The 144,179-nt window shown below is 35.9% G+C and overlaps 1 protein-coding gene and 1 pseudogene across 4 annotated transcripts; both read left to right on the forward strand.

The window, feature by feature from the left end:
• Positions 1-23,541: 23,541 nt before the first annotated feature.
• NBDY (negative regulator of P-body association) lies at positions 23,542-92,554 on the forward strand. 4 transcript variants are annotated; one of them, XR_004952842.1, is made up of 4 exons: positions 23,542-23,879; positions 25,491-25,539; positions 25,651-25,735; positions 92,307-92,554. XR_004952842.1 is itself a non-coding variant. In XM_036226838.1 (2 exons), the coding sequence occupies exon 1, from the start codon at positions 23,644-23,646 to the stop codon at positions 23,848-23,850; it is 207 nt and encodes a 68-aa protein (XP_036082731.1). In that variant the 5' UTR covers positions 23,542-23,643; the 3' UTR covers positions 23,851-23,879; positions 92,307-92,554. The 4 variants fall into 4 exon arrangements, 1 of the variants encoding a protein (XP_036082731.1); XR_001599686.2 differs by lacking the exon at positions 25,491-25,539 and having other exon boundaries at positions 25,608-25,735; XR_004952841.1 differs by lacking the exon at positions 25,491-25,539.
• LOC107521915 lies at positions 76,348-79,937 on the forward strand (annotated as a pseudogene).
• Positions 92,555-144,179: the final 51,625 nt, after the last annotated feature.

The following is a 144,179-nucleotide window of genomic DNA, read 5'->3' on the forward strand; positions in this document are numbered from 1 at the left end:
TTCAAAATGGATTAAGGACCTGAATATAAGACCTGAAACAATAAAATGCATAGAAGAAAAATTAGGAACTAAACTCAAGGACCTTGGACTTAAAGGGGATTTTATGAATTTGACCTCAAAAGCAAGGGACATAAAATCTAAAATAAATGAATGGGAATACATCAAACTAAAAGGCTTCTGCTCAGCAAAAGAAACCATCAACAAGGTAAAGGGACAACCATCTGAATGAAAAAATATATTTGCAAGCAACACCTTTGATAAGGGCCTAATATCCAAAGTACACAAAGAACTCTTATAACTTGATAACAACAACAAACAAATGATCCAATAAAAAAATTGGCAGAGGACCTGAACAGACATTTCTCCCTAGAGGACATACAAATGGCCAACAAATATTTGAAAAGATGCTCAACATCACTAGCTATTAAGGAAATGCAAATCAAAACTACAATGAGATACCATCTCACACCTGTTAGAATAGCTATAATCAACAGGACAAGAAATAACAAATGTTGGAGAGGATGCGGGAAAAAAAAAATGAACCATCACACTGCTGGTGGGATTGCAATTTGTACAGCCACTATGGAAAATAGTAGGGAGGTTCTTCAAAAAACTAAGAATTGATCTACCATTTGATCCAACAATCACTCTCTGGGGTATTTTCCCCAAAGACTTGTAAATCCATATCTATAAAGATATTCGCACACCGATGTTCATAACAGCATTATTCACATGCGCCAGGGCGTGGAAGCAACTGAAGTGCCCTAGGATAGATGATTGGCTAAAGAAACTGTGGTACATATATTGAATGGAATATTACTCAGCCATAAAGAGAGAAGAAATACTGCCATTTGCGACAACATGGTTGGACCTCAAGATAATCATGCTAAGCAAAATAAGCCAGACAGAAATAGTTGAAAATCACGTATCACCTATATGTTGTATAAAAGCCTAAAAACAACAAATGAAGAGGACAAACAAACAGGGACTCATGGATATTGACTATAGACTAGTGGTTGCCAGAGGGTAGGGGTTAGGGGAGGAGGGTGGAGGTATATGGTTAAAGAGGATCAAATATAAGGAGGTAGGTCGAGGGTGAAGTGGGTAACGGGGATCAAACATATGGTAGCTGAAGGAAACTGGACTTCGGGTGGTAAACACACAACAGAACATACAGATTGCAAATTATAATGTACATCTGAAAATTATATAATTGTATTAACCAATGTTACCGCAATAAACTTAATAAAAAATAAATGACACAATAAAACCAAAAATAAACAAGTAAACAAAGGGAATTAAATCCGACTAAAAATCATCTGCACATCAAAAGAAACCATAAATAAATAAAAAAATTAACCAACTTGATGGGAGATGATATTTGCAAGTCATATTTCTGATGAAGTGTTAATATCCAAAATATATAAAGAACTCATACAAGTCAGCAGTAAAATTTTTTTTTAATATTTAAAAATAGGCTGAGGATTTGAATAGATATGTTTCTAAAAAAGACTTATAGATGGCTAATGAACACATAAAAAGATGTTCAATTTGACTAATTGTTAGGGAAATGCATATCAAAATTGTAATGATATATAAGGTCCCACCTCTTAGAATGGCTATCTTCAAAAAGTTAAGAAATAGCAAGTTTTGGAGAAGATGTAGATAGAAGGGAACCCTAGTACATTGTTGGTAGAATTGTACATTAGTGCAGCCACTATGGAAAACAGTATGGAAGTTTCTCTAAAAATTAAGAATAGAACTGCCATATGATCCAGCAATCCCTATTTTGGGTATTCTTCCAAAAAATATTATAATACTCATTCAAAAAATATTAATACCCCTGTGCTCATTGCATCATTATTTAAAATAGCCAAGAAAATGGAAATAACCTGTTTCCACCAAGAGAATACATGCATGCGCGCTCACACGTGTGCACGCGTACACGCACACACACACATACACACAATGTCATACTACTCAACCATAAATAAGATGAAATGTTGCCATTTGTGTCAATATGAATGGATCTTGAGTGTAATTTGCTAAGTGAAATAAGTCAGATGGAAAAAGCCAGAAGCCATATGTTCTCACTCATATGTGGAATAGAAGACAAAAAAGTAACAAACTAACATTCAAAACAAAACAAATCAAACTCATAGATAACAGAATGGTGTTTACTAAATGGGGAGAGGGATAAGAAAAAGCAATATGGGTAAAAGGGGTGAAATATATGGTAAAGGATGGAAACTGGACTTTTGGTGGTGAGCATGGAATAGAGTATATAGATTTCAAATTATAATGTCGTAAACCTTAATTTATATAATATTATTAACCAATGTTACTTAATAAAAAAATAATAAAAAATAATAAGTTGGACCTTAACTCATAATAGATTATAGACCAAAATGTAAGAGTTAAAACTATCAAGCTCTTATCAGAAATCACATGGCACATCTTCATGACTTAGATTTGGTAATAAATTCATAGATATGACATGGAAAGCACAAACAGCTAAAGGAAAAATTAGATGAATTGGACTTCATCTATGTTAATGAAAGGAAACTACACCCAAAGTGAAAAGTTAACCCACGGAACAGGAAAAAATATTTGCAAATCACAGAACCGATAATAGGCTGGTATCCAGAATATATGAAGAACAGTTAAAACTCAATATTAAAAAGATAAATCAATTTTTAAATGGGCAAAGATGTAAAGAGACACATCTGGAAAGAAGATAGACCAATACCCTATAAGCACATGAAAACATACCCATCATCACTAGTTATTAGGGAAGTGCAGACCCAAACCACAACAAAATACCATTTCTTACATATTAAGATGACTACTATCAAGTTTCCTCAAAAAATTAAAAAATTAAAAGTAGAACTACTGAATGATCCAGCAATTCCATTTCTGCGTATTTATCCAAAAGGAGAAAAAACAAACAAGCCAATAACTCAAAAATATATACGCATCCCTTTGTTTATTGCAGAATTATTTACAATAGCTAGATATGAAAACAACTTAAGTATTCACGGATGGCTGAATAAATAAATATATGTGTGTGCGTGTGTGTTTATACATATATACACACATATATAATATCTCCATAAAATGAAACCTTTCCATTGTAATAACAAATGAATTTTCATCCCTTATGCTGTGAAATGAATTAGAGAAAAACAAATATTATATAATCTCAATTATATGTGGAATCTAAAACAAAATCAAAAGCTCATCGATACACAGAATAGCTTGGCGCTTGCTAGAGGCAGGTGGTATGAGGGTGGACAAAATAGGTGGAGCGTGTCAAAAGATACAAATTTATAGTTGTAAAATAAATACATCATGGGAATGTAATGTAGAACATGGCAACTACAGTTAATATGGTATTGCATATTTGAAAGCTGCTAAGAAAGTAAATCTTAAAGGTTCTCATCACAAGAAAAAAAATTCTGTATGTATGGTGGTGGATGGTAATAGACTTATTATCGTGATCATTTCATAATATGTACGAATATCAAATAATTATGTTGTATATATGAAACAAATATAACATAATATGTCAATTATAACACATTTTTAAAAAAGTTATTTGAATAAAAGAATCACTACTATATAAATAATTCCAACTATAAAAAAACAAAAACTATAACAATTATTATTGAGGATATGACTATATTTGTATACTTGGGACTGTTGGTGGTAATGTAAAATGATGTAGCCACTATAGAAAACATTATGACATTTCCTCAAAAAATTAAACATAAAATTTCCATATGATCCAGAATTCCACTACTAGGTTATATATATTTTTTAAATTTTGAATCAGGATTCTTCAAGAGATATTTGTACACCCATCTTCACAGCAGCATTATTCATAATAGCCAAAAATGTGGAAGCAATCCAAATGTCTATCAACAAATGAACGAATGAATGAACAAAAGGTAATATATACATACAGTGGAATATTACTCAGCTTTTAAAAGAAAGGAAATTCTGGAACAGGCTACAGTATGGATGAACCTTGAGGACATTATGCTAAGTAAATTACAAAGGACTAATATTGTACACTTCTATTTATATGCAGTTCTACAGTAATCAAACTCATAAAGACAAAAAAATAAAATGGTGGTTGCCAGGGGCTGTGCCAGTGTAGGATGGGGAGCTGTTGATTAATGAGTATAGCATTTAAGTTTTGCAAGATGAAAAATGTTCTGGAGACTGGTTGAATAACAAGTGAATGTACTTAACACTATTGAGCAGTACACTTTAAAATGATTAAGATGGTAAATTTTACCTCAATTAAAAAAGAATAGATGGCATAGAGGCTTTGTTCATCCCTCTTGCGACCATATCAAATTTGTGACAAAAACACAAAGCAAACCAAGGAAAGTTGCCTGGGATCTAGATGAAGAAGCCCTACAACTAGGGAGAAAAATTAGAAATCACCCTGCAATGGGAGGAGGTAGGACAGGGCAAGGATGCAAGGTTGTCCAACCCCAAGTGGCTGAGTGGGACAGAGGCTAGGGCAGCGGCAGCTGCAAACAACTCTTAAAGGGGCCGTGTCTGCAAGTGGATTTTCACAGTGAAGGACTTGCTCCCTTTGAGCGCCACTGCCAGGTCAGCTGCGCAGAGGTCACCAGGTACTTACAAGGGGGCACTGAATTGTTGGAGTGAGGGCCAGAAGGCTAAGATCTCACCCAGACAGATGTACAGGCAGTATCCATTGTTCCTCTGTTGAGCCCTCTTTCCTTCCAGTGTGCTGACATGCAGAGGTGCCATAGCTGAGATGTCTTCAAACTGGATAACAGGTTGCTCCACTCAGAGGATTTCCTGAAACTCTGTCTCCCCTAAATTACAGCCCCACCCAAGCCACATCCAAGTGTATCCTTTTTGAGTCAGGAGCTCCTTGCTAAGCAGCTGGCCTTGGTTTCTAGTGTGGTTTCTTGAGGCAACTATAAGCACAGCATCTGCGGATTGCTTGCTGAATCTTAAAACGTATCCCTGGAGGGGCACAGGCTGGGGCTAAACTTGGACTGCAACTGAACCCTTCTCAGGACTGTGCCACTGGACACCTACTACACAAACCTGCAGTAATAAGACCGGGAGACTTAGAAGCTTTTCATAGAATCAGACACAGAAAGGTAGCCAAAATGGGAAGACAAATAGAAACCGTATGAGAGAACAGAAGATAGATCCAGGAATAATGGAGTCAAGCAATCTAACTGATGGCTATAAAAATACTTAATGAACTTAGGGGAAGTATAGATGGTTTCAGTGAGAACTTTAACAGAGATTTAAAAAACACAAAAATGGACATTATAAAAGGGAACCAGTCATAAGTGAAGAACATGTTATCTGAGATGAAGAGTATATTAGATGGAATACACAGAGTGGATAAAGAAGATAAAACCACTGATATAGAGTATGGAGAAGTCAAGGACACTGCATGAAAATGGCAAGAAAAAAGAAGCCAAGACTGGAGTGGGGGAAGATGGAGGATTAAGTAAAAGCAAGTTTTGTGACCTCCCAAGTCCGAATTGAAATTACAACCAAATTGTAAAATAATCGACATGGAAAATCACCTGAAGTCTAGCTGATTGAAACACCTATGTCTGATAATATAAAGGAGCCACATCGAAACTGGTATGAGGGGCAAAGGCACGAATTAGGCTGGACCTGCATCAGTGGGTACTGGAAGATCAATGGGAGAAAGGCTGCAGAAGATTCCCTGGAGGAGAAGGGGGTCCTAGCCTCATTTGGGGGCTCCAGAGGCCAGGGTCCCAGCCCAGGGAAGAGGAGATCCCAATAACTCTGACTGTAAAAACCAGAAGGGATTCAGGTTGTCTCGGTGAGACGGAAGGAGACTGAAACACTACACACCTCTTTGAAAGACCCATTCACAGGCTTTCTGACTTGTGGACACTTACTTGGGACACCAGCGGTGGGTCAGAGGTTGTTGGGGGATTTGTGCTGAGAAGATCCACATTGCCTGGTACCAGAACAAGGGCTGAAAGGGCAGCCGCCATTGTGCCTTAGTCCAGCCCTGCTACCAGGCAATCTACTGACCGCACCACCTTGGCTGTGCAGACCTCTCCCACAGGTCCATTAGAAAGCACTGGCCTGAGGAGATCAGCTCCCTTCACCCAATCTGCAAATTGCCTGGGGCTTTTTTTGCTGGAAGGCTGCCATGCTGCCCTCATTCAAGGCTAAGCATTTGCAGCTTGCGGACAGCGATCTGAGCGGGCATTTCCGAGATAGTCTCAGGCAGATTATTGCTGCCGACACAAACCTGGGCAGATCTCAGGGATCTTTAGGCAAGTCTCAGACAGAAGCTGGTCTTGATGTAATCTCTGACTTCTGCAGGAACGCGGGAATAGTTACGGAAATTGCGGCAAGACTGAAGCTGTATTGATCCGATTGCCATTATCTCCCTGAGACCCCGTCCCACCCTACTCACAAATTGCCCCAGGTGGCCCATTGACAGTGAACCACCACAGCTCTTCCCCTCCCCCCAGACTCATAATCCAGGCTGGCAACAAACTTTGGCTAGCACAGAGTGGGCACTGCATTGAAATCAGTTGTAGGCAGACCTCTGCTGCTTGCAAGAGTTGCAATATTGCATTCGAGGAGCACAGGGGTCTGTAGGACAACCCCAGATGACAGCTGGTCTCCTTGTGATCTTTGTCTATAGCAAGAACACCTGGGCACAGAAGATATAGCAAAACTGAGGCTGTATTGGCTGGACAGCCCTTGACTCCCTGAGATCCGGCTTCACCCAAGCCACGAAGTGGCTGCAGCCCATTTACAGGTAGCCTCCTGTGTCCTGCTTGGCTCTGGGGTTGTGCAAGCTGTGCAAGCAACAGACCTTGGCTAGAGCAGTGAGTACATTTTAGGGAAAACACTGGCGGGCAGACCACTGCTGCCTGTACGAGCTCCAATATCTCTTGAGGGGATCGTAGGATTGATATTGTCCTGATGTCCATTGTGTCTCTGAGCTCCTGCCCCATTAAATACACAAAGTGCCCACCACACATTGATAGGCAGCTGCCCATGCCCTGGGGTGACACATTCAGGCCCAAGGTGGGCAGCAGCTGACCTTGCTATGATTGGAAACTTGTATGGGGAGCCATAGACAGTGTTGACATGTAAACTGACACTGCAGTGGCAGGGGGAAATTTACTCAATAGACCCAGGAAACTCCTAGTGCCCCTGTGCCACCCTATATCACCTAGAGGCTTTTCCTAGAGGCTTTTCCAGTTTCAGAGACTTATGGGTAACTGACAGGCAATATCAGACCTGGAGGAGCACTGGTCCCTCTGCTAAACTGCCCTAGGTCAGGGATGGGGGATAACCGTGCCGTTGCCTACAGCGTTGTCTCTTCCACTTACCTATAGATCTAGCATAGGCAACAAACATCTGTGGATCACTTTGTAGTTCCCACTGGCTAGTGGTGAGCAATCAAAAGTAGCAGCTGACCTTGACCTACTGTGGAATCCCTTCCAAGGGGCCACAAAACCAATGCATCTAGAGGCTTGCACCAGATCATAACAGAGCAACTTTTCATTAGCTCACTTAGGAGTATGCACAAAGGATGATTGCAATAAGTACACAGTCCTCTTGGGGCAAATCACGCCCAGTGGGGTCAGCGCCCTCATAGCATCTCTTACCCAGTGGGTGCAGCCAAATCCCACAATTAGTCAGCTTCAATGTTAATCCCATCCACTGATGCACTAATAACAATAAAGGTTTGGCAACAACAGAAGATCACACATGACCCACACAAAGATCACATCCAGATCCCCCAGCATAGAGAATCATGGAAAGTGCTCTAGTGGGACACACAGGACACCTTCCACATGAGGCCATCTGGCCAAGGCTGAGAGATGAAACAAATATTCTTGACACATAGAAACAAACACAGAGAGGCTAATAAAATGAGAAAACAAAGAAACATGCCACAAATGAAACAAGATAAAACTCCAGAAAATAAGCTAAATGGAAAGGAGGCAAGCAATCTACCAGAGACAGAGTTCAAAATAATGGTTATAAAGATGCTCGAAGAACTTAGGGGGAGAATGGATGGGCACAATGAGAACCTCAAAAGGGAGACAGCAAGCATAAAAAAAGGACATAGAAACCATAAAAAAAGAACCAGACAGAAATGAAAAACGCAATAACTGAAATGAAGAATACCTTAGAAAGATTCAATAGTAGATTGAATGAAGCAAAAGATCGAAGTAGCAAACTGGAAGACAAGGTAGCAGAATATACCCAATCAGAACAATGAAAAGAAAAAAAAATTTTTTAAAGGGATAGTTTAAGAGACCTCTGGGACAACATGAAGTGAAAAACCATCCAGATTGTAGGAATACCTGAAGAAGAAGAGAGCAAGGGATTGAGAATCTATTTTGAAGAAATAATGACAGACAGTTCCCTAACCTGGCAAAGGAATTAGACATATAAGTTCAGGAAGCACAAAGAATCCTAAACAAGAGGAATCCAAACAGACTCAGGCCAAGATGCATCATCATTAAAATGCCAAAGTTCAAAGACGAAGAGAGAATCTTAAAAGCAGCAAGAGAAAGGCAGCTAGTTACTTACAAGGGTACCCCCATAAGAATGAAACTGATTTTTCAATGGAAATTTTGCAGGCCAGAAGAGATTGGCAAGAAATGTTCAAAGTCATGAAAAACAAGAATCTACAAACAGGAACACTCTACCCAGCAAGTCTTTTGATTAAAATGGAAGGTGAGATGAAGAGTTTTCCAGAGAGCAAAAAGCTTAAAGAATTCATTACCAACAAGCCAGCATTAGAAGAAATGTTAAAGGGTCTTCTATTAAAAAAAAGGGATAAAAAGGAAAATAGAAATAACAAATACGAATTATAAAGTAGCAGTAACAAAGTACCTATCAGTAATCACTTTAAATGTAAACGGATTAAATGTTCCAATCAAAAGACAAAGGGTAACCAAATGAATAAGAAAACATGACCCATGCATATTCTGTCTACAAGAGACCCACTTCAGATCAAATGACGCTCACAGACTGAAAGTAAAGGGATGGAAAAGATAATTCATGCAAACATAAATGAAAAAAAAAGCCAGGGCAGTGATACTTATAAAATAGATACAGATAAAATAGACATTGAAACAAAGATTATAATAAGAGACAAAGAAGGGCAATGCATAATGATAAAAGGATCAATAAATCAAGAGGACATAACTCCGGTAAACATATATGCACCCAATATAGGAGCACCTACATACATAAATCAATTATTGACTAACATAAAAAGAGAGATCAACAGTAATATACTCACAATAGAAGACTTCAACACTCCATTGACAGCAATGGACAGATCTTCCAAGCAAAGAATCAACAAGGAAACAATGGGCCTAAAGGATACACTAGACCAGATAGATTTAACAGATATTTTCAGAGCATTTTACCCAAAAGCAGCAAAATATACATTCTTCTCAAGTGCACATGGAACCTTTTCCAGGATAGACCACATGTTAGGACACAAAACAATAAATTTAAGAGGACTGACATCATATCAACCATTTTCTCTGATTGTGATGGTTTGTAATTAGAAATCAACTTAAAGAAAAAACCTGGAAAATACGCAAACACATGGAGGATAAATAACATGCTATTAAACAATAAATGGGTTATTGATGAGATCAAAGTAGAAATCAAAAGATACCTAGAAACAAATGAAAATGAAAACACAATGACTCAAAATCTATGGGACATAGCAAAAGCAGTCCTAAGTGGGAAATTCACAGCAAAACGGGCCTACCTCACCTCAAGAAACTAGATAAAGCTCAAATAACTTAACCTTACACTTAAAAGAACTAGAAAAAGAACAGCAAATATAACCCAAAGTGAACAGAAGGAAGGAAATAATAAAGATCAGAGCGGAAATAAACAAAATAGAGTCTAGAAAAATAATACAAAAGATTAATGAAACAAAGAGCCAGTTCTTTGAAAGGATAAACGAAATTGACATAGCCTTAGCCAGACTCATCTAGAAAAAGAGCGAGAACTCAAATAAATAAAATCAGAAATGAACCAGGAGAAATAACTACAGACTCTACAGAAATACAAAGGATCATAAGAAAATAGTATGAGAAATTATATGCCAATGAATTGGATAATCTAGAAGAAATGAGCACATTCTTAGAAACATACAATTTCCCAAAAGAGTCAAGAAGATACGTAAAATCTGAACCGAGTGATTACCATCAGTGAAATAGAATCGGTAATCAAAAACCTCCCCAAAAGCAAAAGTCCTGGACCAGATGGCTTCATAGGCGAATTTTACTAAACATTCAAACATGAATTAACACCTATTCTTCTCAAAGTACTCTAAAAAATTCAAGAGGAGGGAAGGCTCTCTAACTCCTTTTATGAAGCCACTATTACCTTGATTCCAAAACCAGACAAAGACGTTAAAAAAAGAGAAAACTATAGGCCAGTATCTCTTATGAACTTGATGCAAAAATCCTCAACAAAATATTAGCAAACCAAATTCTTTAATACATTAAAAATATCATACGCCATGATCAAGTTGGATTTATACCTGGGATTCAAGTTTAGTATAATATCTGAAAATAAATTAATGTGATATAGCATGTTACAAATCAAAATATAAAAACCATATGATCATATCAATAGATGCAGAAAAAACATTCAACAAAATCCAATGTCCATTTATGATAAAAACTCTCGGCAATGTGAGAATAGAAAGAACATACCTCAACATAATAAATTCCATATATGACAATCCTACAGCTAACATATACTCAATGATGAAAGGTAAAAGCATTTTCCTTAAGATCAGGAACAAGATAAGGATGCTTGCTTTCACCATTACTCTTCAAAATTGTTTTGGAAGTCTTAGCCACAGCAATAAGACAAGAAATATAAATAAAAGGTATCCTTACTGGAACAGAAGAAGTAAAACTCTAGTTATTTGCTGATAACATGATACTATATATATATGAACCCTAAAGATTCCACCAAAAAACTGTTAGAAACGATCATTGAATTCAGTAAGGTAGCAGGTTGCAAAATAAATAGTCAGAAGTCAGTGGCATTTTTATACAGCAATGATGAACTTTCAGAAAGAGAAACTAAGAAAAAAATTCCATTTACAATTGCATCAAAAACTATAAAATACCTGAGAACCGAATTAACCAAGGAGGTAAAAAGACCTGTTCTCAGAAAATTATAAGTCACCGAGAAAAGAAATTAAAGAAGATACGAATAAGTGAAAGCATATACTGTGCTCATGGGTAAGAAAAATCGACATTGTTAAAATAGCCATACTACCCAAAGCAATCTATAGATTCATGCAATCCCTATCAAAGTATCGATGGTATTTTTCAGAGAGATAGTACAAATAATTCTAAAATTTATATGGAACTATAAAAGATCCCAAATAGCCACAATAATCTTGAGGAAGAACAAAGTCGGAGGTATCACATTACCTGATATCAACATATACTACAAGGCTACAGTAATCAAAACAGCATGGTACTTGCATAAAAACAGATACATTAATCAATGGAACAGAATAGAGAGCCCAGAAATAAGTCCACCCTTATATGCTCACTTAATATATGACAGAGTAGGCAAGAATATACAATGAGGTAAAGACAGTCTCTTCTATAAATGGTGTTGGGAAAATTGGACAGATACATGAAAAAATAAAGAAAGAAACTGAATCACCTTCTTACACTGTATACAGGAATAGACTCAAAATGGATTAAAGACATAAATGTAAGACCCAAAACCAGAAACATTCTAGAAGAAAACATAGGCAGTAAACTCTCTGATATTACTAACAGGAATTTCTTTTCTGATATATCTCCTCAGTCAAGGGAAACAAAAGAAAAAATAAACAATAGGGACTACATCAAACCAAAAAGTTTTTGTTAAGCAAAGGAAACCATCAATAAAACAAAAAGACAACTGACTGATTGGAAGAAGATATTTGCCAATGATAAGAGGTTAGTATCCAAAATATATAAAGAACTCATACAACTCACAACGAAGAAAACAAACAATCCAATTAAAAAATGTGTAGAAGACAGAATAGAGATTTCTCCAAAGAGGAAATACAAATAGCCAATAGATATATGAAAAGATGCTCAAGGACACTAATCATCAGAGAAATGCAATTAAAACCACAATGTGATATTACCTCACACCTGTCAGAATGGCTATCATCAATAAATCAAAGAACATCAAGTGTTGGCGATGATGTGGAGAAAAGGTAACCCTCATGCATTGTTGGTGGGATTGCAACCTAGTACAGCAGCTTTGGATAACAGTTTGGAGGTTTCTTAAGAAATTAAAAATGGATATACCTTTTGACCCAGAATTTCACTTCTGGGTATTTATCCAAAGAAAACCAAAACAATACTTGTGGCTGCACAATTTACAATAGCCAAGATATGGAAGCAACCTAAATGTCCATCAACAGAAGATTGGATAAAGAAATTATGGTTCATATATACAATGGAATATTACCCAGCCAACAAAATAAAATCTTACCATTTGCAATGACATGGTAATTATGCTGAGTAAAATAAGTCAGACAGAGAAAGATAAATACCATATGATTTCACTTATATGCAAATCTAAGGAACAAAAAGCAAAGTAATCAAAAACTTACTCACAAATATAGAGGACAATTTGGTGATGGACAGAAGGGATGTCGGGTTGGGGGGCTGTGAGAACAGGGTGAAGGGTTAAAGATGTACGCATTAGTACTTGATGGTCATAGGGATGGGGAGCATGGCATAGGGAATGCAGTTAGCATTAGTATATTGACTAGGTTGAAAACCAGGGTAGAGAAGAAGCAATTAGGGAGATTGTTTTATAAATTATATAAATATCTATCCAATGTACTGTATACTTGAAACTAACAAAAAACTTTAAGAAAAGAAGCCAAAACTATAATAATTTGTCATAGGGGTACCTAATGGACAAAAAGACATTGAAGAGCTATTTGAAGAAATAATGATGGAAAACGTTCCTTACCTGCTGAAGGAACTAGATATACAACCCCAGGAAGCAGAGAGAGTCCCAAAAAAGAGGAACCCAAAGAGGCATGCATCAAGACACATCGTCATTAAAATACCAAAGTCTAAATACAAAGAGAGAATTTTAAAAGCAATAAGAATAAAAGCAGTTAGTTACCTACAAGGGAGAATCCTTAAGACTGACAGCCAATTTATCAAAAGAAACCATGCAGGACGGAGGGCTTAGCACAAAATATTTGACATGATGAAAATTCAGGACCACAACCAAGCATACTTTATCCAGCAAAGCTATCATTTAGAGTTGAAGGACAGATAAAATCTCCAAGACAAAAATATGCTAAAAGAATTCACCAATACCAAGCCAGTATTACAGGAAATGTTGGAGGAAGTTCTTTAAGAAGAAAAAATATGTATCAAACCCACGAATAAAGAAAGGTAATAACTACATTCCTATCAATAACTACCTCAAATGGAAAAGGATTAAGTGCTCCAACCAAAAGTTAGAATGGCTGAGTGGATAAGAAAATGAGACCCCGGACTTTGCAGAAACATGGCAGAGTGAGAGATGTCCCCAGATCTCTTCCCTTGAAAAACAATAAGCTCAACATCTAAAACTCAACAACAACAACAACAACAACAACAACAACAACAACAACCACTGAAACTGCACAGCAGCACGTCTGCGCAGAAGAGCTACCACAGGTCAGACCATGAGTGTCAGACAGTGGACTGGGAGAAATAAAGAAGCTGTCTCTCACAGCTGCCTGCGCTCCTTATAGGAGGAGGGAGAGGGGAGAAGGAGTGGTGACTTCTCTGAACAGCCATGCCTGGGAAAGCTGCAAACTACCTGCAGCAGGCAGGCAGTAGGGCCCAGTCATCAGGGCAGAAGGCAGAGAAGCAGGACAACAGAAAATATCAGTTGATTGTAACGGGCTGAAGTTGCAAAACTGAGGGTGAACCGAAGCCCCCAACTCCCAACCCAGAGGGGCCCTCCCCTCATACCCTCTGAGACAGATCAAGGCAGAGCCCTAGGGGAATCTGAGCAAACACTGCGGAGTTTGAAGCTGCCTCTTGCAGCCTCTAGAGCTCCCTGCAGAAGGAGGGGGAAGGGAGAAGTTGTGGGACTTCCCTGAACAGCCCTGCCTGGAAGAGTAGTGAGTTCCATGCAGCCAGTGGCAGGGCCCAGTCATCCGAACAGAAAGCAGAGAAGTAGGATGAGACATTGGAGAAAAAAAAAGTTTATTTTTGATAGCCGCAGATGACAGCCACCAACTCCCAACATAGAGGGCCCCTCATCCTATATGCTCCCAGACCAATCACCACAAAGCCCCAGGGAAATCTGAGCAAACACTGCCAAGACTGTCACTGACACTGAGAGAGACTGAAACTGAGGGTAGCGAGCATGATTAAATACCTACAAGAAAATTAAAAAGCCATTATTAAGACTTTATATAAAGGAGGGATCCAAGAGGCTAAAATGCCAACTACTGGAAAACAAAAGAAAAGTGCTTTTTTTTTTTTTTTTTTTTTTTACAACAGGCTAAAGAGAGACCTTTATGTAATAAATCTTCTTTCTGGAAAAACAGGAGATTACAGTTCCATTAGTGCCCAGGCACAGAAATAGTCCATTACACACCATGAACAACCAAGCTGACAAGGCATTTCAGAAAGAAAGAGAAAAATCTTCAGAAAATAAGCTTGCAGACATAGAAACATGTGACTTAAATAACAGAGAATTCAGGATAGTACTTCTGGAAAAACTCAGTGAGCTCCAAAATAAGTCATATCAACAATTTCAGGAATTGAAAAAACAACTAGATGAGAAGAGCAAGGAGATTAAAACCCTCTAAAAGAACAGAATAGATCTTCTGGAAATAAAAACACACTGCAAGACTTGAAAAATGAAAAATGAAATAGAGTCGACCAAATGGAGGAAAGGACCAGTGATATCAAAGACAGAAATCTCGAAATAATTCAGAAGGAAGAATAGAGAGAGTGTGAAGAATGAAAAATAATGAAAGAGAACTACAAGAAATAGCTAATATCATCAGTAAAAGAAACATAAGAATAACAAGCATTCCAGAAGGAGAAGAAAAGAAGGGATCAGAGAAAATATTCAGACAAATAGTTTCCGAATAGTTCCCAAATATAAGAAAAGAGCCAGATATTCGAATGCAAGAAACTAACAGAATACCCAATATCTCAACCCAAAAAGGCCTTCTCCAGTACATATTTTCTTAAAATTGTCAAAAAATGACAAAGAAAGAATTCTCAAGGTAGCCAGGGAAAAGAAGATAGTAACTTATAAAGGAAAAACCATTAGATAATCATTGGACTTCTCAGCACAAACAATGCAAGTAAGAAATGAGTGGAACCAAATATTTGAACTAGTAAATGAAAGAAATTACCAGCCAAGAATATTGTATCTAGCAAAGCTCTCCTTTAGATATGAAGGAGAAATAAAGACCTTTCTAGACATACAAAATTTGAGGGGATTCTCCACTATGAAGCTTGCATTACAAGAAATAATAAAAGCAGTGAGCCCACCTGAAGGAAAACAGACAAAAATACATAACTATGAGTAAGGTGACTAGCAGGAAGACAGAACCAGAGTAGTGCAACCCTTATCAAGAACATAGTATGATATACTTAAACATTATGAAGAGAATTGCTATTGCAAGATAGAAATGAGCACTCAGCATACACAGGGATGATTTGAGATAACAATAACAGAAAAGGGATGGAATCAACGACCCAAATTTGCAAAGTGGATTGGAGATAAGGCACACTCAAAAGAAAATGGACTACTGTATTTTAACTATCCTTTATCTAATCTTAATGGTAACCACATGGCAAAGATCCAGAACTGAAGTACATAACATAAAACAAGAAGGACAAAAGGGAAAATTCACAAAACCCAATAGAATTAAAATAGCACACAAAAATGTGAGGACAAGGAAACAATAGAAACACTGAGCTACCTGAAAGCAAAAGATAAAATGGCTGTAATAATTACCTAAATGTAAATGAACTCGCCAATAAAAAGCCTCTGAATTGCAGATTGGATCAAAAAACAAAACCCAACCATATGCTGCCTCCAGGAGACACATCTCAGCTCCAAAGGCAAATATAGACTCAAAATGAAAGGGTGGAAAATGATATTTCAAGCAAATGGCATTTGGAGAAAAGAGAGAGTTGCACTGTTAATATTGGACAAAATAGACTTCGAAATAAAAAAGAGAAAGAAAGATATTGAGGGACACTTCATAATGATAAATGGAATCATAAACCAAGAAGACATAACACTTCTTAATATCTTTGCTACCAGTTAGGGAGCACTGAAATACATAAAGCAATTACTAACAGAACTAAAGGGAGAAACAGACCAAAACACTATTGTTGTAGGGGGCCTAAATACCCCACTGTCGGATATGGACAGATCATCCAAACAGAAAATCAATAAGGAAATAACATTCTTAAATGACACGTTAGACCAACTGGACATAATTGATATTTACAGAGCCTTTCATCCCCAAAAAAGTTGCTTCTACATTCTTCTCTAGTGTACACGAAACATTCTCAAGGATTGACCACATATTGGGACACAGAGATAACCTCAAAAAATATAAGAGGGTTGATATTATACCGACCATATTCTCTGATTATAATATTTTGAAGCCGGAGATCGACTGTAAAAGAAAGCAGGAAGAAGGACAAATACATGGAGATTAAACAACATGCTACTGAAGAATGACTGGTTCAGAGAAGAAATAAAAAGAGAGACCAAGAGATACATAGAAATGGGTGATAATGATAGTACAACATATTGAAACTTTTGGGACCCAGCAAAAGCGGTAATAAGAGGAAAGTTCATATCATTACAGGCCTATCACAAAAAAAGAAGAATGAGCCCAAATAAACAACCTAATGCTTCATCTTAAGAAGTAGAAAAAGAAGAACAGTAGAAAAAGAAGCCTAAAATCAGCAGAAGGAAAGAAATAATCAAAATTAGAGCAGAATTAAATAAAATTGAGTACAAAAAAAATAGAAAAAAATAAATGCAACAAAGAGCCAGTTCTTTGAGAAGTTTAATAAAATTGACAATCCCCTGGCTAGACTCACTAAAGAATAAAGGGAAAGGACACGAATAAACAAAACCAGGGGTGAAAGGGGGGAAATTATGACAGACACTGCAGAAATACAAAGGATCATGCAAAAATACTATGAAAAAGTATATAACACCAAATTTAATAATCTAAAGGAATGAACAAGTTCTCAGAAATATGTAACCTTTCTAGAATGAATCAAGAAGAACTGAAAAATCTAACTAGACCTTAAAGCAAGGGCAGTAAAAGCAAAAGTAAATGAATGGGACTATATCAAAGTAAAAAGCTTCTGCATAACAAAAGAAACCATCGATAAGGCAAAGAGACAACTACACGAATTTGAAAATATATTTGCAAACGATACCCCTAATAAGGGCCTAATATCCAAAATATACAAAGAACTCATACAACTCTATAATAACAAAAGAACAAACAATCCAATTAAAAAATGGGCAGAGGACCCGAACAGATAATTCTCCCAAGAAGGCATACAAATAGCCAACAAACATAAAGAATGCTCAGCAAAACAAAACCACAATGAGATACCATCTCACATTTGTTAGAATGGCTACTATCAACAGGACATGTAATAGCAAGTGTTGGAGAGGATGCAGAGAAAAAGGAACCCTCATACAGTGCTGGTGGGACTTCAGATTGGTATAACCTCTATGGAAAACAGTGTGGAGGTTCCTCAAAAATTGAAGAGTTGAATTACCATACAATCCAGAAATCCCTTTATAGGGTATTTACCCCCAAAATCTGAAAACACTTACCCAAAAAGTTATATGCACACCAATGTTCTTAGCAGCATTATTCATGGTGGCCAGGACATGGAAACAACCAACATGTCCTACAATAGATGACTAGATAAAGAAGATTTGGAACATGCGTACAATGGTATATTACTCAGGTATACAAAGATATGAAATACTGCCATTTGGGACAACAGGGATGAATCTCAGATAATTATGCTAAGAGAAATAAGCCAGACAGAAAAAGTTGAAAACTACATAATATCACTTAAATGTGGGACATAAATCTAAAAGGAACAAACAAACATGACAGAAACTCATGAACTAGACAGTAGACTAGTGGTTACCAGAGAGGAGAGGGGAGGGAAGAGGTAAATGGGGTTATAGGGGTCAAATATGTGGTGACAGAAAGAAATCTAACTATAGGCAGTGTACACACAACCCAATATATGTGACTTACTGTTGAGTTGTACACTTGAATCTTATTAAATTTTGTTAATCAAGGCCACTACAATGAATAAAAAAAAATAAAAACAGTCACAGGGATGTAAGGTACTGCATAGGGAATATCATCAATAACATCGTAATAACTATGTATGTTTGTCAGATGGGTACTAGATTCATTGGGGTGATCACTTTGTAAGATATATAAATATCTAATCGCTATGCGGTGCACCTGAAACTAATACAATATTGTATGTCGACTGTAAAAATAAATAAGTAACTTCTACTTTGAGTTACTCCGGGTACTTGCTATTAATATGATCCGCAATATTTATCTTCTTTTTCTTAATACACACTTCAATGACCTTTCTTTGAATTTTAAACAAGGATGCAGTTGTAAGGATGTATAGCAGAGTAAGATATTCAAAAGTGAGGCAATGGGAAGATAGTTCAAACTAATTACATGGTCATTGAAAGATATACATTTTATACATTTAATATATAAAGTCTTCATAGATACATAGAAATAAACTTGTCCTCTTTTTTAGTAAACAAAAAATTTACTAAAAGATAGTAAATTTATGTAATGTGTATTTTATCACAAAAAAACCCCGAAAAGCAATGAAGTACTGATACATGGTATAACATCATAAACCTTGAAAATATTATGCTTAGTGAAATAAACCAGACCCATAAGACCATATATTGGATGTTTCCATTTATATTAAATGTCCAAACAGACAAATCCATAGAGACAGAAAATAGATTAGTGTTTTCAAGGGGGTGTGGGAAAGAGAATTAGGAGTGACTGCTAATGGATACACGATTTCTGTTTTTATTTATTAAATTTGTTGAAGTGACTTTGGTTAATAAAACTATATAGGTTTCCGGTGTACCATTCTATAACACATCATCTGTATATTTTATTGTGTTTTCACTATTCAAAATCAAATCTCCTTCTGTCACCATATATTTGACTTCTTTTACTTTTTTCTACCTCCCTTATCCTTCTTTTCCTTTAGTAACCACAATACTGTTGTCTGTGTCTATGAGTTTTTATTCGTTTGCCTTGTTCACTTGTTGCTTTTAGTCTTGTATCCCACATATGAGTCAAATCATGTGATTCTTAACTTTTTCCAATTGATTTATTTCATTTAGCATGATCCTCTCAAGACTCATCCATGTTGTCTCAAATGGCAGTATTCCATCCTTTCTCATGGCTGAGTAGTATTCCACTATTTATATTTACTACATCATCTTTATCCAATCATCCATCAAAGGACACACAAAGGAAGTAGAAGCAAAAATAAGTGATTCAGACTATATCAATCTAAAAAGCTTTTACACAGCAAAAGTCACCATCAGCAAAATGAAGAGGCAACCAATCAAATGGGAGCAGATATTTGCCAGCAATGCCTTTGATATGGGGCTAATATCCAAAATACACAAAGAACTCATACAACTCAACAACAACAAAAAATAAACAATCCAATTTATAAATTGGTAGAAGACCTGAACATACACTTCTCCCAAGAAGACATACAAATGGCCAATAGACATAAGAAAAGATGCTCAACTTCACTATTAGGGGAATTCAAATCAAACCCCCAATGAGGTACCACTTCACACCTGTTAGAATGGCTATCATCAAGAAGACAAGTAATAAGAAGTGTTGGAGAGACTGTGGGGGAAAAAGGAACCCTCATACACTGCTGGTGGGAATGTAAACTGGCACAGTCACTCTGGAAAACATTATGGAGTTTCTTCAAAAAGTTAATAATATGATTACTTTATGACCCAGCAATCCCTCTTCTGGTTATCTACCAGAAAAAAAGTGAATATATATATCTATCTGTACAGATAGATATATATACTCCTATGTTCATTGCAGCATGATTCATGATGGCCAAGACATGGTACATGGTTTCTTTTTAAAGTGATTAAAATGTTCTGGAATTAGTAATGATGGATGCACAATTTTGTGAATATACTTAAAAATACTGAATTGTATACAATAACAAGGTGAATTTTATGGTATATGGATACATTTTCATATAAAAAACTGGAAACAAAGTATCCATGGACATTCAATCATAGAGAATTAAATAAGGAGTTATGCTATGTACATAAAATGGGATTGTATGTAGTTGTTAAAAAGACATTTTAAAATAAGAAAATTAAAAATAATAATAATAAATTGAGAGGAAAGAATATATTATATGGAAAAATCACTAAGCTGTATGATAAAGGCAAAAACAAAATGAAGGAAAAGACTAAGTACAAAAACTGAATACTCATGGAATTCTAAAAAAATTCTAGTTAAATATTACATTAAAACCTAAAAGAAAATTTTTAAAAAATTATACGTGTGTTCTCCCACTAAATCATTCTTATTTTTCATTTCATGAGACTGTTACAGAAACTCTGTGGTTCTTGTCCTTAGATATATACTTTTAAAACAATTAACAGAGGAGTCCTTTATATTTGTACATGGAAGAGAGAAATTTTTGGTCTTGAGATGACACCTCATTTCCAGAAGAAATTCAAATAGATCAACCAACTTCTCAATTGAAAAATAAAACTAAATGAAAACAGATTACGGTTATCCAGAGGCAGGTTCAGTTTCATTCTTTGTTTTTGTTCTCTTTGAGCATGTTAAATTATGAAAGAAATTTATAATTTTTATATCACTTCTCAAATCTGGTTCATCAACCTCACAATGCCCTTTTCTGGTTTCATGATTTATATTAAGCTAGTTCATCAATGTCAGGGGGCGAAGGGAGGAAAAGGCTTAATTTGGAAAAGATGATGAGGAAAAATCATTTAGAAATGTAAAAGTTAAAAGGCTTTAGTTTCCCATTCTAGTACAACAAAAATAAATAGTCCAGTTGTGAATAAAATGGTGACTGCCAAAGGCTGGAAAAAGGGGAAAATGGGAACTTGCTTAATGTATACAAAACATTTCTGGAGAATTTTTGTGCAACATTGTGAATATACTTAACACTACTAAACTATAGACTTAAAATATTTCAGATGGTGAATTTTGTTATATGTATTTTACCACAACTAAAAATAAAAGTAAATACAGTTGCAGTATAGTCCAGGATGAGGCCAGCAGTTCTAAGGTGGGACTGCTTTCACCTCAGTTAAATGTTTACCATAAATCAAACCTACCTGGATTTGATATAATTTTTAATTCCTGTCATTTCACTAAGATAGGCAAATATTTCTCTTAATTTGCTAAAACTGCAGCTATAAAATTTCATTTCAACTTTTACTCTTAAAGTCTTTAGAATCACATATTTATAGACTCATGTAAAAAGATTATAAAACTGTTGCTTCATTTACTCTGGAAAATAATAAAATATTCTGCAATATCAAAACAAAGGACTCTAAGGTTTGACTTCTAGTAGGTTGAAGGCATGACATTCACTTAGATAAAGAACACTAAGAAAAGAACAAGTTCAGAGGATTAGGGAGAGACCAGTGGTTCTCAATGGGGATGATTTTGCCTCCCAGGTGACATTTGTCAGTGTCTGGAGACATTTTTGGTTGTTAGGTCTTGAGGTGGTGGTGGGGTGCTACTGACTTGGGTTGGGATAGTGCTAAATATCCTACAATGCACAGGACAGCCACACTCTCCACCACAAAGAATGATTTGGCTTCAAATGTCAGTAGTGTCAAGGGTGCGAAACTCTGCATCAGAGTTCTCTTTTCTGACTTTGGTTACCTTTCTTAGCCTTCGTAGCAGGCTTCTCTTTTTCAATCTCTTATTACTTACTATTCTCTATTTAGCCCACTTCTCTCTTTTACTTTCCTATATATTTTTTTCCCTTGGGGATATTATCCATTCTCATGACTTCAACTACCACATACTGACTCATACATATATATGTCTAGTCCAAACTGCTCTTCCAGCTCTAGAGCCTTCTTTGTCTTGGTTTCCCTTCACATATTTTCATTAACCTACTGCTACATTGTTTGTCTTTATTAGTAGCATCTGATAGAGAAACACAGGGTCATTTATATTCCAAACATTTCCTGAGTATCTAGTTTGCATAAAGGGCTGGTACTTGAAGGAAGGTGTTGATTATAGATATAAGAAACAATCATGGCTAATAAGTGTTTTAATGGCTTTTTCCCTGATTATGACAATAGTTTTGCAAAGAAGAAATTATGTCCTGGAAACTAAAGCTTAAAGTGTTCAATAAACTACTTAAGTATCACAAACCTGGCAAATAGCATAGTATTTTAAAAGTCAGTTCTATTTTGATGTTAAATATCGAACTTTATTAATTTTTTTAAAAGGAGGACAGTGTTGGAAAAGTGTGGTTTAGTTTATTACATAGCCTAAGGGAGATGGGTGTCAATGGTGAAGGTCTAAGTAGTTCCAGTAACCTTTTCTTCTAAGCCACATTGCACCCTCTTCTGGTTACTTACCACATATCATAGAATATAATACATCTTCGATAGTAAGATTGATCATAATTTTCTACAACTATATAGGGAAAAAATAAGCATCGCCAATTAAAGCATGACTTACCATCAATTGTCAGAGATTTCCTAGATGTTGAAGCATCAAGAAAAGGCAAGCTTTTAGAGATTTCTAAGTTGTTAAAATATGAAAAAAAGCGTTCTTAGATTCTATGACATACGGTAAATTTATTTCCCACATTCAATTTCCAAAGTCAGTGCTAGCATTCTATTCTGCACTTTAGTCAACTAATATGTTTGTATATTGTTTTTAAATGGTCGTAGGTAGTTTCATGGCTTTGTGCTTTGCATTTGCAACTAGATCGTAAAACTGTTAGCGCTTCAATAATTTCTTTGTTTTCCCCGCTGCGGCTCCAGACCCGCCCCTTAACACTCCGTGCCATTCCACAATCTATGCAGAGTTTACCACTTAGGTGTAAACCTAAATTTCTTTTAATTATAAAATAGCATAAAATGTATAAGTCTTTCCATAGATTTAGTTACACAGGGGGAGGGACGATGAAAAAGCATTATATATATATATATATATATATATATATATATATATATATATATAATATGAATCACTTTTAAAAAGGCTGATCCTTGTAAAAACGTTAAAATGGGGTAGGGTAGGGAGCTGGGGCGGAGGCAAAAAGGGGATATACGTATCAGGATACAGGAAATGCGGTAAGAGAGAAACCGGGAGGAAGCTCTGTGCCTGGAGGAGACGCCGCCATCTCAGGTCTTTTGGCCTCGCGAGGGTCCACCAGAGAGAGCTGACACCCAGGTCCTATAACCCTTATGGAGGACCAACCTTGTACATCCGGGAGATCCACGCTCCCACCTGGAAACACACGGGAAACCAAGCCTCCAAAAAAGCGCTGCCTCCTAGCTCCACGGTGGGATTATCCGGAAGGAACCCCCAACGGAGGTAGTACCTCTCTGCCCTCCGCACCTCCTCCGGCATCACCTGGTCTAACGTCGCACCCTCCTCCTCCGGAGAAGTAGTAGAATATACTTCTCTCACCCTAAACCAGGTTAGATTCTTTCTCTATCTGGAACATCCTGGCTTTCTGAATCTTAATTATGCATTTCCTACATCGCCTTCCCATTTTCCCTGTTCGCTCCATGATTTTAAAATTGAAACGCTCCATGATTTTAAAATTGAAGAAAGACTATGCAGGCATTAAATGACTCACAAAATATACTTGGATGAAATTATGGATATTTAATGACATAAGAATTATTTTATTATATTGTGATAACGGTGGTTGTTATTTTTTAAGAAATAGAGTTAAATCTTTTGATATGTTTGAAAGTAATTTCGAGGGGTCGAGGTGGGGCTTACAAACAAAAGGTTCATGAGTTGATAATTATTATAGCAAGGGGATGTATACATGGCGATTCATTATACTGTTCTCACTACTTTTGTGTACATTTGAAACTTTCAATTAAAAAATGTTTAAGATCAGTAAAGATGTATTGAAGGTGTAATGCTTATTCTTAGCACAGTGCTTAACAGAAGTGTGTGATTGTGTATGGTGGGAGAATTTAGTAAGTAAAAAAAATAGTTAGAATATGTTAAGTAAAACCCTAGTGCCATAATATTTGCTTGTACAAGGTATTGAGGAAGCAACTTAGGGTGGACCAAATCATTCTGTTTGTTAGTAATCATGAGCTGTCTAAGAGGAAGGGGGAAATTTGGGTGGACCTTAGAGAGTGAATGACATCTTTTCATCTGGAAGGGGAGAGAATGTTTTTCAGGCCTAGTGTTTCTGAAACAAAAGCCCCAAGACAGGCTTATTCTGGGAAAAGCTTGGCTATAATTCTGAATCTATGAGGACTCGGAGGTGAAATAGAGTGTTGCAGGTCCTTCAATATAATGCTAAGGAGTATGTAGTTTAATCCATAAGTAGTGGCAACCATTGAAGATTTTCAAGCAGGTGACACATTGTAAGGAGTCCAATTTTTACTATCAGAGAAACGATCTTTAATTTATATCAACTTATAGAATGCAAGAAATAAAACCAAATCTGACCTGAGCATCACAGATCGTTGTAATCCAAAGGACACAGGGCATCCCTTCTTCATTCATGCAATAAACCTTTATGGAATCATTGCAATGGACTAGGTATTGTACTGGGAAAGGGATGGACAGCCAAGGCATAGTGCCTGGAACATAGTAAGAGTGAAATCTATTTGAATAAATAAATCAATGAATGATAATCTAACAGTGGCAACTAAGAGGGTACTGGATTTAGGGCTTGGTTGTAGTGCATAGAAAAACTAATGAGCTCTATTTCACTTGAAAGCATCACCAGGTCATTCCTTAAGCCGTATTTCCCTCAACTTTACCTCTATGTCCAAACCGGTAGTGGTGGTGGGCAGGAGAGCATAGGGATAGCAGTGCTTACATAGAAAACAAAGGTTGTGTAGAGCAAGAAGTGCAAGAGCTACATAATTTCTTTCAGTGATTCAAATCACTGAAAAATTGTAATAATAGTATTTACTGAACATTTTTTACATGCTAGATACTGTTCTAAAGGGTTTCCATAGTCTATACTTATTATTATACTTATTGTCAATTATTATTTGTTATCGATATGCAATGGATCCTTTCAATATTATCTATATAACTGTTTTTACAGGAGTATAAAATTGAAATGGAGGTATGGTGGAACAGAAGGACTTGAAGAGGTCAGGGGAAAGAGATAAATTAACAAAAAATGATTTTACCTTATTTTACTATTTTTCATTCATTGAAGGATTACAGTATGACTCAGTTTCCTTCACCTATTTGTAAAATAGTTCCTCCAGTGAAGACAATGAAGATTATTGACAATGCTACCCTGCTTTTTCTGTTGTCCTGTGCTGGGAAGTTGTGATTGTTAAGGTAATGTCCTTACTAAAAACTTACTAAGGGGGGAAGAAAAATAGTTGATTATGACACTAAATTGATTGATTATGATGTTGAAAATAACTAGCCAAACAAAAAACAAAAAGCTATCACCAAATGATAAAATTGAAAGCATTTTCTACACTATATGAAACCATCCATATATACCACAAAATAGTGTAAATCTATAAGTTGTTTTGTTCCATTCACTCTAATTGCCTTATAGTTTCTGATGTTATTGTGAAGTGTATCTTTTAAACCACATTTTCTGATTAAACCACATGTTGATTTTATATGCTGCAGCCTTTCTGAATTGTATTTGTTCTAATAATTTATGGGTTCTCTGTTAATTAATTACATTGGGAATAATGGCAGTTTCTTCCCAATATGTTTTAGATTGTCCAATATTTTTAGCAATTTTTAAACTTATTTCACTGTGCTAGTTGGGATCTTCAGTACAGTGAGAAATAGTAGCAGCGATAGAGGATTTCCTTGTCTTGCTACTGAATTTACAAGGGAATTCTACAAATGTTTCACCATTTTAGTAGATTTTCTTTTTCAGGTTAAGGAAGTTCCTTTCTATTCTTAGTTTGCTGAGAGTTTTTATTATGAATTAGTATGTAATTTCTTCTCCAGATACTTGGTATTTACTGCTATGATCATATGGGTTTTTTTCCTCCATTAATATGACAGTGTGACTGTGTGATAAATTACAGTAATCAATTTTCTAATGTTTTTCCCATTTTTGGTTTCATCAGACCTCACTATCGAATATTTTGTTTCCTATTTTATTAATTTTTGCTTTTACCTTTATTTTTTTCTTTACTTTCTGTTTGCTCTTTTTCTAGTTTATTTATTTGGTCCTATATGTCAGTAATTTTCAGTTTTCTTTTCTAAATTATGACTATAAATTTTTCACTATCTACCACTTTAGAAGAATTTCACAGGTTTTTCATGTAGTAATTTATTGTAATTCAATGACTTTTCTAATTTATGATTTCTTTTTGATCATGAGTTTTTTTTATTTACAAACACAAAGGTCTATTTTAAAATCATATTGTGAAATCATTAGTTCAGTTATAGAAGAACTTCATCTTATTTTCTGCTTTAAAATGTTTTATGTTTTTTGTCCTTCTGGTAACAAAAACCAAAATTATATTCTGTCTCCTTATCCCAATAGATCTTGGCAATATAAAACTTATTTTTCATTAAATACATAGGAAAAGTGCGATTATGCTGTTCAATGATGGAATTATTGATGCTATTTATACTTTTTAAAGTATATTTTTATTTAAGCATAGTTGGTATACAATCTTATATTGATTATATTATTTTCGAGTGTACAATATAGTGAGTTGACATTTTTATACCTTACAATGTGATCACCTCACTAATACTAATAACCATCTATCAATGTGCAAACTTATCACAAACTTATCACAAGATATTCTTCTTCCCCTTTTCACCCATCCCTCTACCTACTTTCTTCTGGTAACTATCCCTTATACTTATATTTTTAAATTTTTTATTTTGATTTAATTTTATACTTAAAAATTGTAAGAATTTACAAAGAACTCCATTATACGCTTTACCTAGATTCACCAATTACTTTTGGCCATGTTTGCTTTATCATTCTCTATTTCCATATCATTCTTTATCATTTCCTTCCCCCTCTCCCTTACCTTTTTTCCTCTCCTCCCCTACCCCTTTTCTTCTTTCTCTCTCTCTCCCTTTTACTCTTTTTCTCTTTAACTTGCAGACATCATGCTCCTTTACCTGTAAATACTTCAGTGTAATATTCTCAGAATAATGCCTTTCTATTACACAACTTCAGTACGTGGGATAAAATAGGAATTTGACATTGTTCCATTTTTTGTTGTTTCATAAACCTTTATTGTCACGATTGTGTACTCATTCACTGAGAAAGGGATGAGTTTGAGAAAACATATTTCAAATGGACAATGTAAACTGTATTATTTTTCCCACCTTTATTGACATATATTTGACATATAAAATTGTTGTAAGTGTAAGGTGTACAATGTGATGATTTGCAATACATGCATATTACAGAATGAGTAACACAATAAGGTTAGTTAGCACATCAGTTATCTTACATAGTTACCATTTTTTGTTTGTGTGGTTAGAATTTTTAAGATCTACTCTTTTAACTTTTAAGTATACAATATTGCTAACTATACTCACTATTCCATAGTATAGTATTAAGTATACTATAACTATAGTTTTATAATTTTATATAACTATACTATAACTGTTGTATTAACCATAATATAATGTACATCATGCTGTACATTAAATTCCAAGAACTTATTCATGTTATAACTGAAGGTTTATATCCTTTGACCACCTTCACCCATTTTGCCAACCGTCTCACCCCTGGAAACCACCAGTTCACTCTCTGTTTCTATGAATTAGTTTTTTTTTTTTTTTGATTCCTTGTATAAGTGAAATTATATAGTATTTGTCTTTCTCTGTCTGAATTACTTCACTTAGCATAAGGTCCTCAAGGTTTATTCAGTATTTTGGTAATGGCAGGATTGCCTCCTTTTGTTGTTTTATTTTGTTTTTGTTTTGTTTTTATTAATTAATTTATTTAATTGAAGAAATGATTTAATTTTCCCCTCATCTTTTTCAATTACAGTTGGTATACAATATTACATTAGTTTATGGTGTACAACATGCTGACTGGACATTTATGTAACTTGCAAAGTGATCACCCCTATATATCTAGTTTCCATCTGACACTGTATATATAGATATTACAATAGTATTGACTGTATTCCTTTTCCTATACTTTACATCTTTATGACTGCTTGTAACTACCAATTTGTACTTCTTAATACCTTTCCTTTTTCACCCACACCACAAATCCCCTCCCATCTGGCATTCATCAAAATATTCTCTATATCTATGAGTTCTTTAGATTCCACATTTAAATGAAATAATATGGCATTTGTCTTTCTCTGTCTGATTTAGCACACTTTCTCTGACTCCACTTAGCACAATACCCTTTAGGTCCATCCATGTCGTTGCAGCTAACAAGATTTCATTCTTTTTTATGGCCAGTATTTTATTGTATATATGTACCAACTCTTCTACATCCATTTACCTTTTGATAGACACTGAGGTTGCCAACACATCTTGGCTATTGTAAATAATGCTGCAATGAACATATAGGTTCATATGTCCCTTTGAAGTAGTGTTTTGGGTTTATTTGTTTTATTTTTATGTTTTTTATGTTTTCTAGCTCCACTTTTAGCATCCTTATAATCCATATTTTGAACCCCGCATCTGGTAGATTGCTTGTCTTCATTTTATTTAGTTCTTTTTCTGGAACTTTGTTCTATTCTTTCATTTGGGACATGTTTCTTTGTCTCCCCCATTTTGACAGGCTGTCTGTGTTAATTTCTATATATTGGGTAGGGCCGCCATGTCTCCCATTCTTAGTAGAGTGGCCTTATCTAGTATGTTCCCTCTGGGGCCCAGTGGTGCAGTCTTCCCATGTCACCTGAGCCAGGTTCTTCAGGTGTGTCCCTTATATGTGTCATGTGTGCCTTATTGTTGTAGTTGAGTTTTAGTTGCTGTTTGCATGTCAGCAGGAGGGATGGACCTTGGGATGATTGGTTGGGAGGACTGGCTGGTAAGAGGCTGACCCTGTGAAGCAGGATTTGCTTTAGCAGGGTTCTGGTGTGTGCCCTGTCTGCCTTTTGTGTGTGTGATCTTTGGATGCAGGCCTGGGTGGTGCTCAGGCTCTGTGGAAGCTTGCCACTGCATGTGTGGCCCCGGGCCTCCTGGAAGGAACTCTGCCACAGACCCATTTCATAGGTTTCCTTTACAATCTACTGATCATTTCTTTTGCTATGCAGAAACTTTTTCAGTTTGATGTAGTCCTGCTTGTTGACTTTTTCTTTTATTGCTTTTGCTTTTGTTATAGCCATAAAATCCTTGCAGAGACCTATGTCAAGAAGCTTTTCCCCTGTGTTTTTTAGAGTTTGTGGTTTCAAGTCTTACCCTAAGTGTTCAACATATTTTGTATTAATTTTTGCGAGCGATGTAACATTGTGCTTCAGATTCATTCTTTTTCATGTAATTTTGCAGTTTTTCCAGCATGGTTTATCAAATAGACTATCTTTTCTCCATTGAGTCTTCTTGGCTTCCTTGTCAAATATTAGGTAACCATATAAATAGGGGTTTATTTCTGGGCTTTCAATTCTGTTCCATTGGTCTAAGTGTCTGTTTTTATGCCAGTACCATATTTTTCCTTTTATAGCTTTTATTAAAACATAGTAAACCTGCAATATTATATTAGCTTCAAGTGTACAGCATAATGAGTCGATGTGTATGTATACACACACCTTATGATATGACCACTGCATTGAGTCCAGTAACCATCTGTCACCATACAAAATTATTATGATATTATCGACTATATTATCTGTGTTGGGCACTGCATCTGTGGCTTACTTATTTTATAACTGGAAGTTTGTACCTCATTTCCTCTTAAACCTTTTTCACTCATCCCCAACCACCCATCTTCATGGCAATCATTAGTTTATTCTCTGTATCTACGAGTATTGTTTTGTTTTGTTGTTTTTTAGATATCACATATAAGTGAAATCAAAAGGTATTTATCGTTCTTTGACTCATTCACTTTGCATAATATCCTCTAGATCCATCCATGTTGTCGCAAATAGCAAGAATTCATTTTTTATGACTAATATTCCATTGTGTGTGTATATTACATTCTCTTTAGCCATTCATCTGTAGATGAACACCTTAGATATTGTAAATAATGCTGTAATGATCATAATAGGTGTATATATCTGTTCAAATTGGTGTTTTCCTTTATTTCTGATAAATACCCAGAAGTGGTATTGCTGGGAAGTATGGTAGTTCTATTTTTAATTTCTTGGGGAATCTGTACTATTTTCCATAAAGATTACACCAATTTACAATTCCACTAATAGTGCATGACGGCTTCCTTTTCTCTACCTCCTTGCCAACTCTTGGTATTTGTTGACTTTTTGATAATATACATTCTGACAGGTGTGAAGTGATATTGTGATTTTATGCTTCCTGGTGATTGTTGTTGTTGAGTATCTTTTTATATATCTTTTGGCCATCTGTATGCCTTCTCCAGAGAAATGTCTCTTCATGTTCTCTGCTCGTTTTTTGATTATTTTTAAATGATTTTTTTATGTTATTGAGTTGTATGAATTTCTTATATATTTTGGATATCAACCCCTTTCGGATCATTTACAAATATCTCTCCTTTCCAGTAGGTTGTCTTTTTAAAAAAATAATGGAATCCTTCACTGTGCAGAAGCTTTTCCGTTTGACAAAGTCCCATTTCTTTATTTTTGCTTTTGCTTACCTTGCTTGAGGGGATCTTATCAAAAAGACATTTTTGATAAGACTAAGACTGGTACCAATTGTACTGTTTTCTTCTAGGAATTTTATGCATGTTGTTTCAAGTCTTACATTTAAATCTTTAATCTATTTTGAGTTTGTTTTTATGTATGATGTAAGAGAGTGGTCCAGTTTCATTTTTGCATGCATCTGTTCGATTTTCCCAATATCATTTGTTGAAGGGGCCATCATTTCTCCACTGTATATTGTTGCCTACTTTCTCATATAGTCATTGACCATATAAGCAAGGGTTTATTTTGGGGCTTCTCTATTTCATCTATCTATATGTTTGTTTTTGTTCTGGTACCATACTATTTTGATTATTATAGCTTTATGGTATAGTCTGAAATCAGGGAGTGTGATACCTCCAAATATATTCTTCTTTCTCAAGATTGCTTTGACTGTTTGTTTTCTTTTGTGGTTCTATATAAATGTTAGGGTTATATTTCCAGTAATGAGAGAAACATCATTGGCATTTTTATAGGGATTACATTAAATCTATAGATTGCTTTGGGTAGTATGGTCATTTTAACAATATTTTTCAAATCCATGAGTACTGTATATCCTTCCATTTATTTATGTCCTCTTCATTTTCTTTTTTCAATGTCATATAGTTTTCAGAGCGTGGGTTTTTCAGCTCCTTGGTTTAATTTCTTCTTACATATTTAATTCTTTTTGGAACTATTGTAAATGGGTTTGTTTTGATTTCTCCTTCTGATTGTTTGTTATTAGTGTATAGAAATCTGACATATCTGTATATTGATTTTGTATCCTACTACCTTTATAGTATTATTTAATGATCTTTTTTGTGGTGTCAGTTGTAATCTTTTCTCTTTCATCTCAGATTTTATTTGGGATGTCTTTTGTTCTTGATGAGTTTTGATAGAGCTTGTCACTTTTATTTATCCTATGAGATAACCAGCTTTTAGTTTCATTAATCTTTCCCATTGCTTTTTAGTCTCTATTTTGTTTATTTCTGCTCTGAACTTTATTTCTTTGTACGTACTTTGAGTTTTGTTTCTAGTTTCATCGGGCATGAAGTTAGATTGTTCATTTGAGATTTTGCTTGCTTATTGAGGTAAGCCTGTATAACAATACATTTTCCTTTTAAAGCTGTTTTTGCTGCATCTTATAAATTTTTGTGATGTTGTATTTTCATTTTCATTTGCCTCAAGGTAATTTTTGATTTCATGCTTGATGACCTCTGTGATCCATTGTTTGTTTAGTTGCATGTTGTTTAATCTCCACGTATATTTGTGTTTTTTTTTTCAGTTTTCCCATCATAGTTGATTTCTTGTTTCAAGCCACTGTGGCCAGAAAATATGCTCAATATAATTTTGGCATTCTTTAATTTATTGAGACTTGTTTTGTGGCCTAATATGTGTCTATCATAGAAAATGTTTCATGTGCATGTGAGAAAAATGTGTAATCTGCAGTTTTGGGATGAGGTGTTCTAAAAATGTCTGTTAAGCCAATCTGATCTATTGTGGAATATAAGATCAGTATTTCCTTATTTTCTATTTTCCCTTTTTTTTGAAGTTTATTGGGGTAACATTGGTTAATATAATTATATAATTCCAGATGTACATTATAATTTGACATCTGTATACTTTATTGTGTGTTTACCAACCAAAGTCCAGTTTTCTTCAGCTACCATATATTTGACCCCCTATAACTATATACCTCCCCTTCTCCTCTACCCCCTACCCTCTGGTAACCAATAATCTATAGCCCATGTCCATGAGTCTCTGTTTGTCCTGCTCATTGCTTGCTTTTAGGTTTATATTCCACATATAAGTGATATCATATGATTTTTTTTTAACTTTTTCTACCTGGCTTATTTTGCTTAGCATGATTATCTCAAGGTCTGTTAATGTTGTCACAAATGGCAGAATTTCATCTCTACTTATAGCTGAGTAATATTCCATTGTATATATGCACTACAGCTTCTTTAGCCAATCTTCTATCATAGGACACTTTGATTGCTTCCATGTCCTGGTCACTGTGAATAAGCTGCTATGAATATTGGTGTGCAGATATCTTTTCAGATATGGGTTTTCAAGTCTTGGAGTAAATACCCAGTAGGGGGATTGCTATGGTAGATCAATTCTTAGTTTTCTGAGAAACCTCTGTACTGTTTTTCAAACAAGCTATACTAATTAGCAGTCCCACCAGCAGTGTATGAGAGTTCCTTTTTCTCTGCATCCTCTCCAACATTTGTAATTCTTGTCCTGTTGATTATACCTTTTCTAACAGGTGTGAGATGATATCTCAGTGTGGTTTTGATTTGCATTTCCCTAATAGCTAGTGATGCTGAGCATCTCTTTAAATATTTGTTGGCTATTCATATGTCCTCTAGGGAGATGTGTCTGTTCAGGTCTTATGCCCATTTTTTGATGGGATCATTTTTTTTGTCATTATCAAATTGTATGAGTTCTTCGTATGTTTTGGATATTAGGCCCTTATCAGAGGTGTTACTTGCAAAGATATTTATCCATTTAGATGGCTCTCTCTTTACCTTGTTAAAGATTTCTTTTGCTGAGCAGAAGCTTTTTAGTTTGATGCAGTCCCATTGATGTATTTTAGCTTTTATTTCCCTTGCTTTTTAGGTCGAATTCATAAAATCCTTTTTAAGTCCAAGGTCCTGGAGTTTAGTTCCTATGTTTTCTTTTATGCATTTTATTGTTTCAGGTCTTATATTTAGGTCCTTAATCCATTTTGAGTTAATTTTGGTGGTAATACACAATAGTCTACTTTCATTGTTTTGCAGTTGGCTTTACAGTTTTCCCAGCACCATTTATTCAAGAGGCTTTTCTTTCTACACTGTGTGTTTTTGGCTTCTTTGTAGAAAATTCTTTGCCCATATTAATATGGGTTTACTACTGGACTCTTGATTCTGTTCCGCTGGTCCGTGAATCTGTTTTGCTGCCAATACTATGCCATTTTGATTATTGTCGCTTCGTAGTATAATTTGTAGTTGGGCAGAGTGATGCCTCCAGCCTCATTCTTTTTTCTCCGGATGGTTTTGGCAATTCAGGGTCTTTTGTGCTTCCGTACAAGTCTGAAGATTTTTTGTTCTATTTCTTTAAAAAATGCCAATTGAGTTTTGTTGGGGATTGCATTAAATCTTTATAATGCTTTAGGTAATATGGTCATTTTAACAGTGTTGATTCTTCTAATCAGAGAACTCGGAATATTAATCCGTTTCTTTGTATCTTTTTCAACTTTTTTTAATAGAGTCTTATAGTTTTCATTATATTGGTCCTTTGCTTGTTTCGTTAAATTTATTCCTAGGTATTTTATTCTTTTTGTTGCAATTGTGAAAGGAATAATTTTTTTACTTCTTTTACTGATGCTTCATTATTAGAGTATAGGAATGCTATACATTTTTGAACGTTGATTTTGTATCCAGAGACATTACTATGTATGCTTATTGTTTCTAGTAGTGTTCCTGTGGAGTCTTTAGGGTTTTCTATATAGAGAATCATGTCATTAGCAAATAGTGACAGTTTGACTTCTTCATTTCCTATTTGGATGCATTTTATAGCATTCTCTTGTCTGATTGCACTCGCTAGGACCTCCAATGTTATATTGAAAAAGAGTGGCGATAGTTGAGAGCTTTGCCTTGTTCCTTATCTTAGAGGGAAAGTTTTTAGTTTTTCACCATTAAGTATAATGTTGGTTGAGCATTTGTCATAGATGGCCTTTATTATGTTAAGGTACTTTTCTTCTATACTAATTTTGTTAAGTGTTGTGATCATAAATGCATGCTGAATCTTGTCGAAGACTTTTTTCTTCATCTATTGATATGATCATATGATTCTTACTTTTTAATTTGTTTATGTGGTATATCACATTAATGATTTGCATATGTTGAACCATCCCTGTGCATCTGGGATGAAGCCCACTTGATCGTAGTATATAATCTTTCCAATATGTTGCTTTATTCAGTATGCTAGTATCTTATTTAGGATTTTTGTATCTGTGTTCATGAGAGATATTGGTCTGTAGTTTGTGTGTGTGTGTGTGTGTGTGTGTGTGTGTGTTATCTTTACCAGGTTTTTTTTTTATCAGTAATATTGGCCTCATAAAATGTTTTGGGAAGTATTACCTTGTTCTTGATTTTTTGCAAGAGTTCGAGGAGAATAGGTATTAAATCTTCTTTGAATGTTGGTAGAATTCACTGGTGAAGCTATCTGGTCCAGCACTTTTACTTTTTGATAGATTTTTGATGACTGTTGATTTCCATACTGCTGATCAGTCTATTTATATTTTCCAGTTCTTGATTCAGTGTAGGAAGGTTGTATTTTTCTCAGTACTGGTCCATTTCTTCTAGGTCATTAAATTTGCTGTTATATACTTTTCCATAGTATTCTTGTATAATTCTTGTATTTCTCTGAAGTCAGTCGTTATTTCCCCAATTTCATCCCTGATTTTGTTTATTTGTATACTTTCCATTTTTTCTTTAGTGAATCTAGCCAGGGGTTTGTCACTTTTATTAACCTTCTCAAAGAACCATCTCTTCGTTGCATTTATTTTTTCTATCTTTTTTTTTTGTTTTCAATTTTATTTATTCCTGCTCTAATTTTGATTATTTCTTTCTTTCTGCTGACTTTATTTAGACTTTATTTGTTCTTCCATTTCTAGTTGTTTTAGATGAAGCATTAGGTTGTCTATTTGGAGTCATTCTTTTTTTAGGAGATTGGCCTCTAATGATATTAACTTTCCTCTTATGACCACTATTCCCATGTCCAAAACGTTTTAATATGTTGTACTATCATTATCATTCATGTCTATGTATCTCTTGATTGCTCTTTTAATTTCTTCTGTGACCTAGTTATTCTTCAGTGACCTGTTTAATCTCCATGTATTTGTTGTTCTTCCCGCTTTATTTCTGCAGTTGATCTCTAGCTTCAAAGCAACTTGATCAGAGAATACGGTTGGTATGATTTCAGCCCTCGTATATTTGTTGAGGCTATCTCTGTGTACATAGTCGATTCTTGAGAATGTTCCATGTGCACTGGAGAAGAATATTTAAGCCCCTGGATTGAAGGCTCTGTAAATGTCAATTATGTCCAGTTGGTCTAATGTGTCATTTAAGGTTGTTATTTCCTTATTGAATTTCTTTTTGGATGATCTGTCCATATTCGACAGTGGGGTATTTAGGTCTCCTACTATGATAGTGTTTTGGTCTCTTTCTCACTTTAGTTCTGTTAGTAATTCCTTTACATATTTTGGGGCTAGTTCTTGAATTTCTCTTTTATTATTTTTCATTCTTTGGTTTCTCTCTTTTTCTTTCTGATTTATTTCTAAATTTTTGTCTTTGATATCACTGATCCTTTCCTCTATTTCCCAAGCTTGCTATTTTACTTTTCAACTCTTGCCTTATTTTCTTCATCCCCAGAAGTTCTATTTGGTTCTTTTTGAGCATTTCAGTGTCCTTGCTCTGCTTATCTAGGTTTTTTTTTTCAATTCCTGAAATTATTGATATGACTCATTTCATAACTTACTGAGTTTTTCCAGAAGTACCATCCTGAATTCTGTCATTTAAGTTGCATATTTTTATGTCTGTAAGCTTTATTTCTGGAGATTTTTCTCTTTCTTTCTGAGATGCCTTGTCACCTTGGTTGTTCATGGTGTTTAATGGACTATTTCTCCACCTGGGCATTAATGGAAGTGTATTCTGCATTTTTTTTTCCAGAGAGAAGATTTATTATAGAAAAATCTCTCTTTAGCCTGCTGAAAAGAAGGTGTTTTTCTTTTGTTTTCCAGTGGTGTCTAAGCTTCTTGGACCCCTTCTTTACATAAAGCCTTAAAAATGCCTTTTTATTTTCTGATAAATATTTAATCATGCTTGCTACCCTCATTTTCAGTCTCTGCCAGTATTAGCAACAATTTTGGGTAGCGCTTGCTTTGATCCCCCTGGTTCTCAACAGGCTTCAGTATGGGGGGAGGGGCCTTCTGGGTTAGGGGTTGTGGGCTGTGGCTCTCCCTCAGTTTTGCAACCGCGGCCAGTAAATATCACTGGTAGTTTTTCTGCCATATCCCTTCTCTGCTTCTGCCCTGGTGCCTGGGCCCTGCTGCCAGCTCACCATGGGGAGTTCATAGCTTTCCCAGGCATGGCTGTTCAAGGAACTTGCCTTTCTGTTTCCTCTCTGCCTCCTCCTAAAGGTAGCTCTGGCGTCTGCAAGAGGCAGCTTCTTTATTTCTTCCAGTCCACTGCCCGACACCCAGGGTTCTGACCTGTGGTAGCTCTTAGGCACAGATCCCATGCTCAAATGGGTGTTTGTTGTTGTTGTTGTTGTTATTGAGTTTTAGATGTTCATCTTATTGTTGCTTCAAAGGTAGAGATCTGGGATGTCTCTTACTTCGTCTTGTTTCTTGGCACTAACTTCTTTGTTCTGACTGGACGATCTATTCATTGATATTGTTGTAGGAAGTGGCACCCAATGGAGGAAATTGGATGCTCAGAGAATTTTGTTAGAGGAAGGAGAATTTATTGGCCAGTGTATCATGTAGGGTTAACAACTCTATGCATGAGCTCGCTTTGGTTAGATTTACTACAATTTGTATACCTCTGCCATGCCCTTGCAAAGGACTTGCGAATCCTTTGTCTGAGGTTTCATGTATACTTCATGACTCAGGATGGGAAGGGGAGCTTCGGGTTCGGGGCTGTAAAGGGGAAGGAATTTCCAGACCACTGGTCTTATCTATTTAGAGGTCATTTTGCCTTGTAGAACCCACGACCTGGGCGTTATAAACACTGTTATAGGATTGTTGGCGAGACGAGACACTGAGGCTATAAGCAGAAAGTAGTACTTATTGATCCGGCACCTTCTCAGCAGATTCCTATGCAAAGGCTGCACTCTAATTGTAATATGACAAGCAGTTTTTCACAGTCTTGTTATTCCTATACTGCTACAGAGATAAGAACATTAGTTGGATAGCAAGCTATGAATCAATATATGTGAGCTGGAGAGTCCTTGAGGTGGGGGAGGTAGCTATGGAAAAACATGTTAGCTGGAGAGTCCTGGAAGAGGGAGGGAGGGCAGTCAGGAATGGACTTTAACCGGCTGAGTTGGTCATTTCTACAAGTCCTTTCCTTTGCATTTTTTCAGGTGCCTCCTCTCCTCTCTCAATATAAGTGGGGTATGAAAGTTCTTAACTATTTTTGCATTACTATTATTTTCTGCCTTTATGTCCATTAATATTTGCTTTGTATACTTGGGTGTTCCTATATTGGGTCCATAGATATTTACAATTGTTATAGACTCCTCTTGGGTTGACCCCTTTAATATCATGTAAAGTCTTTTTGTCTCTCTTTTAATATTATATACACACATATACTATAAATGATATATATATATATCAATTATAGTTGACATACAATATTATATTAGTTTCCAGGGTATAACACAGTGATTAAACATTTATATAACTTATGAAGTGATCATCCCAATAAATCCAGCACCCATCTGACATCATACATAGTTATTACAATACTACTGACTATATCATTTTACATTCTTTGTTTTGAAGAATATTTCATTTGACATGAGTATTGCACCCCCAGCTTTCTTTTTTTATATATTTGCATGAAATATCTTTTTCCATTCCTTCATTTTCAGTCTGTGCATGTCTTTTGATTTAAAGTGAGTCTCTCGTAAAGAGCATATAGTTGGGTCTTATATTTTTATCCATTCTGCCACCTTATGTCTTGATTGGAGTATTTTGTCTATTTACATTTAAAGCAATTATTGAAAGATATGTGATTTTTGCCATTTTGTTAATTATTTTTTAGTTGTTTTATTTTTCTCCCTGTTCTTTTCATCTCTTGATCTCTTCCCTTGTGGTTTCCCGGTTGTCTTTAGTGTTTTTGTTGTTGTTGTTGGCTTTTTTTTGGTTCCTAGCTCTAGTTTTGAAGGTTTTTGGTTATCATGAGGTCTATAAGTATCAATCTATATGTCTGTCAGTCTATTTTAAGCTGATACATGTTTAAGTTTGAGCGTATTTTAATAGAACTACATTTTTACTCCTACTCCACACTTTATGTTTTTGATGTCATATTTTAGATCTTTTTGTTTTGTGTATCCTCTTACTACTTATTGCCATTATAGTTAATTTTGCTATTCTTGTCTTTTAAACTTCGCTCTAGCTTTTTAAGTGTCTGATTCACTGTGTTTATTAGCTATTTACCTTTGTCAGTGAGATTTTTTTTTTATTTCTGGTTATGGTAAAAGAAGACACTTTAACATTTCTTATAAGGCTGGTTTAGTGGTTATGAATTCATTTAGTTTTTGCTTGTCAGAAAAACTGTTTATCTCACCTTTAATTCTGGACGATAACCTTTCCCAGTATTCTAGATTGTAGGTTTCTTTGTTTCAGTACTTTAAATATATCCTGCTACCCCTTTCTGCCAGTAGAGTTGCTGCTGAGAAATCAGCTGATAGCCTTATAGGTTTCCCTTGTATGTGACTTGTTGCTTTCTTCTTGTTCCCCTTGTATGTGACTTGTTGCTTTCTTCTTGTTCCCCTTGTATGTGACTTGTTGCTTTCCTCTTGCTGCCTTCAAGACTGTCTCTTTAACTTTAACTTTTGTCATTTAATTTACAATATGTCTTGGGTGGTCTCTTTGGGTTTATCTTTTTTGGAATTCCGTGTGGTTTCTGGACCTGGATTTTATTTGTCTTCCTCAGGTTAGGAACATTTTCAGGCTTTATTTCTTCAAATAAACTTTCTTCCCCTTTTTCTCTTTTGCTTCTTCTTCTGGGATCTATATAATGTGAATGTTTTTGTGCTTGACATTGTCCCAGAGGTCCCCTAAACTATTTTCGCTTTTTGTTTTCCTTTTTGGTGTTCTCATTGATTGATTTCCACTATCCTCTTTCAGGTCACTAATTTGTTCTTCTGTATTATCTTATCTGCTGTTGATTCCTTCTAGTTTATTTTTAATTTCGGTTATTCGATTCTATTCTTCTGCCCTGAATTGTTCTTTATTATATTTTCCAAACTTTTGTTGAGGTCCTCTCTAAATTCGTCTACTTTACTTTAAAGTTTTGTGAACATCCTTATGACCATTACTTTGAATCCCATTTCATGCAAATTACTTATTTTCATTACACTAGGATTTATTTCTGTGTGTTTTTTTTTCTATGAATTCAGTGAAATAGCTTTCTCTTCCAATCTTGAAAAAGTAGCATTGTGCAGAAGCACCTTCTGTGTAGACTATGTGTACCAGGTGGTTTTGTCAGGCCATTTGGAATCAAGTTGGGCACATGAAGTACCTGGGGCATTACTTGGCTGGAGCCACAGTGGGTTTGGTGCAGGGTAGTCCAGTGTGTTTGCACTTGCCAGTGACTCTCCGTTGGTATGGCTCTCCAGGTCTGAAGTGGGCTCCGGGTGGTATCACCAGTGTGTGTGTGTGTATGTGTGTGCGTGCGTGTGTGGTGTACGCGCGCGCGCGCGCGCGTGAACGTGCACACATGCACGCACATCCAGCAGTGCCTCAGCTGTCCCAGGCAAGTACAGTCTCTAGGCAGAGCATCTCAGTATGCATATGCATGTGGCATCTCTTTCCTGGTCTGGTTTTTAGGGGTGAAATGGGGTCTGGGTAGGTTGTCCCAGTGTGAATCCTTGCAGTGGCACCCTGGATATTCTGGGCCAGAGTGATCTCAGGGTGGTGCTGCTGGGAATGTGCTACAGCAGCTTTGCAGGTCTGCTGTAGCACCTGGATAGAGGTCCCGCCTGCGCTATCCAGGTGGAGGGGGAAGGTAAACAGTTGTGCTCACCCGACCTCCAATTTTGGAGTAATTCCACAGATCCCAGTGAGCTTTGGTGGTTCCCCAGCTTTCTCTATGTGGTTTCTCTTTTTTGTTTGATGTGCAGAAGATGTTCAATCAACTTTCAGTTGCCAGGATGAATTCCTCTATATGTATATGTCTATATTTGGTGTGTTTGTGGGAGGGATGATTTCAGAGTCCTCTGCCACCATCTTGGACCAGCCTCCAGTACCGTACTGTTTTGATTACTATATTTTTGTATTATACTTTGAAATTAATGTCTTAATATTAATATCTAGGTAATATTGCCATTTGACCAATTGTCCCAACAATGCCTCATAGCTATTTTCTTTTCTTAGTCAAAGTTTCTATCCAGGATAAGGCATTGCATTCAGTTGTCATGTCTCTTCAGTTTTCTTTAATCTGGAACAGCATAACTTATCTTTGTCTTTCATGATATGGAATTTTTTTTTAAATATGAGAAATTAATGTGCTCCTCAATTTAATTTGTGTGCCATTTCCTCATTATTATTTTTTTGGTTATGCACTTTGGCAGGAATACTGGAGAAGTAATGTGGTATTTTTCTCATAGCATCATTATCAGCGGCACATATGTTGGTTTGACTCCTTAGAAATAATGTTAACCTTGATTACTTGGTTAAGATAATGTTTGCTAGACTAATTCACTCTAAAGTTATCATTTTTATTTTTGTAGTTAATGTTTTTGCTACAGATACTTTGAAACAGTAAATATACTGTTTCTCATCCAACAAAAATCCACTGGTTTTGATATCCATTGACAATTCTTGACTGAACCAGTTTTTACTGTAATGACTACAAAATGGGGATTTTTCGAATTCCATAATTTTTACTGCATTTATTAGTTTATATTCTACTTAAAGGAAGAGCTTTTTTTGTCTATACATTTTTTAAATTTATTTATGTTATTTTGGACACATAGATTTTTACTTTATTTCATGAATATCTTATTGCTATCATTATTCATTGTCCCAGATTTATCCAATGGTAGCCCATTCAACCGGCTTCTCTCTTCTTATGATATAACCCCATCATTCTTTGATATGTACTTTGACTTCAACATACTTTTACTTCCTTACTTTCAGGCTTATTTTGTATTTCCTGTCTCATTAATCACTTCTTCATAGGGCTTGGGTATTTCTAATGGGAAATGGTATTTAGAAACCAAGACATAGGTACATGGTTATTTTTTTGTTTAACATTTTGTTATTTTTTTCTATTTAATTACACTTAGTACAGACATTATGATTTATATCATGCTGATTATTTAGTACTTGTTAATATTTGCTTTATGTTGTAGAGAACATGATCAATTTATAAGTGCTTCATGTGTACCTGAAAATATTTTGTATATTCCAGTTATTGTGCAGGGTTCTATAAATGTCTGTTAAACTTGTTTTCAGTATCACTATTAATTTTGTGGTTTTTTCCCTCCTAAATCTATCAGTTATTGAGAGAGGTAGATTTAAAACTTACAGTGATTGTCGATTTGTCAAATTCTTGTAATTCTGTAAATTTCTGTTTTATACATATGAGGATCTGTTGTTATGTGCATACAGGTCAGAAGTGGATCTTTTATCATTTTTAATCACCTGTTTTACCATTTAGCATTTAAAGCTTGTTTTGTTTGATAGACTTTCCTTTGCTTGGATGGTATTTCTTTTTCCCATCCTTTTATTTACATTCTTTTTTGTTTCTTTTATTTTTCAGAAAATGTTCTGCCAGACAAAGTGAATGCATTGATTTATTTCTGAATTTAACAGCAGGATCTATAATTAGCAGTAAAGATGACCTTTACATCTCAAACCTTATTTTTCTTTACTAACTTTTTTATATTATAAAATGCCAACTCTTTAGAAAAGTCAAGATGCATCCTTTAGGTAGATCCATCATTTTTTTTTTATTTTGCTACATATCTTTCTTTATAAGCGTTTATACACACATACTTTGTTTTGCTAAATCATTGAAAATAACTTGCAGATACCATGACATTTAGTTCCAAACACTTCAGTGTTTATCTTCTAAGAACAGTGGCATTACTATTATCACACTCAGAGAAATTTAACATTGATACAATACTATTATCTGATATACTGTCCATATCAAATTTCCCCAATTGTTGTAACAGTACACATTATAGTTTTATTTGTTTTGATCCAGGATCTAGTCAGGCATCATGCATTGTACTTAGTTGTCATGCTCTTTTAGTTTTTTATTAATATTTAATCTAGTATAGCACTTTTTCATTCTTTTAATTATTTATAATATTGGCATTTCAGATGAGTCTGGGCAGTTGTACTGCCTATGTTCCGCAGTCTGAATTTGTCTGTTTTCCAGTGATTAACTTAAACAATTTTAACAAGACTACATAGATGATGCTGTAGTCCTTGCTTCTGCATCACATAAGGCACAAAATGCCAGTTTGTCCCATTCGTTATTGATGATGCTAAGTTTGTTGACTTTTTTTAAAAGACTTTTAAAAAGAGCACTTCTAAGTTCATAAAACATTGGAAAGAAAGTACAGAGAAATTTTTCATCTTCCCCCCTACCTCCACATGTGCATATCCTACTCTACTATCAACATTGCCTACCTGAGTGTACAAATGGTGTCATAATTGATGAACTTACATTGATATATAATCACTCAAAGCCCATAGTTCCATCATTGTTCGGCCTTGTTATCATATATTATGTGGATTATAACGCATGTATAATGACATGCACTCACCATTATAGTATCAGAGTATAATTTCACTACCTTGAAAATCCTCTGTGCTCTATTAATCCTTTTCCTCTCAACCCCTGCCAATCACTGATCTTCCTACTGTCTCCATAGTTTTATCTTTTCCAGAATGTTCTGTAATTGGAGTCATATAGTATGTAGCCTTTTCAGATTGGTTTCTTTACCCTTAGTAATATGCATTTTTAGGTTCCTCCATGTCTTTTCATGGCTGAATAACTGATTTCCTTTTAGTGCTGAATAACATTCCATTATCTGGATATACTAATTTATTTATCCATTCATCTGCTGAAGGACATCTTGGTTGCATACAAGTTTTGGCAATTATTCTCCCAGTCCCCTAATCCCCCTTACCTCTGTCCATCACCAAATTGTCCACTATATTTGTATGTCTGTTTTTGATTAGTTTGTTCTTTTGATTCTTCAGATTTCACATATAGTAAAATCATAGAGTGTTTATCTTTCACCGTCTGACTTAAAGACGTTCCTCCAACATTTCCTGTAATACTGGCTTGGTGGTGATAAATTCTTTTAGCTTATTTTTGTCTGAGAAGCTCCTTATCTGTCTTCCCACTCTAAATGATAGCTTTGCTGGATAAAGTATTCTTGGTCATAGATCCTAGGTCTTCATCATGTTGAATATTATTTGCCAAGCCCTTCTGTCCTGCATGGTTTCTTTTGAGAAATCAGCTATCAGTCTTATGGGTGTTCCTTTATAAGTAACTACTTGTTTTTCTCTTGCTGCCTTTAATATTTTTCTTTGTATTTAACTTTTGGCATTTTAATTATGATATATCTTGGTGTGGACCTCTTTGAGTTCCTAGTTTTGGGGATTCTCTGAGTTTCCTTGGGTTTTATGTCCAATCATTATTTCTACAGGTTAGGGAAGTTTTCCATCATTATTTCTACAAAGAGCTGTTCAATGTCTTGATTTTCATCAGGTATGCTGATCAGACAGATATTTGGAGCCTTAATAGTGTCTCATATGCTCCTCGAATTATTTTTATAGTCTTGGCATCTTATCTCTTGCCATTCTGATTGAATGTCCTTGGCTTTCTCGTCCTCTACATAGGACATTTGATTCTTTTCTTTATTCACTTTGTTTATTCCTTTGCTTATTCCATTTAATATATTTTTCATCTCAGATAATGTGTTCTTCATTTCAGACTAGTTCCCTTTTTAAATTTCCATTTCCTTTTTATGTTTTTTTTATCTCTTTGTTGAAGTGAATTTATCACTGAATTTATCTACATTTCCCAAAAGTTCATTGAACATCTTTATAACCAGTGTTTTGAACTCTGCATCTGTTTAATTACTTGACTCCATTATATCTGGATCTCTGTTCTGTCCTCTCATATGGTTTCTGCTTCTTCGTCTTCCGTGTCTTTTTCTATGTACTATGCAAATCTCCTAAGTTTCCCAGTCTTATTAGTGTGGATTTGTGAAGTAGGTGTCCAGTGACACAGTCCTGAGAAGATTTCAGGTGCAGGCCAAATTCAGCCCCATCCTGTCCCTCTAGGGCCACCTGTTAAGATTTAGTAAGCAATCCACAGATGCTGTGCTTATAGTTGCCTCAAAAGGCCACACCAGAAACTGAGGCCAGCTGCCTCCACTGTGAGTCTAGGTGCTGCTCAGCACAGAGCACCTGAATCACTGAGGCTTTACCTGGTTGTGGTTTGGGTAGGGCCATGAGTTGGGGGAGGTGGGGTTTCAGGGAATCCTGTGGTTGGAGAGACCTCTGTTATTCAGTTTGATGACATCACGTTTATGGCAGTGCTGTGTCTGCTCACTGGGAGTGGGGAGGGCTCAACAGGGAACAGTGGATACTGCCAGCACTTCTGTACAGAATGAGTCATGCTTTGGCCCTCACTCTGACAATGTCACCCTGTAAGTCCCCGGTGTCCCTTGCATGAAGCCTAATCGGCACTGGTACTTAGAGTGAAAAGGTCTGTCACCATGAAAATTAACTCAGGGATGCGGCCTCTTAAAGAGGTGTCTTCAGCTGCCACTGCTGCAGCCTCATTCTCACTCAGCTACTTGAGATAGGGCAGCCCTGCATCCTTGCCCTGTCCTACCTTCTGCTGTTGCAGGGTGATTTCTTGGATTAGTCCCTAGTTGTATGGCTTGTTCATCTAGATCTCTGGCAATTTTTCCTTGCTGTTTGCTCCTTGTTTCCATCACAACTTTGATGTGATCGCCAGAGAGATGAATAGAGCCTCTATTATCTATGCCATTTTTTTCCTTCTCCCTCGCATTTCTTTATTTAAAATGTAAAAAAAGTTACTGTGTTGACCTTGATTAATAAGATTACATAGCTTTCAAAGTTTACAATTCTATAATACTACATCTGTATATTGCAATGTGTGTTTACCACCCAAAGTCAAGTCTCCCTTTGGCTACAATATAGTTGATCCCCTTTACTGTAATCTGCCTGCCCCTTCCCTCTGGTTACCACTAAATTGTTGTCTGTATATATTGTTTGTCCTCTTTGTTTGTTACTTTCAGTTTTACATCTCACATGAACGAAATAATATGGTTCTTAAATTTTTCTGTCTAATTTACATTGCTTAGCATGATTATCTCAATATCCATCTACGTTGTCACCAGTGACAGTATTTCATCTTTTCTCAGAGCTGAGTAGTATTCCATTGTGTATATGGATTACATATTCTTTACCCAGTTATCGATAGAAGGACACTTTGTTTGTTTTTCCATGTCTTGGCTACAATGAATAATAATGCAGTGAACATAAGGGTACATATATCTTTATGAATAAATGTTTTCAAAAATTTTAGGTAGATACTCAGAAAAGGGATTGCTGGGTCATACGGTAGATCTAGTCTCAATTTTTTAAGGAAATTTCATACTATTTTCCATAATGGCTGTATCAATTTATGTTCCCACCAGCGTGTATTGAAGGTTCTTTGTTCTTCAAAACCTCTCCAACACTTGTTATGTTTTGTGTTGTTGAAAATAACCATTCTAGCAGGTGTGAGGTGGTATCTCTTGGCTTTGATTTGGGTTTCCCTAATAGCTAGGGAAGTTGAGAACCTTTCATATGTATATTAGCCATTTGTATGTCTTCTTGGGAGAAGCATCTGTTCAGGTCCTCTGCCCATTTCTTAATTGGATAGTTTTATTGTTGTTGAGTTGTATGAGTTCTTTATATACTTTTGGCATTAACCATTTATTGGAGGTATTGTTTGCAAATATATTCTCCCATTTCGGTTGGTTGTCTTTTTGTTTCGTTGATGGTTTCTTTTGTTGTACAGAAGCTTTACAGTTTGAGATATTCCCATTCATTTATTTTTGCTATTACTTTTCTTGCCTTTGAGGTCAAATTCATAAAATCCTCTGTAACACCAAAGTCCATAAGTTTAGTACTTAGACATTTTTTAACGTTTATATTTTTATTTTTTTAATGATAACTGACACATAATATTATGTTAATTTTGGTTGTACAATTCAGTGATTAGACATTTGTATAACTAATGAAGTGATCATCCCAGTAATTCCAGTAACCATCTGACACCATACATAGTTATTAAAATACTACTAATTATATTCCCCATGCTATACTCTACATCCTCATGACCATTTTGTAACAACCAATTTGTACTTCGTAATTCATTTTTCATTTTCCTTTAAATGTATGTGCATTTACATTTAAAATAATTGTTAATATGTAGTTATTGCCATGTTATTCCTATTTCCTTTTCCTTATAACTCCAACCCCCCACCCAACTGGCAACTATCAAAATTTCCTCTGTATCTATATGTTTGTTTCTGTTTTGTTTGTTTGTGTATTTTGGTTTTTAGATTCCTCATGTTAGTGAAATTACATGGTATTTGTTTTTCTCTCTCTGACTTATTTCGCTTAGTATAATACCCTCTATATCCATCCATGTTGTTGCAGATGGAAAAATTTCATTTTTTATGGCTGTAATAATGGAGTAATAGTCCATTTTATATATGTATCACTTCTGTTTTATACATTCATCTATTGATTGAAACTTAAATTGCTTCTATATGTTGGCTATTATAAATAATGCTGCAATAAATGTGGGTGCATATATCTTTTCAAATTAGTATTTTGGGTTATTTTTAGATAAATATCCAGGAGTTGAATGTCTTAGACCTTCTTTGTCTCTTGTTATAGCCTTTGTTTTAAAGTACATTTTGTCTGGTATAAGTATGGCTACTCCAGTTCTTTTTTGTTTTCATTTTCATCAAATGTCTTTTTCCATTCCTTTAATTTCAGTCTGTGTATGTCTTTTGATCTAAAGTGAGTCTTGTAGGGACAATATGCAAGTGTCTTGTTTCATTATCCAGTCAGCCATCCTATGTATTTTGATAGGAGCATTTAAAGCATTTACATTTAAAATAATTGTTAATATGTAGTTATTGCCATGTTATTATTTACATTTTTGATCTTTTATTTCTTCTTTTTAAAGAAGTTCCTTTAACATTTTTTATAATTCTGGTTTGGTGGTGAACTCCTTTAGCATTTTCTTGTCTGGGAAACTATCTGTCTTTTGATTCTAAATATTAGCTCTGCGGACTTTCAGTCAAGATGGCATAGTAGGTAGACATTTCATTCACCTGCCATCGTGATCACATCAAAATAACAACTAAATTACAGAACAACCATCATTGGCAGTTGCCTGAAGTCTGGCTTAACAGAAGTCCTACAACTTGGAGCACAGAAGAAGCCAACTCCAGATTGGTAGGAGAGGCGGAGATGCAAAATGGATGGAACCCACAACCAAATGTTGCGGTTGAGAATTGAGAGGGGTAACTCTCCCTTGCAGTGGTCCCTGCTGGAGGAACGAGGGGTCCTGACCCCACACTGGGCTAACCGGCCCAGGGTTTCAATGCAGGAAACAACAGTCACCATAACTATTAGCTGTGAAAACCAGTGGAGATTGTGGCTGAGTGAGGTGGAAGGCTGCGGGAATCTAGCTGTTCCTCTTAAAGGGCCCACACACAGACTTACTTGGTGATGGACTCACTCACTTTGACCTCCAGCACTGGAGCAGCTGCTCAAAAAATGCCAGGGACACATGGGGAGGAACTCAATAATTCGGCTTCAAGATAAGGGCTGGAGGGGCAGCTTTCTCTCAGACAAAATTGCTGGCAAAATCTATTGTTCCTTTGTTGAGCTCTCTCCTTCTGTAGTGCAGACACTGGTGGATGCCATATGAGTCTCCATCAACCTGGCTAAAACAGGTTGCCTCATCCAGGAGATTCTCTGAGAACCCTCCCCTCCCAATATGCAGTCCCACTTAAGCAGCCTCAAGTGGCTTTTCCATACATATGCCCTGTCTTGGCTCATGCTTCAGATTTCCTAAAATCTCAGAAAGATTTACAAAACTCAAGCATTTAGCATCTGGCCTTGGTGTGCTCTGTACCTATTGCTGAGCAGCACCAAGCCCAGCACCAGCAGTAGCTGACCTTGGTTTCTGGCTTGGCCTTTCAAAACATCTATAAGCCCAGCACAGGTGGTAGCCATGTGTGGATTGCTTGGTGACTCTTACCAGGTTACTCTGAAAGTGCACAGGTTGCAGCTAAACTTGGTTTGCAGCAGGGCCCCTCCCAGGAGGCTCTGGGGCAAGCATGCCTGGTGGCCAGCTTCCACTGAAGCTGGAGCACTACCTGGTGCTGCATCCAAGGACAACTCACCAAAAAGGCAGAATGGGCAGGCACCCGAGCCTGGCTAAAGCAAATTCTGCTCTGGCAAGTCACCTCTTCACTGGCCAGTCCTCATATTTGTCAGCCTGAGGGTCATTCCCTCCCACTGATGTGCAAACAGCAACCAAGACTCGACTACCCACACAATCAGGAGGGCACACACAACCCATACAAGGGACACACCTGCATCATCTGGCTCAGGTAATAACTAGGAGACTGCACCACTGAGTCCCACAGAGCACCTACTACATAAGGCCACTCTACTAAGATCATGAAACATAGCAGCCCTACCTACTACATAGAAATAAACACAGGGAAGCAGCTATAATAGGGAGAGAAAGAAACATGCCCCACATGAAAGAACACAGCAGAGTTCCAGAAAAAGAACTAAACAAAATGGAGACAAGCAATCTACAAGGTGCAGAGTTCAAAACACTGGTTATAAGGATGCTCAATGAACTTAGGAGAAGAGCAGATGAACCCATTGAGGACTTTAACAGAGGGAACAAAAATGAAGAGAAAAAACATTTTAAAAAAAACATTTAGAAATAAAGAATACATAACTGAAAAGAATACAGGGAATCAACAGTAGATTAAGTGAAGCAGAGGATCAAGTCAGTGAATTAAAAGAGAAGATAGCAGAATATACCCAATCAGAACAGCAACAAGAAAAAAGAATCCAAAAAATGAGAATAGTTTAAAAGGCCTCTGAGACAACATCAAGCATACCAACATTCATATAATTGGGATACCAGAAGGAGAAGAGAGGTGAATAAATTGATAAACTACTTGAGCAAATAATGAAGGAAAACTTGCTGATTTTAAGATTCTTGATTTCTCTTTAACTTGTGGCATTTAAATTGTGATATGTTTTAGGGTGAGCCTCTTTGGGTTCATCTTGTTTGGGACTTTGTACTTCCTGGGTTTTTATGTCTGTTTCCTTCAGGTTAAGGAAGTTTTCAGTCATCGTTTCTTTAAATAGGTTCTAAATTTCTTTCTCTTTTCTCCTTCTGGTACACATAAGATACAATTTAGGGCACTTTGGTTGCTTCCATGTCCTGGCCACTGTGAATAATGCTGTTATGAACATCGGTGTGCAAATATCTTTATAGATAGGAGTTTTCAAGTCTTTGGGGTAAATATCCAGTAGAGGGATTGCTAGATCATATGGTAGATCAAATCTTAGTTTTTTGAGGAACCTCCATACTGTTTTCCATAGTGGCTGTAGCAATTTGCAGTCCCACCAGCAGTGCATGGGGGTTCCCTTTTCTTCATATCCTCACCAACACTTGTTTGTGGAATTCTTGATGATGGCCATTCTGACAGGTGTTAGGTGATATTTCATTGTGGTTTTAATTTCCATTTCTCTGCTGATTAGTTATTTTGAGCTTCTTTTGATATATCTATTTGTCATCTATATGTCCTTTTTATAGAAATGTGTATTCAGGTCCTCTGCTCATTTTTTAACTGGATTGTTAGGTTTGTTGTTGGTTTGTTTGTTTTGTTTTGTTTTGTTTTTTTGGTATTCAATTGTGTGACTTCTTTATAAATTTTGGATATTAATTTTTTATCAGATATATATTGGGTAATATCTTTTCTATTCAGTATGTTGTCTTTTTGTTTTGTTGATAGTTTCCTTTGATGTGCAAAAACTTTTAGTTCAATGTATTCCCATTTTTTTTCTTTTGTTTCCCTTGTCTGAGGAGATATATCAGAAAAAAAAATCACCAAGAGCAATGTCAGAGAACTTACTGCCTATGTTTTCTTATAGTTTTACGGTTTTGTATCTTAACATTTAAGTCTCTAATCAATTTTGCATTTTTTCTTGTATACGGTGTAAGATGATAATCCAGTTTCATTTTTTTGCACATATCTGTCCAGTTTTTTTAAATATAATTTATTGAATAGACTGTCTATACCTCATTGGATTGTCTTGCCTTCTTTGTCATAGATTAAATGACCACACAGGCATGGGTTTATTTCTGGGTTTTCCATTTTGTTCTATTGATCTACATGTCTGTTTTTATGCCAGTACCATGCTGTTTTGATTACTATAGTCTTTTAGTATAATTCGATATCAGATAGTGTGGTACCTCCAACTTTGTTCTTCTCAAGACTGCTGTGGCAACTTGGAGTCTTAAATGGTTCTATATAAATTATAGGATTATTTGCTCTAGTTATGTGAAAAATACCATTGATATTTTGATAGGGATTGCATTGAATCTATACATTGCTTTAGGTACTATGGACATTTGAACAATGTTAATTCTTTTTATCCATGAGCAAATTGTGCACATTTTATGCTTCCATTTATTTGTATCTTTTAGTTGTTTTCTTCAATGTTTTATAATTTTCCTGAGTATAGGTCTTTTACTTCCTTGGTCAATTCATTCCTAAGTATTTTATTTTTCGATGCAATTGCAAATGTGATTGTTTTCTTAGTTTCTCTTTCTAATAATTCATGTATAGAAATGCAATCAATTTCTGACTATTAATTTTATATCCTGCTATTTAATGAATTAATTAATCAGTTCTAATAGTTTTTCAGTGAAATCTTTAGGGATCCCTTTCTATAGTATCACATTATCTGCAAATAATGACAGTTTTACTACTTCCTTTCTAATTTAGATGCTTTTGTTTATTTTTCTTGTCTGATTTCTATGGCTAAGACTTTCAATACTATGTTGAATAAAAATGGTGAAAGTGGAAATTCTTTCCTTATTCCTTATCTTAAGGAAAACACTTTTAGCTTTTCCTTGTTGAGTATGTTGTTAAGCTATGGATTTGTCATATATGGCCTTTACTATGTTGAGGTAGGTTCCTTCTATGCCCACTTTGCTGAGAGTTTTTATAATAAAAAGATGGTGGATTTTATCAACCCCCTTTTTGCATCTATTGATATGGTCATATGATTTTTAGCTTTCATTTTTTTATGTAGTACATCACATTGATTTGAGGACAGTGAACCAAAGTTGCCTCCCAGAAATAAATCCCACTTGTTCATGGTGTGTGATTTTTTCAATATGTTGCTGAATTAGGTCTGTTAATATTTTTTTGAGGATTTTTGCATTGATGTTCATCAGGGATATTAGCCTATAATTTTCTTTCTTCGTACTGTTTTTGTCTGGCTTTGAAATCAGGGTAATAGTGGCCTCATAAAATGAACTTGGCAGCTCTACATCCTCTTGAATTTTTGGAATAGTTTGAGAAGGATAGGTGTTATTTTTTCTTTGAATGTTTGGTAAGATAAATTTATTAGTGAAGTCACCTAGTCTAGAACTTTTGTTTTGAGTTTTTTGAGTACCACTTTGATTTTATTAGTAGTACACAGTCTGTTCAAATTTTCTCTATCTCTTGATTCAGTCTTGGAAGACCGTATGTTCCTAGGATTCATTTCTTCCAGATTGTCTGATTTGATGGCGTATATTTTCTCATAGTATTTTGTTATAATCCTTTGTGTTTCTACGATGTCAATTTGTCATTTCTCCTGTTTCATGTCTGATTTTATTTATTTGTGCCCTCTCTCTTTTTTTCTTGATGAATCCGGTTAAAGGTTTATCAATTTTGTTTATCTTTTCTAAGAACCAACTCCTGGCTTCATTAATCTTTTGTATTTTTTTAGACTTTGTTTATTTCCACTCTGGATATTTATTATTTCCTTCCTTTTACTCACTTTGTGTTTTGTTTGCAGTCCTTTTTATAGTTCCTTTAAGTGTAAGGTTAGATTGTTTATTTGAAATAGAGAGCTCATTAAAGGCCTTGGTCAAGCAGAGGAAATAATCTGTGTACCTTTAGGTAAATCTCTTGAAAGTGTCCAATCAGAAGAGAAACGAGAAAAAGGGAAAAATGAATGGGAGTCCCAGTCCAAAGGTTTGGCCTACTCCAGAGGTTAAAACAGTAAAATGAACTATGCAGTTCCTCTTGCATGGCTGTTTCAACTCCAATTGAAAATGGCTCTTTTCTTGTCATTTTTCACATTTTCTCCTTTTGTTCAGTATCTTTCTTTGAATTCATTGCTGTTCAACTATTGGAAAGCAATGCTGGTCATTTATTAAAAATTTTCATTTATCATTCCTTGCCAAGAAGGCTCATTTCTTGTATGCCATGTCACTGCCTATCCCTCATCAGGAGGAAGGTTAATTCCTAGTTTGTCATAGCCCACATAGGAAGGAAAGTGGTTTCCATGGGATACTTTAGGGCACATTTGAACAACAAGAACACCAAAACAAAGAAAGACTTGTTGTCAAACTTATGAAATAAACAAAGTTTGCTGTAGTTCAGTATAGCTATTTAAATCATTTTCTATCTTGTCATTTATTTGGTTCTTTAAGGTATTATAAGTATCATAGCTCGATTCAAAGAATCAGGGGTATTGATATTCACATAGAGATCTTATAGCCCTGTGAAAGGCAGTAAAGGCAGAATTTAATAATAATTATTCTTAAAATTACAAACAGGACACTAATTTCAAATGCTATAATAGTTCTAAACCTTGTGGCTATACTTGAGAGTAACCAAATAAACAGTTGAAAAGGCCAAGAGATTTCTTGAGGCCTCTGTTATAATCGGTGGGCCTACTCTGTAAATATTTTTCAACTAATTCTGAGCATTTATCCAGGTAAACGGGTGGTTTTAGAGATGGCACAGATGGCACCTCTTATGCTAGGATATACAAGAGCAACTTGGTTATCCAAACAAGCAGATCAGGTTAAGGGATTTTTTTTTCTTGAATAGCCATTGTTTTGGCAATAGATACAGCAGTATTCCATAAAATTCTAGATAAATTCCTGGCCATAGATTTGTGTGAACACCTCACAATGAAAGTAAAATTATCTACAATGATTAAAATCAATATGAAAAGGAAGAGTAAAGGTATGCATTATACACCTTTGGTCTGGAGTCTTGGGTTAGCTGTGTATATCAGATATTGTTTGTTTTAGTTCCAGGAAAGTTTAAACTTTAAATCATCTGTAAAGGGACAGGTCCTCAGGACTAAGTTTCTTTTTCAGATATCATACGTGGATCCAGGAGTCTATTTTTTGAGGTTTGGCAGTGAAAAGATTGGTTAATAAAACTTGTTATGGTCCTTTCCATAATAGTTGTAGAGAGTCTTAAGGGAGATTTCATTTTCAACAGACCAGATCTTCAGGTTTCATGGTATTGCATGCTGCGAAAAGATTTTACTAAAGCATGGTTGTTTTTAACAGAAACAACTAGTTCTTACAAGGTTAAAATATATCTCCTTTTGTCACCTGTGTATCAAAGGAGGCAGAGGCAAATGCATTTCTCAATGCCATCATCAAAGCCCAGTGATTATTTCAAAGGTTGACAGGTTATAGGTTCCAAAAGATATGGATTTAAGAGTTAGAAAAGCTAATGGCAGTGATTTTGGCCAAGGTTATTTCTGCAAAATACAATATTTTAAGATAAGTTATAACTGATAACATTATACCAGGACATATAAGAATTTTAGTTACTTTATATAATTTTTAGAACACTTATATTAATAATATTCACTCATGCAGTATAACCTAAGATGGTTTGTCATCACTGTTCGACAGTTTCTCATGTAATTTAACATATCAAATAAGTATAATTAGTTTTAACATCTTTTAATAATGAGAGAGAACAGATCCTTTGAAATTTTTCAAGAACCCTCTGAAAATATCAAAGTTACAGGTCAAAAAGACTTTATTTAGAATTTTATTTTGGGAAGATTCTCGAAAATATAAAAAAATTTTAAAATAGTCAACTAACATCATAAGTCCCTGTGAAACAGTATTTAGTTATTCTTTTATTCGTTTATCCATAGTGATAATTAGACTTTTCAGGTAAATACAGAAATTTAAATATTCATAAGTACAAATTAGTTCTTTTAATTTTGAAAGACTTAGTTTACTTAAGTAATCAAAGACCTGATGATAAAAAGCACAGGAAATCATTTTGATAAAACATTTTTCAAGTTCTGGGCAAGATAGCAGAGAAGGTAAACATTGTGCTTGGCCTCCTCCCATGACCACATTAAAATTACAACAAAATTATAGAAAAGTCACCTTGGAGAACCAACTTAAGACTAGCTAAACAGGATTCCTATAACTAAGATATAAAGAATTGGCCACATAGAAACCGGAAGAGTGAAGATGTGAAGCAGGCTGGCCACATACCCATGTGTGGAGGTTGAGCATCTCAAGGAATATCTCAGCTATGGAGGTTCCCCGTGAGGATCAAAGAGCCCCCACCCCACACTGGCCTCAACAATCCAGGGTTCCAGTACTAGGAAGAGGAATCTCGAAAACATCTGGTTGTGAAAATCAACAGAGATTCAGTCCGACAGGGTGAGATGGAATACTGCTAGAAACCTAGGAGTCCTCTTAATAGATCTGTGCACTGACTCATTTCTAGGCACTCACCCTGGGCTCTGGAGGAGGAATGGTGACTGAGGAGGTGCCAGAGACATACAGGGTGAGGGCTAGAGGGACAGCAACCATTGTTTCTGTGTTGAACTGTCCTATAGGCAGGTGCCATCCTTCCTGTGTTGAGCCCTCCCTGCACCTGGCCATATCAGAATCTCTATTGGCCTGGTAAACTCTCGTTCTACCCTGGTGACTACCTGAGATCCCACCCCACCCAACTCCTGCACCACAGGAGGCACTTTCCACACTAGAACAAACAGCTCTACCCCGGGGTCCATAGGAGGCTTTTTTAGCAGCAGACAGCTTCAGCTTGCATGTCACCTGAGTACTTTCAGTGCCATGCAACCAGACCTAATATGTGCTGCAGTCTTTCTTGGAGATCTCTTGGGGGTCTGTAGTGTCAAGGTGAGTGCCCGCTGTCCTCAACGTACTCTGGGTATTTTGTAGAGTAGGCCTAGGCTCAGCACTTGTGCCAAATCTGAGTCTGTGTTAACCTGGTTAACAGCACTCACCCCATTGTGGTAACTCCATGAGATCCTGCTCAGCCAATTCTCTTAATATCTGAAGCTCATACAGCAACTGAGATTTACTGGCTGCCAACAGGAAACAGCAGACCTCGGGATGTCCTGGGCATTTTGCTGAGCTGCCCTGTGATACTGGTCCAGCCGGCTTTGGTTCACAGTGTGGCCTCTCCCATGCACTTTCAGGTCCAGCACAGGCAGTGACCAACCCCAGATAACTTTGTAGCTCCTACCAGGTAGCCCTAGGATGGTCATGGGCAGCAGCTAACTTTGTCCTGCAAGGGAGCTGCTATCAACTAGCCACTGAACGGACGAACACACCAAGACGCCTGCTTCAGACAAAACACTACTAGATTAGCACCACAAGCAGCACACCCAAAGGAGCCTGATGGGGAGAATTATGCTACATGGGATCAACCCCCACACTGCAGCATATATGCTGTGTGCATGGCCACACCTCACAGGTAGTCAACCTGAGGGTCATTCTCACCCACTGATGTGCCAACAGTAAGCAAGATACAACTACAACAGGAAGACAAACACATAAGAAACACTCCTGGAACACCTGTCTCAGATGATCAAGGAGACTGAACCAGTGGACCTCAAGGACAACTACTACTAGGGCCACCCAGCCAAGACACGGAGACATAGCAGATCTATCTAATATATACATACAAATACAGAAAAAAAGCCTGTATCAGGTGGGTTGCATGTTTCCATATAACTTATTTCTTTATTTGAAGTTTTCTCCTTTTTTGTCAAACAATGTCATCCTAAAAATAAATACATAAATAAATTTTAAAAATTAAATTGCTTTAATGAAAAGAAATATATCAAAAATAAAAATAAACAATGTAAAAATAGTAAAATTGTTGGTCAAATAAAGAGCTTCCCAGATCAGAAAAAAAGCTAAAAGGTTTCATCAGCACCAAGTCAGAATTACAAGAGTCAAAGGAACTACATTATGATGGAGGGACAAAAAGTACATAAATGTGAATAATCAAATAGCAATAAATATGTACATATCAGTAATCAATTTAAATGTAAATGGATTGAATGTTCTAATAAAAAATGATAGCATAGCTGAATGGGTTAAAAAAAGAAGACTCATTCACGTGCTATCTACAAGAGGCCCACTTCAGATTCAAAACACATATTGACTGAAAGTAAAGAGATCAAAAACGATATTGCATTTAAATAGAATAGAAAAAAAATAGCTGTCATAGCAATACAGATATCAGATAAAATAGACTTTAAAACAAAGGATCTACTAAGAGTCAAAGAAGAAATAGTCAATGGACATAAAGGGAAAGGTACATGGTAATACAGCAATAATAGGATTTTCCATCTTATCGACAACAATGAGCAGATCTTTCAGGGAGAAAATCAATAACAATGAGAATAAGAGCAGCCTTAAATGACACACTAAACCAGATGGATTTAATTGATATATTTAGAGCATTTTACCCCAAAGCATGAGAATAAACACTCTGTTTATGTGCGCATGGAATGTTTTCCTAGATAGACCACATATTAGGCCAGAAAACAATCTCTATAAATTTAATATTGAACTCAAATCAAGCATCTTCTCTGATCATAATGGTATGAAACTAGAAATGAATTCTATAAAAAAAAAACAGTAAAAACACATAAACACATGGAGGCTAAATAACATGCTACTAAACAATGAATGGGTTAACAATGAAATGAATGAAGTAATTAAAAGATACTTTGAGACAAATAAAAACACAAATACAAAGACCCCAAATCTAAAGAGACAGTGTGAAAGCAGTCCTATAAGGGAAATTCATAGCAATATAGGCCTACTTCAAAAAACAAGAAAAATCTCAAATCAACAATCTAGCCTTACAATCAAAAAGAGCAAGAGAAAAAAATAAAGAAAGCCAAAAGTTACTAGAAGAAAGGAAATAATAAATGTAATAAATGCCAGAGTAGAAATAAAAAGAATAGAGTCTTAAAAAGCAATACAAAAGATCAGTGAATCCAATAATTTGTTCTTTGCAAAGATAAAATTGATAATCCTTCAACCATATTTATCAAAAAATGAGAGAAGGCTCAAGTAAATAAAATCATGATTGAAAGAGAAGTGACAGCTAATTCCACAGAAATGCAAAGGAATATTAAAAAAAAATTCTATGAGCAATTGTATGACAACAAATTGGCAACGTGGAAGAAATGGACAAATTCCTGGAGACAAATTCTTGTGTCAGGAAAAAAACATCTGTACCAACCAATTACTACAAACTAAATCAAATCTCTAATCAAAAAACTCCCAACAAACAAAAGTCTCAGACTGGAATTCTTCAGAGATGAATTTTCCCAAACATTCAAAGAAGAATTAACACCTTTCTTTCTCAAAACTATTTCAAAAACTTCAGGAAGAAGAAAGACTCCCAAACTCATTTTACAAGGACATTTTTAAAAGGAATATTATACGTGATATATTTGTTGAACATAAATGCAAAAATTCTCAACAAAATATTAGCAAAGTAGATTCACCAGTTTATTAAAAAGATAATACACCATGATCAGGAGGGATGAATTCTTGGGGTGCAAGTTTTGTTCAATATCTACAAATCAATTAACATATACACCACATAAAAATGAAGAATAAAAATTATGTGATCATGTTAATTGACACATAAAAAGCATTTGACAAAGTCCAGCATTCATTTATGGTAAAAAAAAAACCCTCAGCAAATTGGAAATAGAGTGAACATACCTAATAAAGGCTATATATGAAATACCTACAGCTAACATCATACTCAATGGGGCAAAGCTAAAAATCCTTTTCCTTAAGCACCAAAACAAGACAAAGATGTCCACTGTCCCCACTTTTATGCAACATAGTGTCAGAAATCCTAACCATAGCAGTCAGACAAGAAAAGAAAATAAACGGCATCTAAATTGGAAAAGGAAAAAGTAAAACTGTCATTATTCGCAGATGATATGATACTGTATACATAGAGTACCCAAAAAGTTTCACCAAAAAACTTTAGATCTGATAAACTAGTTCAGTAAAGTAGCAGGATATAAAGTTAATATTTAGAAGTCAATTTCTTTTTTATACACCAGTAATGAACTATCTGAAAGAGAAATCTAGGAAACAATCATATTTACAATTGCACCAAATGAAAATAAAATAATGAGGAATAAATTTAACTAAAGAAGTAAAAGGCTTGTTCTGGGAAAATTATAAGACATTGAAGAAACCAATTGAAAAATGTAAATAAATGGAAACATTACCATTCTCATGGATAGGAAGAATTAACATTGTCCAACTGCCCAGACTACCCAAGGCAGTCTATAGATTCATTGCAATCCCTATCAAAATACCAATGGCATTTTTCACAGGACTAGACCAAATAATTTTAAATTTTGTGTAGAACCATAAAATACCCCCAGATAGCCACGGCAACCTTGAGAAAGCAGAAAGTTGTAGTTATCACACATGCTACATTATATCATACTATACTACAAACTATAGTAATCAAAACAGCATGGTACTGTCATTTAAAAAAAAACACATAGATAAATGGAACAAATTAGAGAGCCCAGAAATAAACCCATACTTACAAGTTCATTTAATCTATGATAAAGGAGGCAAGAACATACAATGGAGTAAAGATGGCTTCTTGAAAAAAATGATGTTGGCAAAACTGGAGAGAGACATGCAAAGAAAAAATGAAGCTGGATTACCTTCTTACACCATATACAAGAATAAACTCAAACTCAATTAAAGACTTGAATGTAGGACCTGAAACCATAAACCTTCTAAAAGAAAACATAGTAAAATCTGTGACATTGCTCTTCATATTATAAAGAACAAATCAACAAATGGGACTACATCAAACTAAACAGTTTTTGCACAACAAGGAATCCATCAACAAAATGGAAAGAGAACGTACCGAATGGCAGAAGATATTATCCAATGGTACATCTGATAAGGGGTTAATATCCACAATTTATAAAAACTTATGCAACTCAACACCAAAAAAAAAATTCTATTGAAAAATGGGAAAGGTACCTGAATAGACATTTTTCCTAAGAGATCATACAGATGACCAATAAATAGATAAATGAAAATATACTCAATGTTATTAATCATTAAAGAAATGCAAATTAAATTACAATGAGATATCACCTTAAACCTGTCAGAATGGCAAATGGCTATCATCAATAAATCCAACAAAAAACAGGCGTTGACAAGGATGTGGAGAAAAGGGATCCCTTGTGCACTGTTGGTGGGATGGCTAATTTGTGCAGCCACTATGGAAAAAAGTTTGGAGTTTCCTCAAAAAAAAAAAAGAATTACCTTATGATCCAGCAGTTCCGCTTCTGGAATTTATCCACAGAAATCCCAAACACTAATTCGAAAATATATATGCACACCTATTTTCACTGCAGTACTGTTTACAATAGTCAAGATATGGAAGCAACCTAAATGTCCATCAGTGAACAATTGGTTAAAGAAAAGACACATATATACAATGGAACATTACTTAGTTATAAGAAAAAATGAAATCTTACCATCTGTGATGACATGGATGGACCTATATAGTATATGTTAAGTAAGTCATACTGAGAAAGACAAATACCGTATGATGTCACTGTTATGTAGAAACTAAAGAACAAAATAAATGAATAAAAAAATGACAAACAGACTCATAGATACAGAGAACAAACTGATGCTTGTCAAGTGGGAGGGGGGTTGGAGGCTGGGTGAAAAAGATGAGGTGATTCAGAAGTATAAATCAATAGAAAATATTCATGGCGATGTAAAATATAGTATAGGGAATATAGTTAATAATATTTTAATAACTACGTATAGTGCCATATTGGTACTAGACTAATAGAGGTGATTATTTCATAAATTATATAAATGTCTAACCAGTATGCTGTACACCTGAACCTAATATATTGAATTTCAACTGTAATTGAAAAAGTAAAGTGTATTTAAAAATTTTTTTTCTGTTTATAATCTCTTATTGGGAGCAGACCAGTAAAAGAGGAAAAAGTCCTTTTAGCAGATGAAAGAATATTAAGTTTTACTTTTACATATGTACAATATTGACATAAAGATTTTTTATAAATCCCTTATAATTAATCAATTCAATCTTATTCGGCTTAATTACACATAAAATTCTTTCCTCAAGATTCCTTTTTCACAAACTTACAGTTTTTTCCATCTATTTTAGTTTGTCCTTTGTTGTCTTACTCTTTGAGATAACCAGCTTATTTTAGGATTAAATTGTTTTTTCATTCTTCAACAAAATGTATATCTATGTCTCATATCTTTTCTTCCCAAAACATACATCTTACCTTTCTTTATATTTTATTTTATTTTTTAAATTTATTTGTTTGTTTGTTTGTTTAATTTTTATGGTGACATTGGTTAACGAAATCTGATTTTTCAGCTGTATGTTTTAACAGTAAGGCACATATATATTTACTTTGTTCACCTACCTTAGTATTTCTTTCTGTCACCACATATTTGACCCCTTTTATCCCATCTACTTCCCCCCTCCCTTCTCTGTTTGCCCTGTTCATTTGTTGCTTTTAGGTTTATATCCCACATATAAGGATATCATGTGATTTTCAACTTTTTCTAACTGGCTTATTTCGCTTAGCATGACTATCTCGAGGTCCATTCATGTTGTCGCAAATGGCAGTATTTCATCTCCTTATCCTACCTTTCTTGCATACAGTTTCCCTTATTGTTTCTACTAGTTTTATTCACATATATCAGTTAGAATTTGAAATCCTTAGAAACCTTAATTTCTAGTGAAAAAAGGGCACTCATGAACTGTCTTTTACATTAACACTCTGCGGATTGGCAGACTTTTAAATCTTTTTTTTTTTTTTTATTCCTGGACACGCTTACTTTTTTATAGACAGTTTTGCACTATGGCACAAAGCATGTTTACTAATAGACCAAAATATTCTTAAGTCTTTTGTAAAAGGAAGGAAAAAGTGGGAAGACCTATGTTTGGGGATGAATGTTTCAATATTTTGTATTTTTTGGAAGTGGTGTAGATATTTAATAAATTTTCATCAATTAACTTAGCAAAACTAAGCATGTACATTTTAAAGAGATTTGCAAAACTATTAGAATAGACATATTATAAAACAATTATGGAAAAGTTTACCTAAAACTCTTATTTCAATTACATCTATTTAATGTATTTGCTCTCAATAATCATACTTAGACTACTCATGAAAGGTTTATGAAATAGTAAAGAAATTAACCCTCACTTTTAGTTACTGTTCTTGATAATGCCAACTTATTTGACAAAATAACCCATGTAGAACAAAGCAGTACTTAATTCTCATAACTCTAAAGACATGCCTATTTTAATTAAAGCAAGAAACATAAATTAGTCTTAATATTGAATATTTTCTTAGATCGTGTGAATTTGAAAAACATTTGGGGTGCCTTTTTATTATATTTCTGAGAGTTTCATTTAAGCAGTTAATTTCATTAATTCAATTAAGTAAAGCCATTTATATATTTCGGCAATGCCATCTTGAAGGAGAAAATACTACACATTTATAACACATACATACATATGTTTATAGACATACGTACAGGCAGATGCTAACAGACTTTTTAGCTTTTGTAAAAAAAAATTAGTCATGAAATGGGTACAACAGTAGAAAACTTATTATTTATAAACTACATTTGGAATAGGTTAAGTTTGTATGATCAGATGGCTAAAACTTTTTACTAATTGTGGAGAAGACTTTTAAGATTTGTATTAGATAACTAATTTTAACAAAGCTCTAAACTTGATTTAAAGAAGAGAGCCTTCTCAGAATTTTAAAACTGCGCTTTTTTTCTTTTTAGTCTTAGGAATTGTGGATGCTCTAGATAAGAGTTCTCAAAGAGGTTACAAGCCATTTGAGATTAATAGGGGGGAGGTTTGGGGATTGGTGAAGAAGAATCTGAACTACCTCTACAGTTTAATTTCCAGCTTTACAAGGTTTTTTAGGTAATGACATTTGCTCTCAATACCTCAAAGCTTTAGGTTGTAATCTTGATGATAAAAGACTGACATATGCATCCACCTATATTGGAATGTTTTCTTTCTCTCTGGGTACATTTATCTTAGAGAATATGGCCTAGAAATCCTATCAAACTTTGAATATCAGCTTCCATTTTGGCCAAATTTCCCATCACAAAGTTGTTAAATCCTTTCAGATATCCAGTTTTAGCCAGGACAAACAGTAAATATTTCTGGCAGTATTTTTGTTTTTTTATTTCTGAAAGTATTAAACAATGCCAGAACCCATGAATATGCAGAAGTTATTACTTTTCGAGATCCAAAGTCAGTCCCAAAGGTTTAAAAAAAATGCCTTGAGACAAATGAAAATGGAAATAAAAATACCAAAATTTATGAGATGCAGCACAAGCAGAGCTAAGAGGGAAGCAATAAATGTCTCGATTAAGAAACAAGAAAAATATCAAATAAACAACCTAGCATTACACTTAAATACTAGAAAAAGAATGAAGCCCAAAGTTAGTAGAAATAAAGAAATAACAAGGAAGAGTGAGTAGTAAATAGACATTAAAAAAAAACAATAGAAAAGGTCAATGAAACTAAGAGCTGGTTTGTTAAAAAAGAACACTGAAAAGCCTTTACTGAGACTCACCAAAAAAAATAATAATGAGGGCTGAAATAATAAAATTATAAATTAAAGCAAAGATGTACCATAGATGTCACAGAAATACCAACGATCATAAGAGACTGCCATGAACAACTGTAGATCAACAAATTGGGCAGCCTAGAACTGTCTGAATTCTTAGAAACATACAACTTTCTAAGGGTGAATCATAAGGAAATACAAAATTTGAATAAAGCAATTACTATGGATATTGAAACAGTATTCAAAAACCTCCCAACAAACAAAAGTCAATGACCAGATGGCTTCACTGGTAAATTCTACCAAACATGAAAAGATGAATTAATACGAAGCCTTTGTGAAGTTTTCCAAAAAATATAAGAAAATGGAACATTTCCAAACTTACTTTATAAGGCCAGCATTGACCAGACACCAAAACTGTGCAAGGGAACTACAAGAAAATAAAATTATATGTCAGTGTCCCTGGTGAATATGCATACAAAAATCCCAAACAATATATTAACAAACTGAATTCAACAATACATTAAAAAAGATCATAAGCTGTGATCTACTGAGATTGATTCTAGGAAGCAAGGATGATTCAGCATTCACAAATCGGTATGATAAAACACATGAACAAAATGAATGATAAAAAATCACATGATCATCTCAATAGATATAGAAAGAGCATTTGACAAAGTTCATCATATTTTCATGAGAAAAACTCTCAATAAAGTGGTTATAGATAGAATGTACCACAAAATAATTAAGGCCATATATGCCAAGTCCACAGCTGACGTCATCCTCAACCGTGAGAAGTTGAAAACTTTTTCTATAAGACAAAGATGCTCACTTTCATCACTTTTTTCCAAGTAATAACGGAAGCCAGAACAAGTAGGCAAGAAAAATCAATAAAATACATCCAAGTAGGAAAGCAAGAAGTAGAACTGTCGCTCTCTGCAGATGACATGATATTATATCTAAAAAACTCTAAATAGCCCACCAAAAAACCCTTTAAAACTAATATATGTATTTAGTAATGTTGCAGGATAAAAAATCAGTATATAAAAATCCATTGCCTTTCTATAAAGTAATAATGAAGGATCGGAAAAAAATTAAGATAACAGTTTTATTTACAATTGTGTCAAAAACAATAAAGTTACTAGGAATAACTTTGATGAAGTAGATGAAACACCTGTACACTCAAAACATTAAGACATTGATGAACGAAATTGAAGAAGACATAAATAAATGGAAAGGTATTCCATGCTCACAGACTAGTAGAATTGATATTGTTAAAAGGTTCATATTTTCCAAACTGATGTACAAATTCAATACAATTCTAATCAATATTCCAATGGCATCTTTCACAGGAATAATAAAAAGAATGCTAAAATTTGTATGGAATCATAAAATACTCAGAATGGCCAAAGCAACCAAAAATTTGGAGGCATTATGCCTCCTATTTTCAAACTATGTACATTGATATAGTAATCAAAACAAAGTTATTGGCATAAAACAGACACATAGATAAATGGAACAGATTAGAGAGCCTAGAAATAAACCCACACATATATGGTAAATTAATCTATGACAAAAGAGCCAAGAGTTTATAATGTGGAATGGAATGTCTCTTGAATAAATGATATTTGGAAAACTGAACAGCCATATGCAAAATAACAAAACTACATCACTAACTTGCATCACATGCACACAAAAAAATGAAAAGTCAACTAAACATTTGAATATATGACTTGAAACCATAAAAATCCTAGTAGAAAATATAGGAGATAAAGTCCTTGACATTGTCTTGGCAATTACTTTTTTGGATCTGATTCAAAAGGCAAAGGCAACAAAAACAAAAATAAATGAGTCTACATCAAACTAAAAAACTTCTTCACAGCAAGGAAACCATTAATAAAATGAAGGGTAAGTTACTAAATGGGATAAAGTACTTACAAATCATATAAATAATATGGAGTTAATATTCAAAATATATTAAGAACTAATACAGTTCATTAGCAAATAAATGATCTAATTAAAAAAGTGGCCTGGGAACTGAATAGACTTTTCTTTTCAAGAACACATACAGATGGCCATCAGGTACATGGAAAAAAAACTCACCATCACTAATCATTAGGGATATGCAAATTAAAACCACTATGAGATGTTAGTTTACATCTTTTAGAATGGCTATTATCAAAAAGAAAAAAAATAAGTGTTGAATAAATGTGGAAAAAGGGGCTGTTGTGCATTTATTCGTGGGAATGTAGATTGGTGCTGCCAAAATGGAAAAAAATTTAGGATTCCTCATAAAATTAAAATTAGAATCACCGTATAGTCCATCAATTCACTTCTGGGTATTTATCTGTAGGAAACAAAAACTCTAACTTAAAATGATATTTGCATTCCCATGTTCATTGCAACATTATTTCAAATAGCCAAGATATGGAAAAAATCTGAGTGTCCATGGTTAGAAAAATGGATAAAAAGGATATGAGATACACATACAATGGAATATTATACAGCCATAAAAAGAATGAAGATTTGCCATTTGCAACATTAATGAACCTTGAAGGCATTATGCTAAGTGAGGTAAGACAGAGAAAGAGAAATATGATCCCACTTATACATGGAAGCTAAAAACTAAAAAATCAAGCTCATAAATAGAGATAACTGATTGGTGGTAGCCAGTGGTGTTGGGTAGCAGTTGGGTGAAAAGGGTAAAAGGTGTCCAAAGTTACAGATTTACAAATAAAATATTAATAAGTCATGCCATGTAATTTTCAACATGGTGACTATAGTTTAAAATACTTTATTACATATTTGAACATTGCTATGAATTTTGATTTTAAAAGTCTTCAGCAAAAAAAAATTATAACTATGTAAACTGATGGACGTTAAGTAGACTTACTGTGTCATTCTGCTTTATACATATGTTGAATCATTGTTTTACTCCTGAAACTAGTTTAATGTTTTATGTTGATTATATCTTAGCTTATAAAATAAATAAAAGGTTTGGAGAAACATGGAAGAGTGAAAGACACCCCCAGATCTCTTACCATGAAAGAACAATAAGTTAAACATCTAAAACTCAACAAAAAACATGGAAACTGCACACTAGCACATCTAAGTTTGGGATCTACGCATAAGAGCTAAAATAGCTCAAAATCCTGGGTGTGGGGCAGTGGACAGGGAGAAAAAAAGAAACTGCCTCTCATATCCACCAGAGCTCCCAGTAGGAGGAGGGAGAGGTTAGAAGTTGTAGTGAGTTCCATGAAGGTGGTGGTAGGGCCCAGTCATCAGGGCAGAAAGCAGAGAAATGGGAAGGTGAAAAACAACCGGCCACAGTTGCAAAACCTGCAAAACTGAGGCTGAACTACAGCCTCCATCCTCAAAACAGAAGGTTCCTCCCCTCATATCCTGCAAGACTAAACACTGCCGAGCCCCAGGGGAATCTGCACAAACCCTACCTAAACTCTTGCTAACACTGACAGAGATCAAGACATAGGGTAGTGAGCATGATTAAATATGACCAAAACTTAACAAAATTGGTATAAAAGGAAAGTACCTTAACATAACAAAGGCTGTATATGACAAACTCTCAGCCAACATTATACTTAATGGTGAAAAACTAAAACCCTTCCCTCTAAGATCAGGAACAAGGCAAGGCTGTCCAATATCAACACTGTTATTTAATATAACATTGGAGGTCCTCGCGAGTGCAATCAGACAAGAGAAAGATATCAAAAGCATCCAAACAGGAAACGAAGAAGTCAAACTGTCACTATTTGCAGATTGACATGATTCTCTATATAGAAAGATTCCACAAGACCACTACTATAAACAATAAGCAAATACAGTAAAGTTTCTGGATACAAACTCAATGTTCAGAAATCCTTAGCATTCCTATTCTGTAATAATAAAGTATCAGAAAATGGGAAAAAAATAATTTCTTTTGCAATCACACCAAAAAGAATAAAATACCTAGGAATAAATTTAACAAAACATGTTAAGGGCCTATATAATGAAAACTACAAGAGTCTATTGAAAGAAATCAAAGAATATACAAAGAAATGGAAAGATAGTTCATGTTCTTGGATTGGAAGAATCAACATAGTTAAAATGACTATATTACCTAAAGCATTATATAGATTTAATGCAATCCCCATCATAATCCCATCAACATTTTTTAAAAGAAATAGAACAAAAAATCATCAAATTTGTATGGAAGCACAAAAGACCCAAAATCGTCAAAGCCATCCTGAGCAAAAAGAACGAGGCTGAAGGTATTACTCTGCCCAACTTCAAATTGTAATACAAAGCGACGGTAATCAAAACATCATGGTATTGGCAGCAAAACAGACACATGGACTGGTGGAACAAATCGAGAGTCCATAAGTTAACCCATATTTATTTATATGGGCAAATCATTTTCGACAAAGCCGAAAACATACAGTGGAGAAGGAACAGCCTCTTCAATAAATGGTGCTGGGAAAACTGCAAAGCCACCTTCCAAAGAATGAAACTAGACTCTTGTCTATCACCCCACACCAAAATTAACTCAAAATGGATTAAGGACCTGAACATAAAACCTGAAACAATAAAAGTAGAGTCAAAAGTCCAGGAGTGAACCAATATTTATATGAGCAAATGATTTTTGAAAAAAAAATTAAACAGTGGAGAAACATAATCCTGTTCAATAAATTGTGTTTGGAAAACTAGAAAGCCCACTGAAAAACATGAAACTGGACTGTTGTTTATCACCACACACCAAAATTAATTCAAGATGGATTAAGGACCTGAATATAAGACCTGAAACAATAAAATACATAGAAGAAAACATAGGAAGTAAACTCAAGGAGCTTGGACTTAAAGAGCATTTTATGAATTTGATCTCAAAAGCAAGGGATGTAAAAGCAAAAATAAGTGAATGGCACAACATCAAACTTAAAGCTTCTGCTCAGCAAAAGAAATAGTCAGCAAGTAAAGAGACAACCATCCGAATGGGAAAATATATTTGCAAGCAATGTCTGCAATAAGGGCCTAATAAAGGGATCAAATATGTCGTGACAGAAAGAAATCTAACTATGGGAGGTGAACACGCAGTGAAAATTGTGTGTGTGTGTGTGTGTGTGTGTGTGTGTATTACACATATATGTGTATATATATATATACCTTACTGTTAAAGTGTACAGCTGAACAGTATTGGATTTCATTAACCAATGTCATCATAAAAAATAATAATAATTACAAAAGATTCTGGACTATCATACCATATACAAAGCTAATTTAAAATAGATTGAACGAATGTTAAACTTGAAACTTTAATATTCCTAGGATAAAAAAAAGGCAGTATGTTATATATTTTTTTATCATTTAAATTGTTTTTTAAGTTAAGATTATTGGGGTAACATTGGTTAATACAATTATATAATTTTCAGGTGTACATTATAATTTGACATCTATATATTTTATTGTATGATTACCACCAAAAGTCCAGTTTCTTTCAGCTACCATATATTTGATCCCCTTTACCCACTTCACCCTCCCCCTATGACTCCTATATTTCACCCCATTTAACCATCTACATACCTCCTCCTCCCCCAACCCCTACCCTTTGGTAACCACTAGTCTATAGTCCATATTCATGAGTCTCTGTTTGTCCTGTTCATTTGTTACTTTTAGGTCTATATCTCACGTATAAGTGATATCATGTGATTTTCAATGTTTCTATCTGGCTTATTTTGCTTAGCATGATTATCTCGAGTTTCGTGCAGGTTGTTGCAAATGACAGTATTTCATCTCTTCTTATGGCTGAGTAATATTCCATTGTATATATGTACCACCGCTTTATCCAATCATCTATCATAGGGTACTTTAGTTGTTTCCATGTCCTGGCCACCGTGAATAATGCTGCTATGAACATCAGTGTGCAAATATCTTTTTGGAGATGAGTTTTCAAGTTTTGGGGGTAAAATACACAGCAGAGGGTTTGCTGGATCATATGGCAGATCAATTCTTACATTTCTGAGGATACTCCATACTGTTTTCCATAGTGGCTGTATCAATTTGCAGCGCCACCAGCAGTGTATGATGGTTCATTTTTCTCTGCATCCTCTCCAGCATTTTTAAAGTAAAACAATTTCTTTTGCTGTGTAGAAGCTTTTTAGTTTGATGTAGTCCCATTCATTTATTTTTGCTTTTACTTCCCTTTCTTTTGAGGTCAAATTCGTGAAATCTTCTTTAAATCCAAGGCCTTTGATCATAAATGGATGCTGTGTCTTGTTGAAAGCTTTTTCTGCATCGTTTGATATGATCATATGATTCTTATTTTTTTAAATTTGTTTATGTGTTGTATCACATTAATCATTTTGCATATGGTCAACCATCCCTGTGCCCCGGAGATGAAGCCCACTTTATTGTGGTGTATAATCTGTTCAAGTTGTTGCTGTATTCGGTTCACTAGCATTATTTAGGATTTTTGCGTCTGTGTTCCTGAGAGATAGTGGTCTGTAATTTTCTTCTTTCAGGTGTTATCTTTACCAGATTATGGTATCAGGGTAATGTTGGCCTTATAAAATGAGTTTGGAACTAGTACCTCTTCAATTTTTTGGAAGTGTTTGAGGAGAATAGGTATTAAATCTTCTTTGAATGTTTCGTAGAATTCACTGGTGAAATCATCTGGTCCAAGATTTTTCCTTTTATGGTAGGTTTTTGATGATTGTTTCAATTTCCATATTTAGATTTCCCAGATCTCCATGATTTTGTCTAGGAAGGTTGTATTTTTCTACATAGTGGTACATTTCTTCTTATTAAATTTTATATTATATACTTTTTCATATAATTCTTGTATGATCCTTTATATTTCACCAGTGTCTGTCATAATTTCCCCCCTTTCATCCTTGATTTTGGTCATTTGTGTCTTCTCTCTTTTTCTTTAGTGAGTCTAGCCAGGGGTTTGTCAATTTTATTAACCTTCTCAAAGAACTGGCTCTTTGTTGCATTTATTTTTTCTATTGTTTTTTGTTTGTATTCAATTTCATTTATTTCTCTAATTTTGATGATTTCTTTCCTTCTGCTGGCTTTGCTTCATTTGTTCTTCCTTTTCTAGTTTTATAAGATGAAGTGTTTGGTTGTTTATTTGGGCTCATTCTTCTTTTGGAGATAGGTCTGTAATGATAAGAACTTTCCTCTTATGACTGGTTTTGCAATGTCCCAAAAGTTTTGATATGTTGTACTATCGTTATCATTCATTTCTATGTATCTTGTGATCTCTGTTTTTATTTCTTCTCTGACCCAGTTATTCTCCAGTAACATGTCCTTTACTTTCCATGTATTTGTGGTTTTTTCTGCTTTCTTTTGCAGTTGAACTCTAGTTTCAAAGCATTATGATCAGAGAATATGGTTGGTATGATTTCAACCCTCTTATATTTGTTGAAGCTATCTCTGTTTCCCAGTATGTATTCATTCCTCGAGAATGTTCCATGTGCACTAGAGAAGACTATATAATCAGCTCTTTTGGGATGAAAGGTTTGAAAATGTCAGTTAAGTCCACTTGGTCTAATGTGTCAGTTAGGGATGCTATTTCCTTATTGGTTTTCTGTTTGGATGATTTGTACATATCTGACAGTGGGATATAATAGGTCCCCTATTATGACAGTGTTTTCTTTTGTTTCTCCCTTTAGTTCTGTTAGTAATTGCTTTATGTATTTTGAAACTCCCTGATTGGGAGCATAGATATTAATAAGTGTTATGTATTCTTTGTGCATGATTCGCTTTATCATTATGTAGTATCTCTCAGTATCTTTCCTTACCTTTTTTAATTTAGGGTCTATTTTATCCAATATTAGTACCACTACTCCTGCTTTTCTCTGAATGCCATTTACTTGAAATATTTTCTGTCCCTCCACTTTTTGTCTATATTTGTTGTTGGAGCTGAGATGTTTCTCCTGGAGGCAGTCCCATGTTTGGGTTTTGTTTTTTTCATCTAGTCTGCTGCTCTGTGCCTTTTTATTGGTGAATTCAGTCCATTTATATTTATTTAGGGTGATTATTGAAATATGAGGTCTTCTTATAGCCATTTTAACTTTTGCTTTGTGTTAGCTTGATGCTCCCATTGCTTCCTTGTCCTTGTGTTTCTGTTTTCTTTATTTTTGTTGGCTTTTATGGGTTTTCCCTGTAGTCCGTCTCGTTTTATGTTATATACTTCAGTTCTGAATCTTTGGCATGTGGTCATCATTACAAACATGTAAAAGATCGTTGTGTATACACAGTCATCCATTTTCTTCTACGCGTGCTTTATCTCCATTCCCCTTTGCAAATATGGATCTTTGATTCCTCCCCTTTTCAGTTATTGTCTCAACTTGTTCCTATGTATGCTGAACATTCATTACTATCTTGTTGTTGCAAATCTCTTTTTATTTTTTAAGCTGATAATGCCATGTTTTTGGTAAAGGTCGTACTCTGCTTCTATCTACCTACTAGTCGCCTTACTCCTAATCATGTATTTTTTTGTCATTTTGGTTTAGGTGAGATGACCCCTTTTAGTACTTCCTGTAATGCAGACCTTGTAGTGGAGAATTCCCTCAATTTTTGTATGTCTAGAAAGGTCTTTAATTCTCCTTCATATCTAAAAGAGAGCTTTACTGTATACATTTTTCTTGGCTGATTGTTCCTTTCATTTACTAGTTTTAATATTTGATTTCCTCTTTTCTGGCTTGTAAGGTTTGTGCTGAGAAGTCTGATGATAATCTAATGGGTTTTCCTTTGTAGGATACTGTCTGCCCTGAGAATTCTGTGTTTGTTGTTGATTTTTGATAATTTTAACACAGTGTGTCTTGGAGAATTCCCTTTTGAGTTGAGATAATTGGGTGTTTTATTGATCTCTTGAATTCCAAGCTCCACATTATTCCTTAGATTTGGGAAATTGTTGTCCACTATTTGTCTAAAAATGCTTTCTAATCACTGCTCCTTTTCCTTGCCTTCGATAATTCTCATTATTCCTTTGTTTCCTCTCCTGATGCTATCAGCTAGTTCTTGAATTTCTCTTTCATTATCTTTCATTTTTTGGTTTCTCTCTTCTTCCTTCTGATTTAATTCTATATATCTGTCTTTGATATTACTGATATTTTCCTCCATTTGGTCGACTCTATTTCCCAAGCTTGCTATTTCATTTTTCAACTCTTGCAGTGTGTTCTTTATCTCCAGAAGGTCTATTTGGTTCTTTTTGAGGGTTTCAGTCTCCTTGCTAAAGGACTCATTCTGCTCATCTAGTTGTTTCTTCAATTTCTGAAATTTTTGATGTGAATCTTTTTGTATCTCTTTGAGTTCTTTTCAGAAGTACCTTGTTTATTCTCTGTCATTTAAATCACATATTTCTATGTCTGTAAGCTTATTTTCTGGAGAATTTTCTCTTTCCTTCTGAGATGCTTTGTCTCTTCGGGTGTTTATTATGGTGTTTAATGGACTATTTTTCCACCTGCGCATTAATGGAAGTGTATTCTGCTTTATTTTTTCCAGGAAGGAGATTTATTGTATAAAACTCTCTCTTTAGTCTGTTATAAAGAAGTTGTTTTTATTTTGGTTTCCAGTAGGTCGTTTCTAAACCTCTTAGGTCTTTGCTTTATATAAAGTCTTTATAACGCTTTTTTTTTCTTATATATATTCAGTCATGCTTGCTACCCTCAGTCTCCATCCTCGTCAATGCTAGTGACGGTTTCAGAAGTGTTTGCTCCGATTCCCCTGTGGCTCCTCAGTGTTTGATCACAGAGGATATGGGGAAAAGGGGCTTTTGGTTTGGGGAATGGAGAATGTGGCTCATCCTTGCATTTTGCAACTGCAGCTGCTAAAATATACTGTTGTTTGTCTGCCATCCTCACTTCTCCGGTTTCTGCCCTGGAGACTGGGCACTGCTGCCAGCCAAGTGGAACTCACAACTCTCCCAGGTAGGTCTTTTCATGGAACTCACCTCACCTTCTCCTCTCCGTCCTCCTCTTACAGGGAGGTCTGGCTGTAAGAGGCAGTGTCTTTGTTTGTCCAAGTCCACCTCCTGACAGCCTGGGTTCTAACCTGTAGTAGCTTTAGTGCACAAATCCCACGCTCAGGCGTGCTGGAGTGAAGTTTTGGTGTTTTTTTGTTGAGTTTTAGATGTTCAGCTTATTGTAATTTCATGGGAGAGATCTGAGATGTCTCTCACTCGCCATGTTTCTGACATCCTCCAGAATTATTTTTTTTTGGTGTGTATATTTCTAGTTTTTCCCAATTCTATTAATTGAAGAAACCATCTTTTTCCCACTGTATATTATAGCCTCTTTTGTCATATATTAAATGACCACATATGTGTAGGGTTATTTCTGGTTTCTTAGTTCTGTTCCATTTTACTATGTTTTTGTCATGCCAGTATTACACTATTTTTATTACTATAGCCTTATAGTATAGTTTGATACGAGGGAGTGTGATATCTCCAGCTTTGTTCTTTGTCATGATTTCTTTAGATATTCAGGTTTTTGTGATTTTTTGTTTTTATTTTGTGAAATTGATATTTTGGTGGGCATTGCATTAAATCTGTAGATTGCTCTAGGTAGTATGAGCATTTTAACAATATTAATTTTTCTAGTCCATGAATATTGTATAGCTGTTCTTTTGTGTCACTTTCAATTCCTTTCTTCAATCATTTATAGGTTTTTAGTAGAGATTTTCACCTCAGTTAAATTTCCCATGCATTTTATATTTTAATGAAGTTTTAAATGGGATTTATTAAATTTATTTTTCTGATAGCTCATCATTAATGTATAGGAACAAAATCTAATTCTGTATATGAATTTTGTGTCCTGTGATTTCACTGAATTCATTTAATGGTTCTAAATTTTTGTGTGTGTGAAGTCTTCAGGGTTACTATAAAGTATAATGTCATGTGCAAATAGTGACTGTTTTACTTTATTTACAATTTGAATTCTATCCATTTATTTTTCTTGACTAATTGCTGTGGGTAGGACTTCCAGTAGTATGTTGAAGAGAAGTGGTGATAAGTGGGCATCCTTGTCTTGTTCTTGATCTTAGAATAAGGTGTTTCTGCTTTTTACCACTGAGTATGTTACTAGCTGTGCTTTGTCACATATGGCCATTATTATGTTGAGGTATTTTTTCTTCTATACCAAATTTGTTAAGAGTTTTTATCATAAATGGATGTTGAAATTGTCATATTCTTTTTATGTATCTATTGATATGATCCTATTTTTCTCTTTTGTTTTATTAATGTGTATCATGTTGATTTATTTGTGGACTTTGAACCATTTAGGGTTTTTTATATGTAATATGTAATCTGAAAATACAGTTTTACTTTTGCCTTTTCAATTTGAATTTCTATGTTTTTCTTTTTCTTGCCTAATTGGTCTGGATAGAAGTTATGATACTATGTTAAATAGAAGTGGATAGAGTGGGGCATCCTTGTCTTGTTCCTGATCTTAGAGGAAAAGCTCTGATTTTCACCACTGAGTATAATGTTAGCTATGGGCTTGTCATATATAGCCTTTATTACGTTTTGGTACATTCCCACTTTAGCCACTTTGTTGAGTTTTTTATTTTATCATGAATGGATGATTAGTTTTGTCGAATTGTTTTTCTGCATTTATTGAGTTGATTATATGATCTTATACTTTATTTTGTTACTATAGTGTATCATGTTGATTCTTTTGTGGATGTTGAAACACCCCTTGCACCCCTGAAATAAATCCTCCTTGATCCTAGCATATGATCACTTTCATGTGCTACTGAATTCAGTTTGTTAATATTTTGTTGAGGATTTTCATGCGTATATTCATCAGTGATATTTGGAAAATAATTTTCTTGCCGTTTCCTTTTCTGGTTTTGGCATCAGGATAATACTTACCTCACAAAATAAGTTTGGAAATGCTCCATTCTCTTCTATTTTTTGGAAAGCTTAGGAAGGATTGTATTTGTCTTTTTTAATATTTGGTTGAATCCAACAATGAAGCCATGTTGTCTTGGACTTTTGTTTTTGTGGAAGCTTTTGATTACTGATTTAATCTCCTTCATAGTAATTATAATTCAATTTTTGTATTTTTTTTCTTATTCATTCTTGGAAGATTGTATGTTTCCAGGAACTCATCAATTTAGTCTACGCTTTCCAATTTGTTGGAAAATTGCTCATAATAGTCTCTTGGATTCTTTATATTTCTATAATATCTACTATAACATGTCTTCTTTATAATTTTATTATTTGAGCCTTCTCTCTTTTTCTTTATGAGTATAGCTAAAAGTTTGTCTATTCTATATTTCATTTCAAAAAATCAGCTCTTAGTTTTATTTATCTTTTCTATTTTCTTTTCTGGTGTCTATTTCATTTTTTTCACTCTAATCTTTGTTGTCTCTTACCTTCTAAAAGGGCTTAGTTTTTTTTTCTTTTCTCAGTTCCTTGAGGTGTAAAATTGTCCTGTTAATTTGAGATCTTTCTTGTTTCTTAACATTAGTGTCTATTACTATGAACTTCTTTATTAAAACTGCTTTTACTGCATCCCAGAAAATTTAGTATGTTTTATTTCAGTTTTCATTTGTCTCAAGTTTTTTTTTAAGTTTCTCTTTTCGTTTATTCTTTAACCCATTGGTTTTTAAGTATCATGTTATTAGGCTCCACATATTTGTGAATTCTCTAGTTTCCTTTTTGTAATTGATTTCTACTTTTATACCATTGTCATCTGATAAGATTTTTTTGTCTTGTAAAAAGGTACACAATTCTATCACCAGGGGTTGGGACAGCTAGTTTTGTTAGAAGCTGTATTGTAGGACAGCCTTTGGCGATATGTCAAATGCTGGACCATTCTGAATCAACCCTTCATTGCCTTTGGCTTTTTAACTTATATAAAACTATTGTATACAGTGGGCAAATGGACTCTACAGCTACCTGAAGCTTATATCAATTCTTAAAAATGAAAGATGGCTCTAGTCAATGACATAATATGATTCTTTGAACGTTAGCGATTTTGGTCTAAGCTCATAACTAGTTATACTGTAAAACTAAATAGATTTTTTTTTCTAGGCAGCAAGTTCCCTTCAGGCATATAATGACAGGAAAATAGGTGTTTCTATAAATCCTTTTGTGTCTTCTTTGGCTTCCTTGGCGAAAGCTTCTTTTGCACAATGGAATGCATTCCTTCTAGACTGTTGAGAAGACTTAAGTGTTAACTATGTTAAGCTACTGAGAAATGATATGCATAAGTGAGGTATAAAAATGAGAAAAATCAAATGAGAAATAAAAAGAAGGGAAAAAGAACTAAGAAAGTGGTAATGAGAAAAAGAAGAAATTGCTCCTAATATAATTAAAAAGTAAAAGTCTCAATATAGCATTGTATTTCCTCAAAGATAGATTTCTCCATAGACATATATTTCAATTTTTGAGAAAGGAGATGATATTAGAAAATTTGGAAGATTTGTCTGTCAGGTAAAAAATGTTGCCCTAAAAATGGGTTTAGTAACTTTTTATTCAAAATAAGATATTCACGGAATAAGAAATGATTGGGAACAGCATTGCTCTAAGGGGGAGAAGTTGCCTAGATGTATGTATGTATGTATGTATGTATGTATGTATGTATGCATGCATGTTTATATATTTGAAAAGTAGTAGTAGTTGTTACTTTTTACACTGAGATATTTTTGATATTTTAATTTTCTTCAATTATGAAGTATTTTCTTTCATAAAATACGATGTCTTGTAGAATGTTCCATGTGATTTGATAAAAATGTGTATCCTGGTTTTGAATAGAATGTCTTATAAATGTCTGTTCACTCAATCTGGTCTAATGTGTTATTTAAATGAAATATTTCATTACTAATTTTTCTCTCTGGATTACCTGCTTTTTGTTGAAAGTGAGTTATTGAGGCTCCCTGCAGCCCAGAAGTATCAGCTGGGGTCGTTCTGCCCTAGGGCACCAAAAGGGAAAGTTGGAGACTGGAGTATGTATGCTAACTTGGTGTGGGCGTGGCAAGGCCTGGCTCCTGAGGATGCTGAGCCCCCGCCTGATGCCTGGAGCACATGAGAGCCATACAGGAGCTCAGTGTGTCTCCTTGAGGGCCAAAAGATTTTGGAAATCAAGTATTGCATGTCAATTTTTCCAGGATCACTTTGACTACAACATCAGCCTGACACTGGGGTATCTTTTATGACCAAAACTGTGCCTTATGGAAATGAACTTCATAAGTTTCTCATCTTGGACACTGTTGATCAGGAACAGTTTCATTCACTGGCTCCCATGTACTATCATTTTGCAGATGTCATAGTGTATGATGTTACCAAATAGGAGTCATTTCTTACCTTGAAGAATTGGCAAACTGAAAGAACATGGTCCAGAAAACATTCTAATGGCTATTACTGCGAACAAATGTGATCCCTCAGATATTAGGGAGGTTCCTTTGAAGGATGCAAAGGAATATGTGAATCCGTAGGTGCCATGGTGGTCGAAACAAGTGCAAAACTGCTATTAATATCGAAGAGCTCTTTCAGAGTATCTAGAACCCACCGTTGGACCCCCATGAGAATGGAAACAATGGAGCAATCAAACTTGGGAAGCAAACCGCCTAAGCTAGCCGATACTTGAAGAACTCAGAGCCACTTCCCCACACACTGCTGAAGGACTCCCTCCCCTCATTCTCTGTGGCCTGGCACCTCACTTAGAAGTGAGTATATTGGCTTGGCATCCTGGAGGACCTGCAGGAATGGGGCAGGAAATGTCCATGGAAAAGGATTTGAGAAAATTCTGGAAAAATCCACCACAAAGACATTTGTACATGAAATGCAGACAGGAAGGATGGGATGTTAGGTAATAAGTATAGTTGAGTTTTTGCTAAAAACCTTAACATATTCTCAATTTGTACAAAAATCTTACTGGCTTATTATGTGTGTGAGATTCTAAAGTAGTGTTCCACTCTGAATAGCTGTGTTCCCTAGCCAAATTCCAGTAACTTCTTCAGTGTTATTGCCTTTGTTACCAGCCTTCACCGAAAGATTAATTTAACTTACCTTTCAGTGGAGTATAATTGGACCATCACTCAAGCTGTAGACTTGAGCTGTTATAAAAGTGGAAAAGATGTATTAGAAACTATTGTCTACATCTCCAACTTTTACTTGATGAACATTTTTCTAAGTTTTGTCACATATAAACAAGCCAAATTTGACTAAAAATAGTGTATATAATTTTGGGACTAGGAGACCTACTTTGGAAGAGTCATTTAAGCAGTTATTGTATAATTGGTGACAGATACAGGATGTAAATATTCCAGAAACCACTTGGCATGCATCACCACCATGGCAATAAATCATTACTCTCTTAGAGAAGTTTAACACACAGTATTATTTTAATAAGAGAATATGTCATAGTGTCATGGGATGGATATCCACTAGAAGATGTTTGAGTCTATATAATAGGGCAAACTTCTAATATTAGCAATTTATAATAGGTTACAGGAAAGCCATCCAGGGACTACCAGCACCTTAAGATTCTAGACTCCCGAATGCAAAATGAGAGAAAGCATTTGACGCGATGCCAAGCCTGGGGAGATATTAGGGCCAGTGAGGGATCCAACTCTGGAATGCTGATTAAATGAGAATGGGCTTTGAAAAAACCTTCCTTTTTCAGGCTCAGGTCTGCTCAATTAATTAAAGATGTCTGAATCAAAAGGCAGTAAAGGAGAAAAGGCATGGAGAGCAAAAAAAAAAGCTATTTCTATTCCAAATTCAAATCCTATCACCATTTTAATTTTCATAAAAACCTGGGATCAAGAAGCAGTGGTTTTCCTCTTAAGGCTTAAACTGAGAGGAGGTAATTCTTAAAGGATATTTGGATCGGTGACTTTTGTTGGGATTAAGAAACTGTAAAATATAGTCTCAGAAAAGGTTAATGGGTGCAGCATGGTCCAGCCAGTAGTAGCTTCTTTACCATGAACATTCGAGGGCCAGCAAACATCTATTGAAAACCTACAATGTAAAGGCCAAGAGAAATCATGAGCTGATTAAAGACCTCCAGCTTTGAGTAACTCAGTGTGTGCTGATGCTTCACAATCTTGTCACAGCTGTGCTCTCTGTGCTCTTGACACAGAGACATCGAGTCCTGCCATCAACAAAATAGAAGAGGCCTTGAGAGACCAGGATCAAGCTTATACTTCTTTATATGGATGATAATTAAGAAAACAGGCAGAATCACAGATTAAGTTTATTTTTTTTTAACTCAAGAATATGCTGTCAGTTTGATGTTCTTACTTCCTGCTTCACTCAGCTTACAAGATTAGTCTTAGAATGTGAAGACTGGGAACACTTATTTTTGGTGCAAGAGTAATTTTGAGCTCTCCCACACAGGTACCTCAAAAAATGTTAGCAAGTGCCATTTGGATATCTTGGCCGGGACTTTTCAGGGTTTTTTAGGTTTTTCTCCACATTGTCAACATGACTTGCTAACACAATTCTACTTGAGGCCAAATAATTATCATGCTTTTTCCCAAAGTTAGAAAATTTGGAATGAAAATTGAAAATTGAAATGACCTCTATCTAGGTGACATGTGGGCCTATTTTGGAACCTTTCATCATCCAGCTGTTCTTGAGAACCTGAGTTTATCTCTAGATAGCCTCTCAGGTTGCCTAGCTAAGGTGGTATGTGTGCCTGTGGAGTTATTCAGCTTTGGGCTGGGTCTCTAGTGGTTGCATGTTACATACAATAGCTGGTCTTTTCACATGTAGAGAGCTATCCATGGACAAGCCCATAATTTTATTTGAGAAGCACATGAGGGTGTGAAACCACTCTTTTACCTTTCCATACTGCCTTAACTATTTAAGCCAGTCAGATGACAATTATATATGATAATCACTTCTTGGAGCAATCAAAAAAGAGAGCACATAGCACTTGGGCATGCAAGCCTTCGCATCAACATGGAATCTTCTCTGAAGATAATTGCTTAATCCTTGTCCTGACTTTCTTATCTTCCTTTATTCTGCATTGAGACTATTTTCTGGCTGTTCTAATAATTGAATTGTAAGCAAGTAATAGTATGTAAAGGTCTGGAAATTACTATTGCTCTAAAATCTCAAGTAGTTTCATGTGATGTAGCATCCTTCACACAATTTCCCCAAATTTGCTCCTTTTCCTCTGTTTTTTCCCCTTTCATGTGTCTATGTATAAATATGATTTTATATTTGTTACACCAAAAGGTAATTCATTTTACTGGTGAGCTTGGCTCATGACTGTGTTATATAATGTAGTCGTGGTTTCTCATTGGGATTATTTCCTAGTGAAAAGCCCTAAGATGGCAGTAGAGTCATGCAAATATTTTATGTAGGTACATAGTTGACTTGCCATTTTAAAATTGAAAATGGTACACTAGAATGCTTAATATGATGTTACATTGTAGACTACAGAAAATTGAAGACTTAAAACTAACTTTTATTGAACAAAAGGGTTGTGCCCCATGGAAAACTGAATTCATTTTCTGAGAGAGGTTTGGATGACTCAAATACTTCCTCTGCGATCAAGGAACATGGCATGTGATGGCTGCATTGAGCTCCTTTTAGGGGACTTCACTTCTCATTGCTCTGCAATGCTCTTAGTTAGATAATGAACTAGCTTATAAACTGAAGGACTCTGAGCTGTATTCAGACATCTTAGGTATCTAGTTTACTCTTTTAACCCACATTGTTAAAACCAGACCTAGTGATCTAATGTTGGTGCTTTGTTTTGTAAACTGCTCCTTTTTCTTGTGTTTTTATGCAGGGCTTCTGTCTAGGCTGGACCCAGTTCTCACATATGGAAGACACCAGTGCAGACAATTAGGACCTTTCCACCTTTTAGTATATAGTAAAGCGTTGCTTCAACACCAGTTACTGAAGGGATTTTATATACTCCACTGTATATTCTTGCCTCCTTTGTTGACAGATTAATTTACTATATAACAGATTTTTTTCCTGACCTCTTTATTCTATTCCAGTTTTATGTTCACCTGTTTCTCTGCCAGTACCATACTGTTTTGATTATTGTAGCTTTGTAGTATAGTTCTAAATCAGAGGGCTTGATAACTACAACTTTTTCTTTCACAAGATTACTTTGGCTATTCATTGTCTTTTGTGGTTCCATATAAATTTTATGATTAATTCTAGTTCTGAGAAGAATGTTGGTATTTTAATATGGATTGAATTGAATCTCTATATTGCTTTAGGTATTAAAGACATTTTAATAATACTGATCTTTCTAATCCTTGACCATGGTATATCCTTCCATATATTTCTGTCTGCTTCAATATCTTTCTGCAGTTTCCAGTAGTTCTCGGAGTATAGCTCTTTCACCTCCTTGGTTAAATTTATTCCTAGATATTTTATATTTTTTTAATGCAATTGTAAGTGAGATTGTTTTCTTAATTGTTCATTCTGATTGTTATTGGTGTATCAATATAGAATAGAATAGAGTCAGTATAGAAACACAATATAGAATCAGTATAGAAACACAACTGGTATCTGTATATTGATTTTATATCTTGGCACTTGACTGAATTCATTTATTCTAATAGTTTTTAGTGATGTCTTTAGAGTTTTCTAGATACAGTATTCATGGCATCTGCAGATAGTAACAGTTTTACTTCTTCCTTTCCAATTTGAACGCCTTTTATTTTTCTTGACTAATTACAGTGGTCAGGACTTCCAATATTATGTTGAATAGAATGGTGATAATGGGCATCTTTTTCTTGTTCCTGATCTTAGAAGGAGTTTCTGCTTTCACCACTGAGTATGCAATTAGCTGTGGTTTGTCATATATACACAACCTCTTGTTTACCATTCATCCGTTAAATGGATACCTAAGATGCCTCTATATCTTGCAACTGTAAATAATACTGCAGTTAACATGGATTCACATGTCCCTTCAAAGTGGTGTTTTGGGTTTCTTCAGATAAATACCCAGAAGTGGGATAACTGGGTCCTCCTTTGTCTCTTGTTTTAGCTTTTGTTTTAAAGTCTATTTTGTCTGGTATAAGTATTGCTACTCCAGATTTTTTTTGTTTTCATTTTCATGAAACTTCTTTTTTTTCATCCCTTTACTTTTACTCTGTGCATATCTTTCAATTTGAAATGAGTTTCTTGTAGGCAGCATATGTAAGGGTCTTGTTTTCTTATCCATTCATCCACATTATCTTTTGATTAGAGCATTTAATCCATTTACATTTAAAGTAATTGTTGCTAGAGATGTAGTTATTGACATTCTATTATTTATATTTTTGATCTTTTTGCTTTTTCTTGTCTGAAAAGCTCTTTATCTGTCCTTCAATTCTAAATGATAGCTTTGCTGGGTAGAGTAATCTTAGCTGTAGGTCCTTGCTTTAATCACTTTGAATATTTCCTGCCAATCCCTTCTGACCTGAAAAGTTTCTGCTGAGAAATCAGCTGACAGTTATGGGAGCTCCCTTGTAGATAACTAACTGCTTTTTTTAAATTGCTGCTTTTAATAATCTTTATCTTTATCCTTTGGCATTTTCATTATGATGTGTCTTGGTGTGGGCCTCTTTGGGTTCATCTTTTTTGGGACTCTCTGTACTTCCTTGTCTTGTATGTCTATTTCCTTCACCAGGTTAGGGAAGTTTTCAGTCATTATTTCTTAAAATAGGTTTTCAGTTCCTTGCTCTCTCTCTTCTGTTATCCCTATGATGTGAATGTTGATATGCTTGATGTTGTCCCAGAGGATCCTTAAACTATCCTCATTTTCTTTTGGATTGTTTTATCTTGTTGGTGTTCCGATTGGGTGTTTTCTGCTGCCCTATCTCCTCAATCACTGTTTTAGTCTTCTCCATCTAAGCTAATGTTGGTTCCTTGTAATGTATTCTTCATTTCAATTATATGGTCTTCATTTTTGACTGTTTTTTTTTATGTTTTCTATCTCTTTGTTAATTTTCTCACTGAGTTCCTCTATTCTTCCCCTAAGTTCATTGCACATCTTTATACCAAGTGTTTTGTACTCTGCATGTGGTAGATTGCTCATCCCCATTTTGTTCAGTTCTTTTTCTGGAACTTTGTTCTGTTCTTTCACTTGAGATGTGTTTCTTCATCTTCTTATTTTGCCTGTACACTGTGTTTGTTTCTTTGTAGTAGATAGGGCTGCTATGTCTTCTGGTTTTAGTAGAGTAGCCTTATGTAGTAGGTGTCTGTGAGTCCCAGTGGCACAGTCTTTCCCGGTCACTTGAGCTGGGTGCTCCAGGTACATGTCTTGTATGGGTTGTGTGTGCTCTCCTTTTGTAGTTGAGCCTTGGTTGCTGTTTGCTCCTCAATGAGAGGGATTGACCCTCAGGCTGATTATTTGTGATGGCTGGCCATGACCAGTGAAGGAGATGTTGTATAGGGGCTGATCCTACAGATGAGGATTCACTTTAGCAGGGCTCTAGTGCCTGCCCTGTCTGCCCTCTGTGGGTGTCATTCTCAGATGTGACCCTGGTGGTACTCTAGTTCAGACGGAAGCTGGCCACCTGGTGTGCAGGCCAGGGCCTCCTGGGACATGCCCTCCTGCAGACCAAGTCCAGCTGTAGCCTGTGCCCTGCTCAGGATTATCTGGCATGAGCCACCAAGTAATATGCAGATAGCCACCACTCACACTGGGCTTGGAAGTGCCTTGAGAGACCAAGCAGCAAACCAAAGCCAGCTTCTGCTAGTGTTGGGCTTGGGGTTGCTCAGCAAGAGGTACAGAGAATACTGAAGCCAGATGCTGCTTGTTTAGACTTTGTGAACCTTTGAGAGATTTTAGGAAAGTTTGCAGCAAGAGCTAAGACAGGTCGTTTGTATGGAAAATCCAGTGGAATCAGCTTGCGTGGGCCTGCACATTGAGAGAGGTCAGGTCTTAGGAAATCACTAGGGCGGAGCAACCAGTGTTAGCCACTTTGATGGAGATTCATATATGGCTCCTGCCTGGGTCTGCAAGCTTGAGTGGGGGAGGGTTCAACAAAGGAACAAAGCCCTCTGCCAGTACTTCTGTCTGGGAGGAAGTTGCCCCTCTAGCCCTCACTCTGAAGCCAGACTACTCATTTCCTCTCCATATGTCCCTGATGCTTTTCAAGCTGTGACCTGATAGCTGGAGCTCAGAGCCAGTGAGTCCGTCACCGAATAAGTTCATATGTGGGCCCCTTAAGAGGAAACTCAGCGACTCCCTCAGCCCTTCGTCTCACTTGGTCCTATCTCCACTGGTTTTCATAGCCAGAACTTATGGTGACTAATTTCCCTGGCACTGGAGCCCTGGACTGGGGAGCCCAGTGTGAGGCTTTTCTGGGGGACCTCTGCAGCTGAGATATTTCTCCTGATTCTCAACTGCCACACGTGAGTGTAGGAGCAGCCCATTTTGAGTCTCTCTGCCCCTTCCAGTTTCCAGGTGGCCTCTTCTGTGTATCCCTAGTTGTAAGACTTGCGTTCAGCTAGACTTCAGGCGACTCCCAATGATGGTTGTTCTGCAGTTTAGTTGTAATTTTGATGTGGTTGTGAGAGGAAGCAAGCACAACATTTACCTGCTCCACAATTTTGACTGGAAGCCAACCTTCAAGTTTTTATCTTTATCATTTGCTATTTTAATTACAATATGTCTTGGTGTAGATCTCTTTTGGTTCATCTTGTTTGGTACTCTCCGTGCTTCCTAGACATGGATGTCTGTTTCCCAAAGTAGGAAAGTTTTCAGTCATGATTTCTTCAGATAAACTTTCGGATCCGTTCTTTCTTCTCATTCTCACTCTGGGATTTCTGTTGATATGTTTGATGTTGTCCCTGTGACCTCTTAAACTATTCACATTTTATTTTTTTTATTTATGTTTTTTTGTTGTTCCAATTGTTTGATTTCTGCTAGTCTGTCTTTCAGTTTGCTGATCTATTCTTTAGTATTAGCTAATCTACAGTTGATTCCTTCTAATTTATTTTTTCATTTCAGATATTGTATTCTTCAGCTCTTTTTGATTTTTATTATACTTTTTGTTTGTTGAAGTTCTTCTTAAGTTCCTCTATTTCACTCAAGTTTAGTGAGCATCCTTATCAGGGAAATTACTTATCTCTATTTCATTAGTTTCTTTTTTTCCTCCTGGGGATTTTTCTTGTTCCTTCATTTGAGACATTTTCCTTTTCTCATTTTGTTTTGCTTTCTGTATTTGTTTATATGAATTAGCCAAAATGTCTGTCTCTCCTAGTCTTGAAAACTTGGCCTTGTGTAGAAGTGACTACTATGTATACTGTATGTGCTGGGTAGATTTGGCCTGCTTGTTGCAGCTGGATTGAGGGGGGTGCTTATGGCTTCTTGGATGCTTGCTTATTGGGTTGCCACAGTTCCAGATGGTGAGGCCATTGGCTGCAGAAATGCCTTATTGTTCCTGCTGGCTCCCTTTTTTTCAGAGCTGAAATGGGCTCTGGGCCATGCGGCTTGGAATGCACTGCACTGACCTTGCCATTAGGCCAGAGCACCTGGACAGATCTCCTGCCTAGCCTATATGATTTCTGTCTTTTTGTTTAACTTCTTTTTTTGGTCATGTATCATTTTTATGATTTCATTGAATTGTTTTCCTGTGTTTTCTTGTAGGTCATTGTGTTTCCTTAAAACCACCATTTGCATCTTTTGTTTTGTTTTGTTTTGTAAACCACAGATCTCTATGTCTTTAGGTTCAATTACCGGAAGGTTATTGTGATTCTTTTGTGTTGCCGTGTTTGTTACCTTATTTTTAGGTTCTTTGAAGTTTTGTGGTTCTATTTTTGCGTTGAAGAAGTACCTAACTACCACCTTTAGGAGAGAGACACCTTCTCTTATCCCTGCTAGTGATTTTGAAGCTATGTCAGACATTCTCTTTGTACACCTGTTCCATGGTTCTTGCCTTTTATAGTACCAGAATTTTTAATCTCGAATGTTTTCTCTGGATCCTACAATTCCCTAGGCTGAGTAATGACAGCCTCTCTTTCGTTTTCTCAAATATTGTGCTAAAGCTCGTTTTTCATCCCTTCTAGGCCTAGAAATTTGACCAGCTTTCTACATGTGCTCACTAACCATCTGTCAAAGCCCATTCTAACAATGCCATCTGGAGCACATAGGAGCCAGTCATATGGCAGAGGATGTGCGTTGGGGAAATGTGGGTCAGTGGGTGCCCATGTGCCAATTTGAGGTATCTGTGGGTGAGGCTTTCCAAACGTCTCATCAGCAGGCTATTTTATGGAATCTTCAATTTATTTAGTAGAATATGTATCCTTTTAATGTCTCTAAGTGTCCTGTCTGCTGCTCTACTTGCTTCTTCCTGTCTCTGCTTCACATAGCTCATGATTCTGTACTCTGGATAGGTTAGAGAGAAATTATCCCCTTTGGCAGCATTCTGCACAGCTGGGGAACCTGGATGCTCACTCACATTCTCACTCTTTCATGGGATAACAAAGATCTCTCTTTTCCTCAAGCTTTGCTACTTGGGATGAGGGGTGACACAGATAAAGATAACTATTTCTCTTGTCCATTCCAGTGCATTCATATTTGTATTCATTTTCATTTCAACGGAGTGTTGGAACTTCTCTCTATACCTGGATATCCATAAAGGCCTTCTCATCTATGGATGATTATCTAATTCAGTATTCTTTAGGGACTCCCTGAGTTTGGCTAAGAGGGACTGGAGCCAGTTCACCAATAACTGCAGGGTCCACAGCTGGAACTGAGGTTGTCTGCCTGTTAATAATGCTTGAGTTGGGGACACTCATGCTGGGTCCCTTGGCTTAAAGTGGTGGATTCCACAGCTCCCTTAAAAGAACTTTTGTGTTTGAATCAATGCAGAATTTTTTTCTTTTTACAGTGGAACAGAAAAGGATGCCTTATACCACCATGATGCTGATGTGTCTTCCCAAATCTAATTCATTTACATTGAAACCTAATTATTATTAGCAAAGGATTTACTATTGTCATTTTAAAAATTGTATTTGGACTCTTTTGTAGTTCCTTTCTTTCTGTCATGCTCTTTTCATTTGTGGTTTGATGATTTTTTTTGTAGTGGTTTATATTGATTCTTTTCTCTTTTTCAAAAAAAAAATCTACAAGTTTGTTAGTTGTTACCATGAGGTTTAACTAAAGTGTTTTATAAACATAACAGTATATTTTAAAGTGATAAATTGAACTACATAAAAACTGTACAATTTAAATTCCACACATTTTGTGTTATTAATGTCACAATTTACATATATTATATATGGTGTATTCAGTAACACATTATTGTAGCTGTAATTATCTTTAACACTTTTTTCTCTTACCTTTTATATCAGAGTTAAAATTGATTTATGTATCACTGTGACAGTATTTGAGTATTCTGAATTTGACTACAATTGTGTGGCACTTAAAGATGGGGATACTTTCCAAGAAATGTGTTGTTAGGGACCATTGTGTGAACATTATAGATTGTACTTACACAAATCTAGATTGTGCAGCCTACTACACACCTAGGCTCTATGGTATAGCCTATTTCTCCCATGCGATAAGTTGTGTAGCTTATTAATGTATAAAACAACACAAGATTTAATTAAGCACAAGAGAAAATGATGCAATCAAAAGACAGTAAACATAAGACGCATGAAGCTGCTGCTGGCATAATATGGCATGCTGTTTGACAGCAAACTTTATAAGTCAAAAGAGTACTTCTTAAAATAAAATAAAAGTATGGTATGGTAAATACATAAATCAATAGCAACCATTTTTATCATTATCAATTATTATGTAATTTACATAATTGCACGTTATACTTTTATATGACTGGCAGGACAATGGACTTCTTTACACCAGCATCATCACAACCACATAATGTGTTATACTATGATGTTACTATGGCTACAACCTTGCAATAGGAATTTTTCATTCCATTATAATCTTACAAAACCACTATCATGTATGCATTTTCATAAATGATCAAAAAGTCATTATGCAGCACATGACTGTGTAGTCTTAGCTTTACAGTGAGTTTTATACTTGTTGACATGTCAACTTAAAGACATGGCTTTTCATTTAAACTTAACTTCCTTTAGCTTTTCTTATAAAGCAAGTTTAGTGGTTATGAACTCCCACATCTTTTTTTTTAATCTGGGAAAATGTTTATCCCTCCTTTATTTTGAAGGATAGCTTTGCTAGGTAAAGTATTGGTTGTCAGTATTTTTTTTTTCTTTCAGCATTTTGATATAGTATTTCTCCTGGCCTGTAAGGTTTCTGCTGAAAAATCCACTGATAGCCATATGGTGGTTCTCTTGTATGTGAGGAATTTTTTATGTTGCTACTTATAAAATTCTTTCTTTGTCTTTGATCTTAGATGGTTTTATTTTAATGTGTCCTGGTGAAGATCTTTTTGGGTTGAGACTTTTAGGGTAAATGTCCAAATCTATCCAGATTGGAGAAGTTCTCAACCACTTTGTCTTTTCTAAATAAACATTCTTCCTCATTCTCTTCTTCTCCTTCTAAGATTTAAATTATAGTAAATTGCTTCTTTTAATAGTATCTCGTAATTAATAGACTTTCTTCAGTCATTTTCATTCTTCTTGTCATTCCTCTCACTGGATAATATCAAATATCTTGTAGTTTAGTTCATTGATTTCTTTGCTTCATCGAGTCTGATGTTGAAGCTGTCTATTGAATTCTTCACTTTAGTCATTGCATTCTTTAACTCCAGAATCCTGTTGTTTTAATGGTTTATATTTTTTGTTGAACTTATTTTGTTCATGTATCCTCCTCCTAATTTTGTTTAGTTTTCTGTGTTTTCCTGTTGTTCAACAAATTTCTTTGAGGATTTTTCTGAACTTTTTGTCAGACAGTTCATAGATCTCCATTACTTTAGAGATATTATTGGAGCTTTATTAGTTTCCTTTGGTGGTTTCATATTTCCTTATTTATTTGTGATTCATGTGGCCTTGCATTGGTGTCTACAGTAGTAGACTTGGAGCCTATATCTCTAGGGAACAGACTGGTGCTTAGTTGTGGACCTGGTGCCAGAATCCACGGTGATGGGCTTGGGTCCTGTGTTCATAGGAATCAGCTGGGATCTCTGGTCCAAAGGAGCCAGCCTGAAGGCTCTGTCTATGGCATTTGGCTTGACACTGGGGTGTGCCATGAGCCTGGGTCTATAGGAGCTGGCCTAGAGATTAGGTTTACAAGGATTAACCTGGTGCTGGGGCTGGCCAGGAACCAGCATCCTCGAGATTTGGTCTGGAGGCTGTGTCTTCTTGGGCCTGATGCTATGGCAGGCTGAAGGTCAGTGTCCAGAAAAGCCACTCAAGAGGCTTATTCGGGGCCACCCTGGCTCTGGGGCATATTTTGGGACTGAATTTCTGGGGGCCAGCCTAGCACTGGGGAGAGTCAGGGCACTTGGCCCATGGGAGCTGCTGCAAGCCTGGAGTCTATTCTTGCAAGAGCTGGTCTGGAGGCTGGGTCTTCAAGGACCAGCAAGGAACTAGGACAGACCAGGAGCCTGGGTCTCTAAGAACTTGTCTGGTACCTGTGGCTTCTGGGTCCAGTTTGGGACTTGGGTGGGTCAGGTTTGTGGGTCCTTGGAAGCTGCCTGGAAGCTTGGAGTTTGGAGGCTGGCATGGCACTGCTTTGGGCCTGATGCTAAGGTCCACGGTGAAGTCACATATTGACTTAACTCTCTTCCTCTCACTAGGAGAGTGTTTCTCTCAGTGCTACAGTGAGTGACAGGATTTGGGGGAAGGGTAACAGGGATAATGTGAAACTCTTTACTACCCTCTTCAGTTCATCTTTTCTATTTCTTCTCTCCACCCAGATTCTTTGATCCCTCATCTGCAGTCAGTATCTCATGGGGTGTTGTACAAATTGATGTTTCTGTTAGGGAAGAGCACTAGAAATTCCTATATCATCATAGTGCTGTTGTTATTACCACCTCAGGCTATTAACATCTGTTAACCTCTGGAGATTGGGAATGGAGATTATTAATTTTGTCCGTATATATTTTATGTTGTTTCTTTTGTTTCAATGTCTATTACCTTTGCACATAAAATATTTGTATATAAAACCTTAGTCTCTATGATGACATTATAAACAAACTTAAAAAAATTGTTGTATATAGTACAGTAAGATTTAAAAGACATATAATGGATAAATTATTAGTTTCTAGAATATATATATATATATAAAATACTCACATAATAATACAAAAACATTATATTGATAGAAAATGGTCAAATAACAGACAATTCTTAGAAGACATAATATAAATGGCCAATAATCATAATAAATTAACTTTATCATTAATCATTGAAATATAATTCAATATGAGACACCATTTTAGCCCATCATATTTGCAACAATCAAAAGTCTCCATAACCTTCAATTTTAGGAAGGATGGGTGAAATATACACTGTTTAAGAGACTAAATTTTAATAGTATGTTATCAGCATCAAAACTTTAAAGTGTGTACTCTTTGATATATATTTCATGTGTAGAATCTGTGGAGATACTCCCACATATGAACAAATATACTTCATTGTTTATAATATTAAAAAGTTTCAAGGATACTAAATGCTTTTTAACAAAGGAATGACTAAATAAATTATTTTGTTATATAATATATCTTGAGGTAGTTGAAATACTGTGATAGATCTATTTTGATATAGAAAAATTATTAAGACATTAAGTGGATTAGAACAAATTACAGAATAGTGTATATGGTATGATCTATTTTACATTCAAAACCTCTTATCTAAAACTATATTACAGTATCTTCTTTGTGTACATTTAAATACATAGAAATAGGTCTAGAAAGAATTGATACTTTTGTTTTCTGGAGATAACATGGCTGAAGAAAGGCAGAAGTTGGGTGGCAAGAGTAATTCTGTCTATGTTGTTTGGATTATATGCAGTTAAATTATATTCACGTATTATTTGTGTAAATAAATATATAGTGATTTTCTAAAGAATATAAGAATGTATTGAGGGGTAGTGGGAGCAGAATGGAACCAGTCAACCAATTATGGAAGCCTCAAAAACAAGAAATACAGAGGAAGACATCCCAGCACTTTTCTGTGGGGAAAATGCCTAGTGTGATGGAAATATCTGGTCTGTGTGACAGATAAGTCTTCATTGTGCAGACAAATATGACAGGTATAAAACACGAAGCTAGTTATCAGTATCCTATGACTTTAATGTTTATGAAGAAATGCTGTAATAATTTTGCTTCCATTGGAATCTTTCTAGGAAGGAAAGTGGGGTGTTATCTTAACAGACATATCTGATTGGTATGATAATTGTGTTTCTCAATATGAATTAATAAATTGTCCTTTTCATTTTATATCTTTCAGTCTTTTGATATAATCGGCAGTTCCATCTCTTGATTTGGATGAATTCTGGGACATGATCAAGATCAGGCTGTAGTCCTCTAAGATTGAAGGCTATGGCCTGGATCATGGTGAACTCACTAAAGGAAATTACACCTGTAAGATGGTCCTGCAGCAGCCAATCAGTGTTCTCTTTTGTTGACATCCAGTCCTTACTATATAACTTTAAATTCCTATAAATCCATTAAGAGCCCAATAAACTTTATCTCTCATTGCTGTGTTAGTTCTCTATGACTACTGTCTAGTAAATTGTGCATTTTCAGTAAATATTTTATAATTCCAAATATAAAATATTACTAAAATTAGTGTCAAAATATGACCTTCCTATGAATGACCATCCACTAATTCTTTGTAGTGTGACAATATCAGGAAAGTGTGTGGGGGGAGGTTAAATGATAAAAACTGAAAAAGAATTGTTTCCAGAACATTTTCTTCACTTTTTTATATGGTATTTATCTATATAATCTATGATATTCCTAATTCTACATCTTAACAATTTTCCTGGTCAAGGTAGTTATTGTGCTTGTTATTTCTAAAATACTGATATTTAATAAATAAAATATCTTAATTAAAAGCATTAAAAGTTATGGTGAAAAATACAAGGAAAATGGGAAAACCTTAGCAACCTTCAATAGTTCACGTAATTCATAGATTGTTCAACATTAGATGAAAAAAATTAAAGTTAATTTTGGGGGATCTTTATAGACATTAAATAATACAGTAAAAATACAATTAAAACAATGTATTACTTTCACAGAAATATGTGTGTAAGTCAGTGTAACAGAATATAAAACCCAGAATCACAGACAAACCTATCTAAGAATTCAAAAGTGGCATTTCAAATTAGTGGGGAAGGGCTGAATTATTCATTAAATTGTATTAAGAGCATCTAGCTGATCATATGGGAGAAAAATTAGATTTCCTTATACCATAAATTTAAGCAGTGATAAAACTTCCTGCCTCTTTTAATTTTTTTTTTGTTTAAAAGGTTTTTGTAAAGCAGCTTTAGGTTTACAGAAAAATTCGTGTAAAGCACACAGTTCCCATATATCTCCTGCCCACATGCATGCATAGACTCCCCCATTATCAACATCACTCACCAGAGTGGTATATTTGTTACAACTGATAGACCTACATTGATCAATTTTAATCACCCAAAGTCCACAGTTTACATTAAGATTCATTATTGGCAATTTACATTCTATGGGGTTGGACAAATGTATAATGACAAATGTAGATGATTATATTATTGCACAGAATATTTTCACTACACTAGAAATCCTCCGTGTTCCACATATTCATCCCTTCCTTCCCCTCCCCCAACTACTGGCAACCACTGATCTTTTCACTGTCTCCATAGTTTTGCCCTTTCCTGAATATTATGTAGTTGGAATCATACAGTATGGAACCTATCAATGTTGCCTTCTTTTACTTAGTAATACATATTTACGTTTCCTTCATGTCTTTTCATGTCTTGATATCTCATTTATTTTTAGTAATGAATAATATTCTATTGTATGGTTGTATCAGGTATAAATCCATTCACCTACTAAAGGACGACTTATTTGCTTCTAATTTTGAATGATGAATAAAGCTTCTATAAACATCCATGTGCAGATTTTTGTGTGGACATGTTTTCAATTTGGGAGGTAAATACTAAAAAACACAATTGTTGGACTGTACTGTAAGAGTTGGTTTACTTTTGTAAGAAATCAACAACTATTTCAAAGTGGTTATATCATTTTGCATTACAACCAGCTTCTGTTGCTCAATATTCTAGCCAGCATTATCTGTTGTCAGAGTTCTGGATTTTGGTCATTCTAATAGGCATGTAGTGATATCTCATTGTTGCTTAAATTTGTATTTCCCTTATGACATCTAATGTGCAGCATTCTTTCATATGCTTCTTGGTTGTGTATATCATCATAGCGATGTCTCTGTTAAAGTTGTTGGCTCATTTTTAATCAAGTTGTTTATTCTCCTATTGAGTTTTAAGAATCCTTTGTATATTTTTGAATAACTGTCCTTTTACAAATATTTTCTCCCCAACTTGTGGCTTCGCTTCTCATTCTCTTGAAATTGTCTTTTTGCAGAGCAGATATTTTTAAACCAAGAATATGTGCATGTATTTTTACACATTAATTTTCCCCCAGCTTTATTGAAGTATAATAGACAATTAGTTGCTCATATTTACACTGTACAATTCAATTAGTTCTTTTAAATTATAGTTAGCATACAATAATATATGTTTCAGTTGTACAGCATAGTGATTAGAAATCTATAAAACTCATGAAGTCATCAGCCCACTAAATCAAGTACTCCTTTCTCTCCTTACATATTTTTATAACATTGTTGACTATTTTCCTTATGCTACACTTTATATATCCATGACTATTCTGTATGTATCCTTTTGTGCTTCTTAATCACTTTGCCCTTTTTCACTGTACCCCTTAACCCTCCTCCTGTCTCGTAGCCCTAAAAATATTCTCTATGAGTTTATTTCTATTTTTGTTATTATTGTTTTTTTTTCATTTCCTTTAGATACTACATGTATGTGAAATCATGTGGTAATTGTCTTTATACAACTTACTTTATTCAGCGCAATATCCTCTAGGTCCATCAAGGCAATATCTTTTTCCATCCCCTTCCTTAAGGTTTGTGTGTGTCTTTTCATCTGAAGCGAGTCTCTTGAAAACAGCATATTTAGAGGTCTTGTTTTCTTAACCATTCAGCTTCTCTGTCTTTTGGTTGGAGCACTTAACTCTTGCATTTGAGGTATGCAGTTATTACCATTCTTTATTTCTGTTTTTGATACTTTTTTTTCTTAAAGAAGTCCCTCCAACAATTCCTGTAATACTGGCTTGGTGTTGATGCATTTCTTTAGTTTATTTTTGCCTGAGAAACTCTTTCTCTCTCATTCAATTCTAAATGATAGCTTTACTGGATAAAGTATTCTTGCTTGTAGATCCTGGGTTTTCAACACTGAATATTTTGTGTCAAGCCCTTCTGCCCTGCAAAGTTTCTTTTGAGAAATCAGCTGCCAGTCTTATGGGTGCTCCCTTATAGGTAACTTTTTTTCTCTTGCTGCTTTTAAGGTTCTCTCTTTGTACTTAACCTTTTAGCATTTTAATGATGATGTGTCTTGGTGTAGGCCTCTCCGAGTTCATTTCTGTTGGGACTCTAGCTTCCTGAAATTGTATGTCTATTTCCTTCACTAGGTTAGGGAAGTTTTCCATCATTATTTCTTCAAATATATATTCAATTTCTTGTTCTCCCTCTTCAGGTACCCCTATGACATGGATGTTTTTACCCTTAATTTTGTCCCTTAGGCTCCTCAAATTATTATTACATTCTTGGTTACTTTTTCTTTTACCATGCTGATTGGGTTTCCTTGGCTTCCCCATCCTCTATATCAGTGTTTCGACCCTCTTCTTTCTCCACTCTGTTGATTCCCTCTAATATACTCTTCATCTCAGATAATGTATTCTTCATTTCTGACTGGTTCTCTTTTATAATTTCTACTTCCATTTTTGTTTTTTTTTATCTCTTTGCTAAAGTTCTCAGTGAATTCATCTACACTTCCCTTAATTTCATTGAGCATCTTTATAACCAGTGTTTTGAACTCTGCATTGTTAGATTGCTTGACTCCATTTTTTCTTGATCTCTGTTTTATTCTTTTATATCGTTTCTGCTTCTTTGCCTTCCCATTTTGGCTGCCTTTCTGTGTCTGTTTCTATGTACTAAGCAAAGCTTCTAGGTCTCCTGGTCTTATTAGCGTTGATTTGTATAGTAGGTATCCAGTGTCACAGTCCTGAGAGGGGTTCACCTTCAGGCCAAGGTTAGCCCCAGCTAGTGGCCCTCTGAGGACACCTGTTAAGATTCAGCAAGCAATCCACAGATGCTGTGCTCATACTTGCCTCAAAAGACACACCAGAAACCGAGATTTGCTGCCACTACAGTGAGTCTTGACACTACTCAGAAAGGACACAAGTGGATATGGCTTCAGTGGAGCTGCGAGTTGGGGAAGGTGGCGATTCAGGGAATCCTCTGGGCAGAGTGAGCTCTGTTATCCAGTTTAAGGAAGTCTCAGCTGTGGCAGCACTGAGTCTGCACACTGGGATTGGGGAGGGCCCAACAGAGGAGCAATGGGTACCACCAGCATCTCTACCCCAGAGAAAGCCTTGGCTCTGGTCCGTGTTCCAATAACTCAGTGTTCCCCTGTAAGTCTCTGGTGTTCCCTGAGTGGCCAACCTGGTGCTGGTGCTCAGAGTGAACAGGGCCGTCACCTGTGAAAGATGGTTGCTGACATAGCCCCTTTAAGAGGGGTCTGCAGCTGCCAGCTGCAGTTGCCATAGCCTCTGTCCCACTCAGCCACTGGGGACTGGACAACCTTGTGTCTTTTCCCCCTGCTACCTCCAGCCTTTGCAGGGTGATTTCTTATTTCTCTTCCTAGTTTTAGTGTTTCTGTTCACCTAGACCCCCAGGCCACTCTGCTTGCTGTTTGCTCTTTGTTTCTGTCTCAGCTTTGATGTGGTTGCAAGACGGGATGAGTGAAGCTTCTATCCTTTATTCCATTTTGCTCACTCTCACAGATGTTTTAAATTTTAATGAAGTCCAGCTTATCAATTATTTCTTTGATGGATCATGTTTTTGGTTTTGTATATAATGTCATTGTTAGACCCAAGGTCATGGAGGGTTTCTCCCTTATGATCTAGGAGTTTTACAGTTTCGCATTTTACATTTAGGTCTGTGATCTCAGTTGATTTTTCTGATGGGTGTAAGTTTTGTGTCTAGAATTTTCTTTTTTGCACATGGCTGTCCAGTTTTGGTGGCACCATTTGTTGAAGTGTATTTTTCGTTACATTGTTTTGGCTTTGCTCCTTTGTCAAAGATCATTTGCCTACATGTATGTGCAGCTATTTCTTGGCTCTCTATCCTGTCCCGTTGATTTATTTGTCTAGTCTTTTTTTAATGTCAAACTGTCTTGATTATGGTAGCTTTATAGTTAGTTTTGAAGTTAAGTAGCATCAGTCTTTAAACTTTGTTTTTCTTCAACAATGTGTTGGCAATTCTGGGTATTTTCATTTACTATATAAACTTCTAAAATCAGTTTGTTGATATCCATAAAATAACATCCTGAGATTTTGATTGGGATTGCATTGAATCTATAGATAGAGTTAGGAAGAACTGACATCTTGACAATATTGAGTCTCCCTACCAACAAACATGGAACATCTCTCCACTTTACTTCTTTGGTTTTGTTTATCAGAGTTTTGTAGTTTGCCTCATATAGATCTTATGCATATTTTGTTAGATTTATACCTTAGAATTTCTTTTGTTTTTGTGACAATATAAATGGTATTTTTAATTTAAGATTCCACATGTTCATTGCTGGTATATAAGAAAACAAATAACTTTTGTTTGTTAACCTTGTAACCTGCAATCTTGCTATAATCACTTAATAGTTCCAGGTGGGGTTATTTTGGTCAGACTCTCAGATTTTCTGCATAGACTATCTATTATGTCATTTACAAATGAAGACAGTTTTATGTATTCTATAATTTTTTTTATTTTATTTCATATTATTTCATATATATACAACTTGTTTCATTTTCATTTCGTATTTATGTTTCTTATTTCATATTCTTACTTTATTGCATTAGCTAGTACTTACAGTACAGCATTGACAAAGAGTGGTGTTTGGGTACATCCTTTGCCTTGTTCCTTATACTAGTGGGAAGACTTTGAGTTTTTCACCACTAAGCATGATGTTTGCTCTCTGTGAGTTTTGTAGATATTCATTATCAAATTGAGGATATTCACCTTTATTCCTAGTTTATTGAGAATGTTTATCATTTTCAGTGGGTTTTGGATTTTGTCAAATGTTTTGTCTTGCATTTGATATGAACATGTATATTTTCTTCTTTAGCCTGTTAATGTAATAGATTACATAAACTGATTTTTGAATGTTGAATCAACTTAAATATCTGAGATAAATCCTAAATCCCACTGATCTTGGTGTATAATATGTTTCATACATTGTTGGATCTAATTTGCTAACATTTGTTGAAAATATTTGCATCTGTGTTTACAAGATGTATTGGTCTGTAGTTATCTGATAATGACATTGTCTGCTTTTTGCATTAGGGTAATGCTGGCCTCATAGAGTGAGTTGGGAAGTATTCTGCTTCTACTCTCTGAAAGAGGTTATAGAAAAATGGTATAATTTCTTTCTTAAACATTTAGTAGACTTTACTAGTAAACTCATGAGCCTGGTTCTTTCTCTTTTAGAAGGTTATTATTGTTTCAATTTTATTAATGAATATAGGCCAATTCAGATTGTCTGTTTCTTGTTATATGAGTTTTGATAAATAATATCTTTCAAGTGATTAGTGTATTTCATTTAGGTTATCAAATTTATGGGTGTAGAATTGTTCATAGTATTCCTTTATTAGCCCTTTAATGTCTGTGGGATCTGTAGTGATTTCTTCTCTTTCATTTCTAATATCAGTTATTTTCATCCTTCTTTTTTTATTTATAAATTAGCCTGGCTAGAAGCTTATCAATTTTATTGTTGTCTTCAAAGGAACAGCTTTTTAAAAATTTTTTTAGTGTTTTTCCAGATTTATTGAGGTAATCTGACAAAAATGCATGTATTTATGGTATTAAATGTGATGACTTAATACATATGTGTACATTGTAATAAGGTTATGACAAATTAACATCCACCACTTCACATGATTACATTTTTGTTATTGTGGTAAAATACTCATAAAAGAATTTATTATCTTAACCATCTTTAAGTGTACAGTTAAATTATATTAAATTTCATATTGTTGTGCAACCATTGCCACTATTCATTTGCAGAACACTGAAACTTTGTACTCATTCATAACTTTATGACTCCTTCTTCCTAGACTCTGTCAACCACCGTTCTAAATTCTTTCTTTTAGCTTCCCTTTTCCTCTGCTGCCCTTTCCTCTGCAACACAGTTTCTGGTAAGCAATAAGTTTGGATATATAACTTCCTCTCCACATATAAAATCATGCAATATTTGTCTTCTTGTGTGTAGCTTCTATCCTTTAGCATAACGTCCTCCATATATGTTCACATGTTCTTCATCCATTCATCCATCAATGGACATTTAGTTTGTTTCCATATTTTGGGTTATGTGAATATTACTGCAATGAAGATTGGAGTGCAGGTATCAATTCTCAATAGTGATTTTATTTCTTTTGGCTATATACCCAGAAGTGAGATGGCTGGATCAAAAGGAGTTTGCTGTTGTTGTTGTTGTTGTTGTTGTTGTTGTCGTTGGATCAAAAGGAGTTTGCTGTTGTTGTTGTTTTTAATTTTTAAGGAATATGCACACTATTTTCCAAAATGGCTGTATCAGTATAAATTTTCATCAATAGTGTATAAGGGGCTCCTTTTCTCCATAATCTCACCAACACTTGTCAAATTTTGTCTTTTCGTAAATAATCGGCCTATCAGGTGTGAGGTGATTTCTTATTATGCTTTTGATTTGTAGTTCCCTGATGATAAGTGATGTTGAACATCATTTCATATATATGTCGATCACTTGTATGTTTTTGGGAAAATATATATTAGAGTCCTTTGATGATTTTTAAATTGGATGATGATGATGATAATGATTATATTGAGTTTTAAGAGTTTCTTATATATTTTGAATATTAGTCCCTTATTGTATGTATGGCTTTCAAATATTTTCTCTCAGTCTATGGGTTATCTTTTCATTTCATTGATTGTTTCCTGTGCTGTACAAAAACTTTTAGTTTGATGTAGTCCCACTTGTTTGTTTTTGCTTTTGTTGCCTGTGCTTTTGGTATCTTATTCAAAGAAAAATGTCGCTAAGACTGATGTCATTTATTAAATTATTTCCCAGTATAATATACCATCTAGTGGCATGTGGGAAATTGCTCTGATATCTTTGAGATATCTTATACCTTATCACCTAAGATCATCTAACATTCTACTATTGGTACTTCAGTTTAGGAACTATTATTCTGTACTAAACATGAATTAACTGTAGTGTCAACACAATGACATTTATCTCAATTAGTAGACTTTCCATCTTTCGTACTTTTGACAAGTAAATTCTACTCGTAGTTTCATCTTTAAGATAACACTCTTTTGACTTGCTGACAAATATTCTTTAACCAAACTGTGCTCAAGCTCTTTTGGACTCTCTTTCTACTATGCCCTGACACTTTGGCTTCCATATTCGTCTCTGTATTGTCAATGATAGCAAAATTCCTGGGAAGTAAGTTTAGCCAGACTCTTTTATCCTTGATATGTGATCGTCTTCAATATCTAATTATGTTCTTTATCCTTTATCATCCCCCAGACGATGTCTGATTACTCTGGCCTACTGTCAACAAGAATCCTGTTAGATCAGTTTAGCCAGAATCCTCCCTTTATCCCTGATGTTTTTTATCTACTGCCCTACCCCCACTACACACTGTTCTTTAGCTGAAAATTTCCATTTTCCATTTGTATTCAGAACCTTATATTTATTTCCCACTGCAAGACCCCACTGCAGTAGTCCCTATACATATCACGATAGTCCTCCCTTGCATGAAGTTTTTATTACCGTCTTTACAGGGATAATTAATATATTTTTTTTATTTTAACGGTAATAGTGCTGCAACTTTGATAGGATTAAATTCATCATTGAACTCTCAGGCCTCTTCCCCAAGACCCTAGGTGTGCAACTTTGAAACCCGTCTTCACTCCTGACTGATTGGTCAGGTGTTGTAGCCACCAGCCCCTGAGTGAGTTATAGGAAACACTCTTTATTCAGCCAGCTGGGTCTGCAGGGGGTATGCAGACCCCAAATTAAGCAGCCCCAAAATGTAGAGGTACAAGGTTTTTAAGCCCAAAATCCCATTCTTCATTCTGTCTAAACACAAAAGGCTATCTTTCTTCTTATCACTACCTGTCAACTCACAGGTCAGGTACGTAAGCGGAGTTACAGAAGCAGAAAGCTTGTTTAGAATGTTATGTTCCTATAATCAAAGGCCTATGTACTCATAGCAATAGTCAAACAGTAATTTCCAGTAAGAGTCAATTTTTTAGCCACCACACAGGTATTCATTGGTAGGTCTGACTCTTGAAACACTTCTGGACAAACGTCTGTTTGAACCTGGCGAAGACAGATTTTGATTTTTAAGATTTTGAGCATACTCGAGAAGTTGCACTAGAGTTCTAGACAAATAGAGCATGCGTTAGAGTCCTAATTTCTCTGTAAGAAGCCGGGTTAGGGTCCCAGGCAAGCAGAAGCTGAATTAGAGCCCCATTTTTTTGTTTGTTTGTTTTAAAGTTCTCTTCCGGGCCAGAAGTCATCCCAGCTGTCTTGAGTGGGAATTATTCACTCACTCTTTGGGCTAGAATTTCTTCTTCTGAATCCTTGTGTTTATTGAGGCTCATCCCTAACTCCTGGTTCGGAAGGTTTTCTTTCAGCTCTTTGTTTTGAGTGTACTTTCCTCCCTCACTCCTGGATTGGGAATTTTTTCCCTAGCTCTTTGTGAAACCTCTCTGTTCTCTCTATTTGATTCCCTTTCTTCAATGGGAGCTTATCAGTTTATTGAAATTCCTTTCTTGACCCCTTTCTGACTATATGTTTGACCAACTCTACCTGCTCATTGGCATGATTTTTCTGAGGATAATTTGGAACTATTTTGGCCTTGAGAATCATGCACTCTCTTCAAATTGACTCCTCTAAGATCACTCTCCATTTTTATTGCTTTCACTCTTCGCTACCCTGTTTAACATCTCTGATATTCCCTTCTCGCCCTTAAATCCTTTGCTATATTCCCTTTCAAGTCACTAATAACTCTATCCTTCTGCCCATTCCTGCCAGAATTTTCCCTCTTCAGCCTTTCAGGTTCCTATAGTCACTTGAACTTGAGTCTCATGCCCATATTGAGGACTTTCAAGGGACTCGAGATCACAAACAGCAACTGCCTGAGGCTGAAAAGGAAATAAAAATGGCTAAATGGAAACAGAATGAGTTGATTATTCACTTAGGTAATTTTGAAGACCTTCAAATACTGTTAGATGTCTCTTCAGCCTAATATACACTCTATAGCTTTCAAAAATTATATATCAAGATAAAATCTGAAAAAGAATTTGAATCAAGATGATAGAGTAGGTAAATGCTGTGTTTGCCTCCTCTCAGGACAACAACATAAATATTATAACTAAACTACAGAACAACTACCATTGAGAATCACCTGAAGTCTAGCTGAACAAGAGTCCTATATCTAAGGATATACAGAAGGCTCTACATCCAGACTAGTAGAAGGGGCAGAGATGCTGAACTGGCTCATCCAATACCCACATGTGGTGTTTACCAATCAGGAGTGATATCTCAGCTGTGGAGGTCCCAACTGAGGAGCGAGTGGTTCCAGCCTCACACCAGGCTACCCAGCCCAGGGCACAAGTGCCGGGAAGAGAATTCCCCACAGCTATTGGCTATGAAACCCAACTGAGATTGTAACTGAGTGAGATAGAAGGCTGCTGGAATCCCAGGCATTCCTCTTAAAGGGCCCACTTATGGACTTACTTGCTGATGGACCCACTCAGAGTTCCAGCACTAGAGCAACAGCTGGAAAAGCACCAGAGACATATGGGGATGAACAGAATCATCCGGCTTCAGGACAAGGGCTGGAAAGGCAGCTTTCTCCCAGACAGAAGTGCTAGCAGAAGTCATTGTTCCTTTGTTTATCCCACTACACACCCAGCATGCAGATGCAGGCAGTCGCCATATCTGGGTCTCCATCCACCAGGCTAACAGAGTTCACCTAGCCTTGGTGATACCCTGAGATCCCACCCCACACAACTTGCAGGACCACACAAGCCGCTTCCAGTGGCTTTTTTCATACAAATTGCCTGTCTTGGCTTATGCTGCAGAGTTTCCTAAAATCTGTCAAAGGTTCACAAACCTCAAACAAGCAGCATTTGACCACATTGTGCTCCATACCTCTTGCTAAGCTGTGTGAATCTTGACACTAGCAGCAGCCAGGCTTAGTTCACAGCTTAACCTCTTTCAGGCACCTCGAATCCCAGCACAAGTGGCAACCATTTGGAGATTACTTTGTAACTCACACCAAGTGGCCCCAAAACTGGCACATCTGGTGACTGCTTCAGGCTATACCACTGCACCACTCAAACATTTCCAGAAAAAAATATACACAATGGGCAGACTAGGCAGTCACCGGAGTCTGCTAAAGCAAATCTTGTTCTGTAAGTTCAGTTCCTGTACAATAGCTCCTCCCCTCTACTCATGACCAGGGCTCATACTCAGCCTGAGGGTCAGTGTCTCCCATTGACATACCAGCAATCAATACCTAACTACATCAGGAGGACACACATAACCCCCTCAGGTGTCACACCTGGAGAACCTGGCTCAGGTGACCAGTGAGACTGTGTTACTAAACCTCACAGGACATCTACAACATAAGGCCACTCTACTAAAACCAGGAAACATAGCAGCCCTACGTACAACATAGAAACAAACACAAGGAGCAGGCAAAATGGGGAGACAAAGAAACATCTCTCAAAACAAAACAAAACAGAACAAAGCTCCAGAAAAAGAACTGGAAAAAATGGGGACAAGCTATCTACCAGATGCAGAGTTCAAAACACTTGTTAGAAAGATTCTCAGTGAACTTAGGGAAGAGTAGATGAACTCAGTGGGAACTTCAACAAAGAGACAAAAAATATATATAAAAGTGGAGATAGAAAACAAGAATTGATCAGAAATGAAGAATACAATAGTCGAAAAATACGTTAGAGGGAATCGACAATAGATTAGATAAAATAAAAAATTCAATCAGCTATTTGGAATAAAAATAGCAGAAAAGACTTGATTAGAACAGCAACAAGAAAAATTAATTCAAAAAATGATAATTTAAGGGGCCTCTGGAACAACATCAAGCATACCAACATTTGCATCATAGGGGTACGAGAAGGAGAAGAGAGAAAGGGATTGAGAACCTATTTGAAGAGATAATTAGGTGTATCTTCACTAACCCAGTGAAGGAAAATAGCATAGAAGTCCAGGAAGCGCATAGAGTCCCAAACAAAATGAAACCAAACATGTCCACATCAAGACACATCATTAAAATGTTAAAGGCAAAGAGAATTTTAAGAAAATCAATTACTTACAAAGGAACTCCCACAAGACTATCAGCTGATAACTTAAGAGAAACTGCATAACAGCAGAGATTGGCATGCAATATTCAGTCATGAAAAGCTAAGACCTGAAACCAATATCACTAAACCCAAGGAGGCTAGTGTTTAGAATAGAAGGAGAGATAAAGAGCTTCCCAGACAAGGAAAAGCTAAAGGAGTTCATCACTATAAAAACTGGTATTAAAAAAATGTTAAAAAGACTTCTTTAAGAAGAAGAAACGATCAAAACCATGAATAATACAAAGACAATAACTACATATCCATCAACAACTTTTAAATATAAATGGATTAAATGCTCCAATCAAAAAACATAAGGTAGCTGAATGGATAATAAAACAAAACCCTTACATATGCTGCCTACAAGAACCTCATTTCAGAATTAAAGACACACATACTGAAAATAAAGGAATGGAAAAAGATATTTCATCAAAATTGAACAAACAATTTTTTTAAAAAGCTGGGATAACTGTACTTATACCAGACAAAATAGACTTTAAAACAAAGGCTATGGCAAGAGACAAAGAAAGATCTAGTAATCCCAATCGGGGTATTTATCTGAAGAAACCCAAAACACTATTTCAAAAGGACATGTGAATTCATATGTTTATTGCAGCATTGTTTACAATAGCCAAGATATGGAGGCAGTATGGATGTCCATCAATGGATGAATGGATAAAAAAAAGAGGATATATATATATATATATATATATATATATATATACAGACACACACACACATACACATATACACACATATATATATGTATATATACAAATATATGTATATGTATATCATATCATATATATATAATGGAGTATTACTCAGTTATAACAAGGATATCTTGCCACCTGCAACAATATGGATGAATCTAGAGGGTACTGTGCTCAGTAGAGTAAGTCAGACAAAGGCAGAAGTCATATGATTTCACTTACATGTGAAATCTAGAGAACGGATAAACAAACAAAATAGAAACAAGCTCATACAGAGAGCATTATAATGGTTGCCCTATTGAGTAGGGTATTTTGCAGAGATGGTTGAAGGGGAGGGAATTAAGAGGTACAGATTGGTAGTTACAAATTTGTCGTGGAGATGTAGTATATAGTCAGTAGTATTGTAATAACTATATGTGGTATCTGACGGATACTGGATCTAACAGTGATAACTGTTAGGTCGGAGGGGGGGGCTGCTTGGAGGCTTCCCAACTTGACATAGGAATCTGGACAAGGGCCCACCCTAAAGCCCTGGCACCACCGCCCTAATCCGACGCCACCCTAATCTGGATGTTCAATTGACATTCCCATTCTATACCCTACCCCCACATAACCCTATAAAAACTACGTCCTCCTGTCCCAGGGCGCACCTTCTTTGGACCCTTTCCTCGGGACCAGTGAACCTCGCCTGGGATAAAGACTTGCTTTTAAAACTTCTCGGTGTGTCACGCGTTTACCTTACAATAACCTTGTAAGTTATATAAATGTCTAATAATTGTGTACACCTGAAACTAATATAATATTTTATGTAAACATTAATTGAAATCTTAAATGTCTTCTCCACAAATTTAGGTAAAATTAATTTTCCTTCATATCGAACACATAACTTTAACTTGTCCTGTATTGGCCAGACACACAATTCAGATATAAAGTGGAATCAAATGAGAGTGAACTCTTTAATATAAACTAGGGAGCTTTGTGTTACTGTTTTACCTGATTCATGATTAAAATTTTACAATGAAATGTTTAATATCTCTATTTGCAACTGCGTGTTTATGTATGCATTTATATTATGTATATGTGATAGTTTCCTACCTCCAGGTGGTATTACCAAAGTAATTTATAAAATATATTATCACTCATATTTAAATTGGCTTGGAGATAAATGAGAGTTTATACAAATTGAATATTCCTAAAACTACCAGAAATATAGGAACAAACCCAAAGTTTTTCAAGTTAACTTGAGTTTTGAAAATCTTTTGTAGACAAGATTAGCATAATACTGTTGGTTTAACAAAAAGAGCTTTGTATTCTGAGTTATCATTAAGTATAATATCAGATTACATTTTTATTCTATCTGGGTTTCCTAGCAAAATAAATTTAAAAATAGATAACAGACAAATGAAATGATGGCTAACTTTGATTGGTGCTATAGTCTGTCTACTTAAGAACAGTTTCCAAAATTTGTTTTGCTTATTTGCAAAGTAATATTTATTTGTTAATCAAATGAAACTACATCACATTAAAAAGTTTTTGTGCAGCAAGAGAAACCATCAGCAAAATGAAATGACAACCTACTGAATAAGAGAATATGTTTGCCAATGATAAGGGGTTCATATCCAAAATGTATAAAGTACTCACACAACTCAACAGCAAGAAAACAATCCAATTCAAAACTGGAAAGAGGACCTGAATAGACATTTGTCCAAAAAAGACATACATATTGCCAATAGACATGAAAAGATGCTCAATGTCACTAATCAGAGAAATGGAAAATTAAACCACAATGAGATATCACCTTACATCTTTCAGAATGGCTATCATCAATTAAAAAAAAAAGAACCAGTGAGATGGATTAGTGGACATTAGATCCTGTTCAAAACACCCATGTAAACATTTGATTGACACCAAAAAGTCCTTGATATTTGGTCCTTGTTATGTACCAGTAGTAGTTATGCTACTAATAAAAGAAGGATTATAATTGGCAATAAAAATCACAGCACAATTTTTGGACCAATAAAACATGATTGTATTTTTATTTATTAATTTTGTAAACCAAAAACATAAATAAATGTTATGGGTTATTTGAAATGAGAGATGTTATTAAAGTGTGGATGGTTTTGTGCAAATATCAAGGACCATCTGGCTTGAACCAATTAGGTCCACGGACATTTTGATAGGACCAAATTTTAAATGATTTGATGTGGACCAAATTTCTTTTTAGATATTTTGAACAGGACAAAATTTCAAAGACCTTTTTTCATGAACAAAATGTCTCAGTGGATGTTTTGGACAGGACCAAATGCCTTACAAGGGTATGTTTGAAGATAGATCATTTGAAATTACCCAGTCAGTGGAGCAAAAATAGAAAATAAAGAAAAGGAATAAAGAAATGCTGAAGAAATTACAAAATGAATTGCACATTGTTGGAGTACTAAAAGGAGAAGGCACGGAGAAGGACAAGCAAGCTTATTTAAATAAAAAATTACTTAGAACTTTCCTAAACTGGAGAGTTTCAGACATTGAAGTTTGTGAAATGGAGATACCCTTAAATTTCAATCCAAAATAATCTTTTCCAAAATATTTTATTTTAAAACTGTCTAAAATCAAAGGCAGAGAATTCGAAAAGCATCAGGAGAAAAAAAAATCTCATAGAAGGGAATCCCCTAAGTCTAACAGCAGATTTCTCAGCAGAGAGATGGGAGACCAGATGAAAACAGGATAATATTTTCAAAGTGCTTAAAGGTGAAAACTGTCAACCAACAATACTCTATCTAACAATGTTGTCCTTCAGAAATCAAGAGATAAAGACTTACCCATACAAAGAAAAGCTGAGGGAATATATAAGAAGATGGTGGACTAGGTAAAAGCAGAGTTCATCTCCCAGGTTTGCATTGAAATTACAACCAAATTATAAAATAATCAACATGGAGAATCACCTGAAGTCTAGCCAATTGTAACACCCACGTCTGATAATATAAAGGAGCCACATGGAAGCTGGTAGTAGGGACAAATGCTCAAATCAGGCAGGACTCATCTGCAGGTGATGGAGGATCACTGGGAGGAAGAGGCTGCAGAAGTTATCCTGAAGGAGAGGGGTTCCTGGCCTCATTTGGGGGGCTCTCCAGCCCAGGGTCCCAGCCCAGGGAAAAAGAGATTCCAATAACTCTGACTGTAAAAATCAGAAGGGATTCTGGCTGTCTGGGTGAGACAGGAGACTGAAACCTTTGAAGGACCCACACATAGGCTTTCTAACGTGCGGACACTCACCCAGTACACTGGCGGAGGGTCAGAGGCTCGCATGGGATCCATACTGAGAAAGTCTACATTACCTGGCGAAGAACAAGGGCTGGAAGGGCAGCCACTATTGTGCCTTTGTCCGGCCCCCCTACCAGGCAACCTATAGACCAGCCAACTTGACTGTGCAGACCCCTCCCATAGGGCCATTAGGGAGCACCGGCCTGAGGGGATCAGTCCGCCCCACCTAACCTACAGATCACCCCGGGCTTTGTTGATGGATGGCTGTCATATACTATGCAGATTCAGGACCAAGCATACACAGCTGGAGGCCAGCGCTGTGAGCTGCATTTCTGAGATAGAGTCAGGCAGGTCACTGCCGCCAACATGAACTTGGGTGGATCTCGAGGATCTGCGGGCCAGTTCCAGACAGCAGCTGGTCTTGCTGTAATCTGAGACTTCTGCTGGAATGCGCGAACGGTTACCAAAGTTGCAGCAAGACCGAGTCTGTATTGATCTGATTGCCATTGTTTCTCCAAGACCCTGCCCAAAACTACCCACAAATTGCCCCAGTTGGCCTATTGACAGTGAACTACCATAACCCTGCCCTTCCTCACCCACCTCCTGATCTCCCAATCCACACAGTCAACAAACTTTGGCTAGCACAGGACGGGCACTGCACGGAAATCAGTGGCAGTCAGACATCTGCTGCCTGCAAGAATTGCAATAGTGCATCCGGGGAGCATGGGGGTCTATGGGACCACCCCAGACTGCAGTTGATCTCACCTTAATCTGTGACTATAGCAGGAATGCCAAGACACAAAAGTTGCAGTAAAACTGAGGCTGTATGTGTCTGAAGGCCCTTGTCTCCCTGAGATACTGCTTCACCAAAGCCACAAAGTGCCTACAGTCTCCCATGCCCTGCTTGGCTCTGGGGTTGCACAGTCTGCACAAGCAACAGACCTTAGCTAGCACAGTGAGTGCATTTCGGGGAAAACAGTTGTGGGCAGACCACTACTGCCTGTACGAACAGCAATATCTCTTGCAAGGATCTCAGGGGTCTGTATTGGCCTGATGGCCCTTGACTCCTTGAGCTCCTGCCCCATCCAATACACACAGTGCCTACAGCAGGTTGATAGGAAGCTGTCCTTGCCCTGGAGTGGCGCATTCCGGCCCAAGGTGGGCAGCAGCTGATCTTGCTACATTTGGAAACGTGTACAAGAGCCACAGAGACACCTCTGTTGGCATATGAAGTGATACTGCAGTGGCAGAGGGAAATTTACTCAATAGATCCAGGAGACCCCAGGATCCCTGCACTACCCAACATGCACATCACCCAGAGGCTCTTCCAGTTTCAAAGACTTAAGGGCAACTGATAGGCAGTGTCAAACCTGGAGGAGCACTGGTCCCTCTGCTAAACTGCCATAGGTCAGGGACAGAGGATAACTGACAGCATTGTCTCTTCCACTTAAATATAGATACAATATAGGCAAAAATCATCTGCGGATCACTTTTAACCTAGAAAAACAATACAAAAGATCAATGAAGCCAAGAACTGGTTCTTTGAAAGGATAAAAAAAAAATTGATGGACCCTTAACCAGACTCATCAAGGAAAAAAGAGAGAGGACTCAAATAAATAAAATCGAAATGAAGAGAAATAACTATGAACGCCAAAGAAATACAAAAGATCATAAGAAAATACTATGAGCAGTTACATGCCAACAGATTGGACAATCTAAAAAAAATGTACACATTCCTAGAAACATATCATCTCTCAAGACTGAGTAAAAAAGAAATAGAAAATTTGAACCGACTGATTACCACTAATGAAATAGGATCAGTAATCAAAAACCTCCCCCAAAACAAAAGTCCTAGACTGGATGGCTTCATAGGCAAATTATACCAAACATTCAAAGAATTAACACCTGTTCTTCTCAAACTATTCTAAAAATTTCAAGAAGGTGGAAGTCTTCCTAACTCTTTTTATGAGGCTACCATTACCTTGATTCCAAAACCAGACAAAGACATTACAATGAAAGAAAACTATAGGCTGATAACTCTTATGAACATTGATGCAAAAGTCCTCAACAAAATATTAGCAAACCGAATTCAACAATACATTAAAAATATCATATGCCACGATCAAGTTGGATTTATATCTGGAATGCAAGGTTAATATAATATCCGAAAATAAATTGATGTGATACAGCACATTAAAATAGAAAGATAAAAATATGATCATATCAATAGATGCAGAAAAAGCATTCAACAAAACCCAGCATCCATTTATGATAAAAATTCTCAGCAAAGTGGGAATAGAGGGAACATACCTTAACATAATAAAGGCCATATATGACAAACCTACAGCTAACATAATACTCAATGGGGAAAAACTCAAAGTGTTTTCCTTAAGATCAGGAATAAGACAAGGATGCCCACTTTCACCACTCCTCTTCATCATTGTATTGGAAGTCTTAGCCACTGCAATAAGATAAATAGAAATAAAAGGTATCCTTACTGGAACAGAAGAAGTAAAACTCTAGTTATTTGCTGATAACATGATACTATATATATATGAACCCTAAAGATTCCACCAAAAAAACTGTTAGAACTGATCAATGAATTCAGTAAGGTAGCAGGTTGCAAAATAAATATTCAGAAGTCAGTAGCATTTTTATACAGCAATGATTAACTTTCAGAAATAGAAATTAAGAAAACAATCCCATTTACAATTGCATCAAAAACTATAAAATACCTGAAAATTAAATTGACTAAGGAAGTAAAAGACCTGTTCTCAGAAAATTGTAAGTCATTGAAAAAAGAATTGGAGAAGATACAAATAAATTGAAGCATATACCATGCTCATGGGTAGGAAAAATCAACATCACTAAAATGGCCATATTACCCTAAACAATCTATAGATTCAATGCAATCTCTATCAAAATATCAATGGCATTTTTCAGAAAGCTAGAACAAACAATCCTAAAATTTATATAGAACCACAAAAGACCCCGAATAGCCACAGCAATCTTGAGAAAGAAGAACAAAGTAGGAGGGATCACAATACCTGATATCAAATTATATTACAAGGCTACAGTAATCAAAACAGCATGATACTGGCATAAAAACAATACACTAATCAATGGAACGGAATAAAGTGACCAGAAATAAATCCACGCCCATATGCTCAGATAATATTTGACAAAGGAGGCAAGAATATACAATGGGGTAAAGACAGTCTCTTCAATAAATGATTTTGGAAAGATTGGAAAAACATATGCAAAATAAAAGAAATTGGGCCACCTTCTTACAACATATACACAAATAGACTCAAAATGAATTAAAGACTTAAAGGTAATACCCCAAACCATAAAACTTCTAGAAGAAAACAGTCAATAAACCCCCTGATATTACTAACTGGAATTTCTTTTCATATGTATCTCTCTGGGCAAGGGAAACAAAAGAAAAAATAAACAAATGGGACTACATCAAACTAAAAAGTTTTATACAGCAAAGGAAACCATCAACAACAACAACAACAAAAAAGACAACCAAATGCTTGTGAGAAGATATTTGCTATTAATACATCTGATAAGAGGTTAATATCTATAATATATAAAGAACTCATACAATTCAACAACTAAAAAACAAATAATCCAATTAAAAATGGGAAGAAGATCTGAACAGATTCTTCTCCAAAGAGGAAATACAGATGGCTAATATACATATGAAAAGATGCTCAAAGTCACTAATCATCAGAAAAATGCAAATTAAAACTGCAATGTGATATTACTTCACACCTGTCAGAATGGCTATCATCAATAAATCAAAGAACAAGTGTTGGTGAGGATGAGAAGCAAAGGGAACCCTTAATACATTGTTGGTGGGATTGCAAGTTAGTACAGCTGCTATAGAAAGCAGTCTGGAGGTTTCTCAAAAAATTAAAAATGGATATACCTTTTGACCAGCCATTGCATTTCTGGGTATTTATCCAAAGAAAACCAAAACAATAGTTCGAAAAGATCTATGTACCCAAATATTCATGGTATCACTATTTACAATAGCCAAGATATGAAAGCAAACTAAATGCCCATCAACAGACGATAGGATAAAGAAATTATGGTTTATATATACAATGGAATATTACTTAGCCATTAAACAAAACGAAATCATGTCATTTGCAATGACATGAATGGACCTAGAGGTTATTATGCTGAATGAAATAAGTCAGACAGAGAAAGATAAATACCATATGATTTCACTTATATGTAGAATCTAAGGAAAAGAACAAACTAATCAAAATCAGACTCACAAATATAGTGAACAGTTTGGTGACAGACAAGGAAAGTGGTGTTGGGGGGCTGGGAGAATAGGGTGAAGGTTTAAAGGAGTACAAATTGATAGATTGTCACGGGAATGGGGAGTATAGCATAGGGAATGTAGTTAGAATTAATATATTGGCTAGGTGGAAAACCAGAATAGAGAAGGAACAGTTAGGGGGATTGTTTTATAAACTATATAAATGTCTAATCAATGTACTGAAAGTAATTAAAAGAAAACGATCCTTGAAAACCAGGTAAAAGGAGTTTAGGTAATTCATCACCATTAGACCTGCCTTGCTAGAAATGTTGAAAGTTTTTCAAACTGAAAGAAAAGAATGTTAACTAGTAACATGAATACATATGAAATTATGTATCACGCCGATAATAGTAAGCATATAGTCAAATTCAGAATATTTTAATACTGTAATACGGTATTAGCCACTTAATGCTGATATAAAGCATAAAGAACAAAATATTAAAAATAGCTACACCTAACTATTTGTTAATAGATACACAATTTAAAACATGAAATATGACATCAAAAACAAAGAATGGAGGCAGTAAAAAAAGGGAAAGATTTTTTATGCAATTGAGTTTAAACTTTTATACACTTAAAATAAATTCTTATATCCATAAGATGTTTAAGTATGTTGTAGCTGCCAGGCCCCAAAAGACACATGGACCACCGAAACTCAGTGAGTTATAGGAAACACTCTTTATTCAGCCAGCTGGGTCTGCTAGGAGTACGCAGACCCCAAATTAAGCAGCCCCAAAATGTAGAGGTACAGGGTTTTTAAGCCCAAAATCCCATTCTTCATTCTGTCTAAACACAAACGTCTATCTTTCTTCTATTCACTACCTGTCAACTCACAGGTCAGGTGCGTAAGTGAGGGTACAGAAGCAGAAAGCTTATTGTTAGAATGTTATGTTCCTATGGGTGACAGCCTTTGTTTCCATGGACATAGTCATGTTCCCATGGGCATGGCCAAGCAGTAATTTTCCTGCAGGTAATAAATTTCTAGCAGTCATTTTTCAGCCATTACTAGTAAGCCTCAGTATATCTACAAAGCAAAAATGTATAGTACATATTAACAGGATAAAGGGAAGGGATTGGAGTATAACTATGGAAGATTACTAATTCTCAAAGGAAGACAACAAAAAAGGAACAAAGGAACTAAAAAAGCAGTAAAGCACTTAATAAGGTGACAATAGTAAGTTCTTACCTACTGATAATTAGTTTAACATTAAATGGATTAAATGTTACAAGCAAAAGGTTCAAAGTGGTTGAATGAAAAATAAAATAAAAACAAGACCCTAGTTTATTCTGCCTATAAGAGGTTCACTTCAGCTTGAGGTAAACACATAGACTCAAAGTGAAGACATGGAAAAAGATATTCCACAAAAATGGAAATCAAAATAGAACAGGTATAGCTGTGCTGTTATCAGACAAAATAGACTTTAGGCCAAAAGCTGTAAAAACAGACTGTCATATAATTATGTGGATGAAAAAAAGGGGTTTTATGGAAAGTAACTTCACAGGATAATCTGATCATAAATTCCTAACTGGCAGGTCATGGTGGGTAGTCATGCTCCAGGTATATAACTTCTTTAGTAAAAGGCTTATCGTTACCTGAAGCAAGTCCTGCCCATTGTTTCTGTGCATCTAGGTTAACACACTTTTGAAATGCCTATTGTCAGATCCTTCCTTCTAATATGTGACCATCCTAAAGAGAGCACATAATCTTAATTATCCTGTAATCCAATCTCTGCCTGTCTTCCTTCCACCTTCTTGTAATATTTTTAATGTTCTCTCCTTAATTTCAAATGAATAAAAGAAGCAACAAATGGTTATTCAATATACAGAGTAGTTAATAGACTACATTACAGTAACAGTAGGGAGCTTCGATACCCCATTTTCAACAACAGATATATTATTCAGACAATCAATGAGGAAACATTGGACTTGAACTACACTTGAGATAAAATGGACCCAGAAGACATTAATGGAACATTCAGTCCAATAGCAACAGAACACATGTTTTTTTAAGTGCACATGGAATGTTCTCAGGATAGGTCATATGATAGGGCACAAAACAATTCTCAGAAAATTTTGAAAGATTGTGTTATAGTAAGAATATTTTCCAACCATAAATTATGAAAGAAAATGAATAAGATGATAAAAACAGCAAAATTCACAAATATGTGCATAAATGAAAAAAGTTTTGAAATAAATTTGATGAACCCAGTGACTGAAAGTACCTGACAGTGTGATCTGATCATAAATTCTTAATTGGGCAAATCCTAGTAGGAAGTCTTGCTCCAGGCCTATAAAAGGCTTATTTTACCTTCAGCAAGCCCTGTCCATTGTTCTTGCCTATGTAGGTTAACACACCTTTGAAATGCCTAAAATAATCTTCTTTTTCAGATCCCTCAGCAGAATAACCACTCTCAAGGGAGCACTTAATTTCGTTAACTACCTTGTAATCCAATCATAGAGATTTCTCCACCTTATTTTCTCCCACCTTCATGTAATCTTCCTGAAGTTCTTTCCTTAATTCCAAATGTGTAAAAAGAACTACAAAACTATCATTCTCCAGAGCACTTGAGATCTTGCTTCTCAGTAGTTGTCACTTTGACTTAAACAAAAACAAAATATAAAAATTCTCTATCGGTTTGGATGTTTCTTGCATCAACATGTGGAAATCAAACAACACTCTTTTTAACAAACAGTGGGGCAAGATGAAATAAAAATTTTGTTGCTTTTAGGTTTATATCCCACATATAATTGATATTATGTAATTTTCAACTTTTTCTGTCTGGCTTATTTCACTTAGCATGATTATCTCGAGGTCCATCCCTGTTGTCGCAAATGGCAGTATTTCATCTCTTCTTATGGCTGTGTAATATCCCATTGTATATATGTACCACAACTTCTTTAGCCAATCATCTATCGTAGGACACTTTGGTTGCTTCCATGTCTTGGCCATTGTGAATACTGCTGCTATGAACATCAATGTGCAAATATCTTTTTGGATATGGGGTTTTAAGTCTTTGGGGGTAACAGAGACTCATGAACATGGACTATAGACTACTAGTTACCAGAGGGTAGTGTTGTGGTGCGATCAAATCCAAGACCCACGGAGCCAATTGAGATGAATTGTGAGCCTTTATTAGCATGCCAGCGACTGAATCTCCCCACTAGAGAATCAGCCCCGAGCTCCCAGAAGAGGCAGTTTATATAGCCACTAGCACATCCCTGAGCAGATCACCACACCCTGGTTGACAGTTGGCCGTTAGCATATCCTTGATAAGATTACCATGGTTAACAGAATCCTTGATCAGATTACCACACCCTGGTTAACAGAATAAGAAGTAAATATTTAATACTGGCTTACTGGAAAATTGTCGACCCGTAACATTCCCCACTGGTTTTCTAGGGGAATTCAAATCATTGAACAGTAGGTCTAGGCCTCATCTAAAGCCATACAAAGACCCCCTCATTTTAGGACGGAGAATCAAGACGGTCCAGACTGGACCCTTGACAGTCTTATTTTAGTGAGTCCTCTGTCCAATGCAGAGTCCATTGTTCTGATGTCTGTGGTGGATGCACAGCCTTGATTCTGGTACTGTGAATCCAATGATGACATCCAGCTACCTTGACCGCGGTGGGTGTTGTGAGGATGACAAGTAAAGGTCGGTCCCAGCGGGGCTCAAGAGAAGCAGGCTGTACCTTTCTCACCCTGATCCAATCGCCTGGAGCGTGGCTGTGTGGCTGGACTGGATGCTGAGCAGCTGTTCTGGTGGCAGAGACCAGTTGGTGGGTCTCCTGTCATGTGAGAGAGAGCTTGCAAAGGTTTAAGCAGTGAAAAATTATGAATTTCTGTTAGCTTTTCCTCCCCTAACTTGGGGAGGAGAGGTGGGCGTCTTCCAAACATTATTTCATAAGGCGTGAAGCCCTTAAATAGGGTGTGCACCGTTCCCTTAAAAGGGCAAAGGGGAGGAGACTCACCCAGTTTTCGCCAATTTCCAGCTTGAACTTAGTTAAGGTTTCTTTCAAGGTCCTATTCATCCTTTCTATCTGTCTTGAACTCTGAGGCCTATCCAACTGATCCCTAACGCCTTTGCTAGAGATTGGCTGGTCTGGGCGATGAATGCCGGGCCATTGTCAGACCCCAGTGTTATGGGCAGGCCTAATCGAGGCACTATTTCTGAGACTAATTTCTTTGCTACTACCTGAGCGGTCTCCTGCTTTGTAGGGAAGACTTCAGTCCATCCTGAGTTGGTGTCTGTGAACACAAGCAAGTACTTGAATCTGAAGTTTCCCGGGCTGACGTCAGTGAAATCCCACTCCCAATGTTCCCCTGGTGCGTGTCCATGAAGTCTCATCCCTTGTTGTATTTCCTTGAAGGGCTATGGATTCACTTGTGCACTGATGTGGAACTGGGCTGATATCTGCTTGGCCATTCGTTGCAGCCCCGGAATGTAATAGTTTTTTTTTAACAGTTCATTTAACTTGGTTCCTCCCAAGTGAGTGCTCTGGTAAACCTGACTCCTTCTGAGACGAAGCTACTCTCATCCATAAATAGAGTAGCGTATGGATTTGGCCAAGGGCTGTCTGTCAGGTCCAGTCTGGTGCAGGTGACGTTCTCTAGGACCTCAAGGCAGTCATGCAAGGGTTGGCATCGTCGGGCAGTAGGGTAGCTAGGTTGAGTGCGGTAGTTTTCAGAAATTGTACTGGGTGATCCGAGTGTTGGAAATCCACCGGTCCAGTGGGCTGCAAAGCATTTACTAAACTGAATGTGGGGTGATAATCTGGAGGGTCTGCCCTAGTGTCAAATTTAGGGCTTCCTTAGAGAGGATTGCAGTGGCACCAATTGCCCTCAAATAGTTGGGCCATCTTGCTGCCACATAGTCCAATCTTTTGGAGAGGTATGCAACTGGTCGCTTCCAGGGCCCTAGGGTCTGTGTCAGGACCCCTTTAAAGTTATCCCGGCCTCCCGGGGGCTCATAATGTAAAAGCCCTGACCTCCTTATTCTGCGTCCTTGAAAAAGATGAGGGGGGCCTTCTTTTGGAGGGCTCGTCCTTTTTCAGGGCCCTCATTCTTCCAATGTCCCTTTTTCTTGCAATATGCGCACTGGTCCTTTTCTAACCCGACTCTTCTCGGTCTATTGTTCACCCTGGGTGCCTGTTCTTGGCCTCTGCCTTTTCCTGGCGCTCCCTTAGGCTGGGCTTCTTGCATGGTTGCAAGCAGGACCTCGGTCATCCTCTTAGTCTGTGCTACCTCATCTCTATTGTTGAATACCCGTTGGGCTATCTCGACCAGCTCAGATAGGTTCTTTCCTTCAAACCCTTCCATCCTCTGCAATTTCTTTCTAATATCTGGGGTGGACAAAGGCTAAATTCACAGCCCTCCTATTATTAGGGTCCTCCGGGTCAATAGGGGTATATAACCGGTACGACTCTAAGAGTCTTTCCAGGAATGCCGCCAGCGACTCATCCTTAGTTTGGATGACCTCGCTTACCTTAGATAATTTAGTGGGTCATCGTCCAGCAGACTGGAGGCCCTGGAGCAGAAGGTGGCGATACCTTTGGAGAGCCTCCCTACCTTGGTCGGTGTTGGGGTCCCAAGGCAGACGGGTGTTCGGGAGAACATGTTGGATGCGGGTCAGGTCAGTGGAAGGCTGCCCGTTGGGCTCTAATAGTGCCTTTGCAGCCTCCCTCTGGATCCGCTCCCGCTCCTCTGAGGTAAACAGGACCTGGAGGAGTTGCTGACAGTCGTCCCAGGTTGGCTGGTGGATAAAGAAAATAGTCTCTAGGAGAGAGGTTAATCCCTGGGGTTTCTCTGAGAATGAGGGGTTCTGGTGTTTCTAACTGTACAAATCTCTGGTGGAGAAAGGGACATAGACCATGAATGGCCTCTGAGCTTCTTTCCCAACTAGGGGAGCAAATTGCCGGAGTGGGGCCAGGACTGCTGTCCGGTTCGATGAGTCAGGGACAGTATCAGAGTATTGTGGGGGTTGGTACACAACCCCAGTGCAGGTGTGGGGAGGAATCAGGAGGGTTTCTGCCTACCTGTTAGATGGAGATAGGACCGGGTCATAAGGGGCGTAACGGGGAGGATTAGTGATCTCAGGGTCCTCAGGGGGTGCCTGTAAGACAGGGTAAAGAGGGTTAGGTCTTTGTCCGGACGGTTTCTCTTTTTGCTCCTTTGGTATAGAGAAAAGGACAGACTTGGGAGTCATCTTTGATTCTTCTCCGCTGCAGCAGTCTTTCAGATACTTGGGGGCATCAGAAACAATATCGATCCACACATCGATATACGGAGCCCGATCAGGGTGGCTAGGATTTCCGCACCAGAAAGGCTGTTTGCAGGTCAATTGACCCCTCTGATGGCCACCCTGTTCCAAATGTGGGCCAGTCTAACTGACGGAATCTCTGAAGTTCAAAGGGAGTGACACTGGCTCCATAGGTGTGGGCTTGTCTCCTGAAATCCTTAAAATGATTAAGGAGGCACTGAACTGGGGTAGGACGATTTGAGGAAGAAGCTTGACTCATGTTAATAAAAACAGGCAAGACCCCCACAAAAGCCAAATAACCCAGGGCTAGGATCAGCTTATGACCTAGCATCCAATTGGACTGGGCCACAGAGGCCAGATCTAAGGAAAGAATTAAAATACCACACATCGATATATGGAGTACGCTTATGAAAGCCAAGGCAATAAGAAGGTAACAGTGCATTTTGACCAGTCCAGACAGACAAGAACAGTAACAGACTAAGGTAGACCAGTCCAGACAGAAAGACACAATACAGACAAAACAGACTACAAGTAACACAAAACGCTAGCGTATCAGGCAGGTACTGGGTCAGGATCTGACATCTCCGACCTGACCGTACTAGGGAAGTTTTGCTGCGTCTAGCCTTCCACCAGTTCTTAGGGCCCACAGACAGGAACAGGTCTAAGCTGAGGCTTAGACAAACTCCAGGGCTTACCGGCAGACAGGTCCAAGCCGAAACTTAGACATACCCCAGAGCTCACAGACAGACAGATACTCAGAAACCTGAATACTTGTAATACCAGAAGTCAAGTCTGACGTCTCAGACCTGACCTTACTAGGGAAGTTGTGCTGCGTCCAGCCTTCCACTAGTTCTTCGGGCCCACAGACAGGAACAGGTCTAAGCTGAAGCTTAGACATACCCTAGGGCTCACAGACAGGTCTAAGCCGAGACTTAGACGAACTCTAGGGCTTACCGGCAGACAGGTCCAAGCCGAAACTTAGATGTACCCTAGAGCTCACAGATAGGTCCAAGCCGAGACTTAGACGAACTCCAGGGCTTACCGGCAGACAGGTCCAAGCCGAAACTTAGACATACCCTAGGAGCTCACAGACAGACAGATACTCAGAAACCTGAATACCTGTAATACCAGAAGTCAAGTCTGACATCTCAGACTTTGACCGAAATAGGGAAGTGTTGCTACATCCAGCCTTCCACTAGTTCCCCAACAGATACCCAGAACCCTGGATACCTGTAGTGCAATCTGACTCACTGATGAAGCTGCTCCAGTTGGCTCGTGCCCAATTGTTACAGAATTGTACTTTTTGTCTGCCTGCCTTCCTGGGCGAGTCCGCCTGGCGTCTGGGGTTGAGGAACGTCTCTCGGTGGCCATCCCCTAGACGGGGCAGGTCCTCGCCCAAGGTGGCCAGGGTCGTGGGTCTTAGAAGATCTCCCCCCTCGAGATATCTTGCTGGGGCCTCCAAATGTTGTGGTGCCATCAAATCCAAGACCCACGGAGCCAATTGAGATGAATTGTGAGCCACACCCTGCTTAAAAGAATCAGAAGTAAATATTTAATATTGGCTTACTGGAAAATTGTCCACCCATAACACTAGGAGTTGTGGGAGGAAGGGGACGGTAGACAGGGTAAAGAGGGTCAAATATAGGGAGGGGGAGGATGAAGAGGGTAAAGGAGATCAAATATATGGTAACTGAAGGAAACTGGACTTTGGGTGGTAAACACACAGTAGAATATACAGCTGTCAAATTATAATGTACGCCTGAAAATTGTGTAATTGTATTAACCAATATTACCACAATAAACTTAATAAAAATAAAAAATAAAAAACAATTACTGAAGATTTCATAGAGAGAGAAGGTTTTCATGGGATACCATACAATAAAAAAGAAAGAGGGGGATATAAAAATATCTTACAACTAATAAAAATGTAATGAAAAAAAATTTATTGGATGCTGCAAAAATAGTGCTAGGAAGGAAGTTTATTAGTGGTAAGTGCCCACATTAAGAAAAAAACATCTCAAATAAACAACCTAACTTTACTCCTCAAGAATCTAGAAAAGAAAGAACAAACAAAAACCTAAGATAGATGAAGTGAGGTAACAAAGATCAGAGAAGAAATAAATGAAAGAGAAAAGTAACAGCAGAAAAGTTAACATTTTATACCTTAAATTATTACAATGTTATAGGTCAATTATATTTCAACAAAACTGGGAAAAATAAATAATTTTCAATTAATTAAAATTTAAAAATAGAAAAGATCAAGTAAATTAATAGTTGGTTTTTGAAAGGTAAAGTAGACAAATCTTTATCTATTTTTAAAATAAAAAAAGAGAACTCAAGTCAGTAAGATAATAAATGAGAAGAGACATTATAACTGATACCATAAAACTTCAAAGGATCATAAAAATACTGCTATGAAAAATTAAACAGCAACAATTTGGGCATCTAGAAGTGTATAAATTTGGGGAAACATATAACCTACCAAGTCTGAATGAAAAAAAAACCTGAATAGATAAATAACAAGTAAGGAAATTGAATCAGTAATTAAGAACCTTCCAATGAAGAAAAACTCAGGACCAGGTGGCTTCATAGGTAAATTCAACCAAAATTAAAAGGAGAATTAATGCAAATTTTCCCCAGACTCTTCCAAAATTAAAATGAGGAAACACTCCCAAACTTCTTTTAAGAGGTATAATCGACCTACACATCACATTAGTGTCAGATGTATAACATAATTTGATATTTATATACACTGCAAAACAACAACCACAATAAATTTGGTTAACATTCATCACTATACATTTTACAGATTTGTTCTTGTGATAAGAAGTTTTAAGATCCACTCTTAGCAACTTTACAATGTGCAACACAGTATTATTAACTATAGTTACCATGATGCACATTATATCGCTATGACTTCTTTATTTTATAGAGGAAAATGTGTACCTTTAGACTTCCTTTACTCGTTTGCCCATCCCACTCCCTGCTCCCGGCTACCACCAGCAATCTTTTCTCTGTATATATGAACTTTTCTTTTTTAAGACACATATAAGTGAGAACATATAGTCCCTGTCTTTCAATTAGCATAATGCCCTTAAGGTCTATTCACATCAAAAATGAGAAGATTTTATTACTTTATGGCTAAATAATAGTGTGTGTGTGTATATATACACACATTCTCTTTACCTATTCATACACACTTAGGCTTTTTCTATGTCTTTTGTTATGGTAAATAATGCTAAATAAATAAATATAATAAAATAAACACGGGGGTGCATATATCTTTTCAAGTTAGTGTGTTTATCTTCTTTGAATAAATACCCACAACTGGAATTTCTGAATCATATGGTAGTACTATTTTTAGTTTTGTGAGGAATCTCCATACTGTTTTCCATAGTGGCTGCAACAAATTTACATTCCAACCAACAATGCACAAGGGTTCGCTTTTTTCCACATTTTCACCAACACTTGTTAATTGTTATCTTTTTGACAATAGTCATTTTAACAGATGGGAGGTGATATTTCATTGTGGTTTTAATTTGCATTCCCCTAATGATAGGTGATGTTAATCATCTTTCCTTGTATCTGTTTGCAGTCTGTATGTCTTCTTTGGAAAAAAAATGTCTAGTCAGATCATCTGACAATTTTTAATTGGGATAGTTTTTGCTAATGAGTTGTATGACTTCTTTAAATGTTTTCAATATTAACTCCTTATCAGATATATGATTTGTTAATATTTTCTCCCATTCAGTATGTTGCTTTTCATTTTGTCGATGGTTTCCTTTGTTGTGCAGAAACTTTTTAGTGTGATGCAGTTCCACTTGTTTATTTTTGCTATTGTTGCCTTTTCTTTTTGTGTCAAATCCAAAAAATAATTACAAATCCCACTGTTAGAGAGTTTACTGCTTATATTTTCTTCTAGGAGTTTATGGTTTCAGGTCCTGCATTCCACTCTTTAATCAATTTTGAGTTAACTTTTGTGTATAGTGTAAAGTAGTGGTCCACTCTCATTCCTTTGCATGTGACTCTTTAGTTTTCTCAACATCATTAATTGAAGAGACTGTCCTTTCTCCACTATATTGTTAACAAAGAGATAGGCAAAAACAAAATGAGTCAAATATGCTAAGCTCCATGTCACAAAACCAAGACTTAATACCTAAGTTAAATACAGTTTCAGCACCTGCAGGTATGCAATTTTTAGCCAGTAAATTTGTAATTACCTGTTCAACACTAGTAAGGTAATCTGGCTGATAGACCCCCTAAGGGAAGGTAACTGTCTGAGTGGATCCACTTTTCGCTAATATAACTTCCTTGTCTGGTTTCCCTTCTGCCTATTAAATTCTCATTTTGTACAGCTCCTTTTAATCTGCTATATGGGATGCTTACCTGATTCATGAATCATTGAATAAAGGCAGTAAGACCTTTAAAATTTACTCAGTTATAGTCTCATTCATTTATTTTTGCTTTTACTTCCTTGACTTTGAGGTCAAATACATACAATTTTTTCTAAATCTAAGTTTATGAATTTAGTATCTATGTTTTCTTCTAAGCCTGCTGTTCATAGCACTATTATTAAAGAAACACCCAAAATGCCCTTCGATAAGTGATTGGATAAAGATGTGTTATATATATATACAATGGAATACTACTCAGCCATGAGAAAAGATAAAGTACTGCCCTTTGTGACAACATGGATGGATCTTGAAATTATCATGCTAAGCAAAATAAGTCAAAGTTGAGAACCATATGATTTCACTCATATGTGGGATATAAAATTAAAAGCAACAAAAGAACAAGACAAACAATGACTTATGGGCATGGAAAACAGTTTAGTGGTTACTAGAGGGAAGGGGTATAGGTAGATAAGGGTATAAGGAGTCAAATATAGGGTGACAGAGGAAATTTAATTTTGGGTGGTGAACACAATGCAATATACATATGACGTATTATTGAATTGTACACTTGAAATCTATATCGTTTTATTAAAAAATGTCTCCCCAATAAATTTAATTTAAAAATTTACACAGTTAAATTTTTTTTTAAGTATATTCTTGGCCTCTGACTGACCATATATGTGTGGGTTTATTTCTGGTTCCATATTTTATTCCATTGTACTATGTTTGTCTTTATGCCAATACCATACTATTTTAATTGATATAGCTTTGTAATATCATTTGAAATCAAGAAGTGTGATGCCTCCAATGGTGTTCTTTCTCAAGACTGCTTTGGCCACATGGTGTTTTTTGTGGTTACCTATGAATTTAAAAATTGTTTGTTCTATTTCTGTGAAAAAAAAGTCATGAAATTTTGGTAAGCTTGCATTGAATCTAGACATTTCTTTGGATAGTATGGACATTTTAACAATATTAATTCTTCCAATTCATGAGTGCAGAATACCTTTCCATTAATTTGTCTTTTTAAATTTCTATCATTCATGTCTTGAGGTTTTTAATATACAGGATTTCACCTCCTTGGTTAAATTTATTCTTCTGTATTTTATTTTATTTTTGATGTAATTGTAAATGAGATTGTTTTCTTAATTTTTCTTTCTAATTGTTTATTATAAGTATACAGAAATGAAACAGATTTCTGTATATTGATTTTGTATCCTGCAACTTTTTTGAATTCACATAATAGTTCTAACCCATAAACTTATTTTATGAAGCCAGCATTCCTCTGATACAGAAACAAGACAAGGATACTACAAGAAGAATACAGGCTGATAACACTAATATATATAGAAGCAAAAACTCTCAAGAAAATACTAGCAAAACAAATTCAATACACATTAAAAATATCACACTATGATCAAATGTGTATATCTTTAGAATGCATATTTGTGCAACACAAGCAAATCAATAAATGTGATGTATCACATTAACAAATTGAAGAAGAAAAATTATATAATCATCTCTGAAGATGCATAAAAAGCATTTGACAAAATTCAGCATTTTCCATGATAAAAACTCAACAAACTGAAGTATAGAGAGAACATACTTCAACATAATAAAGGGCATATATGACACACCCACAGCTAACATTATACTCACATGTTTTTTTAAATATTTTTTTATTTTTCAGTTATATTTGGCAAACGATATTAGTTTTAGACATTTATATAACTTATAAAGTGATCACACCAATAAATCAAGTGCCCATCTAACATCATATATAGTTATTACAATATTATTGACTATATCCTTTATGCCATACTTCACATCCCATTACTATTTTGTAAATACCAATTTGTAATTCTTGATTTCTTCCATTTTTTCTCCCACCGCCCCAATATCCCTCCCATTGGGCAACCATCAAAATGTTCTCTTGTATCTATGAGTTTGTTTTGTTTGTTCACTTATTTTGTTCTTTAGATTCCATATGTAAGTGAAACCATATGGCTTTTGTCTTTCTGTCCAACTTATTCCGCTCAACACAATACACTCTAGGATTATCTATGTTGTTGCAGATGGCACGTTTTCATTCTTTTTATCGTGGAATAATATTCCGTTGCATGTGTATACACACACACACACATACATACATACATACACAGACACACACCATCTTTTCTTTATTCATTCACATCTTGGCTATTTTAAATAATGCTGCTATGAACATATGAATTCACGAGTCCCTTTGAAGTAATGTTTTGGTTTTCTTTGGATAAATACCCAGAAGTGAGATTACTGAGTCCTTCTTTGTCTCTTCTCAAAGCCTTTGTTTTAAAGTCTATTTTGTCTCATATAAATATTATTTGTCCACTTCGTTTGTTGCTTTCAGGTTTATATCCCACATATAAGTCACATGTGGTTTTCAGCTTTTTCTGTTGGGCTTATTTCGCTTAGTATGACTATCTAGAGGTCCATTTCTATTGTCACAAATGGCAGTATTTCATCCCTTCTTATAGATGAATAATATTCTATTGTATAGATGTACCACAGCTTTTTTATCCAATCATCTATCATAAGACGCTTCTGTTGCCTGCATGTCCTGGCTGCTGTGAATAATGCTGCTATGAACATTGGTGTGCAAATATTTTTTCGGATATGGGTTTTCAAGTCTTTGGGATAAATACCCAATAGAGGGATTGCTGGATCATATGGTAGATCCATTTTTAGATTTTTGAGGAAACTCCATACTGTTTTCCATAGTGGCTGCAACAATTTGCATTCCCACCAGCAGTGTATGAGGGGTCCTTTCTCTCTGCAACCTCTGCAGCATTGGTTATTACTCATCTTGTTCATTATAGCTATTCTAACAGGTGTGAGATGGTATCTCATTGTGGTTTTGATTTGCATTTTCCTAATAGCTAGTGATGTTGGGGATCCTTTCATATGTTTTTTGGCCATTTGTATGTCTTCTTGGGAGAAATGACCTTCATGTTGTCTGCCTATTTTTTTAATTTGATCATTTGTATTTTGTTGTTATTCAGTTGTATGAGTTTTTTGTATGTTTTGGATATTAGGCCCTAATTGGAGGCACTGCTTGCAAATATCTTCTCCCATTCATATGGCTGTCTCTTTACCTTGTCGATGGTTTCTTTCACTGTGCAAAACCTTTTATAGTTTGATGTAGTCCCATTCATTTAATTTTGGTTTTCCTTCCCTTGCCTTTGAGGTCAAATTCATAAAATACTCTGTAAGTCCAAGGTCCATGAGTTTAGTTCCTGTATTTTCTTCTATGTAATTTATTGTTTCAGGTCTTATATTCGGGTCCTTAATTCATTTTGAGTTACTTTTGGTGTGTGATGACAGACAACAGTCTAATCTTATTCTTTTGCAGGTGGCTTTCAAGGTTACCCAGCAACAATTATTAAAGAGGGTTTCCTTTCTCTACTGTATATTTTTGGCTTTTTTATGGAAAATTATTTTCCCATATAAATATGGGTTTACTTCTGAACTCTTGATTCCGTTCCACTGGTCTGTGTACTGTTTTTCTGCCAATATCATGCCATTTTGGTTATTGTCACATTGTAGTATAAATTGAAGTCAGACAAAGTGATGTCACCCTTCTCATTTTTTTTCCCCTCAGGATGAGTTTGGCAATTCGGGATCTTTTGTGTTTCCATACAAAACTAATGATTTTTTTGTTCTATTTCTTTAAAAAATACCGACGAGTTTTTGATGGGGATTGCATTAAATCTGTATAGTGCTTTAGATAGTAAGGTCATTTTAACTATGTTGATTCTTCCAATCTAAGAACATGGAATATTTTTCCATTTCTTTGTATATTCTTCAATTTCTTTAAATAAGGTCTAAGTTTTTATTATAAAGGTCCTTCACATGTTTCGTTAAATTAAGTTCTAGGTATTTTATTCTTTTTGTTGCAATTGCAAAAGGAATTATTTTTTCCATTTCTTTTTCTGATACTTTGTTATTAGAGTATAGGAACACTATGAATTTTGAACATTGATTTCGTCTCCAGAAACTTTACTGTGTTTGCTTATTGTTTCTCCTAGTCTTCTTTTGGAATTTTCTATATAAAGAATCATGTCATCCACAAATTGTGACAGTTTGGCTTCGTTTCCTATTTGGATGCTTTGTATACCTTTCCCTTGTCTGATTGCCCTTGCCAGGACCTCCAATGTTATACTGAATAACAGTGGCGATAGCAGACAGCCATGTGTTACTCCTGATCTTGGAAGGTTTTTAGTTTTTTACCATTAGGTATAATGTTGGCTGAGGGTTTGTCATAGATGGCCTTTATTATGTTAAGGTACTTTCCTTCTGTACTGATTTTCTTAAGTGTTTTGATCATAAATGGATGCTGTATCTTGTTGAAGCTTTTTTTTTTCTGCATCTATTAATATGATTATATGATTCTTATTTTTAAATTTATTTATGTGGTGTATCATATAAATTGATTTGCATGTGTTGGGCCCCTGGGATAAAGCCCATTTGATTCTGGTGTATAATCTTTTTAATATGTTGCTGTATTCGGTTTTCTAGTATCTACTTTAAGATTTTTGCATCTGTGTTCATGAGAGATATTGGTCTATAGGTTTCTTTTTTTTCTGTTGTCTTTACGAGGTTTTTGTTATTAGCATAATATTTGCCTCATAAAATGAGTTAGTAAGTCATTGCCCCCCTTTGATTTTTTGGAAGAGTTTGAGAAGAATAGGTATTAAATTTTTGAATGTATGATAGAATTCACTGGTGAAGCCATCTGGTCCTAGACTTTTACTTTTTAGTAGGTTTTTGATGATTGTTTCATTTTCAATAATGCTGATAGGTCTATTTAGATTTTCCAAATCTTCTTGATTCAAGCCTAGGAAGGTTGTATCTTTCTAAGTACTGGTCTATATCTTCTAGGTTGTTAAATTTGGTGTTATATACTTATTCATAAAATTCTTGTATGATCCTTTGTATTTCCATGGTGTCAGTTGTAATTTCCCCCCCTTTCATCCCTGATTTTGTATATTTGTGTCCTTTCTTTTTATTCTTTATGAGTCTAGCCAGAGATTTGTCAATTTTATATAACTTCTCAAAGAAAAGGCTCTTTGTCGCATTTATTTTTTCTATTATTTTCAATTTCATTTAAATCTGCTCTACTTTTGATTATTTCCTTCTGCTAATTTTATGCTTCATTTGTTCTTCCTTTTCTAGGTTTTTAAGATGAAGCATTAGTTTGTGTATTAGGGCTCATTCTTGTTTTTTGAGATGGGCTTGTAATGATATGAACTTTCTTCTTATTACCACTTTTACCGTGCTCTAAAAGTTTTGATATTATGTTCTATCATTATCATTCATTTCTATGTATTTCTTGATCTCTCTTTTTATTTCTTCTCTGACTCAGTCATTCTTAAGTAGCATATTTTTAATCTCCATGTAATTGTGGTTCGTCCGTCTTACTTTTTGCAGTTGATCTCTAGCTTTAAAGCACTATGATCGAAGGATATATTTGGTATGATTTCAATCCTCTTATATTTGTTGAAGCTATTTCAGTATCCCAGTCTATGATCAATCCTTGAGAATGTTCCATGTGCACTAGAGAAGAATGTATTAGTGGCCATTTTGGGATAAAAAGTTCTGTAAATGTCTATTACGTACAGTTGATCTAATGTGTCTTTTCAGGATGTTTTTTCCTCATTGATTTTCTGTTTGGATGATCTATCCATATCTGACCATGGGATATTTAGATCCCCTACTACAATAGTGTTCTGATCTGTTTCTCCCTTTAGTTTTGTTAGTAATTGCTTTATATATTTTGGTCTCCTTTATTGGGAGCACAGATATTAAGAAGTGTTATGTCTTCTTGGTGCATGATTCCCTTTATCATTATGAAGCGTCTCTCAGTATCTTTCTTTACATTTTTTATGTTGAAGTCTATTTCTTCCAATATTAGTACCACTACTCCTGCTTTTCTCTGAATGTCATTTGTTTGAAATATCATTTTCCACCTTTTTACTTAGAGTTTATGCATCTCCTGGAGGCAGCATATAGTTGGATTTTTTTTTGACCCTATCTACAACTCTGCCTTTTTATTGGTGACTTCAGTGCATTTACATTTAAAGAGATTATTGAAATATGAAGTTTTCCTATTACCATTTTGTCTTTTGGTTTCTAATAATTTGGTGTTTCCATTGCTTCCTTTTCCTTGTGTGTCTGTTTTATTTTTTTGTTTGTTTTTTGTTTTTTGGGGAAGGTTGGGTTTTGTGGGTTTTTTCTCTTGACCTTTTTGTTATATGTTGCATACTCATTTCTCAATCTTTGGCGTGTGGTTACCATTATGGATATGTAGAGAATAGTTATTTATATATGGTAGTCCATTTTCTTTTGTGCGTGGCTTATATCCATTCCCCTTTGTGAATCTGAATCTTTAAAAATCCACTTTTTGGTGATTGTTGTCTCAATTTGTCCCTATGTATGATGAACATTCATTATTGTGTTGCTATAGCAAATCTCTTCTTATTATTTAAGTTTGTAATGCCTTGTTCTTAGTAAGGGTTGCCCTCCTCTGCTTCTATCTGCGTGCTAGTCACCTTACTCCTAGTTATGTATTTTTTTGTCGTTTTGTTTTATGTGAACTGACCCCTTTAAGTATTTCCTATAATGCAGGCCTTATAGTGGAGAATTCCCTCAGTTTTTGAATGACTGGAAAGGTCTTTATTTCCTCTTCATATCTAAAGGAGAGCTTTGCTGGATACATTATTTTTGGCTTGTAGTTACTTTCATTTAATAGTTTGAATATTTGATTCCACTCCTTTCTTGTTTATAAGGTTTTTGCTTAGAATTACTATAATAATCTAATGGATTTTTCTTTATAGGTTACTGTCTTCTTTTCCCTGGTTGCCCTGAGAATTCTTTCTTTGTCATCTATTTTTGATAATTTTAATACAGTGTGAGTTGGTGAAGGACTTTTTGGGTTGGTATAATTGGTTGTTCTGTTGACTTCTTGAATTCACAACTCATTCCTTAGATTTGGGAAATTCTCGTCAACTATTTGTCTGAAAATGCTTTCTAATCCCTGCCTTTTCCTCCCCTTTGCAGCATGCCCATTAGTCTTCTGTTTCCACTCCTGATGGCATCAGCTAGTTATTGTATTTTTATTTCACTATTTTTCCTTCTTTGGTTTCTCTCTTCCTCCTTCTGGTTTATTTCTAGATTTCTGTCTTTAATATCACTGATCTTTTCTTCCATTTGGTCGACTCTATTTCCCAAGCTTGCTAGTTCATTTTTCAGCTCTTGCAGTGTGTTCTTTATCTCCAGAAGTCCTATTCTGTTTTTTTTTGAGGGTTTTTATCTCCTTGCTAAGAATTCATTCTGCTCATCGCTCATCTAGTTGTTTTTTCAACTACTGAAACTGTTGATATGAATAGTTTTGGCTCTCACTGAGTTTTTTTCAGAAGTACCATCCTGAGTTCTCTGTCATTTAACTCACATATTTCTATGTCTTTAAGCTTATTTTCCAGAGATATTTCTGTTTATTCTGAGCTGCCTTGTCACCTTGGTTGTTTATGGTGTTCAAGGGACTATTTTTCAGCCTGGGCATTAATGGAAGTGCATTCTGTTTTTATTCCGGAAAGGAGATTTATTATATAAAGGTCTCTTTTTAGCCTGTTGTAAAGAAGGTGTTTTTCTTTTTGTTTCCAGTAGTTGTTCCAAGGCTCTTGGATCCCTGCTTCATATGTAATTCCCATAATGCCTTTTTTTCTTATTGATATTCAGTCATACTCACTACTCTCAGTGTTGGTCCCTGTCAGTGTTAGTGACAGTTTTGGTAGCATTTAGTCAGATTCCTCTGGTGTTCCACGGTGTTTGGTCTTGGAGGATATCAGGGGAGGGGTCCTCTGGGTTTGGAGATAGGGTCTGCCACTTACCTTGAGCTTTTGCCATTGTGTCTGGTAATAATCAACTGTTGTTTCTTTGCCATCCCTGCTTCTCTGCCTTCCCCACTTCTCTACTTTTCTGCCCTGTTGCCTGTGCACTGCTGACAGCTGCATGGAGCTCACAGCTCTCTCAGGCAGGGTTGTTCAGGGAATCAACAGTATCTTATCCACTCTTCCTCCTCCTGCATGGAGCAACCTTTTTGTTTCTCTCATTCTACAGCCAGATTCTCGAATTTCTGATCTGTGGTAGCTCTTACGTGCAGATCCCATGCTAAGATGTGCTGGTGTGCAGTTTGGCTGGTTTTTTTTTTTTGAGTTTTAGATGTTCATTTTATTGTTGTTTCAAGCGAAGAGATCTGGGGACATCTCTCACTCCTCTGTGTTTCTGACATCACTCATTTATTATATTTTTTTCTTCCTGTTCTGTTTGAGTGTCCTGGGCTGCCCCATCCTCTATATCAGTGTTTTGATTGTATTCTTCCTCTATTCTGTTGATTTCCTCTAATATAGTCATCTCAGATAATGTGTTCTTCATTTCTGACTGGTTCCCTTTAATAACTTCCATTTCCATTTTTCTGTTTTTCTTTTATCTCTTTGTTGAAGTGTTGAAGTTCTCACTGAATTCATCTACATTTTCCCTAAGTTCATTGAGCATCTTTATGGCCAGAGTTTTGAACTCTTCATCTGTTAGATTGCTGGACTCCATTATTCCTGGATCTCTGTTCTCTCCTCTAATATGGTTTCTGCTTCTTTTTCTCCCTATTTTGACTGCCTTTCTGTGTCTGTTTCTATGTAGTAAGCAAAGCTCCTAAGTCTCCCAGTCTTATCGGTATGGCTTTGTGTAGTAGGTGTCCAGAGGCAGAGACCTAAGAGTGGTTCAGCTGCAGGCCAAGTTTAGCCCCAAGTTGTGCCCCTCCAGGGCTATCTGTTAAAATTCAGCAAGCAATCCTCTGATGCTATGTTTATAGTTACCTCAAGAAACCACACTGGAAAACAAAGATAGCTGTCAGCAACGAGAGTCATGGAGGTGCTCTGCAAGGAAAACCAGACTCACCGAGGACACAGTTGGGTGTGGCTTGGGCTGGGCCTTGAGTTGGGGGATGTGGAGCTTCATGGAATCCTCTGGGCTGAGTGACCTCTGTTATCCGGTTTGAGGACTTCTCAGCTATGGTAACACTGTGTCCGCACACTTATGGGTGGGGAAGGACTCAACAGAAGAACAATGAATACCACAATCACGTCTGCTCTGGGGAGACCCTTGCTTCCAGCACTCACTACTATAAATCATATCCCGCTGTAAGTCACAGGTGCTCCCCACTGCTGCTGACCCTGTGCTGGTGCTCGGAGTGAGCAGATCCGACACCAGGAAAATCTGCTCACAGACACAGCCCCTTTAAGATGTGTCTGTATATGCCAGCTGCCACTGCCCAGCCTCTGTCCCACTCAGCTGGTTGAGACTGGGAAGCCTCTCATCTTCACCCTCTCCTACCTTCTACTGTTGCAGTTTGATTATTTCTTTCCCTAGTTGTAGTGCTTCTGTTCATCTAGATCCCGAGTGTCTTTCCTTGCTCTTTTCTCCGTTTTTCTGTTACAACTTTGATTTGGTTGTAAGAGGGATGAACAAAGCCTCTATCACCTATGCCTTTTTTTTCCTGTCCTCCTCATTCTTTTACTCTTTTAATGTGTTCTTCTTCTACAGGAGTTCTATTTGGTTCTTTTTTAGGGATTCAGTCTTCTTGTTAAAGTACTCATTTTTTTCATTTATTTTGTTTCTAATTTCTTAGAATTGTCAGTCAAAATTTTTTTGTATCTCATTTAGTTTCTTCAGAAGTGCACTCTTAAATTCTCTGTCATTTAAATTGCACATTTTTATGTCTTTAGGCTTATTTTCTGGAGATTTACACTTTCTTTCTGACCTGCCTTGTCACCTTGGTTGCTTTTGACATTTGATGGAATATTTCTCCATCCATTAATAGGAGTGTACTCTGCTTTTATTTTTTAAAAGAAAATTCATTATGTAGTAATTTCTCTTTAGATGGTTGACAAGGAGGGGATTTTCTTTTGATTTCCAGTAAGTAGGTGACATCCAAGCCTCTTGTCTGCTTTGAGGCTAAAAATGCTCCTTTCTCTCTGGTAGGTCGTATAATTTCTCTATGATTGGTTTAGCTTTGTCCCAGGGCTCCACCTCCATGAAAGGGTGCAAAGGGAGATGTGGGTCAGGGACTCTGAAGAGGCCCCAAGTCCCTTTACTGACCCAAAAGTCAGATGCAATGTTCCACTGCTTCCTTTCCACTCAGCTTGACTAGGTGAAGGTGAAGTTAATTAGGAGAGGCCTTGGTATATGTGGCTGCTTCCCATCCCATTGAGCTAGCTGTCCCCCAGGTTTCAGCTGTCCTGCTTCAATATCACCATGCCTGTCTCTGGTACTGGCTGTAGTGTGTGTTTCAATACTGGTTGTGCAGATTCCCCTCGGTCTCCATTGTCCCAAGTCTGGGAGGATATGGGGTGGAGGAAAGGTGTGCTCTGGGTTGGTGGGTGGTGGTTACTGCTAGGCTCTGTGTCTTAGCTTCCTTCTTCTCAACAGTGGCTGCTAAGACATAGCTGTCACCTTTCCTCACTTAGTTCCCATTCTGCTCTCTGACCTGAATCTTGGGCTCTGCCGCGTGGAACATGAACATGCTGATCACTCTGGCAGCACTGTTGGGAAAAATGGCTGTGAACTCTCCCCTCCCCCTCCTCCTACAGAGAGCTTCAGCTGCATATGGAAGTTCCTTTCTTTCTTTCAATCTACCTGCCAGACTTACATAATTCTGACATTCCAATGCTCTGATGCACAGATATCTGAAACATGATCGTGTTTAGGATGGGTGTTATTTGTTGAGTTGTAGATGTTCAGCTTACTGTTATTTAAAGGAGAGAGATCCGGAGAGATTTCTCATGCTGCCATGTTTCTGATGTCATTCTTAATTTACCCATTATTTATATTGCTCTTTCTGATGGTGTCAGACTGTTCTTGTAGTTTTTTTTTTTCATTTATTTTTCATTCAAGTCTCTCTTTTCTTCCATCTGTGCCATTTTCAGATTTCTGTCTTCAAAACCGTGAATTCTTTCTTCTATCTGATCAGCTTTATTTCCTACACTCGCTATTTCACTATTTTATTCTTTATCTCTCTCTCTTTCTCTCTCTCTCTCTCTCTCTCTCTCTCTCTCTCTCTCTCTCTTTCTCTCGATTTCTTCATCGCCTGAAGTTCTATTTGGTTCTTTTTAAAAGTTTTATTCTCTTTGGTAATGTAGTTCTGTTTTTCATTGATTTTGTTTCTGAGTTCAATAATCTGCCTACCAGAATTTTAATGAACCTCTTTCATTTTTTTTTCTGAAATGCAGTCTTGAATTGTCAATTAAATAGCCTATTTCTAAATCTTTAATTTTATTTTATGGATATTTTTTATTTTCTTTCTGAGCTGCCTTGTCACCTTAGTTGTTCATGATATTTGATGGACTTTTTCTTTGCCTAGGCATCTATGGGAATGTACTCTGTTTAAAATAATAATAATAATAATAATAATAATAATAATAATAATAATATTGAGAGTGACCTCTCTTTGGCAGGTTGATAAGATGTTTTTCTTTGCTTTTTTTCCCCCAGTAGGTGTCACACAAGCTTCCTGTACTCCCCAGGCCTCTTGGACCTCTTTTGTGTGGTCAAAAAATAAATAAGTAATAAGCCTTTTAGATCCTGGGGAGGTGTGTGTCTTCTCTGTGATCGAGTCACCTCAGTCCCACGGCTCTCCTCTCATGGGTGAATGTGATGGGAAATACAGCTCTGAGCTTTTAAATAGCCCCTGAAGTTCCAGCGATGCTGCAACGGCTAGATGCAGTGTGGTACTGCCTCAGGTGCCCTAGTGCCTCTGCACAGTCAACCTGTATGGGTGGGAGTGTTATGAGTTGAGAGACGCCACTGGTGTGCCTACAGATTTTTTACTTCCAGTGATGCTGACTGCCAGGCTTCAGCCACTTGACCTCCAGATCTCCACTCTCATTACTGGGACCAGCCATCATTTTCATCTTCTCGGTTGTTGCAGACATTCTGTTCTGCAGTCCAAAACTCACTACTGCAGTTTTCCCTCAAGGTCTGCTGCTAGCTCTGGGAGTGGGGGAGGTGGCCAGGCTCCATGACCCAGCCTTCTGTCTGACAATGGCAGTTGATAGAACACAGCTGTCGCCCCTCTGTATTCTGTCTTTGCTCTGATCAATGGGTTCCACCTGCATAGTATGTGCTGATCACTCAGGCAGAAATGTTCAGCGCTACAGAGTGCACACCACAACTTGATTCCACTCCTATCTCCAAGTTCCACAGGGAGATCCAGGCTGCATCTGTGGCACCCGTCTCTGCTCCTCTCCCTTTCTTCATCCTTTGCTTGCCCAATGTGCTTACTTTCAGATGCTCTGATCTGGAGATCTCTCAGATGCGTTTGTGTGTTATGCTGGGTGTTTTTTCATTGGATTGTAGCTGTTCAGGTTTTTGTAATTTCAGGGAAAGAAATCAAGGGAACCCCTTTCAGTGCCATTCTTTTGACATCACTTCTCTGTCTCTTTTTTAATCACATTTTTATTGGGTTGTATGAGGACTTGATAAATTTTAGATATTACCCTTTGTCCAATACATCCTTTGGAGATATTTTCTTCCGTACCACATATTGTCTTTTTTATTTTAATTGTTTCTTCTACAGTGCTTTTAGTTTGATGTTTTGCCACTTGATTTTGTTGTTGTTGTTGCTTGTGCTTTTGGTGTCATAACCAAAAAACCATTGCCAAAACTAATGTCAAGTAGCTACTTCCCTATATTTTCTTCTAGGAGTTTTACTGTAATCAGGTCTTATGTTTAAGTGTTTAATCCATTTCTAGTTAATTTTTGTGACTGATGTATGATAGGGGTCCAATTTCACTATTTTGCATGTGATTCTCCAGTTTTCCAAACACCATTTGTTGAAGAGGCTATTCTTTCCCCATTGGCTTGGTTCCCTTGTAAAATATTAGTTGGCTGTATATGCAGGGGTTTAAATCTGTACTCTCTATTTTATTTTATTGCTTTATGCACCTATTTTTATTTCAGTATTTAATGTAATTACTATAGCTTTGTAAAATAATTTGAAATCAGGAAAGATGTGGCTAGATTTTCTTCTTTATTTTCATGTTTTCTTTGCCTACTTGGGGTCTTTTTTGGTTCCATAATAATTTTAGGATTGTTTTTTGTTTGTTTCTGCAAAACAAATTCCGCTGGAATTTTGATAAAGATTGTATTGAATCTGTAAATAGCTTTGGGTAGCTTGGGCATTTTAATGATATTAACTCCTTCAATTCATGATCAGCATATGTCTTTCCATTTGTCTTGTGTTCTTGAATTTCTTTCGATAATGTGTAGTTTTCATCATACGGATCTTTCACTTCTCAGATATTTTATTGTTTTATATGCTGTTGTGAATAAAATAGTTTTCTTTAATTATTTTTCAGATAGTTCATTGTGAATGTATAGAAATGCAACTAATTTCTGTGTACTGATTTTATGTCCTGCAACTTTACTGAATTCATTTATAAAATCCAACAGATTTTTTTAGAAGAGTTTTTGGGATTTTTAATTTATAAGATTATATCATCCACAAATAAAAACAATTTCACTTCTTTCTTTCACCTTTGGATTCCATCAATTTCTTTGTCTTGTCCGATTGCTTTAGAAAGGATTTTCATTAGTGTAAAACAAGAGTAGTGAGAGTGGACATCCTAGTATTGTTCCACCACATATTAGAAAGACTTAAAATCTTCTCCATTGAGTATAATGTAAGCCTTGGGTTCATTGTACATGGTCTTTGTTATTTAGAGGTATGTTTCTTCTGTATCTGATTTATTAAAGCATGCATCACAAAGGGATGCTATTTTTTTCAAATCCCTTTTTTCATCTATTTAGATGATCGCATTACTTTTATCATTTATTCTATTAATGTGCTGTATCATATTTATTGATTTGCATATGTCAAACCATCGTTGCATCGCAGGGTAAATCCCACTTGATCATGGTGCATAATCCTTTTAATTAGATTCTAAATTTAGTTTGCTGATATTCTGTTGAGAATTTTTGCATCTATGTTCACCAGGGATATTGGTCTATAGATTTTTTTTCTTGTGAATTTTTATCTGGCTTTGGTATCAGGGTAATGTTGGCCCCAGAATGAGTTTGGAAATATTTACATCTGTATAATTTTTTTTGTAATAAATTGTGAAAGATTGACGTTATTTCTTTAAAAGTTTGGTATAATTTGCCAATGAAACCATGTGGTCCTGAGGTTTTCTGTGTTGGAATATTTTGTATTACTAATTCAAATTCTTTACACATTACTGGTCTGTTCAGACTTTCTACTTCTTCCTGGTTCTGTTTTGGTAGGTTATATGATTCTACAAAATTATCCATTTCTCCTAAATTATCTGATTTGTTGGCATATAATTGTTTATAGTAGTCTCTTATGATACCATGTATTTTTGTAGTGTCAGCTATAATTTCTCCTCTTTCATTTCAAATTTTATATATTTGATCTTACCTTTTTGTCTTAGTCTTTTCTTAGTCTTGATAAAATTGTGCCGCTTTTATTTTTAACTAGCTTTTAGTTTCCTTGAGTTTTTTTTTTTACTATTGTTTTCTGGTCTCTATTTCATTTATTTTGATCTAAATTTTACTATGTCCTTCCTTCTGCTAACTTTGGGCTCAATTTGTTTCTATTTTTCTATTTTCTAGTTCAATAAGGTGTAAAATGAGGTTTTTGTTTGAGATCTTTCTAATTTATTTGTGTATTTATTGCTATAATCTTTGCTCTCAGAACTACTTTTGCAGGGTCCCATAGGCTTTAATATGTTGTGTTTTCATTTTAATTTTTTTCTTCTCAACGTATTCTTTGATTTCCCATTTGGCCCATTGGTTGTCAGGAGTGTATTTTCTAAATTTCCACAAATGTGTATATTTTCCAGATTTCCTCAGACTGTTGATTTCTAGTTTCATATATATTTTCTTGTGATTGGAAAGAATATTCTTGGTATGATTTCAATCTTCTTAAATTTGCCAAGAATTGTTCTGAATCCTCTCATATGCTCTATTCTTGAGAATGTTTCCTGTGCAAATAATACAAATAATAGTTCAGGTCTATTGTTTCTATGTTAATTTTCTGTCTTGATAATCTATCCATTGCTGGCATTGGGATATTGAAGTTTACTACTACTACTACTACTACTACTACTACTACTACTACTACTACTATACTACGACTACTACTACTACCATTTTTTAAATATATGCATTCATCTCTACAAACTTAACTCTCAGAACTACTTTGCAGCATCCCACAGGTTTTAATATGTCATTTTTATTTTTATTTTTATTTATTTTAAGGTAATTTTTATTTCCCTTTTGATTTCTTCTTTGCCTGGTTGATTGTTCAAAAGTGTTTAGTTTCTGTATATTTGTAAATTTTATAGCTTTCCTCTTGTTGATTTCTTGTTTCATACCATTATAGTCGGAAAAGAGTATAATTTCAGTCTTCTTAAATTTGTTAAGACTTGTTTTGTGTCCTATCAGATGATCTATCCCAGAAAATGTTCCATGAGCACTTGAAAAGATTGTGTATTCTGCTGCAGTTGGATGAAAAGTTCTATATATATCTTGTAAGCCCACTGGACTAAGTTATGGTCCAATTCTAACATTTGTTGATATTGTGTCTGGATGATGTATCCATTGTTGAAAGTGGGGTATTGAAGTCCTCTACTATTATTGTATTGTTATCTATTTCCCCATTAATAACTAGTAGCATTTGCTTAAGATACTTAGATACTTCTATGTCAGGTGACTATAGTGATTGTTTTATCTTCCTTGCTCCTTTTATTATTATGTAATGATCTTATTAGTCTCTCGTTATCATTTTGGCTTAAGTCTATTTTGTCTGCTATGAGTATAGCCCCCCCTCCTCATTTTCTGTCTGCTTTCATTTGCATGAAATACCTTTTCCCATCTCTTCGCTTTGACTTTATGTATGTCTTTAATGTTGGAGTGTCATTGGTAGACAGCACACAGTGAGGTCTTATTTTTTTAACCATCCAACCACTCTGTAACTTTTGATTGGCAAATTCAATTCATTTACATTGATATTTATTATTCATATGTAAGGACTTACTAATGCTATCTTATTAATTGTTTTCTTTTTGTTGTTGTTATTTGTTTTCCATTGAGGTATACATAAAACATTTTACAGAAAAACAGTTCATTTTAGTCTGATAGCAACTTATCTTCAATTGCTTATAAAGGCCCCATCCACCCTTTTAGTTCTGCCTTTTACATTATTGATATCAAAATTTCCCACTTTGTGTTGTGTATTTGTTAACAATTTATAGTAACCATGATTATATTTAGTACTCATGTCCTTTAACTTTTATACTATAGTTGAGTTTTTAACACACCATCCTAGCATAGAGTAACAGTTTTGTAAGTCTGACTATATTTTTCATTTTGACATGCATGTTGTGTACCTTCATATGTTTTCATGTTGCTGATTATTGTCTTTTAATTTCAGCTGGAAAAATTCCTTTCCCCATTTTGTTCAAAGCAAGTACAGTCATGGTAAACTCCTGCAGATTTTGATTGACTGGGAAAGTCTTCATTTCTCTTTCATATCTGAAGGATAACTATGATGGATAAAGGATTCTTGTCTGACAATTTTTATCTTACAACATGTTGAATATGTAATTCCACCTTTTCCTGGACTGTAGAATTTCAGCTGTATGATCTAGTGATTGCCTAATGGAGGATACTTTGTATGTTACATTTCTTTCCCTGCCCGTTTTTAACATTATTTCCTTAACATACACACACACACACACGAGACCAGGCAAAAGGGAATAGATGATAGAAGCTTTGCTCAATACTTCTCGAGACCACATCAAAGTTGAGGTGTAAACATGGAGCAAAAGCAAGCAGATTTGCCTGGGGGTCTAGATGAACAGAAGCACTACAACTAGGGAGAGAAATAAGAAATCACCCTGCAATGGTTGGAGGTAGGACTGGGAGAAGACACGAGGCTGCCTGGTCTCTAGTGGCTGAGTGGGCCAGAGGCTATGGCAGCAGCAACCAGTAGCTGCATATGCCTCTTAAAGGGGCCATGTCCACAACTGGACTTTCATGGCTATGGATTCACATGCTCTGAGCACCAATGCCTGGTTGGCTGCTCGGGGACGCCAGGGACTTACAGGAGGATACTGAGTTATTGAAGCAAGTGCCAGAGGTGAGGCTTTCTCCTGAGAAGAAGTGCTGACAGTACCCGTTGCTCTTCTGTTGAGCCCTTCCTCCTCCCAGTGTGAGGACACAGGTGCCACCATAGCTGAGACATCATCAAATTGAATAACAGAGGTTTCTCCACCTAGAGGATTCCCTGAAACTCTGCCTCCCCCAACTCATGACCCCACCCAAGACACATTCATTTGTGTCCTCCTCCACAAATCCTGTGCCACTTGCTGAACAGTGCCAAGACCGACACTGGCGGCAGCCGATTTCAGTTTCTGATGTGGCTTCTTAAGGCAACTATAAGCACAGCATCCGTGGATTGCTTGTTGAATCTTAACAGGTGTCTCCAAAGGGACACAGGCTGGGGCTAGACTTAGCCTGCAGCTATACTCCTCTCAGGACTGTGCCTCTGGACACCTACTACACAAATCCACACTAATAAGACTGGGAGACATAAGAGTTTCAATTAGTACATAGAAACAGGCACATAAAGGCAGCCAAAATGGGAAGACAAAGAAGCAGAAACCATATGAGAGAACAGAATAGAGATCCAGGAATAATGGAGTCAAGCATTCTAACACATGCAGTGTTTGAAACACTGGTTATAAAGGTGCTCAATGAACTTAGGGGAAGTATAGATGAATTTAGTGAGAACTCCCAAAAAGAGATTTAAAAGAAAACCCATAAAAATGGAAATGGAAATTATAAAAGGGAACCAGTCAGAAATGAAGAACACATTGTCTGAGATGAAGAGTGTATTGGAGGAAATTAACAGAGTGGATAAAGAAGAGGATCTAACCGCTGATACAGAGGATGGGGAAGCCAAGTTCAACCAATCAAAATGATAAGAAAAACAGAAACCAAAAATATAATAACAATTTAAGGAGTCTTTGGGACAAAATTAAGTATAAATCATTCATGTAACAAGGAAGAGAGGAAAAAAATGAAGTGAAAATTCTATTTGAAAAATAATGATGGAAAACTTTCCTAAACTTATGAAGAAAATAAACATACAACCCCCAAAAGAGCAGAGAGTCCCAAGAAAGAGGAACCCAAAGAGGCCCACGCCAAGACACATCATAATTAAAATGCCAAAGGTTATATACAAAAAAGAGAATCTTAAAAGCAGCAAGAGAAAAGCAGTTAGTTACCTGCAAGGAAGCACTCATAAGACTGGCCACTGATTTCTCAAAAGCAACTATAAAGGACAGAAGGGTTTGGCACAAAACATTCGACATGAAAATCAAGGATCTACAACCAACAATACTTCATCCAGCAAATTAGATATCATTTAGAGTCGAAGGAAAGATAAAGACCTTCTCAGACAAAAATAAGCTAGAGGAATTCATCAACAGCAAGCCAGTATTACAGGAATGTCGGAGGGACTTCTTTAAGAAGAAAAAACAAGTCTCAAAAACATGAATAAAGAATGGTAATAACTACATACCTATCAGCAAGTACCTCAATAAAAATAAACTGACCTCTCTCAAGGAGTTCCTTCCATGAAACCGATCATTATACATTCTATTAGTCAGAAATTTTTGCCTGACAGAAATGGTGAATTTGCAAGGACATGTGAGTTTCCATTGAAGTAGGTTCGGGTTTGAAAGTTTGAATTAGTCACGCTTCCTTCATTTCCAGATTCTAAACCACTTAAAAATATACACAGGAATCAAAGAGGTATTAAATATTAGTTTTAATATATTAAGTGAAAAAGCAAAATTCAGAGCAGCATGGACAGTGTGCCACCATTTGTATGAAAAGAAAACTGATACGCACACATATATAATATGTGTGTGTATAAAATATATACATGATAACCCATGTATAATATAAAATACATGGGTTATCTCTGGAAAGATACATAGTAATTGATAACAGCGGTTACCTTTAGAAAATGGGACTGAGAGACTGAGGTCACGGTGGGAACAAGAAAAGGAGACCTATCTTTTATTGTTTACTTTTTTGTACTGTTTGATTTTTACCAGAGGCATGTTTTTTTTCCCCAAAGACTTATATATTAAATTTTTTTAAAGAATAAAAATAGATACCAGATTCGTTGCTGAAAATCTGGACTGGATTACAAGGTTCGGAACTGAGCCTGAAATGAACTTCTTCCCCAAGTCTAAAATGGATGTTTACCCAGCCATGTAGTGAAGGACTGCGGTCTTTCCCATACCTTGCTGTGAGGAATGAGCTGAAGAGACAAGAGGGGCCTAAGTTGCTTATACATAATAACCCTTTACTCAATTCTATCAAGTTATTCTTCTTCTCATATGAAAACTGAAGGAGTGGCAAGTAGAGGCAGGCAAAAGATTTCTTCCAAATATTTTTGAGATATGAAATTCTTTATTTATTTTTCTATGAGTCAGGAACATGGAGAGAGACAGAAGATAGATTTCATCATACCCTTGGCCATTTTCGTTCTCTTAAGCTACAGTGGTCAATACCCAAAACCATGGTTAACAAACAGGGCTTGACTGTTTCTTTCATGGGAGACCAGCAGTATCTTAGGAATGCCCTGCTTCAACCTGTGGAAGACTGGTGAGAAGTTCTGTTTTTTACCCTAGAAGGCTCTGAAATAAATCAGAATAAAACGGTCATTCAATTAATTCCAATGCTACCTTATGCTCCAGGCTGAGAATTCACTCACTATTTTATTCCCAGTTTACAATTATGTCAAGACACATTCACTGAGACAGCTTACAAAGATTACACAATAATTCCCAAAGATAGCACATTAAAATACTCCAAAAATTACAACATCAACAACATAATGAAAACGCCTCAACTTTAACTGTATGAAGCCCACACCAACTATTAAACTCCAAGGGAGAAATGAATGCTCCAAATTAAATTTCTATTTTAAAGTCCAAAGGAATTAAAGTACAAAATTTTGCCTTTCCCATTTTCTTGTTTTTCTCATTTTAGCCATACAGATCTCACAAAGATGTTTAGACAGATATGGGGTTCCTTCAGCAGCTGCAGCCTGGACTGTCTTTTTCTTGATTGGGTGTAAAGTCCTTAGGTTCAAGAGCTGAATAAATCTAACCCCACAACTCCATGTTACAACAGGACAAAAGATTATTACAGTATCATCCTCATAGCTAAAAAGTTAGAAAGGACACTAATTACCAGCCCCTAGAACAGATATCCCAAACAAATTTAAGTCCCCAGGACTTAGTACATAGGGTAGTACGGACCTACATTGCTGTCATCAAATATCCAAGCAAAGACTTAGTGGTATCAAAAGGAAAAAAAAAGTAGAGAAAACATGGGAGAAAATAACATTTTCTTGGTTTCATCCTGAGCAGGATGCCAGTCTGTCTATGTAAGCAGTCTGGAATCCATGACCTGTGAACTTAAACTAATTTGGAATAACTTTCTCAAGTGTTTGATTGTATTGCCAT

The sequence above is a fragment of the Rousettus aegyptiacus genome, unplaced genomic scaffold (genome assembly GCF_014176215.1).
Source record: "Rousettus aegyptiacus isolate mRouAeg1 unplaced genomic scaffold, mRouAeg1.p scaffold_m13_p_9, whole genome shotgun sequence".
NCBI lineage: Eukaryota > Metazoa > Chordata > Mammalia > Chiroptera > Pteropodidae > Rousettus > Rousettus aegyptiacus.

What these genes read in the sequence shown, in the direction of transcription:
- NBDY (XM_036226838.1), top strand. Translation starts at nt 23,644, where the DNA reads ATGGAGGACCAACCTTGTACATCCGGGAGATCCACGCTCCCACCTGGA.